This window comes from Oncorhynchus tshawytscha, linkage group LG05, assembly GCF_018296145.1.
Source record: "Oncorhynchus tshawytscha isolate Ot180627B linkage group LG05, Otsh_v2.0, whole genome shotgun sequence".
NCBI lineage: Eukaryota > Metazoa > Chordata > Actinopteri > Salmoniformes > Salmonidae > Oncorhynchus > Oncorhynchus tshawytscha.
The window spans coordinates 12,666,906-12,810,401 of NC_056433.1; the positions used below are offsets into that span (position 1 = coordinate 12,666,906).

The 143,496-nt window shown below is 42.6% G+C and overlaps 8 protein-coding genes, 1 long non-coding RNA gene and 1 pseudogene across 28 annotated transcripts; 7 read left to right on the plus strand and 3 right to left on the minus strand.

The window, feature by feature from the left end:
• Positions 1–484: 484 nt before the first annotated feature.
• Positions 485–2,410, minus strand: LOC112249932 (rho-related GTP-binding protein RhoB). The gene has a single exon (XM_024419673.2). The coding sequence runs from the start codon at positions 2,208–2,210 to the stop codon at positions 1,620–1,622; it is 591 nt and encodes a 196-aa protein (XP_024275441.1). The 5' UTR covers positions 2,211–2,410; the 3' UTR covers positions 485–1,619.
• An 824-nt stretch (positions 2,411–3,234) lies between these two features.
• LOC112249933 (pumilio homolog 2-like) lies at positions 3,235–28,296 on the plus strand. 10 transcript variants are annotated; one of them, XM_042321490.1, is made up of 23 exons: positions 3,235–3,380; positions 4,907–5,261; positions 5,979–6,047; positions 6,188–6,293; positions 10,928–11,115; positions 11,356–11,528; positions 11,804–12,119; positions 15,018–15,111; positions 15,745–15,852; positions 16,034–16,170; positions 16,314–16,434; positions 17,213–17,380; positions 17,699–17,989; positions 18,179–18,406; positions 18,711–18,978; positions 19,303–19,432; positions 21,600–21,734; positions 22,176–22,313; positions 22,924–23,049; positions 23,369–23,440; positions 24,676–24,797; positions 25,099–25,291; positions 25,812–28,296. In XM_042321490.1, the coding sequence occupies exons 1-23, from the start codon at positions 3,271–3,273 to the stop codon at positions 25,941–25,943; spliced, it is 3,780 nt and encodes a 1,259-aa protein (XP_042177424.1). In that variant the 5' UTR covers positions 3,235–3,270; the 3' UTR covers positions 25,944–28,296. The 10 variants fall into 10 exon arrangements, with proteins under 10 accessions (XP_042177424.1, XP_042177425.1, XP_042177427.1 ...); XM_042321491.1 differs by having other exon boundaries at positions 21,600–21,728; XM_042321493.1 differs by having other exon boundaries at positions 17,237–17,380.
• A 145-nt stretch (positions 28,297–28,441) lies between these two features.
• On the plus strand, positions 28,442–32,402 carry LOC112249934 (syndecan-1). Its single transcript, XM_024419675.2, has 5 exons — positions 28,442–28,820; positions 31,524–31,605; positions 31,709–31,851; positions 31,974–32,088; positions 32,199–32,402. The coding sequence occupies exons 1-5, from the start codon at positions 28,752–28,754 to the stop codon at positions 32,363–32,365; spliced, it is 576 nt and encodes a 191-aa protein (XP_024275443.1). The 5' UTR covers positions 28,442–28,751; the 3' UTR covers positions 32,366–32,402.
• A 5,857-nt stretch (positions 32,403–38,259) lies between these two features.
• LOC112249935 (lysosomal-associated transmembrane protein 4A) lies at positions 38,260–52,925 on the plus strand. Its single transcript, XM_024419676.2, has 7 exons — positions 38,260–38,487; positions 45,024–45,162; positions 47,405–47,481; positions 48,405–48,527; positions 50,236–50,331; positions 50,658–50,756; positions 51,930–52,925. The coding sequence occupies exons 1-7, from the start codon at positions 38,359–38,361 to the stop codon at positions 52,002–52,004; spliced, it is 738 nt and encodes a 245-aa protein (XP_024275444.2). The 5' UTR covers positions 38,260–38,358; the 3' UTR covers positions 52,005–52,925.
• A 4,005-nt stretch (positions 52,926–56,930) lies between these two features.
• Positions 56,931–65,912, plus strand: matn3a (matrilin 3a). Of its 10 annotated transcripts, none has more exons than XM_024419680.1 (9): positions 56,931–57,181; positions 58,179–58,439; positions 58,524–58,664; positions 59,478–60,053; positions 61,322–61,459; positions 62,099–62,224; positions 64,573–64,674; positions 65,001–65,071; positions 65,149–65,912. In XM_024419680.1, exons 1-8 carry the CDS (start codon positions 57,016–57,018, stop codon positions 65,054–65,056), a joined length of 1,566 nt encoding a protein of 521 aa, XP_024275448.1. In that variant the 5' UTR covers positions 56,931–57,015; the 3' UTR covers positions 65,057–65,071; positions 65,149–65,912. The 10 variants fall into 10 exon arrangements, with proteins under 10 accessions (XP_024275448.1, XP_024275449.1, XP_024275446.1 ...); XM_024419681.1 differs by having other exon boundaries at positions 58,542–58,664; XM_024419678.1 differs by having other exon boundaries at positions 58,179–58,664.
• A 5,900-nt stretch (positions 65,913–71,812) lies between these two features.
• ttc32 (tetratricopeptide repeat domain 32) lies at positions 71,813–73,710 on the plus strand. The gene is made up of 3 exons (XM_024422648.2): positions 71,813–72,386; positions 72,509–72,675; positions 73,054–73,710. The coding sequence occupies exons 1-3, from the start codon at positions 72,271–72,273 to the stop codon at positions 73,179–73,181; spliced, it is 411 nt and encodes a 136-aa protein (XP_024278416.1). The 5' UTR covers positions 71,813–72,270; the 3' UTR covers positions 73,182–73,710.
• A 5,332-nt stretch (positions 73,711–79,042) lies between these two features.
• Positions 79,043–85,392, plus strand: LOC112249938. The gene is made up of 21 exons (XM_024419689.2): positions 79,043–79,153; positions 79,229–79,299; positions 79,378–79,473; positions 79,550–79,674; positions 79,914–80,057; positions 80,175–80,264; positions 80,349–80,513; positions 80,613–80,703; positions 80,784–81,001; positions 81,139–81,295; positions 81,523–81,731; positions 82,355–82,472; positions 82,737–82,948; positions 83,214–83,328; positions 83,439–83,608; positions 84,029–84,123; positions 84,201–84,331; positions 84,483–84,672; positions 84,848–84,989; positions 85,070–85,190; positions 85,278–85,392. Exons 1-21 carry the CDS (start codon positions 79,134–79,136, stop codon positions 85,358–85,360), a joined length of 2,763 nt encoding a protein of 920 aa, XP_024275457.1. The 5' UTR covers positions 79,043–79,133; the 3' UTR covers positions 85,361–85,392.
• A 13,609-nt stretch (positions 85,393–99,001) lies between these two features.
• Positions 99,002–104,381, minus strand: LOC112249833 (annotated as a pseudogene).
• Positions 104,382–107,402: 3,021 nt separating this feature from the next.
• Positions 107,403–108,240, minus strand: LOC112249940. Its single transcript, XR_002953454.1, has 4 exons — positions 108,152–108,240; positions 108,007–108,062; positions 107,608–107,764; positions 107,403–107,486 (listed from the first exon to the last, which is right to left on the minus strand). It is a non-coding gene; the product is annotated as an uncharacterized LOC112249940 (long non-coding RNA).
• LOC112249939 (potassium voltage-gated channel subfamily S member 3) lies at positions 107,417–115,044 on the plus strand. 2 transcript variants are annotated; one of them, XM_024419691.1, is made up of 2 exons: positions 107,417–107,502; positions 112,754–115,044. In XM_024419691.1, the coding sequence occupies exon 2, from the start codon at positions 112,872–112,874 to the stop codon at positions 114,387–114,389; it is 1,518 nt and encodes a 505-aa protein (XP_024275459.1). In that variant the 5' UTR covers positions 107,417–107,502; positions 112,754–112,871; the 3' UTR covers positions 114,390–115,044. The 2 variants fall into 2 exon arrangements, with proteins under 2 accessions (XP_024275459.1, XP_024275458.1); XM_024419690.2 differs by lacking the exon at positions 107,417–107,502 and adding an exon at positions 108,565–108,772.
• Positions 115,045–143,496: the final 28,452 nt, after the last annotated feature.

Here is a 143,496-nt window from a genome sequence, read left to right on the forward strand (position 1 = left end):
TTGTGCTGTAATTCTAATTTCCAATATATATTTACTGTATTATTTATTATAATAGCTGTTAAAATAGCTTTCCATACCACCTAACCCATTTCTGCATCAGAGGTAGTTTGTGTTGTCCTGAATTGTGATGCTATTTATCCAAAACAAGGCTGTGAGAGTGTGAAAATATGCAGGCTGTGGGTTAACTGCTGCTATCAATAAGCTATAGCTGCATTACATAAGTGGATTGCTTTGTGACCCTGAACAACACCAGACCCATAAGTCAGGGGTGAGAGATCCTTTTCACATTTTAATGTCCCTGTAATGGTGACCTTAAAATTCCTGACTTGCGTTAATTATTTATATGATTATCCACTATGAAATTTCCCATGTGGGACAGATACTTATGCAAAAAGTAAAATAATTAGGTTTTCCCATGGGCATTTACAGTTTATATCCACAGGAGCAGGCCATACACATAAAATCCCATTGGCAGTAGGCTATACACATTCTAATCATATCTTTATTATTTAAAAACATAAAACAATATAAACTGACAAACTTGAAACTAAGACAAAATATTGCACTATGGGTATCTTTTTTGAAACTCCACCATATACAGTATGTGAAATAATAGCATTCATGCTTTACAGTGCTGCAGTGGTATCCCGGTCATGTTAATGCAATGATGCACACGGCAGGATGAACAGCCTTTTAAAAACATTAGGAGAGCAACAACAAACATAACAAACAAACAATCATGGAAATGTTCCTTACAAGCCAGAATGTTGAATAAATTAAGTTTGAATTTATTCTACCGGTTGCCTGTGTGGTTGGTCCTTCAGCTGCTTGGAATTTGAGGCAAATAGCTAGACTTTTTAGAGTGCTGACACTGAAGTTGAAATTTCTATCACCTGGCACATGTACACAACCATGTAAACACCAGTTATCATGCATACCTCACGTGCATGTACTTCGGTCTTGTGCACATGCCTTTGTTCATGAGCAAACATATTGATTGCCACACACAGACCTGCGTTTTGAAGTTGGTTTAATAATAGGTCCCTGTGGATATTTTGTCTCAAATGTCGACCAGCTAAAGGACCAACACCACTCACAACCGGCAGATTAAGTTGAAATATAAATTGTACTCAACATTCGTGACAGACAAGGGAAGTGTAGGTTTTTGTCCATGTAAATGTGCGTGGAGTTTAAGGCATCACCACGTTTCGTGACTAACTGACTAACTGGTTGCATGTCAACAAGCCTTGACACCCGACACTCAAGTAGGCTCCTTGGAACAATATCCTCAAAGGCTACAGCATCATTTCAGGCAGCATCCGGAATGCTTGGCAAATGAATTTATTCAGTAAATTAGAATCGCATGGAGTGTCAGTTGTTGGCTACTTGTATTAGAGTATGTATTCGCGTCAATTGAGGGATCAGGTAAATAGATCAAGATGATCCACAATCTGAGGATTATTACATTTCTCATGGCTACCGGCTCAAAAGAAAGTCTTTAGCCTAATGGGAGACAGACTTGGTCATGCATCTTTTCAAGCACAATGACAACAGGTCTTGGTGGTGTTGGCAGCCGTACATTAACGTAAGAGACATTATTGCTCACGTTAGCTGTTCATTCACAACAACAGACAGCAGTTCACACAACCGCTGGAGGGTTTTGATCTCTTCTGTAAAGAAGCACGTGTCGCAGTGTCGAACACCTCCCGAATACCATCCTTCGTTTTAGCAGAACACTCCAAATAGTCATAAGCACCAATGCGCATGGCCATGGCGCGCCCGTCCTCTGTTTTCACTGGTTCCTGTTTCATTCTGGACAGCTCGCTCCTAACATTCTCGTCGTTGCGCAAGTCTCTTTTGTTGGCAACTAAAATAATGGGCACGTTGGGACAAAAGTGCTTTACCTCTGGCACCCATTTCTCGGGGATGTTTTCGAGGGAGTCCGGGCTGTCCACGGAAAAGCACATCAGGATGACATCAGTGTCCGGATAGGATAGCGGGCGAAGGCGATCGTAGTCCTCTTGTCCAGCCGTGTCCCACAGTGCTAGTTGGACTTGCTTGGTGTCCACTTCAATGTCGGCCACATAGTTGTCAAATACAGTTGGCACATAGACCTCAGGAAACTCGTCTTTGCTGAACACAATCAGCAAGCAGGTCTTTCCACAGGCGCCGTCGCCGACTACGACCAGCTTTTTTCGTATCTCTGCCATTTGCTTCTCTTAACCGATACTTTCCCTTGATCCTAACTGTTAAACAAATATGACGTATAAACTGTCTGTGTTAGCTAAGAAGTCAAATTATGGTACGAGCCTGGTTAAACTTCCCTGAACGTAGCCGTCTGCGTTTCTCCGCTGGATTCGATATTTCTCAACTATTTGCTCCCTGTCCAGCCACTGAAGCGCTTCCTTTATAAAGAGCATGGGTGCTTTCCTAATATAGCAATCCAATCGGAAGTAGGGCGGTGAGATCATTATTTCGAAAGAAGGAGGTGATTGGATCCCAGACCTGCTTTGTCGGTAGAGGAGGGTCGTACCACGAGGATCATGTCTCGCCCAGACACTGACCTGGGATCAGCTCTATAAAATCAGAGCTCAACTAATTTGGCAATATGATTTTGGGATATTTCATACACCATAAAAAAATGTTTCAATAAATGTTTCATAATTCATAATCACATCATTTCATTTATGAAAAATCATTTGACATGGGCATATGCCACTAGTTTATCCTTCTGTCAAACACACAGGTACTGTCCTAAACTGTAGACTACAATAGGCTATAGTACAGTGGGCAGAAAAGGCTTACTGATACTAAAATATTTCAACTGGCCATCAACTCCCAAGATAACAATTCCATAGGCTACGTTTTTTTTTGTTCAGGGCCTTAGCACAGGCAGATCTATGCTCCTCACAACCCCCCTCTCTCATTTACATAGAGATAGAAGCATAGGAACGTGTGTCTTCGTCGATTTTAGTTAAACCTATAGAATTATAACAATCATTGTTATATTCATTAACCACCATGAAAAATATTGATCAGCATTTACTGAAACGACTCCCTAGAATACTTTTATTGATACGGATAAATCATGCATATGCTACCACATGTCAACAATTGAGAATTTTTGAATGGGTATTATTTTATATTGCATTATAATTGAAAATAGCGGGTTTAATTGACGTACTATGCGCGGGTCTAATTAACGTACAATATGCATAATAGGCTGCAGGGAGGACACTAGCGTGATATAGTCAAACTCCTATATATTGCATGTTCAATCCCAAATCATTAAAACACCGATCTCCACAGATACAAAACAATATACATTTATACCCCTGGCATTTTGTACAAGCATCGCTCTTCTACCGAAAAGACAGCGCGTGAGTATCTTCTAAATGTCTATAATGCGATGTTGAACGTATTCTCACTATTTTAAACGTGGATTATTGCCGTGGTCGTTGAGAATTTCCCCCTTTTGTTTAGCGGGTAAGGCCCCTCTGGAACTTGGAGGGGGGCCATGTTGTTAGTGAGTGTGTAGTTACCCAGCAGCAATGGTGTTTTGTTAATGCAGCTCACCAGACGGCATTTGTATGGTTCGCTCGGTTAAAAACGTTTGATTACAACTGTTCAGCGGCGTGTGAACAACGGAGAACTATGTTTTTATTGTATGCACTTATTTAACTACAATAGCTAGCTAGTAATTTTGGGGGGTATTTTATTTATTTTTATTATCAAACTGAAAAGGTAAGAGGCCTTCCTTAATCTGCCTAGCTAGCCATGGTAGCATCAACAAATCTAGTTATCTGACTAGCTAGTTAAATTAGTTCATTTAACAAATTCTACATTGACGCTGGATTTACAGGTGAACTGTTAACGCTAGCTAGCTAGCTAACTTGGCTTCTGTCCGTATAGCTAGCTAACTAACGTAGCTAACAGCTAATGATAGCTAGCTAACGTAGTTCACGAACGGTTGTTTTTCCAGTGAACTAGCCCGTTGTCCGGAACAGAGAAATCGTTAACTATCTCTATGTTATATTGCCAGGAAACATAAGTTGGCGAATGTATACATTTCGCATGATAACTAACATTCAGACAAGTTTTTTTTTTTAACTAGCCAAACTAATCCAACGAAGTACAGTACGTTAACTAGCTAGCTACATGCTGCCTGTAATATGTCGAAACACACACCCGACACCGAAGAGTTGAGCATTCGGTGGGCAGACATTCATTGTTCGATTGGCTACGCTAACAAGTTATTTAGCAAGCTAGCTAATTTAGCTAGGCTAGATGGAGAGCTAGTTAACGTTATCCATCTAACGTTACCTAACATTGTTTTGATTATTATCAAGAGATTGATTTCCACTGTCTATAGCTAGCTAGTTAAATTTGACCATGTTAGCGATTGATGTTACCTAGTTTGGCTAAGAAGGCCAAATTGCGTATTACACGGACTTTCGGACACTGAATATTTATTAGTTTATGTTAGCTAGCTAGCTAGCAACGAGCTCAAGTGTATTAATGTAATAGCTAGCTACTTAACTAGCAAGCTAGGTAGCCAAGTCAAAGGAAGGGCAGGTAACGTCCCCAGAGAAGATTGTTACCTTAGATTGACACTAGCTGTTAGTGCTTTATGCTGAAGTTCTACAGACCTTTCAGTGTGCCAATTTACAAATGTTATTGTAACTTGTGAAACAAAGCAAGGAAACTCTGTTAGGGACCAAAGAAAGACTGTGTATATGTGTGTGGTTGGTTCAATAAGCATGCATGGGGGATCCCTAATAAATACAAATACATTCGATATCAGAAACCTCAGGTTAATGTATATACATTATGTTTGATAAGTGCTATCCATATGCAATGTAAAGCAACTCTACTCACACATGTTCTGTTATTTCCCCCTCCAAAGGTTTCCCCGTGGAATGAGCGTTCCATGCAGCATCCTAGGTATGAATGACGTGGCCTGGCAGGAGACACGAGGCGGGATGCTGCACACAAACGGTGCTCCTGAAGCCGGGGGCGTCAGAGTTCACGGAGGGGGATCCCTGGCTGCCATGGGGGTTGCAGGTCAGGGTCCCGGAGGGCCACACCGTCTGCAGGGACCCAACCCCATCCCAGGTACCCCACAGCCTCCACTAAGTGGGCGCTCTCAGGATGATGCCACAGTGGGTTACTTCTTCCAGAGGCAGCCTGGGGAGCAGCTGGGAGGTTGCACCTCCAGCAAGCACCGTTGGCCCACTGGAGACGGCAACCACGTTGACCAGGTACAATGGTTTTGCCAGAGCCAAACTACTTGGCTACAAGCTTCCTGTTTGATAATAAAATATTTGAATGAAGCAGATCTTATACTTTCTAGAAACTACTTTACCACAAGAGACCCTTGCCGTTTCAGTCCAGAGCATGACATAAATTGCACCAGCCAAAGATTTACCACTCTTTAGAAAGCTACACTTGCTTCTGTTTCATTGAAATCACTTTCAACAAATATTCATTGTAGCAAGCATTAGCCTGTCAAATATCCTAGTGGTTCATTCTAATGGCCTCTTAAACTAATTTTCAAAGTTGCACGTGAAAGTTTGAAGGATATGTTCCATTCCCAGTAAACACCCAGCCTGTTGACAACAACAACAACTGACTTGGGAAGTCTATGTAAAGAGGGGGGGGTCTCTGTCAGTGATCTCTATCTAAGGATAGAATTCAGATTTGTAACTCATCCTATGCTTTAACAACCCATATAGTAGTAGGATTTTTATTACTTTTTAGTGAACATGGTAATTTATTTAGACTCATAATAGTCTTTGTTGCATAGGACAACCTCGTAAGTGTGGTTGGAGTTTGCATCAATTTGTGTTGTATCAATTTGTGTTCCTCCAACTTCAATATGATGTCCAGAACTAGCGTACCATGAATGAGGATACCATTTTTGCCAGGTTGAATTGTGTATGTGCTCTGACTGAAGCCAAGTTTATTATTTTTATCAGGTTCGAACTGTGGATGAGATGAACTATGGTTTTCAAGCCCTTGCTTTGGAGTCCAGGGGCATGGGTGAGGTAGGTTGAGATCCACCACATCTCACATTTCTTCCCTTTAAAACTAGGATAGATTCTGTGCTACATCTTCCATTGAAGTTTCCCACGGTGACCCAGAATGTCGAGAATGTCCAAGTAGCCATTTTGCCTTCTCTTTACAGCTCCTGCCAGCAAAAAAACTGTGGGATTCGGATGACTTGTCCAAGGATGGAAGGAAAGGGATGCTCCTTGGAGAGGAATGGCGGGAGAATGCTTGGGGATCTTCTCGTGAGTGGTTTTCTATGCCTCTGCTTGTTTGTCTGTTTGTTTTACCCTCGGGGCTTTTTGAGAACCAATTTTATTTTTATCAACCCCTTGGCTCCCCCATATGCATACATTCTTAGAGGCACTATGCAGAAATTGCTCCGCAATTTCCTGGCTGATAAAATTCTAATAGTTATCATCATTTCTGTTTTTATGTGACAAAACAGTATACTGTTGTGTAGAGCAGGGTTCCCCAACTGTCGCCGGTTGGTTTTATCCCCCCCAGGTTTTCTGAGCGCTAACAAAAATCGAAATAAAAATATAGTGTGTGTGGAATTTTCATTGTTGGACATAAAATACTGTTAAATGTTTTTTTTTGTTTTTAAACACCAGGAAATCGGCTCCAAGTGATTTTTAAGTCTAGAAATCTGTTCCCAAGTATTACCCATGCTTAATAAAGAGATATGACATGATCATATACAAATGTAAGCAAGGTTGAGATTGTTTTAGTCAAATATATCTGTTTGTGCTTCTTGTGGTCAATTTGCAGTCTACAAATTATTTGTAATTATGTTCTGACCATCTGCTCAAGAGAGAAATTGGGCTGCAGCTGAATCTAGTTCATTATTCCTGGTGTAGAGCATCATTGTACCATCTAAACTGCTGTAAAATATATTTTTTGAAGCTGGTGTACCAAACCGTAAGTGAAAAAGACGCAAAAGCAAAACTTAAGAGCGGAAGCAGAGAAATGGCAAACATTGACCAGATCTACCGCTTCTTAGTCCCGCTTTCAATGAGAATGACAGCTCTATAACACGCATACCTATGTGAATTTGGTCAGAGTCACCCAAAAAGTGACATTTCAGCTTTAACTTCTTGGATGTAATGTCTGTTTAGGGGATCTGCATGGTTCTTGTACTGGTTCCGACTGATATTTTTATGGACACTATATCCAATTGGCTGGTTCCTACTGACACCATAGTATATTTGAGCCGGTGTGAAGTAGGATGTGAAATCTGAAACCACTTGAAGCTGGGATGGCCCTCCTACCATTTCTTTCGCTCTTTGACTGTCCAACTCCTGGCTGAACCCTATGTCACAAGCACTGGCAAAGCACATGCCTGCAATCCTTACATCATAGCACAGCAGGAGAGCGTGGCTTCATCGCTGTAGCACACTGAGATCCATTTATAGCCATTAATCTCAAAATTCACAGATACATTTTTTTAAAGCATCGTTTGCTTGTCAGACTGATAAGATTAATATGAGATGAAAGGCTAGTTCCTAACAAGTTCAGGTAGCCAGGCTACAGCTCTGTGAGACGTGAGCAGCGACATTTTGATCAAAAGACCTTTAGAAAATATGCCCCCCAAAATTCTAACATTAAACATACAAATATGAATTTTACAGTTATAAGGAAGGTGAAGTCTTGTAGTTGGTCACTTTATTATTTGGTTATCCAACACTGAACAAAAATACAAATGCAACATGCAAAAATGAAGAATTTTACTAAGTTACAGTTCATATAAGGAAATCAGTCAATTGAAATTAATTCGTTAGGCCCTAATCTATGGATTTCACATGACTGGGGAATACAGACAATGCATCCGTTAGTCACATACCTTAAAAAGAATATGGGCGTGGATCAGAAGCGGTCAGTATCTGGTGTCACCACCATTTGCCTCATGCAGTGCGACACAACTCCTTTGCATACTTGGGGCTGTGCATTGTCATGTTGAAACATGAGGTGATGGTGGTGGATGAATGGCATGTCAATGGGCCTCATGATTTCATCACAGAATCTCTGCATTCAAATTGTCCCAATTTTGTTAATTGTCCTTGGCTTATGCCTGCCCATACCATAGTCCCACCGCCACCATGGGGCACTCCGTTCACAACGTTGACATCAGTAAACCACTTGCCCAGACGACAAAATACAGGTGGTCTGTGGTTATGAGACCTGTTGGATGTAATTCCAAATTCTCTAAAACTAAGTTGGAGGCGGCTTATAATAGAGAAAGTAACATTAAATTCTCTGGCAACAGCTCTGGTAGACATTCCTGCAGGAAGCATCTGCCCGGTACAGTTGAAATCGGGTTTCATCCGTGAAGAGCACACTTCTCCATTGTGGCAATCAAAGGTGAGCATTTGCCCACTGAAGTCAGTTACGACGCCGCTCTGCAGTCAGGTTAAGACCCTGGTGAGGACGACAGGCATGCAGATGAGCTTCCCTAATATTCTTCAGTTGTGCCAAACCATAGTTTCATCAGCTGTCCGGGTGACTGGTCTCAGGCGATCCTTCAGGTGAATAAGCCAGATGTGGAGGTCCTGGGCTGGCGTGGTCACACGTGGTATGCGGTTGTGAGGCCAGTTGGACATACTGCCAAATTCTCAAAAACGACATTGGAGACGGCTTATGGTAGAGAAATGAACATTATATTATCTGGCAACAGCTCTGGTGGACATTCCTGTAATCAGCATGCCAATTATACACTCCCTCAAAGCTGGGGACTGGCATTGTGTTGTGTGACAACTTCACATTTTAGAGTGGCCTTTTATTTTCCCCAGCACATAGTGCACCTGTGAAATGATCATGCTGTTTAATCAGCTTGATATGTTGATATGCCACACCTGTCAGGTGGGTGGATGGATTGTCCTGGCAAAGGAGAAATGCTCACTAACAGGGACGTAAGCAAATATGTGCACAAAATTTGAGAGAGAATAAGCTTTTTGTCATGCAACTCGGGACCAACTGTTTACATGTTGCATTTTATTTTTTAAAAGCATACTAGTCATTTCAAACTTTTAATAGTTATGGAATAGGAAAATATTATAATAAAAAAAGCAAGATTCAACAACGGAGACATAAACTGAACAAGTTCCACAGACCTGTGACTAACTGAAATTGAATAATGTGTCCCTGAACAAAGGGGGCGTCAAAATCAAAAGTAACAGTCAGTATCTGGTGTGGCCACCAGCTGCATTAAATAATGCAGTGCATCTCCTCCTCATGAACTGCACCAGATTTGCCCGTCCTTGCTGTGAGATGTTACTCCACTCTTCCACCAAGGCACCTGCAAGTTCCCAGACATTTCTGGGGGGAATGGCTCTAGCCCTCACCCTCCGATCCAACAAGTTCAAGATGTGCTCAATGGGATTGAGATCCGGCAACAACGTCGCCTATGCGCACAAACCCACCGTCGCTGGACCAGACAGGACTGGCAAAAAGTGCTCTTTGACGATTCGTGGTTTTGTCTCACCATGGGTGATGGTCAGATTCATGTTTATCATCGAAGGAATGAGCGTTACACTGAGGTCTGTACTCTGGAGCGGGATTGAGGTGGAGGGTCCGTCATGGTCTGGGGAAGTGTCACAGCATCATCGGACTGCGCTTGTTGAGATTGCCTGCCACGACAACGCTGTGGTTACAGGGAAGACATCCTCCTCCCTCATGTGGTACCCTTCCTGCAGGCTCATTCTGACATGACCCTCCAACATGACAATGCCACCAGCCATACAGCTCGTTCTGTGCGTGATTTCCTGCAAGACAGGAATGTCAGTGTTCTGCCATGGCCAACGAAGAGCACTTTTTGCCAGTCCTGTCTGGTCCAGCAACGGTGGGTTTGTGCCTATAGGCGACGTTGTTGATGGCGATGTCTGGTGAGGACCCTCATTACAATAGGCCTACGAGCCCTCAGTCCAGCCTCTCTCAGCCTATTGCGAACAGTCTGAGCACTGATGGAGGGATTGTGCATTCCTGGTGTAACTTGGGCAGTTGTTGTTGCCATCCTGTACCTGTCCCGCAGGTGTGATGTTCAGATGTACCGATCCTGTGCAGGTGTTACACGGGGTCTGCCACTGCGAGGACGATCAGCTGTTTGTCCTGTCTCCCTGTAGCGCTGTCTTAGGCGTCTCACTGTATGGACATTGCAATTTATTGCCCTGACCACATCTGCAGTCCTCATGCCTAAGGCACCTTGCAGCATGCCTAAGGCACATTCACGCAGATGAGCAGAGACCCTGGGCATCTTTCTTTTGGTGTTTTTCAGTCAGACAGGCTTCTTTAGGGGTCTAATTTTTCATAACCGTGATCTTAATTGCCTACCGTCTGTAAGCTGTTGTGTCTTAATGACCGTTCCACAGGTGCATGTTCATGAATTTTTTTTTATGGTTCATTGAACATGCATGGAAACAGTGTTTAAACCCTTAACTAAAACAGATCTTCATTGTAATTTGGATTTTTACAAATTATCTTAGACAGGGCCCTGAAAAAAGGATATTCTTTTTTGCTGAGGTTAGTTATTATCTCATGATGAATAATTACTTTTGGGGATTACTTTTAGTTACGCTTAAGTTACTTGTTTTATAAAATTCTATTTGCTCAGAATTAATGGTGCTTTTAACAAAATGGCTGATTCAACCCAAAATCAAAGTTTCCTTCTGTGCATAAAGGCATAGTGTAACATTTTAGTGCGTAGAGATAATACATAGTTGAACTGGTACCATGAAGACCATGCAAATACCTTTTTAAAAAAAACTTTTTTTTAAATGTCTGCTGAAACTCCTATTCTCTTTGAGAAAGGTTGTCTCTGCATTGACCCAGGACAATCTCCATGTCTCACCTTCCTGGCTGTCTATTATTTTCCTCTGATGAGCAGATCACTCTGTGTCCCAACCAATCATGGTGCAGCGACGACCCGGACAGGGTTTCCATGGGAACGGCGACGCCAACTCCGTGCTGTCCCCTCGCTCCGAGGGTGGAGGCCTGGGCGTGAGCATGGTGGAGTACGTCCTGAGCTCCTCCCCCGGGGACAAGATGGATGGCCGCTACAGGAACGGTGGCTACGTAAGTCTTTCTGCCAATGTCTCTTTCGCTCTCTGCCCTTTACGCCAATCCACTCAGAACCAACAGAAGATCTATATCGGCTTCAGTAGTGATACAAAAATTGTCAGGTCTAGAGTTATTCCAGAAATGCAACATCAAATTCTTATTGCTTAGGGCCTAGCCTCTTGTTCTCTGATGGAGCGTTGCGTCTGTTTGGAGGAACAAGCCTTCTGAATGTTTGATTTATTTTTGCTTTTGTAGGGTGGCGGGGACGCTGACCCGGACGGGAGGGAGAAAGGTAACGCCCAAGACCAGACGTCCCCGTTTGAAGAGGACAAGAGCCCAGAAATGAAAGTGGGAGAGGAGAGTGATGCGGCCAAGGCCAATGGTAGAGGCCTGCTCAATGGCATGGACAGAGACTGCAAAGACTTCAAGTATGGGCCATTTTTAGTGGTTATTGGGGAGTGAATGGGGGGCCATGAAATGATCATTGAGATATTTTATTTACCAATCCGTCACCGCACATAGAGCCCTTTTTGGAAAATGAAAGTTATTTGAATTATGCCGATTAGACATTTTAATCCTTTTGCTTCAAAGAGCAACCGATTTGTAAGGCAGTCTGTCTGAGACTTTGCAGGGAGATAGTTGTGAACAAAGCCTCAAAGACCATATCGTCACATGTACTGCTCATGTCGCCCCCCTTCTCCAGTCCCACCCCAGGAAGTCGCCAGGCCTCCCCCACCGAGGCGGTGGAGAGGATGGGCCCCGGCCAGGCCGGGCTGGAGATGATGGTCCAGCAGCACCAGCATCAGCATCAGCAACACCACCTCCAGCACCAGACCATGCAGCCCCAGAACAAGCCCCAGCAGCAGGAGGACTTCCAGAGCCAGGAGGCCCAGAACATGGGCAACATGGAGCAGCAGCAGGGTGTGGAGTCACTCCAGTTCGACTACGCCGGCAACCAGATCCAGGTAGACTCCTCCGGCACCCCCGTCGGCCTGTTTGACTACAACTCCCAGCAGCAGGTGGGTTGAACCAGGAAGTAGTAACAAGGGACTACATTTCTCTCTAGTGCATAGATTGATGTAAACCTGTCACTTTTTGGTGATGTGAGCAGTTTTGATCTCCAATAGACCTGGAGATCTGAAGGAACAATGTTTTTTGGGTGGGTGGGGGTCTGTGTCCTATCAATCATTGAATGAGCACAGAAAGTTAAGTGTTGAACTTATTAGAAAATAAGTTATGTTGCAGTAGTTTCTCACAATTCATGAACATGGTAGGGTTTTTCTTCTTCGTTCTTGTCAATCATTATTTCATTGCTGAAATTAGCATTATGGCTATCTTTAATTAAATAATTCAAAAACCTTTAATGCAATTGCAGACAAAAGTTGACAAACAGCAACATAGCACACATGTTTCTGATTAAGTTCTGCATCAAACAAAAGGTCTCAAGTTGTTTTATTAAACTGAAGTCCCGCCTTAGTGATGTCACTGACTACGTCATTACCTTTTTACTCCTGAGGCCAAAACACTGCATACATAGCTATACAAACATAAGAGTTTCAGTGTTTATCTAAAAGCTAGGCAATAAATGTCCCCTCCCCAAAGTTGATTTATTGTGGAATGTCTGAGTAGTCTCTTATCTCCCACACTCCCCTGCAGAGTTCTGTCTGTCACACATTATAAGAGAGCGAGCAAACAACTGTGGAACAATTATAAAACTATATAATTAACAATATATATATATATATATTCATCTGTGGTCAAGGACCCTATAAATGTGAGGGAGGGGTCTTATAACCCCTCTCCTTCTATTAATAAAACATAAGCATAATAAATTATTCTAATACATCGAACATTTTGGTACAACCCTTTTCATGACCCCTTGGTGAACCCGACAAACAATGCATCAGTGATTCTTATTTCCTGCAACTTTCTGAAGTACCGCCTGTTTCTGTGCACCTCTGTGTTGTGTAGCCAGTTAGCATGACTTTAATGTCTGCATAATCTAGTGGCTTTCCCCAAAAAACTTCCCAATTAAATGTTGACTGCAAAGTAGGTCTACCTTACAGAATGATATCATAAGGATTTCTATCAATCGATTTGCAAACACCGCTGCAGAAAGACTGATAGTCGAACACAACTCTCTTCCTGGTGTGCAATGTTTTTGTTTTTTTAACATTTATTTTATTTAACCAGGTAGGCTAGTTTAGAAGTTCTCATTTGCAATTGCGACCTGGCCAAGATAAAGCAAATGATCACAACACTGAAGTGTAGGAGGTCTCCAATTTTTTTTTAATGGACTGGATCTTTATATATACCACTTGGGTCCTGTTTCAGTAATAATGATATCAGACCTTCTTGTTGCTTGTCTGATAATCTACCATCTATATACGAGTGGTTAAAACATGCTAATAATGGTCCTTTGAGTATATCAAAAGTTTTTTTTTTTTATATGCCATCCAGCCCTGGAGTTTTCCCATCCTTAAAGGCCCCAATTGCATCAAGTAGTTCCTCCTCCTGTAATTTGGCCTTCACATGAGTCTTTCTGTACAGATGTTAATTTTACAAAATTATTAGGGAAAAAATCCATACAATTAGTTTCAGTTAGTGGAGATGGAGGAGCCTGAAACACAAACATATTCTTAAAGTACTTTACTGCCTCTTTCAAAATATAATGTGGTGAATCATGCACGACTCCATCATTTGTTACAAGTTTTAATTTAAAAAAAAATTGGTAGCATTTCTATATTGAAGATTGAAAAAGAATTTGGTGTATGTTTTTTCCCCATATTCCATCCAGTTTGCTTTATTTATTTTTATAGTATATTACACTGGATCTTTCTGGAATAACTTCCTCCATTTCTTTTTGTTTTTCCTCTAACTTATTCTGTGCCTCTATGGTATTGTTTTTATTGCTATCTAACTGTACTGTTAGTCCTTCAATTTCCTTTGTTAATATGGACTCTTTTGATCTAAATTGCTTTTGTTTTATAGATGAGTACTGAATTGCATGGCCTCTAAAGGCACACTTAAAAGTGTCCCATACAATAAGGGGATTGGCTGTACCTATGTTATGTCTGAAAAAGTCAGTTATAAATTAATCTCTCCTAGTTCTAAACAATTTATCATCTAGTAGGCTTTGATTAAATTTCCAATATCCTCGCCCATTTGGAAATTTTGTAAGAGTAATATATATGGAAATTATGTGATGATCCGACCGCATTCTGTCCCCTAACAACACTTTTTAAACTTTTGGTGCCAGAGAGAATGGCATAAGAAAGTAGTCAAGACGACTAGCTTGATTAAGCCTCCGCCAAGTATATCTCACTAGGTCAGGGTATTTAAGTCTCCATATATCCACTAATTCCAATATATCCATGACAAGTGCCTGAGGGTGATAGTTTGTAGTGTGATTTCCTTTCCGGTCCATAGAGCTATTTAAGACTGTATTAAAATCTCCCACCATAATAATAAAGTCTAGTGTTAAATTCTTATATTTTCAAAGAAGCTTGGATCATCATTATTTGGACCGTATAGGTTAATAAGCCATATCTGTTTATTGTCCAATAACATATTTAAAATAATCCATCTACCTTGAGGATCTGCTTCTTGGACTTGCTTTGAATGAGTGACAGATCTATAACTCACTTTTCTTTGTGTCGACTCTTCCAAAAAGTTACGTACTGTAACTTTAAACCCAGACCAAAGTCCAACCCCAGGACAATAAAGTGTATTGTGGTTTGGATAGTTAGGAATATTTGAGATTGATCAAATGTGTGTAATTTAAAAAAATCTGAAATGCATGTTTCTGTGCAAGTAGTTTGTCACCTTTTTGGGTCCTTACCAGTTTGCTTCCCTGTCCCTGAGAGTAGTGGAAGCTTGGGTATTAATGTGTCTAACTTGTTCCATTTGTTGTCCAGTTGTTCCAGAGGTCCAACCATCTGACTGTCCAGCAGCTCACTGCTGCCCAGCAGCAACAGTATGCCCTGGCTGCTGCCCAGCAACAACACCTTGGTAGGTTCTAGATGTTCTACCCTGGCTGCTGCCCAGCAACAACACCCTGGTAGGTTCTAGATGTTCTAACCTGGCTGCTGCCCAGCAACAACACCGTGGTAGGTTCTAGATGTTCTACCCTTGCTGCTGCCCAGCAACAACACCTTGGTAGGTTCTAGATGTTCTACACTGGCTGCTGCCCAGCAACAACACCTTGGTAGGTTCTAGATGTTCTACCCTGGCTGCTGCCCAGCAACAACACCTTGGTAGGTTCTAGATGTTCTACCCTGGCTGCTGCCCAGCAACAACATCTTGGTAGGTTCTAGATGTTCTACCCTGGCTGCTGCCCAGCAACAATACAAGCACCCCCTAAATTATGATTGTAGTTTTGATTACTATATACAGTAATGCACTGTGGATTTATTCATTATTTGGCTCCAAACTGCACACACACATATTTGTGCCAGATTGGGTAGTATTACCTTTTATTGGTGTAGTATTACGTCTGAATGTTTTGTATGTAAAAATGTCCTGAATGCCATACTTAAAAATATATATATATTAAAAAAATGTAATTGTGGTTTTGGCGGCAATTTGATATCGGATGATGTGTTATTCGATTTGGACACGCTGCTAACTGGAGGTTTTCTTCAGCCGGCCTTGCTCCCGCGTTCGTGCCAAACCCATACATCATCAACACTGGACCCCCCGGAACCGACCCTTACACCGCTGCAGGACTGGCCGCAGCAGCTACACTTGCCGGTTAGCACACACACACACACACACACACTGTATTCATACATAGCACTTATTTCACTCTGAGTGGGTACTGTCATCAAAAGCTGCTTTACTGCTTCGTGAGTGTATAATCTTCTGTATAAAATTGAATTGCAAGTTCATACCACAGGTTTGGTAGTAGTAACTGAGGACTCCCTTCCCTTAGGGCCTACAGTGGTTCCTCCCCAGTACTATGGTGTTCCTTGGGGCGTGTACCCAGCCAATCTCTTCCAGCAACAGGCTGCCAGTCACAACGCTAACCAGCAGGGATCCAATCAGGGACCGGGGCCAGGACAGCAACAGGTAGGCATTTCACCAATTAACAGCAGCTAACTAGAGAATTAATTTAAGGGTTAAGCGTTATCTTGTACATTTTCCCTCAGAAGTCATTTTAAGTGCGGTTGTGGTGTAACCCATTGCTCTTCTCTCTCCCTCTCTCTCTCCAGGTGATGCGCCCCGGGAACAACCAGCGCCCTCTCACCCCTGGTCAGGGCCAGCAGAGCCAGCAGGAGTCTCTGGCAGCAGCTGCCGCCGCCAATCCTGCCCTCGCCTACGCTGGTATGCCAGGTCAGTGACTGAGTAGTGTTAGTTGAGCACACACAGGTTTTTACCTACATTTACAAATTACCTCGACTAACCGGTGCCCCCGCATATAGACTCTGTACCTGTACCCCCTGGTAACAATAGCATTGCTATTGTTATTTTACTGATGCTCTTTATTTATTTGTTTTTCTTTATTGCGTTGTTGGTTAAGGGCTTGTAAGTAAGCATTTCACTGTAAGGTTGTATTCGGCGCATGTGTATTCGGCGCAAATAAAGTTTGATTTGAACACTACTGAGCCAAACCAAGCTCTACTGAGCAGGCCTGGTTAAGCAGCCACATAATTGCAGGAACAAAGGACAATGTCAAAAGAGGATATCCGAGCAGGCAGCGTTTGGTTTGGTGCGGTAGTGTGAAAAGTATCACACAGCCAGTCGTGTACAGGTCTGGAGTTTACCCAAGGGGTGAGAGGTGAAGAGTAGCATGTGAATATATTATACTGGCTCTCAGCATTATGTGCATCTATGCCTTGAGCCTTCCAAGGCATGTTGAGGTTTCCCTTTAGCCCCTTCTAACAGACTTAACAGGTCTGTGTAGTGCTTTAGTGGGGGGGGTAATTTGATATGAAAGCTTGTCTCAGATTCCCTCTGGAATACGTTTGTGTACATACTCTTTAAACTGCCTTTCCCTTCTGATTCTGGTGCAGTAAGATAACACGTCTTCAGCCCTTTTGTAGACCACACGCAACTTCATAGACCAAACACACACTTGCCAGGCTGGTTTTCACAGTGTGTTTCCCCTCAGTTTGTCTGTCTCCTGCCCACCCAGGTTACCAGATGCTGGCCCCCGCCGCTTACTACGACCAGAACGGAACCCTGGTGATGGCCCCTGGGGCCCGCGGTGGTCTGGGAGGGCCCGTCCGCCTGGTCCAAACCCCGCTCCTCATCAACCCACAGGCCGCAGCGCAGGCTGGTGAGTACCACGGGTTGTCTGGCCCAGTGTTCTAATGTTTGTGGGAAATTGTGTTTTGGGAGGCGGCTTAGCAGCTAGTGGAATGAGTGCCATGTTGATAGTGTGAACACAATATTACTGTACTTTGCTTGTGAAAGTTGAGCAAGGCTTTATAATCAAATCTTACAATGATGTGGATGAATTGCTCATACCAACAGGGCTATCCAGCAGTTTTAATAGTGCTCACCCCACCCCATGTCTACTCCAAATAGGCACCACACTGAACCGTGGTGACCTGGTTTTTCTTTCCATCCCTCTTTCTCCCCTCTGTCTATATAGCGGCTGCGGCGTCAGCGTCCGGCTCGGGCAACAACATGTCAGGCCCCCAGCCCAATGGCCTGTACCGCTCCATGTCCCAACCCCAGCAGCAGCCCCAGCAGCAGCAGAACCAGGGCCTACCCTCCAGCTCCTTCTACGGCTCTGGGTCGGTGCCGGCCAGCTCCCAGAGCAGCTCCCTGTTCTCCCACACCTCCCAGGCTCCACCGCCCACCTCGTCTCTAGGATTCAGCGGTGCCGGCGGCTCCCTGGGCGTGGGCCTGGGCTCGGCGCTCGGAGGCTTCGGCTCCTCAGGTTAGTGGAGAAGGAACCTTCAGGTTCATTGTTCATATGGCAAAAAGCATACATAAGATGTGATGTCATGCACTCTTGACAATTAATTGCATTTTCTAAAGATTCTGTACCCCAGTCTTTGGATGCCCTGCTGTCCTCTTTTTCTCTCCCGTCTCCTTATTTCCCCGTCTTCATCTCTCTCTCCCATAGTGTCGAGCTCCACCAGCAGCAGTGTCTCTCGCCGGGACTCCCTGCTGGCCAACTCGGACCTGTACAAGCGTGGAGGTGGTAGCAGCCTCACCCCCATTGGTCAGCCCTTCTACAACAGCCTGGGCTACTCCTCGCCCAGTCCCATTGGCCTAACACCGGGCCACTCCCCCCTCACACCCCCACCCTCTCTGCCCTCCTCTCACGGCTCCTCCTCCAGCCTTCACCTGGGTAAGACCAGGTGTAATAAATGCGTTGGAGAGCATAGACATGAACATAAGATGGTTGTCGCCACCCCCCTGTCAGTCACTCTTCAAAAGATGAAATGGTTTTGCACCATATGGAGATGTCTCTCTCACATATAATCTGTCTAGTTCACTTTACTCAACACCACTCTGAGTGGATGGCTAGACACGCATAGAAATAGTGACCAGAGGGGGAATTCCCATTCAAGCTACGTACTGAGGGTCGAAATTCTATCTCTATGGCAACACCCCCTCATCCTTTGTTTCCTCCCGGTATTCCCAACCTCCAGGCGGCCTGACGAACGGTAGCGGGCGCTACATCTCGGCGGCGCCCGGCGCGGAGGCCAAGTACCGCAGTGCGGGGGGCACCTCCAGCCTGTTCAGCTCCAGCAGCCAGCTGTTCCCGCCGTCTCGGCCCCGCTACAGCCGCTCAGACGTCATGCCCAGCGGGCGCAGCCGCCTGCTGGAGGACTTCCGCAACAACCGCTTCCCCAACCTGCAGCTGCGTGACCTGCCCGGACACATGGTGGAGTTCTCCCAGGACCAGCACGGCTCCAGGTGGGTGACGAATAGACGCATGGCTGAATGGACACAGTCTCTCACATACTATGAACTCGTTTTCTCACACACACACACACACACACACACACACACACACACACACAAAGTCTCTCTCACGTACACAAGCTCACTCACATAAAATGAACATGCATTTTCTCACGCCGCATGCACACACAGTGGTACATAGACTCACACAACCTCTGCTGCATATTATGCCCTCCAATCATGCTGTTGAAAAACAACACTTATCATTGTAATGCTCAGGTTGCTCTTAACTCCTCTTCCTCCTTTTCTTTCTCTTGCTTCCCCCCCTGTGTCCAGGTTCATCCAACAGAAGCTGGAGAGGGCCACCCCAGCAGAGAGACAGATGGTGTTTGGGGAGATCCTGCAAGCAGCCTACCAGCTGATGACAGACGTGTTTGGCAACTACGTCATCCAGAAGTTCTTTGAGGTGGGAACTGTGGTCAAAGTTGTCGGGTTAGATTCAATGCCACTCTGGGTACTTGTGATATCATTGGATCATACCATATCAACTAGAGGTCGACCGATTATGATTTTTCAGCGCCGATACCGATTATTGGAGGACCCCCAAAAAAAAGCTGCTACCGATTAATCGGCCAATATTTTGGGGATTATTATTAGAACTTCTTTTTTGTAATAATGACAATTACAACAATACTGAATGAACACTTATTTTAACTTAATATAATACATCAATAAAAATCTATTTAGCCTCAAATAATTTATGAAACATGTTCAATTTGGTTTACATAATGCAAAAACAAAGTGTTGGAGAAGAAAGTAAAAGTGCAATATGTGCTATGTAAGAAAGCTAACGTTTCAGTTCCTTGCTCAGAACATGAGAACATATGAAAGCTGGTGGTTCCTTTTAACATGAGACTTCAATATTCCAAGGTAAGAGGTTGTAGTTCATATAGTATTTATAGGACTTTCTCTCTATACACACATTTGTATTTCATATACCTTTGACTATTGGTTGTTCTTATAGGCACTTTAGTATTGCCAGTGTAACAGTATAGCTTCCGAACTGGGAACACATCGACAACAGCCACCCTCGATGCATCGTTACCCAACGCTCCATAAAATACGCGGCCCTTGCAGAGCAAGGGGAACAACTACTCAAATCAAATCACATTTATTTATATAGCCCTTCTTACATCAGCTGCTTTCTCAGTGCTGTACAGAAACCCAGCCTAAAACCCCAAACAGCAAGCAATGCAGGTGTAGAACCAAGTCTCGAGCGAGTGACATTTGAAACGCTATTAGCGCGCACCCCGCTAACTAGCTAGCCATTTCACATTGGTTACACCAGCGAAGAGCTGCTGGCAAAACCCACGAAAGTGCTGTTTGAATGAATGCTTACGAGCCTGCTGCTGCCTACCACCGCTCAGTCAGACTGCTCTATCAAATATCAAATCATAGTCTTAATTGTAACATAATAACACACAGAAATGCCTGCCTTTGGTCATTTAATATGGTCGAATCCGGAAACCATCATTTCGAAAACAAAACGTTTATTATTTCAGTGAAATACGGAACCGTTCGGTATTTTATCTAACGGGTGGCATCCCTAAGTCTAAATATTCCTGTTACATTGTACAACCTTCAATGTTATAATTACGTAAAATTTGGGCAAATTAGTTCGCAACGAGCCAGGCGGCACAAACTGTTGCATATACACCGACTGCATGCAATGAACGCAAGAGAAGTGACACAATTTCACCTGGTTAATATTGCCTGCTAACCTGGATTTATTTTAGCTAAAAATGCAGGTTTAAAAATATATACTTCTGTGTATTGATTTTAAGAAAAGGCATTGATGTTTATGGTTAGGTACACATTGGAGCAAGGACAGTCCTTTTCCATGAATATGCACCTCATCGATTAAATGCAACGCAGGACACGCTAGATAACTACACATGGTTGATGATATTACTAGTTTAACTAGTGATTATGATTGATTTGTTTTTTATAAGATAAGTTTAATGCTAGCTAGCAACTTACCTTGGCTTACTGCGTTCGCGTAACAGGCAGGCTCCTCGTGGAGTGCAATGAGAGGCAGGTGGTTAGAGCGTTGGACTAGTTAACTGTAAGGTTGCAAGATTGAATCCCCCGAGCTGACAAGGTAAAAATCTGTGGTTCTGCCCCTGAACAAAACAGTTAACCCACCGTTCCTAGGCCGTCATTGAAAATAAGAATGTGTTCTTAACTGACTTGCCTTGTTAAATAAAGGTGTAAAAAGAAATCGTCCAAATCGGTGTCCAAAAATACCGATTTCCGATTGTTATGAACTTGAAATCGGCCCCAATTAATCTGCCATTCCGATTAATCGGTCGACCTCCAATACCAACTGTTAGTGTGCTTTCAACCAGCACGTGTCTGATAATTCGATTTTTACTAGCACCGATATTGTAGCTTGTGGCTTACTTTTTCAGGTTCAATATTAATTGTGTATTATCTTAACCGTACAATAAGTGTATCCCACTAAAGTAGTTATCTGGATAAGAGCATTTGTTTTAAATTACTGGACATTATATAATGCAAACAATCAAAACGAACAAACTTTCAAGTCGCTGAAGTATTGTTTGTCTCTGCAGTTTGGCAGTGCGGATCAGAAGCTGGCTCTGGCCACGCGTATCCGCGGCCACGTGCTGCCCCTGGCCCTGCAGATGTACGGCTGCCGGGTCATCCAGAAGGCCCTGGAGTCTATCTCCTCTGACCAGCAGGTAATTGTAAGTGGGATCTTCACTTCTCATTAGATTTATTTTATTGCTTCTAGGATGCATCCCAAATGGCATCCTATTCCCTTTTCTAGTCCACTACTTTTGACCATGACGTAGCCCTAGGGTTATCAGTTGCTGTCTTCTGATAAGACTCTCCGGTAAGCATGGTGGATGGATAGAAACCTGTGTAATATGATCCTGTGACCTTTTCGGTCCACTTTGAAAAGCCTTAAGCTTCTTTGAAAATGGCCTTGACATTAAGGACTATGGTAGAAATTAGATTGTTATCAATGACCCATTAGAAGGAAGAGAATGGATGTATGTACTGTAGAAGCAGAATAATAGAATGACTCAATTTCTATGGGAATGACCTAGACGGGTTGAAAATGGATAGATGGATGTGAGAGAGGGATGGATAGATGACTCCTCTCCCTCTATCCCCTTCCTCAGAGTGACATCGTACGAGAACTGGACGGCCACGTGCTGAAGTGTGTGAAGGATCAGAACGGGAACCATGTGGTGCAGAAGTGTATCGAGTGTGTCCAGCCCCAGGCCCTGCAGTTCATCATCGACGCCTTCCAGGGCCAGGTGAGAGCCCATTCAATAGGGCACGCAATGGGAAAAACATTTTGTAACAGAAAATGAGAGATTCTGTTGGCAACAATTAGTTTTGTTTTTTTGCTGATGTTTACTGACACGGCCATATTCAATGGGTGTTGTGCGTTTGTAAATTCATTAGTAATTCTGTGCGCTGGCACACTCAGACGAGAGTGCTCTGAAATCGGAGTACATAGCCAGAGTGAATAGGCTCGTGTTCAGTAGGGCACTCCGCAGCAACACTTTTTACAACTGGAAACTAAAATCTGTTATTTTTGGACCAGCTCCAATAACAGTACCTGTCCGTTTCAGAGAAATCTTAATCTGTTGAAAATTGACCCAGACGCACAGTATAAATGTTTTCTCCTTAGGATTCAATGTATGGACTGGCCCATTTGGCCCTTTTCAAGTGTTAATTTTATTTATTTTTTAATTGAACAAATTTTCACATATCAACATTGAGTGCCAGTTAATGACAACATATTCTACGCTTTAATCAATGTTCTGCTTAATTCCATTTATCTGAAGCGTTACTTTATCTAGACCTGAGGGATCCTGCCACCCATTTTGTTGAGGTGTGCTGTCTGTCTCTTCCCTGCAGGTGTTTGTGCTGTCCACCCACCCTTACGGCTGCAGGGTGATTCAGAGGATCCTGGAGCACTGCACCCAGGAGCAGACCCTGCCCATCCTGGAGGAGCTGCACCAGCACTCTGAGCAGCTCGGCCAGGTAAGTGCAGCCAGTTAAGCCACTGGTCTCATCATAACTAGGCCCAAGTCACCCAGATACAGACCGTGTGTTGTAGTTCTTGTGATGTTTTCATTGTTAGTGTTGCTGTGTAGCCTGGGTTGTGTCTGATTTTCTCTTTGGACAAGTCCCGGCAGTCCCTCCCTGTTTCAGTAGGTTTTCTTCCCTTTGGTGCCTAACGAACATGACTGTGAGCCCTGTCAGTTAATGATAGATAAGGATAAGTGTATGAATGCTGTCAATGATTTCTATCTCTGACCTATGTTAATTTTACCCCCTCCCCCCCACTTATTCCATCTAGAAATATCAAGGCGTTTCATTGGAGATGACACCCAAAACATATTATACAGTTTCCAGCGACGCACTGTTTAAGGTCAGAGCAATTCGCCTCCCTCCCACGCGGACGTTGTCCTCGTGTCACCTCCCTCCCCTCTCTCTCTCTTTCTCTCTCAACAACCAGTGTGCTTTAACACAGTACAGGCCTTTTTACCGTCACTAAACTCTCTATCCCTCTTTTGCAGGCCTCTTTCCTCCTCTAAACTCAGAGCACGCCTCTTCCTCCCTCGCCACTTTTTCTTTCTCCTTTGCTTCTAAACAATCTGTTCTGTCACGTAGAGGATACACAGCACCCCACTTCTCGGCTCTCTCTGTTTAGATAATCCCTCTCTTAGGTCACGGGCGCCTCCTGATTCTTCCTCTTTCCCCCTCCCTCCTGCTCTATTCTCTTCCTTCTCTGATGTTTATTCCTCACTGCTTGGTAGAAAGACTCTCTAAGTCGACAGCATTTGTTTTGCCACAATTTGGACCCCCCCTCCCCCAACATTGACATGGATTGTCTGATAGGCTTTGAACTCAATTGTGGGTTCTTGGAACTTAGGGGTAAAGTCCATCAGACCATGTAGAGCAATTATGCCAAATGATGGGGGAGGTTTGTAAATCAAATAAGGGGGGGGAGGGGCATGATACTCATGGGTGATTTTTTTATTTTTATTTTATTTTTTCCCCCCAAGAAACCAGGACAAAACATGTACTTAAAAAATATATATATGTATATGTTGACATTATATTTGACATTTGTATTTTAAAGCATTAGTGAGAAATAATGATTTGAAGTTGTAACATTTTGGCATTTATCTGTTTTCGTGAGGAATTGTCATCATTTAAGATTGTCAAATGTTGGCACTATTGATGTTATTATCTGGTCAGGTGAGTTTTAGTGTCTGTCTTCCTGCACAGGTTTAGGTATATTGGGTTGTTTTCCCTCACAACCATAACAGTCTTATCAGCCATCCCTGAAGGGAGATGCAGCTGTTTGCTCGTGGACCTGTATAGGCCTGTGTCCTATACGAATCACTAGCCTCTCTCTGGTCTTTTGACCTTAATCTGTGGTAATGATGTGGTGCTATTGATACAATTCTGCGGGGTTGTCATGATAGATTTCTGTCAAAAGAAAATCTGTCTCAACTGTCTGTAAATGATTGAATCCATAATGGAGGTGAACTAAATGCCGTTACAAGATTATGTAATTGTGATTGTTTTCCTTTGTGAGGAATGGGAAACGTGATCCCACACACGCTCACTGTCTTCTGTTTCCATCGCCCTCTGCAGGATCAGTACGGCAACTACGTCATCCAGCACGTCCTGGAGCACGGCAGACCCGAAGATAAGAGCAAAATTGTGGCAGAGGTCCGCGGAAAAGTGCTCCTCCTGAGCCAGCACAAATTTGCAAGGTAAGGCAAAACCCTTTCGTTCTCCCATTACTAATCACAGGGCTGTCTTCATTTTATATACAGTTTCATAGCTGGTGGGAGTGAGATCCATAGAGATGTGCTTTCCCTTTATTTCATTCCAGCCATTACAATGAGGCCATTTTTAAAGTGACACAAGCCTCCACTGAGTGAGACGAGTCACATTCTGAGACTTCTAGGGGTGGTTTTCAATGTAGATTCTCCAGTGAGTTGGTTTTTAGTTCAGGACTAGGCTGACTGTGTCCAGGACACCGGCCCATGTAGCCTCTCGTCTCTCCTTCAGTAACGTGGTGGAGAAGTGCGTGATCCACTCGTCCCGTGCCGAGCGGGCCCTGCTGATTGACGAGGTGTGCTGCCAGAAGGACGGCCCCCACAGCGCCCTGTACACCATGATGAAGGACCAGTATGCCAACTACGTGGTGCAGCGGATGATCGACATGGCCGAGCCCGCACAGCGCAAGATCATCATGCACAAGGTGGGTTGCCATATACCATCGTCTCTGAGGTGAATTCATTAGTGCAATACGTTTCACAACGGGAAACATTTTGCTACGAAAATTTGTGTTTCTCATTGGAGAAGGTTAGTCCCGTTTTGGCCTGTTTGCTTGGCTTTGGTTCCTAGTGAGCACATCCCACGTCTCCTATTACCTGTTCACTTAAATCAGAATAGTTTAAGCCAGGTTAATTTATTGTCATACAACCAAAGGTTGGTGATTTTGGGTACAACATGGTTAGGATACTCTGAAGTTGTTCTAATTGTTAGCCATAGGAGTCTCTCCTAATCACGTGCTCTGTGAAGTCCAGTATTATGTGGAATGTTGACCAGACTGCTGTCCTGTCATTTTTTTATGTTTTAGTATCCTTCAATGGCAGACTTTTTTTAAGTGGAAGGCAGACTGCATTGTTTTTTAAATTAAAACGAGAACAACTTTTAAACCTCATTGGTCCAGTCCCACCAAAAATGGTATAATTCATCTTTGCTCTCTGCTCCCCCAGATCCGGCCCCACATCGCCACCCTGCGCAAGTACACCTACGGCAAGCACATCCTGGCCAAGCTAGAGAAATACTACATGAAGAGTAGCTCTGACCTGGGGCCCATCGGAGGGCCCACCAACGGCCTCATGTAGTCCTGCCTTCTGTGTCCACTGACTAAAGGCCAGAGTAGGAGCTGCCCCCCTCACCTTATTTCTAGTTATGTAAAGAGGTGCTCCTGAGCCATCAGGGCTGACCTTTGACACCCTCTGAATTACCAAAAAGATTTAAACGTCACCTGTGAAATGCTGTGACATCTGACCCCTGCCACTCTAATGCTACCCTCAGCGCTTGTGGCCACCATGGAGGGTAGCAGACAGTTTTGCAGGCAATCTCTTGGGTAAAGCACAGCCCCCCCCCACACACACAATTTGTTTATGATGTAACTGGCTGGTTTTTCTTATATAATCCTGTACATTTAGTTTTTTTACCTTGTAAATTCTCTGTAGAAGAAGAAAAAAAGAACCGCATTTGCTGATAATGTACAATTCTTACAATTACACCAGCAAGTGACTTTATAAGGCCGAACTTGAGTGATCATTTTAAACAATTTTTCATTTGTTTTTGTACCCAGACTTACTACTACTATCAGCTGTTATAATTAAAAGCCAGGTGTTTAAATAATTATATATATCTTTCTACTACCACAAAATGATCCCAATGCCAAAGCAGCTGATGGATCCATTTCTACTTCTTGCACTGCATAGTATGGATAGATAATGAAACCCATCTGTCCCACTGACGATTACTATGTCTCTCGTGCCAATGAGTTAGTCATCCACTGGTCTCTACTTGAACACCTACAATGCTTTGTGCTTCATATTTAGTGGAGTGTCATCCACTTGCCGGCTTGTGATCGCCGCGATTAAAAAAAAAAAATTGTCTCTGTTTTTCCGCAGACTGGCCTACTCTTTCTCTCACACTCTTTGCTTAATTTGACTAGTCGGCTCCGGGCGACAAATGGCATGGTTATTCAACAGTGCACATATGCTGTTGCATCTGTAAGCAGTGATTCCACTAAATCCCACCTATACGGTCTTTTTTTTTCTCGCAGATCATTCAATGGTTGCTTGGGCTTACAGCAGACACGGGTAGCGTGGACGTTTATTCTCTTTCAGAAGCAGAGCACAAGGTTGGGTTGTATAGTGGAAGTGTAACTTGGTTGTAATCTTTACAGTAAATGACCGTAGCGGGGCGTGTGTGGGTGGGGGGTAAGCATAGGCATGCTGTAACAGGTTTTTAATAACTTGACTGATTTCTTTATCATGTTTTGTGGAACATCTATCTGTCTTGTAGTTTTGAGATGAACACTGCCCTAGAAGCGGTATCTTTATGTACTGAATATTCATCTCTTGCGTAGAAATAGTTTAGCAAAAATGTATAGCATCTTTGTGTATGAGTAAATATTAAATGGTTGCTTTTTTGGCTAGGGGGCTTGGGGTAAGAGTTTTTATTTAAATTTTTTTTTTTTGAAGTGGCTCATCCCAAGTATGTAAAGCGGAGGGTAGAATTGGGAATGAAATTAGGAAAAATAACAGGATGGTTTTATGCGAGACCGACCGTCATGAGGTTGTTTTAATTTAGTTATTCCTCATTTTAATTTTTCTTCTGGTCTGAATATTCAAGTGAATTAGGTGGGGTGAGTAGTGGGGCCATCTAAAAAGTTATACAACTCCTCTGTGACGCTAGTAGTAATGGCTTTTGCTTCATATGAATAATTGTAGAATACATGTAGTATATGTGCAGTTGATAAGTGTGTAAGTTTAATTGTGGTGTTTGACAGGCCTTGATAAATTGGTAGTGATGCTTTTTTATTTTGTCTGTACAGTTGTACATTTGTAAACGTTGATGCTGTAAATGGATGTCTTTTACACTTTTGGGGGAAAAATTGCCTAAATGTGCATTTTGATGTATGTATGTGTGTGTGTATATTCATCACTCCTTTCCCCTCAAATATAATGTATACAGTTTTATTTGATCAAGCGTTATTTTAAAACAATCTTTTTATGGCTTCTCGATCTGACATGGTTTTGTTTTAAATCTGTTATGAGAAAGGTCGGCCTCGTTTTGTATGCGGAGCTTTATAACGTCTCCTGTTTATATTGTCTTTCTGACGTGTGACAGTTTTAAAGGAACACCAATGCTCTGTACTTAAAATGAGGCTGCTTCTGGTCCCCTCTGCTGCCATGGAAACTTCACAGGATATGACAGAATTATTTTTGTACAGAAGAGTGCTGTATTTTGGAACAGCTACTACCTTGTAAGCAAAAGAAATGTAAGATATTGTCAATTATATAAATATGAACATATGAGTTTTGTCACACTGTCAAAGTCTTGTACATTTTCAGGTGGCCTTATGTACATTTCCAGACATTTAGATGAAGAAAAAAATACTCATTTTTTGGAAGCAGAATTGTGGCTGTATGATTAAACCGTTCTAACATTTGATCATTTATTTCTGTGCCTTTTTAACATTTTATTTCAATATCTTCTTTTAGGAAGTTGGTGTTGCGCAAACTACAGTACTTGAATTTGGAACATAAAGTTTGATTTAACTGACCTGCTTATCACCTGTTTTGAGCAGTAGATGGTGCTTCTTGCCAGTCTCCAGTTTATACTCAAGACTAATTTTCAATATCAATTGTTTTAAAGTAGTTTCTAAACCGGTTGCTGAATGTCTGTCTACATTCTGCAGAGCACACAATTTAATTTGAGTCAAGATTTTTCTTACTCTGATCCTGTGTCTGACTGACATTCTCACTATTTGCTTCTGTAAACAAGAGGGCGGGGCCTTGAATCCCGCCACAGGTAGGTTTAACGTACACCTGTACTACTATGAGACGGAAAATACATTTTAAGACCTACACTAGTAGTAATAAAATCACTGCATACGACAAGATACAATGAGGACTTTAGTGATTTCCACTTTACTGTTTGCTATGGGCGCATGTTTACATGCAATAACCACATCGGTGAGTAGACTGGTATACTTCTCATGTCAATGTCATTTACTTGTCATGAATGTCTTTGTGCAGTGTACTTTTCTTGGTCGACTTTGCTATGACTGCAGTGAATGAACATAGGCTTTGGGATATATATGCAGCTTGAAATATGAATACCTTGTGATCGATTGCTTGTGAATTTTATCAAATCAAATTTGATTGGTCACAAACACCGAATACAACAGGTGCAGCCTTTACCTTGAAATGCGTACTTACGATCCCATTCCCATCAATGCAAAGTTAAGAAGTAAGTATTTACAGTATGTATGCCATTGGAATTGTATCATTAGACCTAACACCAATTATGCATTAACTGATAAGATATCAGGCAGTTGAACTTCATTAAGATTTTGATAGGATAAGGGATCAGCTCTCAGACAGGCTTTCAAGGGATGGAATTTGAATACAACTTGTGTACCTTTGACCAAGCCTCCTAACAAAGTATGGACTCCACTCAATCACATACACATTTTAGGTGAAAAATTCTAAGATTCCGATCTGAAAAGTACATCGGTGTCATTTTTCTTCTCAATATGCAGGATTACTGTTACATTTTAAGTGTTTGTTCATGTGTGATGATACTGTCATGGATTAAACTGAGTGTACATCACTAACCATTATTGTGACGAGATGAATTTCACAGGGCTGCAGGAGTGAAGTTGGTGATGTCACCATGATACTGAGAAAATCCTGGCCTAATTCTACATCTTCAATTAGTAAAACAATGTCATAAGAAACATAAAATAAACATTTTATTTTCCAAATTGATGCCCCTATTAGTTCTAGGCTCTAGCCACTCAGTCGATTCTGTCTGACACTTCATGGGGGTTTCTGTTGTGAATCACTCTTCTACCAACCATTTCCTGGCATACAAAAGATCCAATGTTCTGTTTGTTATCTTACTGAGTTAATCTGTAGTGTGTTGACACTCATTTACATTGTAAAAATCCAGCCACTGCTGTTGTCCCTACAGTCTATGTATTGTCCCCTCGGGGTGTTTTTATAGGACAGTGGCAGTTTGCCGGCAGTGCCTCATCCTGAGTCATTACATATCGGCCATGTTGTGTTGCTGGTGGGGCGACGAGTTGTTGGCGTAGCACTGGACTTCAGACCTCATGAGTCACTGGCTGACTCACAGCTCTGTGTTATTGAGACAATATTGTTTTAGCCTTTCCTCTTGCAGTCCTTAATCTAGTATGACATGGTTTCAAAGGGTTGCATGAAAGTTAGCCCTGTAAATACTATTCAGCCAGTAAATCATTCAAACTACCATGAAAATGTGATAAATACTCCTTGTTTTCTGTTTCTGTGACGATCCTCCTCGCCAGTGAGAGGTAATGATAGAGCAGTGATGGGGAGTCTACTCTGAAAGTATAGTTTACCAAACTACCAATTACTTCACACTGGAAGAAGTTAAGCTACACTAAAGCTATCCTAAAGAAACATATAGTTTACTTCACTAAAGTGACTATGAAAAAGTAGTTCACTACTTTCTGAAAAATTATATGTAAATCTGAAATGTCAGACTACAAATCACAAGAACAGATCACTTTGGGGTCATATGTTAACAATGTGGAATTTAGCCTATTAAACACTATGTTTCAAGTGATATTTTGTTTTTGCAAAACAAAGTGCATAGTTCTTGTAGTTAGATACAGTGCATACACATTGTGTTACGTTACAGCTTTATCTAAAATATATTACATTTGTTTTTCTTCAATCTACACACAATACCCCATAATGACAAAATGAAAACAGGTTTTGGGATTCTTTTGCAAATTCATTTTTTTAAAACAATCTTATTTAGACTTCTTGAGTATCTGGAACATCAGCATTTGTGGGTTTGATTACAGGCTCAAAATGGCCAGAAACAAAGACCTTTCTTCTGAAACTCGTCAGTCTATTCTTATTCTGAGAAATCAAGGCTATTCCATGTGAGAAATTGCCAAGAAACTGAAGATCTCGTACAACGCTGTATACTACTCCCTTCACAGAACAGAGCAAACTGGCTCTAACAGTGAAGAGCTGACTCCAGGATGCTGGCTTTCTAGGCAGAGTTGCAAAGAAAAAGCCATAACTCAGACTGGCCAATAAAAAAGAAAAGAGTAAGATGGGCAAAAGAACACAGACACTGGACAGAGGAACTCCGCCTAGAAGGCCAACAAACCGGAGTCACCTCTTCACTGTTGACGTTGAGGCTGATGTTTTGCGGGTACTATTTAATGAACCTGCCAGTTGAGACAGTTTGCGCTGTTCTGTGACGGGAGTAGTATGAGATCTTCAGTTTCTTGTCAATTTCTCACATGCCTTGATTTCTCAGAATAAGAATAGACTGATGAGTTTCAGAAGAAAGCTCTTTGTTTCTGGCCATTTTGAGCCTATAATCGAAAGTCAAGGGGTCTGAATACTTTCCGTATGCACTGTACACCGTTACATGACAAAAAAAGTAAATAACTAATGAAATCACAACCTAGAATTAAATTTAGTTCAACTACCACCAAGCTACTGTAAAATGTAATTAAATGACTAGTTGAACTACATTTAGTTTATTACTCCACAACACTGGTATAGAGGTACACAGTTATTGGATTCTATGGACACTGGCCTTATGGTGGACTTCTGGGGTCATTTCCACACTGAAGTTGTACGTGTGTTGTTTTTCCTTGTACTCAGTATTCTATTCCTCCAGAAGACCTGGATGGATCGGGACATGATCTGGAAAGTTCTGGCTCAGGTTCAGGGGAACGGGCAGAAGGTAATCCTATTCATTGTGTGTGTCAGGGTGTGTGTGTGTCTGTCTGTCTATGTCTGTGGGTTTCACATTTCTTAGTAAACATTTCTGCTTCCACTCCCTTCAGTGTCCAAAGGCTCAGTGAGGTTTACCACTATCTCAACATTTACAATGACAATGAGTGAAGATGACTTAATGTTCAATGCCATTGATGAAGAGGATAAAACCGTCCCAATTATAATGACAGACAACACCAGAAATAAAATATCAGTAGGTCATTTTAGTATTTTAAGAATTGATTAGTCTTTTAAGAATTCACTATGAGCAAAATATGTTCTCTCTTGATAGAGGTGAAAAAACGTGTGAGTATCCCATCTTTTTTGTGTCTTTAGGAGGACTCAGACTTGACCTTTGACAAAAGGCCTAAGCTAGATGACAACAACGGATCAGCCATTGGCAATGTGGCAAAGAGCGGGGGTCTTCTAGCAAACAAAGAAGCTCTTGCAGGTAACATCCAACTTATTGAGTATATTATTTGGTATATTATTTCCTCCATATCAACTGACAGATGCGCTGAGGTACAAGTAGCCCAACCTTCTTATTCTTCCTCTTTGCAGCTATTATTGCAGGAGGAGTGGTGGGACTGGCCTTGGCTGCCTCCCTGTTAACACTCATGGTCTATAACATGAAGAGGAAAGATGAGGGAGGCTACACTGTCAACCAGAAAAACACATCTAACGGAGGATATCGGAAACCGAAGACCAAGGAGGAGTTTATTGCGTAACTTCCCCTCAAAGACAAAATAATGTCTCAACCCAGCAGATTTGTTTGAAGAGTTCATTTTTGAGAGAAAGAAGTTGGTTGGGTTTGCGCCAGGAGAAAATTCACAGCAGAAAATGCAAACTTGTGGTGTATTCGAGGTTTAAAAAGACGGTAACACTTTACTTGACACCCAGCATCATAACAGATAACATGGTCATAACCATGTCATAATACGTCATAACAGCTGACATAACTTGTCATATGGTCACAACACTGTCATGACACATAATAAACAGCAAAAAAAGAAACGTCCTCTCACTGTCAACTGCGTTTATTTTCAGCAAACTTAACGCGTAAATATTTGTATGAACATAAGATTCAACAACTGAGACATAAACTGAACAAGTTCCACAGACATGTGACTAACAGAAATTGAATATTGTGTCCCTGAACAAAGGGGGGGGGGTCAAAATAAAAAATAACAGGCAGTATCTGGTGTGGCCACCAGCTGCATTAAGTACTGCAGTGCATCTCCTCCTCATGAACTGCACCAGATTTGCCAGTTCTTGCTGTGAGATGTTACTACACTCTTCCACGAAGGCACCTGCAAGTTCCCGGACATTTCTGGGGGGAATGGCACTAGCCCTCACCCTCTGATCCAACAGGTCCCAGACGTGCTCAATGGGATTGAGATCCGGGCTCTTCGCTGGCCATGGCAGAACACTGACATTCCTGTCTTGCAGGAAATCACGCACAGAACAAGCAGTATGGCTGGTGGCAATGTCATGCTGGTGGGTCATGTCAGGATGAGCCTGCAGGAAGGGTACCATATGAGGGAGGAGGATGTCTTCCCTGTAATGCACAGCGTTGAGATTGCCTGCAATGACAAAAAGCTCAGTCCGATGATGCTGTGACACACTGCCCCAAACCATGACGAACTCTCCACCTCCAAATCGATCCCGCTCCAGAGTACAGCATTCGGTGTAAAGCTCATTTTTTCAAGGATACACACGAATCCGACCATCACCCCTGGTGAGACAAAACCGTGACTCATCAGAGAAGAGCACATTTTGCCAGTCCTGTCTAGTCCAGCGACGGTGGGTTTGTGCCCATAGGCGACGTTGTTGCCGGTGATGTCTGGTGAGGACCTGCCTTACAACAGACCTACAAGCCCTCAGTCCAGCCTCTCTCAGCCTATTACGGACAGTCTAAGCACTGATGGAGGGATTGTGCATTCCTGGTGTAACTTGGGCAGTTGTTGTTGCCATCCTGTACCTGTCCTGCAGGTGTGATGTTCAGATGTACCGATCCTGTGCAGGTGTTGTTCCACGTGGTCTGCCACTGAGAGGACGATCAGCTGTCCTTCTTGTCTCCCTGTAGCACTGTCTTAGGTGTCTCACAGTGCGGACATTGCAATTTGTTGCCCTGGCCACATCTGCAGTCCTCATGCCTCCTTGCAGCATGCCTAAGGCACATTCACGCAGATGAGCAGGGACCCTGGGCATCTTTCTTTTGGGGTTTGTCAGAGTCTGTAGAAAGGCCTCTTTAGTGTCTGAAGTTTTCATAACTGTGACCTTAACTGGTCCCATGTTTCATGAGTTAAAATAAAAGATCCCAGAAATGTTCCATATGCACAAAAAGCTTATTTCTCGCAAATGTTGTGCACAAATCTGTTTACATCCCTGTTAGTGAGCATTTCTCATTTGCCAAGATAATCCATCCACCTGACAGGTGTGGCAGATCAAGAAGCTGATAAAACAGCACAACCATTACACAGGTGCACCTTGTGTTGGGGACAACATGCCACTAAAATGTGCGATTTTGTCACACAATACAATGCCACAAATGTCTCAAGTTTTGAGGGAGAGTGCAATTGTCATGCTGACTGCAGGAATGTCCACCAGAGCTGTTGCCAGAAAATTTTATGTTAATTTATTTACCATAAACCGCCTACAATGTAGTTTTAGAGAATTTGGCAGTACGTCTAAATGGTCTCACAACCGCAGACCACGTGTGGCGTCATGTGGGCGAGCGGTTTGCTAATGTCAATGTTGTTAACAGAGTGTCCCATGGTGCCAGTGGCAACAAACATAATTGCATTTTGTCGTTGGCAATTTGAATGCACAGAGATACCGTGATGAGATCCTGAGGTCTATTGTTGTGCCATTCATCCGCTACCATCAAATCACCTCATGTTTCAGCATGATAATGCACGGCCCCATGTCGCAAGGATCTGTACACAATTCCGGAAAGCTGAAAATTTCCCTGCATACTCACCAGACATGTCACCCATTGAGCATGTTCTGGATCGACGTGTACAACAGCGTGTTCCAGTTCCCGCCAATACCCAGCAACTTCGCACAGCCATTAAAGAGGAGTGGGACAACATTCCACAGGCCACAATCAACAGCCTGATCAACTCTATGCGAAGGAGATGTGTAATGCTGCAAAACCAGATACTGACAGGTTTTCTGATCCACGCCCATACCTTTTTTTAAGGTATCGGTGACCAACAGAGGCATTTCTGTATTCCCAGTCATGTGAAATCCATAGATTAGAGCTTAATTCATTTTTTTCAATGGACTGATTTCCTAGTATGAACTGTAACTCAGTAAAATATTTGAAATTGTTGCATGTTGCGTTTGTTTTTATTCAGTGTATATGTCACAACAGGTGTAAATGTATGAGTCATGACAGTGTCATGACCATATGACAGGTTATGACAAGTTATGTCAGCTGTTATGACATTTTATGTCATGGTTATGGCCGTGTCATAACATGTTATGATGCTGGGTGTCTAGTAAAGTGTTATCAAAAAGGCTTCGAAAGTTTTAATTTCAATTTTAATATATATTTGCCCTTACTAAAAATGAATCAATCTCAACAAATATTTCTTAATTATAATCCACACAATAATTCAGATTTCCTTTTGCTTAAGGTTTATTTTCCTGCTGTGAGAAACTGGTCACATTAAGATCCTACACATGTAATTACAAGTTTTTTTTAAGGAACAGGTTTATTTAAAATCAAAGTACATTTTGTATTACTGTTCCACATTTGTATTATGTTATCTGTAACATGTGTGCGTGCACTGTGTGGATATTAAACACCTTGATGTAATGGACACTTTACATACAACTGTGTTGAATGTAATTAATATAGTGTGGCCTTGAGACTAAAGTCTACCTTGTAGTTGTTTGTCCTATGTCTAATCCCTTATTGCTTAAAATAGGAGCGGAAATTGACCTCCCTAACACAATACACTCCTTGTGTTGCAACAGTGAGAAGCACCTTATCACAAAGCAGAGCCATATAATAACCATCTATCTCTCTGACTCTGAATCACCGAGGTCATAAAGAACTATATTACTACATTTCTGTACCAGTTTCTATGTTTTACCATGCAAAAACACATTTCTAAGATATTTTCACATGTTCATAGAGAAACTGTAGACATTTTTAAATGTATATTTATAGGTCCATGTGAGTGGAATATTGTTATGTGAACCATAACTGTTGTTCTGCTTATATCTTAACACGTTTTCTGCACTCATTAAAAAAAAATAGCATACAAGTGTCTGCTAAATTAGTATTCAGTCCATGCAGTGATGGAAAAAGTACTTAATACTTGATTAAAGGTAAAGATACCTTAATAGAAAATGACTCAAGTAAAGATGAAAGTCACTCAGTAAAATATTACTTGAGTAAAAGTAAACAATTATTTACTGTAAATGTAAATTTAAAGTAAATGTAATTGCAAAAATATATAATATATAAAAATATAATTAAATATCAAAACTAAAAGTATGAATAATTTCAAATTCCTTATATTAAGCAAACCAAACAGCATAATTGTATTTTTTAAATTTAATTTACGGATAGCCAGGGGCACACTCCAAACTTGGAAATAATTTACAAACTAAGCATTTGTGTTTATTGAGTCCGCCAGATCAAAGGCAGTAGGGATGACCAGAGACGTTTTCTTGATAAGTGTGTGAATTTGACCATTTTCCTGTCCTGCTAAACATTAAAAAATGCACCTTTAGGTGCCAGGAAAAATATATGGAGTAAAAAGTACATCATTTACTTTAGGAATGTAGTGAAGTAAAAGTAAAAGTTGTCAAAAATATAAATACTAAAGTACACATACTACCCAAAAATACTTAAGAAATAGTTTAAAGTATTTTGACTTAATTACTTTTCACCACTGAACAAATTGCCCTGATAACACATTGTTGCCTCTGACTTCAGAGTTTGTCTTGAAAACCTTGGTCTCACTATTGCTGTCCTGCCATCTAGGGCTCAAAGTAGGAATAATCTGACTGGATCTCAGTTGAATTTGTCACATGTAAATACCCTTAGTCTGGCATACATGGTCTTTGTGCTACATACAGTCAGTGCCTTCAGAAAGTATTCATACCCCTTGACTTATTACACCCATCTACACACAATAATTAATTATGACAAAATGAAAACATGTTTTTAAAAATGTTTGCAAATGTTTTGAAAATGAAATAACATAACATGATGCAGCCACCACTTCGCTTGAAAATATGGAGAGTGGTACTCAGTAATGTGTTGTATTGGATTTGCCTAAAACTTAACATGTTGTGTTCAGGACAAAAACTTGATTGCTTTGCCACATTTTTTGCAGTATTGCTTTAGAGCCTTGTTGCAAACAGGGTGCATGTTTTGGAATATGTTTATTCTATACAGGCTTCCTTTTCACTCTGTCATTTAGGTTAGTACTGTGGAGTTACTACAATATTGTTAATCCATCCTCAGTTTTCTCCTATCACAGCCATTAACCTCTGTAACGGTTTTACCATCACCCTTGGCCCCATAACGAAATCTTTGAGCGGTTTCCTTACTCTCTGAAGAGTAAGAAAGGATGCCTGTATCATTGTAGTGACTGGGTGTATTGATACACCATCCAAAGTGTAATTAATAACTTCACCATGCTCAAAGGGATATATTCAAAGTCTGCTTTTAAATGCCCTTCTTTGCGAGGCATTGGAAAATCTCCCTGGTCTTTGTGGTTGAATCTGTTTGAAATTCACTGCTCGACTGAGGGACCTTAGAGATAATTGTATGTGTGGGGTACAGAGATGAGGTAGCCATTAAATGCAACTCATTATGTGACATGTTAAGCACATTTGTACTTATTTAGGTTTGCCATGACAAAGGAGTTGAATATTTTGACATAAGACATTTCAGCTTTTCATTTTACATGAATTTGTAAAAATTTCTAAAAACATCACTCCACTTTGACAATATGGGGTATTGTGCGTAGGCCAGTAAGACAAAATCTCATTTTAATAAATTCAAAATTCAGGCTGAACATAACAAAATGTGGAAAAGGTCAAGGCGTGTGAATTATTTTTGAAGGCACTGTAGTTCATTGTTGTTTTACCATTTATCCATCATTCCATCATTGCAGCATTAACTGGGATAAATGGAAACAAAAACAACAGCAACAATAGCCAAACACACCAAAAGACTTCTGCATTGCCCTGCCATTGACCTGAATACTGTATGCAACAATGCATCCACTTTAGTTATGGATTCTATTCATGTTTATAGATTCTCTGCATATTGTACCTTGTTTAATCACCAAAAAGCAGAGGTGAGAGATGTTAAGTGTGTAAGGGTAGAACAATAACATTTTCTGAATAACAAAGAGCAGTTTGTTTTATTTTTTGGAGAGCATATCGTCTTTTAGAGAAGGGAAACTGATGTGAGAGAATGGAAACTGATGATGGTGTTGTATTCCCTCCCCATCATCACCCTCAACCCCTGGGCCACAGGGGACAGTTCTGAGTATTTGTCAGTGTGAGCTGTGGCAGCTGATTTGTTGACGTTCACCATCTCAGCTCTACTAATGGCCAAATTATCTGTCATTCAAAACAGGGTATAGTTTGTGTTTTCTTTCACCACGCCAGTCAAATAAGTGGGCGCTTCATAACACTGTCCGTTGTTGATGGTGCAGGCTTTCTTCATCGCTTAGCTTCAGCGATGTTTATCCCTACTTTAGAGGAAGACATGCACCATTTTAAACCGAATCGACACAGGCGCTACACAACGAGATGCTGTGGGTGTTGCCATGTCAGGACGGGAACCATCATTCTCGGCACTTGGTACATGGTACGTACTATACAAATGGTCGCCTTGCTTTTAGATTGTGCTAACGTTAGCTTCGTTGCAGTCATGTTGCAGTACCCCATCGTTGCCATTGCACTGTCGATAGTAGGCCGTTGTACTAACTAACTAACTAGCTAGCTTGTTACCAGTAAGTTAAACCGAAGCTACTATTTGTCGAGAAAGTCACTTTGCTATCTGAATGCGTGCCCTACTTTGGAACATATTACCAGCTAGATTATGTAACTGTTCCTGTATTAGCTAACTAACTAGCAAATGTAATCGGATTGTTAACTAACGTTAGCTAAATTAGTTAATTAGCTAAGTGTCAAGGTTACCCGCTAGGGACTTTCAGCCAATAGTGTGATTGCTGCACGCAATTCGGGCAGGGCTGACAACTTTTGAAGGAAACTGGAGTGAGATTTGCTAAATGGATTTCATTGCCCCTTGACAGAGTCCCTAGAAGGGGGGCTGGGAATATGTTACTGTTTTAAAGCTAATGATCTGTGTTTTTTATTTTTTCCACCCTGGTCATAGGCCTAACCCAATACGCAGAATTGCAGTACTGCAATTCTGCGTATTGCGTTAGGCCTATGACCAGGGTGGAAAAAATAAAAAACACAGATCAGGTGTATTCAGGATGCTTTGAACATTAAATGAACACTCAACATTCGACCACTTTGAGGGGATTAAATTTTAAAGTATGCAAAAAAAAAAATCTAACATTTTGTTTACATGGTTTGAGAAGCATTCAGACTGTAATGAAATTAGCTAGGGAGACAGTAGAAAAAGTGGGAAGATTGGAAACCGGGCTTGATCCCTGTTCTCAGGTAGAAAGTTGTGTGTAGTGCTCCGCACAGGAGTTAAAACATTATTTTTAAACCTCTCAAGGATCGGACCCTTTCTTTTAAAATTTTCGCCGAGAATGACATACCCAAATCTAACTGCCTGTAGCTCGGTACCTGAAGCAAGGATATGCTTGATACCATTTGAAAGGAAACACTTTGAAGTTTGTGGAAATGTGAAATGAATGTAGGAGAATATAACACATTAGATCTGGTAAAAGATAATACAAAGACAAAATGTTTTTTTTTTTGCCACCAGATGGCAGCTGTGTATGTGCAAAGTTTTATACTGATCCAATGAACCATTGCATTTCTGTTAAAAATGGTCTCAAGACTGCCCAAATGTGCCTAATTGGTTTATTAATAACTTCAAGTTCATAACTGTGCACTCTCCTCAAACAATATATGATGATATTCTTTCACTGTAATAGCTACTGTAAATTGGACAGTGCAGTTAGATTAACAAGAATCTAAGCTTTCTGACAATATAAGATAGGTTTATGTTCTGGGAAATGTTCTTGTTACTACAACCTCATGCTAATCTCGTTAGCCTACATTAGCTCAACCGTCCCGTGGGGGACCCACCGATCCTGTAAAGGTTGATAGCAAAGGGTAGCCAAATCGTAGATTGCGGTCTCCTTGTCCATAGACTGCTTTCAAGGTAAGGACACAAACATTTTGTAATTTGGGTGAACTAGCTATCTCTTTAAAATAGGTCTGCAAGAAAACCCTGCTTGCTATCCAGGAGGGTTGGTCACCCCTGATCTATGTTTTCCAAGTGCTGGGTGTTTGAAAATGTTCTTGTTATAACAATTCATTTCTCAATCACCCAACTTTCAAGAACATCAATATTTAGGAGGTTTATGTCTACTAGTTGAATATCCTTGACATCATCTTACTCTACATAGACAAAATATGTATTTATGAGGTGAGTCCCCCTACCATCTCTGCCTAGCATGTGCACAATACTAAACTGTAAAAATTATATGTAATTCCTGGAGTATTTAACATCCTTTTGCTTATTTGTATGACTTATTCAAAACTGTCCATGAATGGCTACAATAATACATAATTAGTTTTGAAAGACACAACAGGTATATCATATTTCAAATGGGTAATTCCACTAGCAAAATGGAATAATACAAGTTTGGGGAATAACAGTAGTGTTCTTGCTGACAAGCACAGTAATTATCCTGTATTTTAGCCCATTGTTAAGAATTAGAATTGTTCTACTGATCAGACAAAATGATAATAAAAAATAAGAACTACATCTACCACTACACCCTAACCAAATTATTTTCCATCCTCTTTAGAATCACACGTACACCAGTACCTAGTTAGTTAGTTAGCTACCAGTACCTAGTTAGCTGGATACACTGAACAAAAATATAATCGCAACATGCAACAATTTAATATATTTTACTGAGTGATAGTTCGTATAAGGACATCAGTCAATTGAAATACATTGATTAGAGCCTAATCTATCAATTTCACATGACTGGGAATACAGATATGCATCTGTTGGTCACAGATTTTTTTTTATGCCTTTAAAAAAAAGTAGGAGTGGATCAGAGAACCAGTCAGTGTATGGTGTGAACATTTACTACATGCATTGGGACACATCTCCTTTGCATATAGTTGATCAGGCTGCTTATTGTGGCCTGTGGAATGTTGTCCCACTCCTCTTCAATGGCTGTGCAAAGTTGCTGGATATTTACTGGAACGCGCTGTTGTACACATCAAACCAGAGCATCCGAAACATGCTCAATGGGTGACTTGTCTGCTGAGTATGCAGGCCATGGAAGAACTGGGACATTTTCAGCTTCAGCTTTCAGGAATTGTGTACAGATCCTTGTGACATGGGGACGTGCATTATCATGCTGATACTTGAGGTGATGGTGGTGGATGAATGGCACGACAATGGGCCTCATGATCTCGTCACGGTATCTCTGTATTTATAATTGCCGTCGATACAATGCAGTTCAAATCAAATCAAATGTATTTATATAGCCCTTCGTCCATCAGCTGATATCTCAAAGTGCTGTACAGAAACCCAGCCTAAAACCCCAAACAGCAAGCAATGCAGGTGTAGAAGCACGGTGGCTAGGAAAAACTCCCTAGAAAGGCCAAAACCTAGGAAGAAACCTAGAGAGGAACCAGGCTATGTGGGGTGGCCAGTCCTCTTCTGGCTGTGCCGGGTGGAGATTTTAACAGAACATGGCCAAGATGTTCAAATGTTCATAAATGACCAGCATGGTTGAATAATAATAAGGCAGAACAGTTGAAACTGGAGCAGCAGCACGGCCAGGTGTACTGGGGACAGCAAGGAGTCATCATGTCAGGTAGTCCTGGGGCAGGGTCCTAGGGCTCAGGTCCTCCAAGAGAGAGAAAGAAAGAGAGAAGGAGAGAATTAGAGAACGCACACTTAGATTCACACAGGACACCGAATAGGACAGGAGAAGTACTCCAGATATAACAAACTGACCCTAGCCCCCGACACATAAACTACTGCAGCATAAATACTGGAGGCTGAGACAGGAGGGGTCAGGAGACACTGTGGCCCCATCCGAGGACACCCCGGACAGGGCCAAACAGGAAGGATATAACCCCACCCACTTTGCCAAAGCACAGCCCCCACATCACTAGAGGGATATCTTCAACCACCAACTTACCATCCTGAGACAAGGCTGAGTATAGCCCACAAAGATCTCTGCCATGGCACAACCCAAGGGGGGCGCCAACCCAGACAGGATGACCACATCAGTGAATCAACCCACTCAGGTGACGCACCCCTTCCAGGGACGGCATGAGAGAGCCCCAGTAAGCCAGTGACTCAGCCCCTGTAATAGGGTTAGAGGCAGAGAATCCCAGTGGAAAGAGGGGAACCGGCCAGGCAGAGACAGCAAGGGCGGTTCGTTGCTCCAGAGCCTTTCCGTTCACCTTCCCACTCCTGGGCCAGACTACACTCAATCATATGACCCACTGAAGAGATGAGTCTTCAGTAAAAACTTAAAGGTTGAGACCGAGTTTGCGTCTCTGACATGGGTAGGCAGACCGTTCCATAAAAATGGAGCTCTATAGGAGAAAGCCCTGCCTCCAGCTGTTTGCTTAGAAATTCTAGGGACAATTAGGAGGCCTGCGTCTTGTGACCGTAGCGTACGTGTAGGTATGTACGGCAGGACCAAATCAGAGAGAGAGGTAGGAGCAAGCCCGTGTAATGCTTTGTAGGTTAGCAGTAAAACCTTGAAATCAGCCTTTGCTTTGACAGGAAGCCAGTGTAGAGAGGCTAGCACTGGAGTAATATGATCCAATTTTTTGGTTCTAGTCAGGATTCTAGCAGCCGTATTTAGCACCAACTGAAGTTTATTTAGTGCTTTATCCGGGTAGCCGGAAAGAAGAGCATTGCAGTAGTCTAACCTAGAAGTGACAAAAGCATGGTTGTGTTCTTTGCCCGTAGCTTATGCCTGCCCATAGCATAACCAATGTTCCCTCAAATATTTTTCATCACTGAGCAAGATTCAGGTCTGCCGAGCGCAAACTTGAACATTTAAAATGCTGTGCAACTTCCGGCGTGCACTTACTGTGAACACTGAGGTTGTACCCACTTTAAGTTAGTTTTAACAGTGATCAAGTAGGCTACTGGGGCTATTTGATCATAATGTAGGCCTACCATCAAAAACAATGGAGAAAATGCATCCCATAACATTTTAACATGGAAATAGCTGTTCTATCGTTAAGCCTACAGTAGCAGTGTGGTGGTCAATGTAGGCCTACATTCCTTGAGACTTTTTGAAGAAAAAAAAACATGCAGGGCTTGACATTAACCGGTTTATCCACTTGTTTTTCAGACAAGGTGACTGAAAATGTTGTTCTTTGATGAACGAAAATGCATCATAATTCCCATACCATTATTACAGAAAATCAGACAAATGTATGCTACCCTCCGCCTATTGGCTACTTGGCTTATTCAAGCCTGCCTCAAAATACAACACTGTCCCTTTTTATGACAAAAAAAGCTATGACTCGCTTCAAAGATGTCTAGAAATGCACACCTTCTGCTCTTGTAGGAGGAGGCAAACACTCCCACATTGCTGACTACAAATGATGTAATAACTCACTAAGTAGCAAAGGATATGTACAAATGTGCACACCGCTACATGTAGCTGTCGCTTTGCTCTCAAAACAAGCACATCTACTGACAACCGCTCATGTTGTAAACACAGTCCAGTTCAAAGTGAATGGCACAGATCCATATATGGCGAAGTGCCTTTTTGCATATAGGCCCGACTGCAGCTCTTATTTGTTATGGTGCACTGATTTGTGTAGAGTACGGGCCTGAGTCGTGCCAGTCAACGCGATAGAATCCTACTCTGAAGCTTAAAACGCCAAACTGCAGTCCGGTCAAGACTGGTGAAGACGATGAGCACGCAGATGCACTTTCCTGAGACTGTTTGTGCAGAAATTCTTTGGTTGTGCAAAATCAGTTTCATCAGGTGGCGATCCCGCAGGTGATGAAGGCGGATGTGGAGGTCCTGGGCTGGTGTGGTTACACATGGTCTGCAGTTGAGGACAGTTGGACGTACTGCCAAATTCTCTAAAATTGTTGGAGGTGGCTTATGGTAGAGAAATGAACATTCAATTCTCTGGCAACAGGCCACCACTCTACAACACAGTGAGTATTTCTCCTTTGCCAAGCTAATCCATCCACCTGTCAGGTGTGGCATATTAAGAAGCTGAGTAAACAACATGATCATTACACAGGTTCTGGGAACAATAAAAGGCCACTTTTTAAAATGTGCAGTTTTGTCACAAAACACAATGCCACAGATGTCTCAAGTTGAGGGAGCGTGTAATTGGCATTCTGAATGCAGGAATGTTCACCAGAGCTGTTCCCAGAGAATTGAATGTCGCAGACCAACCACAGACCACACTTTAAGCACTCCAGCCCAGGACCTCCACATCCGCCTTCTTCACCTGCGGGATTTTCTTCAATAAATGTTAACTTTCTCCGTCTCGTGTTTTTTAAAAACATTTTTAATACTTGATATATGTATTATAAGAAGTGAGAATTACGGAGGGATCGTAACCACAAGTGTTAACATCTCTTGGAGTGTTTTGTTTTGCACAGTGAAGATGGGTAACAGTGCATGATTTAACATCAACAGTTGATAGGTGTAAAAAGAACCATTTGATCCATCTGTCGTCATTCACAACGGTTGTTGGCAAAACCTCTGGATACATTGACCGAGGCCTATATCACAAGTCTAATCATTAAATATATTATGCAATGTGTGAGAGGGATTTAATATTTTAAATATAGCATACACTTTGACAGGGAAAGTCCATTAAACAGATTAGGGGACAAGGACTCCTAGCAACCATACAAACTACCTGGTAATAATAACTATTATTTAGGCTCTTCCTAATGAGAGCGCCTTGGTTTTTTCAAATAAAATGAAGTGTAATTTTGTTGCTTATCTGTGGAAACAGAAACCTAGTATGTCACAAAATATCAATGTTCTCATCTACAACAAACTGTATCCTAGCCTGGTTTCAGATCTGTTCGTAATGTCTTGACAACTCCTATGGTCATTGTCACTCACGCCACATTATAGGAGTTGGCAAACCAGCACAAACCGATCTAGGACCAGGCTGTGTTGAAGGACATAGTGTAACAATGCCTTTCTGTCTCTCCAGGTGGTGAACCTGTTGATGGGCATTCTGCTGACCGTGGCCGTGACCCACCCAGAGAACGTGCCCACTGTGGACCTGCAGTATGAGGTTATCGAGCACTACTTTAGCCACACCCTCCAGGTGGAGGGGAATGTCTTAAAGGGTTAGTTCGTTGTATCTTCATGTTTGGTTCAACTTGAGTTGTCTACGTAGGCCAGTAGTGACAGCATCCACGATAATCTGTTCATCTTCCCAAAAGGCAGTAGCTGGCATGATTTAGCATAGTCTCCCGATGTTGGTATTTGTTAGCAAAGCTGCAGTACTTTTTCTGGACTGGTACCTCATAACTCTCTCTCACACACACACACACACACACACACACACCAATCCCCTTCTCATCCAGCATGGATAACTTTCGCCAAATGCCTGCTTCTTTAACCTTTCAGCCCTATACGGACTGATTTAGCTAGAACTCTTATTTTGTCACAGGCTCAAAGCCTGTAGAATCAGGATTTTAATACATAACCTGGAGCTGGGCAGCGCTGAGCTGTGCTCTCTGTGGCTGGCTGTTTAGTTTATTCGGTGCGGTTACGTTGTTTATTTGGCTTGGTTGCACAAGGACTCCTCATTTCCCAGAAAGTGACTCAGTAAGAGCTGAAAGGTCTTGGCGCTTGTGGGCAGTGACTGAACCACCCCCACAACACACGCGCACACACAGAGCAGGGCTGTGCCAAAAGAAGGGGAGGGGGGTGTGTGCGCGCACTATGTAAATCCAAAGCCTGGCACTGCTGTGGCTTCATGGGTGCCATTTCTAGACAGCCTCTTCCCACTTGGTTGACGTGTTTTAAGAAGGTTGCGAGCCAGTTTGGAGCCAACACAGCCGACTTCGGACAAGCAATGGTATGACATCGCCCCACGTTAGAGGTACGAATCCCCGGTATGACACTTTCAATGCTGTCAATCCTTTTCTAGGACTCCCACCTACGGTCTAAATAAAGGATATTGTTTACAGACAAAACATAAGGGACTGAACCGCCGTGACCTGCAGTGTGATATTTTTGTGATATCAAAGTACAAGGTTTGTTAGAGGGCCCCTGTTAGAAGAGGGCTTGAAAATGCATCTTTCCTTTCTTGTGTCCTTGTTGTAAGCACAGATCTATAAGCGGTTGGTTCGGTATTAAACAACGTTAGCGCCCTATTACTGTCGCCAATCCAACCATTTCAGATCTGTGATTACCTCCAGGTAGGTAGGAAGGCAGGATACCTTTCTGAAGTATTCTAACAGAGCTGAAAACAAATGGAGAAGCCCCAAATAAGATGTTGTTCCATCCGAATACTCTTCTACAATTACAATTAAGTTCTGTATTTGACTACCATTTCCATCTGTTCTTTTCCACTGATATCTTTCACTGTAATATCAGATATTTCACACGCGCATAGAAAGGTACACAGTTATCTTGTTGGTGTTGGCAGATGCCCCGATCCAGAATGCCTGCCAGAGGCTGATGAATGTATAGCCTGGCCTCAGACACGGGACGTAATGCTAAACGATCTACTGTAATGGATTGGGCTACAGATTGCATCAGTGACGACCCTTCTGATACACACACACACACACACACTATGTACAGCTTCAGAACTGAATTTGGAAGCTCTGCATGAACTACACACGCCTCTTCTCATTCAGTCACACTCATAAATGCCCTACTAGGAAGGAATGGCTTGCAGATTGCATCAGTTACCGTTATGACAATCGGATATGTTACACTCTGAAGAGAAACGGCTTCCTGCACAGCTTTAGCACGACTGTCTGACTGATAGTCTGGAGTGAACCACACATGCCTCGCCTCTACTCACTCACTTAGTGCCCAGCACGAGGCTGTGAGCTGTTAGAAGCACTTGACCGATGCAGCAGATGGCAGGCCTATTAATTAGCCTAGCGTAGCCTGTGTTGTTGTGCGTTGTCTTCACTGATGCTACTGAGTGCCTGAGTGGGAGAAGCTTAGGGCTCCCCAGAGCACGCTAACGCTAAAAGAGAGCGAGTTAGTAGGCAATGCATCCCTGGAGACGCTTCAGTTACACACAAATCAATTGGGCCTCTGTAGTAACACTCTCACTGACAGTTGCATGAATGCACTCTGTGGGGCCCCATCGTGGGATGCAACTGGCCCAGACCAGACAGCCATGATGGCTCACAAGGATAGGTGCACAATACCACTATATTCAATTGTTAGTTATAGATAATTCAATATTTTTTAGATTTAGGAAATGATTCTCCCAACGTCTTTGACTGACGTTAATTTCAAGACTTACTACAAGTTGAGTTTGTAGTTGGATATACAAGTATTTGACCCTAATGAATGAACTCTGTTAGTCTCTCTGACTTTCTCTCTCTGTGCTTGTAGAGAATGCCTGTGTGGGATTCGCAATCTCTCTGTTGATGCTCACTATCAGCGCCATGATGGTCTATGGAGCCATTACTGTAAGTTTTTATCCATCTATTTTGTATGTGTGTCAATCAAATGTCTTATATATTCTAAGCCCAGCATACAAATGTAAGTTGTGACAGCGGGGATGACAATTACCCCTGGAGGAGTGGGAGAAATAGGAAGTTGAAAAGATAGTTCTCACTGAACTTCAACCATGGTCATGTTCATTATGGAAGAAAGCAAACTGAAACGGGGAAGAACTACCTGGAGTTGTCCAATAATAAACACTCATTTTGAGCTTTGTGTTGCAAAATGTTTTAAAACCTATGTGCCCCAATGAACACAACTCTGATGGCAGTGCTTTGTCCCTTCCTGGTGTCTGAAAGGACAATATATTTGTTTATGTCTTAATACTTTTTAACAGATTCACTGCATGCAAAGTCCTTGCTTGTGCATTCAAATAGCCCCACTAGGGTGAGCGGAAAGTTTGCTACACAACGTTGTTCTAATGTTATCATCTTTACCTCACCAGGCCTACCTGATGGGCATCCACACTGACAGGTTTGATGGATATGTGACGTGGACCTGAATAGAGCTTCATGACACATTGTCTAGGTTTTGGTTGATCTTTGTGTGAGCAACGAGCGTTATGCCTTAGCTGTGAATACAGGCTCTTAGGTTACCCTTGTAGATGCCCTGTATTCAGTGTTTGTCAGAGTAGTTCCATTGCTGGCTGTAGCCTCCCTTGCTAAATACCCAGTCCTGATGACCTAAGAACAGATGTACATAGATTGATTCAATGCCTGTGAATTTTGTGACATCCTCAACATTGCTTAGAACCCAAAATTTAGATCAGGTTTTTTGCTAGGGCTAGATATGCTTCTTGCTTGACAAACCCCCAGACAAACTCGTGTGAAATGGCCATCCTTTTACATGTATGGTCAATGACGTGTGTTTACTCTTCCTCCCCATGTAGCATCGTGACGGCTGGCTCATCCCGTTCTTCTGCTACCAGCTCTTTGACTTTGCTCTGAGTTGTCTGGTGGCCATCAGCTCCCTCACCTACCTACCCCGGATCAAGGACTACATGACAGAGCTGGTGAGTCAGTCCAGTCCACCACCACCAGGCCTGTCGGCTAGTCCGCCACTTCCCCAGGCCTGTCGGCTAGTCCGCCACCTCCCAGGCCTGCCGGCTAGTCCGCCACCCCCCCAGGCCTGTCGGCTAGTCCGCCACCCCCAGGCCTGTCGACTACCACTCCCCAGGCCTCCGCCGCTAGTCCGCCACCCAGGCCTGTCGACTAGACCGCCACCACTCCCCGGCCTGTCGGCTAGTCCGCCACACTCCCCAGGCCTGTCGGCTAGTCCACCACCTCCCCAACAATGAAAGCAATTAATTAAACTAAAACAATATGGGGTGTTGAATGAATTATTTTACAATTTCTATACTGAACAAAAATATAAACGCAACATGTAAAGTGTTGGTCCCATGTTCCATGAGCTGAAATAAAGATCCCAGAAATGTTCCATACGCACAAAGCTTATTTCTCTCAAATAGTGTGTACATTTGTTTACCTCCCTGTTAGTGAGCAGTTCACAATTGCCGAGAGAATCTATCCACTTGACAGGTGTGGCATGTCAAGAAGCTGATTAAATATCATTACACAGGTACACCTTGTGCTGGGGACATTAAAAGGCCACTCTAAAATGTGCAGTTTTGTCACAACACTACCACAGACGTCTCAAATTTTCAGGGAGCATGCAATTGGCCAGCTGACTACAGGAATGTCCACCAGAGCAGTTGCCAGAGAACTTAATTAATTTCTATACCATAAGCTGCCTCCAACGTTGTTTTAGAGAATTTGGCTGTTTATTTATCTGTTATTTTACCAGGTTAGTTGACTGAGAACACGTTCTCATTTGCAGCAACAACCTGGGGAATAGTTACAGGGGAGAGGAGGGGGATGAATGAGCCAATTGTAAACTGGGGATTATTAGGTGACCGTGATGGTTTGATGACCAGATTGGGAATTTAGCCAGGACACCAGGGTTAACACCCCTACTCTTACGATAAGTGCCATGGGATCTTTAATGACCGCAGAGAGTCAGGACACCCATTTAACGTCCCATCCGAAAGACGGCACCCTACACGGCAGTGTCCCCAATCACTGCGCTGGGGCATTGGGATATTTTTTAGACCAGAGGAAAGAGTGCCTCCTACTGGCCCTCCAACACAGTACATCCAACCGGCCTCAAACGCAGACCACGTAACATTCCAGCCCAGGACCTCCACATCTGGCTTCTTCACCTGCAGCATCATATTGGGGGGGTGCTGATAAGTATTTCTGCCTGTACCCTCCCAGGCCACCCATGGGAAAGCCCTTGCCCAGTCATGTGAAATCCATAGATTAGGGCCTCGGGAATTGATTTCAAGTTTCCTTATATGAACTGTAACTCAGTAAAATCTTTGAAATGGTTGCCTTTTATATTTTTGTTCAATATAGTTTTATATTCAGAATAAAGTAATTGCAGAATGCTTAGGTAACTTAGCTGGCAAACTTATTGGCCCTACTCTGTCATACCCCCTGGAGGAATTAACAATGGGTTCTCACTAGCGTCTCCACTGTCTTTACATTAGACCTGCTGCCATTATATCAGATGGATTTGACATCTGAATGAGAAATGAAAAAACACTGGGATCTTCAATGGAACTGAAGCTAAAGATGCTCTGTAGGCCCATATTTCAGTACAATCCCTGGTTTTATGGGGTGTTTCGTTTCTGTACATGCTGAATGTGTGTTTCGTCTCAGCCAGACTTCCCCTACAAGGACAACCTACTCTCCATGGACTCTAGCTGCCTGCTGCTCTTCGTCCTCGTGTTCTTCGCCTTCCTCATCATCACGAAGGTGTGTGTTTCTGGAAAATGGACTCATTTGAATACTAAACTTATTTTCCCCCCATCCAGATACCCAAGAATATTTAGATTTACTGCACTTGTTAGTGGTAACTGAGATCTTCATCTGATTTACCCAATCCATTGGCTGAACTTTAGTAGACTGATGATAGACCTTGACTGACAGGTCTTCAGTAGATGGTTGATAGAGTTTCTGGAGATGAGTCAGTGGTGTTGGAGCTGGGCTAGAACACAAGCCTGCACACTAGCTCTCTAGGACCAGGATTGAGCATCACTGGCTCAGGTAGAAAGACTTAACATTTTGGCTGTTCCCCCCAGGCTTACCTGATCAACAGTGTGTGGAACTGCTACAAGTACATCAACAACAGGAATGTGCAGGAGAGTGCTGTTTACCCTACCTTCATGGCCCCTCCCCAGGTTTGTGTCTGAAAAGCCTGCTCTCCAGGTCCCAAACTAATTGTCAATAACACACGTAATCAAACCTCTGAAGCATACTGTGGCACAACCAGTAGAGGGCATACCTTTCACATGCTGAGTCCGTTCAAGGATGCAAGGTGGTTTCAATTGCGTTCGGAAAATATGCAGACCACTTGACTTTCTCCACATTTTGTTGCATTACAGCCTTATTCTAAAACGGATTCAATTGTTTTTTCCCCCTCATCAACCTACACACACTACCCCATAATGACAAAGCAAAAACAAGTTTAGAAATGTTTGCAAATTTATTAAGAATAAAAAAAAACTGATGACATTTACATAAGTATTCAGACGCTTTACTCAGTACTTTGTTGAAGAACCTTTAGGCAGCGATTACAGCCTTGTGTTTTCTTGGGTATGACGCTACAAGCTTGACACACCTGTATTTGGGGAGTTTCTCCCATTCTTCTCTGCAGACCCTCTCAAGCTCTGTCAGGTTGGATGGGGAGCGTCGCTGCACAGCTATTTTCAGGTCTCTCCAGAGATGTTTGGTCAGGTTCAAGTCCGGGCTCTGGTTGGGCCACTCAAGGATATTCGGAGACTTGTCCCAAAGCCACTCCTGCATTGTCTTGGCTGTGTGCTTAGGGTCATTGTCCTGTTGGAAGGTGAACCTTCATCCCAGTCTGAGGTCCTGAGTGCTCTGAAGTATCAAGGATCTCCAATCAAGTTGTAGAAACATCTCAAGGATGATCAATGGAAACAGGATGCACCAGAGCTCAATTTCAAGTCTCATAGCAAAAGGTCTGAATACTTAGGTAAATAAGGTATGTTTTTTAGTTTTAATTCATTTGCAAAAATGTCTAAACCTGTTTTTGCTTGGTCATTATGGTGTATTGTGTGTAGATTAATGAGGGGGAAAAATGTATTTAATCCATTTTTGAATAAGGCTATAATGTAACAAAATGTGGAAAAAGTCAAGGGACCTGAATACTTCCCGACTGTACACCCAGTCTGCCCTCCTTTCCAGTTTTCTCCTTTCCAGACGGATGAAATATCTAGCAAAATATCAAATGTCTCAAATATGATTATGTCCATGGCATTGGTCCTCTCACTGTGTGCAGTATATTTTATAAATTGATTGATTAATTAAAATAATTCTCCCTCTCTCCTCAGTACATCCTGCCTACCTACGAGATGGCAATGAAGATGCCAGAGAAAGAGCCCCCTCCCCCCTACATGCCTGCCTGAAGACCCTGTTGCCCCCCCTCTACCCCCATCTATATGTATGTGTGGGCCACCCAGAGCTCATCATTTTGACTCCACCGTGCATTTCTAGAGGAGGGATACTCTTTATAAAGTCTTGCTAACATTCAATATTGTAGACAAGTGAGAGGGGCAGATGCCGTGTAGTGTGTAAAGCGATGAAAGCTTTACGACTGTTCGTTCCTTGTCTAGCCCCGTCTTTTGATGCCTTAATAAATAAATAAAAAGGGATATTGTGAAAGTACCATCGCTTCAATGCCTTTCACCAGTCCAGCTGTAGAAAAACAATATCCTTTCCTTATAGATTGATATAACGCGTGAATGTAAAAAGGAATACTCTTAAGACAATCCACTTATGATAACTCATCTTTATCCTTGAATTGTTTTTTGCTTGTTAAAATATCTAGATTTTATTCTAAGAGTTTGATTGGGACGTTTGAAGCACTTTCTCTTTATCCCTTCATTTATTTAGCCTTGGACATCCATTCGCCACCTGTGTGCCATGTTCATTCTCCGCCACCGCCTTTGTGACCTTGCGTTGTTAGCTTAGTCAAGTTAGTGTATTGTGTTGCAGTTTGAAGCGTCCACACTGCTGGTTAAAGGGATAGTACACCAACAGTTGGCAGATGTTTTCAGACCTCAAAATTTGTCCAATGTCAAGATGAAATAATAAGACTTAACAAAAGTCCGCTTTGGAGGACTGAAATCAGACAAACTTTGGTTTTGAAGTGGACTGTCCCTTTAAGGAGAGCGTAAGGTTCACCTGAAGGGAACGAACGGCTAGTGTGAACAGTAGTGGATCCATGCTACTCTTTCTTTACATTGTGTTTTGATCCTTTGATCCTTACATTGTGTTTTGAAACCAATAGCTTCAATAAACCATTCAAAAACATTTTGTATCCATTACCCGACTGAGTCCATTCATTTTTACCTGATGTGAGCAAAGAAACATCCTAACTTTTTGTTGAGAACCTATTTAGTTCTGTACTCAGGTTAAATGCTCATACCAGTCACTCCCCCCCCTTGTTGCTGAAAGATGACAGCCAGCGCTTAACTGTGATGTTGCACAATGATTTAAGTCAAAAACTTGACTTACTCAAATTATTATATATGTTGGCTTAAATCCAAACTATATATGTTTGACAAATCCAAACTGCCCTCTGTGTTAAAATCCATGTGAATGTGGTGTCTTTTCCTATGATATACAATTCTTTTGGGACTGGGTTTCATTTAAATGTTACCATCTGCCAGCATAGCATTGTTTATTAACAGAAAAGGCTGCAAAGGTCTTCTTTGTGACCGAGATAAGCCAAACCGCCTTGTGTCTACTTGGCTACCTGAGACATGGAGCTAATTAAAATAGGAGGGGAACTTTTGTTTTTGCACCTCCATTTGGGGGGGGGGGGGTGAATTATCATAATTGGTTCATTTGTAAATTCACTTATTGTTGAGCTAGTCTGTAAAAAATATATTGCCATTTTATAAATTGATATAATTGCGCGATAGCAATTACTGCCCCACTGTGTCTTTTACAATGTAGAAAAATGCATATCAGCGATCTTTTGAATAGTTATCCATATTACGAGAGCTTCAACTATTTATATGGTGGATTCACGGCCGCAATTTATGGAAAATCCCAAACTTTGCAGATCAAAGATAGGTTTGTGGTTTCCATCTGTGGCGAAATTTCTTCTGGATTTCGTTGGTGGATCACATCCAACTTTTAGGTGCATGCACCGCCCCCTACTGTACTAGTGTGAGGCCATTCATTTCTGCAGTACAATTGACAACCATGGCTATGAATGCTAAAAAGCCCACCTTACTGAAGTAGATATTCTTCCATCATTCTCTCTTGGTCTCTGCTCCTCTACCACTCCCTTCACTGCTTTGGCAGACAACACTTTCTGTACTACTCTAACCCTGGCAACCTCAACCTGCCTTTTCACCGGACACCTGATCTCCAGCCCCACGGACACAGCTAACACACACAACTTTCTCCACCAACTACACATTCCTGCGTCTCATGCCCTCCTGCACACTACTCTCATCTATGAATCTCCGTCTTACACACTGTTGCAACATGCCAATAAACTTGACACCGTAGTATTTTCGGCGCAATTCCCGTAGTATATTTCCCACGCTCTCCACCGGATCTGTGTCGCACCAAACAGCGGTCATCCCAGACACCAGGAATCTTCCATTTCAACTGATCCTCAACACTTAATGGCACCCCGTTATCACTCATTTCAATGGCACCCTGCTCCGGAGAGTAAAGAAAGTCACATTTATTGTCCCTAATCGTGTAATCTGGAGCGCCAGCTCCCTCTAGACTGAAATAACACAGTAAATCATCACTAATCCACTCCGTTCACCAACTCAACAGTCCCGAATCTCTTCTCCACCCAACCCGACACCACGTATGGATCAGCCAAAATTCAAGGATCCATTCTCTCCACAAACCTCACTCCCACTGGACCAGAATTATCCTTTCCATCCTGGGGATGAGGCCCAAACTCAGCGGTTCTCAGTGCAGGTACTACATCCATACTCCCGTCAGGTTCCATCTCTGAGCTACTAGAGCACATATCCCTCTTTTTGCTCGACGCCAATCGACCGCACCGCTTCCCTCTACACTCAGCTCCCGCTCATCGGTCATCACTGCACCTGCCACCAAAATTAATTCCCCCTCACTCTCGTCACATTTACTTTGCTTCTCCTGCTCTTCCAAAAGTTCTGTGCAATCCTCTACTCCATATTCCTTATCCGCCATCTTCTCCTTCCAGAAGGATTCTGCAACCCCCCACTCCATATTTATTAATAAAGTTCCACTTTCTTCCTTGTACACCATCTTCTTTTCATGATCTCTGCTCTTTTTTTTGGCGTAGTTTTTTCCCCTCAATCTATGTTAATGACAAATCCAGCTCCAGACTTCTTCGATGAGTTGTAAAGGGCTGTTGCCATTCAATAAATGTTGCATTACCGCCACCAACTAGACTGGGGTATGAATTCCTTATACTTTGCGTTGAAAAAGGGGAAAGTGATAAAAAATATATATATATATTTATATATTCCCGGACTTCAACTCCCGAGTGGCGCAGCGGTCTAAGGCATTGCATCTCAGTGCAAGAGGCGTCACTGCAGTCCCTGGTTCAATTCCAGGCTGCATCACATCCAGCCGTGATTGGCAGTCCCATCGGGCAGCGAACAATTGGCCCAGCGTCGTCCGGAGTTGGTCATCCATTGTAAATAAGAATTTGTTCTTAACTGACTAGTTAAATAAAAAGAGAACCATTGCTATGAATGCTAAAAAGCCAATCTTACTGAACCATATATTGCTTGTTGGGCTAACCCTCTGTGCTGGCACAGATTTACTACTGACACACATATTCTCAGGATCCCTCCCCCTTGACCCATCTTCCTCTACTTTCTTCAATGCCTCTGCATACGACAACGTCTGCACTACTTTACCCCAGGTAACCTTAACCTGTGTCTCTCGCCTCCGGACACTTCTGATGCCCAGTCACATGGGCACCCCTAAAAATATGAAAGATAGCCCTATTTTGTAAAATACCCAGTCCATATTATGGCAAAAATAGGCAAATAGTCCATCATTACTTTAAGACATGAAGGTCAGTCAATCTGGAAAAAACATACAGTTGCAAAAACCATCAAGCGCTATGATGAAACTGGCTCTCATGAGGACCACTACAGGAAAGGAAGACCCAGAGTTGCCTCTGCTGCAGAGGATAAGTTCATTAGAGTTACCAGTCTCAGAAATTGCAGCCCAACTGCTTCACAGAGTTTAAGAAACAGACACATCTCAACATCAACTGTTCAGAGGAGACTGCGTGAATAAGGCCTCTGTGGTCGAATTGCTGCAAAGAAACCACTACTAAAGGACACCAATAATAAGAAGAGACTTGCTTGGGCCAAGAAACACGAGCAATGGACATTAGACCGGTGGAAATCTGTCCTTTGGTCCGATGAGTCCAAATTTGAGATGTTTGGTTCCAAAAGCTGTGTCTTTGTAACACAGAGTAGGTGAACGGATGATCTCCGCATGTGTGGTTGCCACCGTGAAGCATGGAGGAGGAGGTGTGATGGTGTCGGGGTGCTTTGCTGGTGACAGTCTGTGATTTATTTAAAATTCAAGGCACACTTAACCAGCATGCCTACCACAGCATTCTGCAGCGATACGCCATCCTATCATTTGTTATTCAACAGGACAATGATCCAACACACCTCCAGGCTATGTAAGGGCTATTTGACCAAGAAGGAGAGTGATGGAGTGCTGCATCAGATGACCTTGCCTCCACAATTACCAGACTTCAACCCAATTGAGATGGTCTGGCATGAGGTGAACTGCAGAGTGAAGGAAAAGCAGCCAACAAGTGCTCAGCATATGTGGGAACTCCTTCAAGACTGTTGGAAAAGCATTCTAGGTTAAACTGGTTGAGAGATGGCCAAGAGTGTGCAAAGCTGTCAAGGCAAAGGGTGGCTACTTTGAAGAATATAAAATATATTTTGATTTGTTGAACACTTTTTTGGTTACTACGTGATTCCATGTGTGTTATTTAATAGATTTGATGTCTTCACTATTGTTCTACAATGTAGAATATAGTAAAATAAAGAAAAACCCTTGAATGAGTAGGTGTGTCCAAACTTTTGACTGGTACTGTATATGTTTTAGATACTTCAAGAGGTCTTAAAATTAAAAATCAAATAGCTTAGTGATTATTGGTTTGACCTCCTGAAAACAATTCATTTCAAGGATCCTGCACATCACTGACCCTTCCAAAATGGTGTTTGGTTTGGGGAGGGGGAAAATGCGCTCTTTTCCGTCTTGCATCTGGATTGGACAATAATTACACACGTGCTTTAGTCAGTGGTCTTCAAATTGACCCTCCAAGTCCCTCTCCTAAACATTTGAGTTTCAGACATTTGTGCTGACTGGGTAAACCGGCAAGAACGGACGTGAGAAGAAAACATTGGTACAATGAAGTCTTTATTCGGGAGTCTCGTCTACTGCCTTTTCCTCTTTGTGTCTGATGTATACGGAACGTACCGTTTGAATAGATTCGATCCACAGCAGGTTACTGCTCAAAGTTATGCACAACGTAGAAATATTGCCCGGCCACCGCTGCGGACGCTCGCTCCTTCAGGTAGGTTTACAGAGAAAGGTGTCGGTCCCCCAATACACCTTTCTATTTGTGTTTGTGTTTTGTGTCATGATACACACTGAATATCACTTGATTGTTTAGCCAAGTACATTTTCCGCCAAAATTGAAAAGAGCTTTTTGAATTCAATTATTCGTCTAATCCGATCAAAATCTCGTGCTAATTACTCTTAGTCTGTCCACGAGAGATTAATCCGATAATTTTATGCTTCTCCTCATTGGGAACCAACCAAGTGTCCGTGCGTAAAAATCGCGCAAAATATGCACGGAACAATTGGTTTTATTATAGCCACTCCTTGAATTGTAGATAATTCGGTCTGCTACAGGTTTGCAAAATTCCAGTAATTTTTAACCTGGTTTTCCAGAAATCCTGGTTGGAGATTCCTTTTGGGAACGTTACCAGAATTTTGCAACCCTAGTCTGCTATGTGGAAATTCAAATACGTGTACTAAGGTACTTGGACATATGCATTCCATGTTCATGCAGTTCAACAGGGCAATAACTCATTATAGATTTACATGGACTTTTTTTAACCATACAATTTCAAAATTGACTAATTATACTTGATTTTGCTTTATTGGCTAAACAATGACATCCAAGTTTATAAGACCGATACCATATCTGTCAAATCTATATGTGCTACAAGACTAAATGCATGTGTAAGTAATTTACATTTTATAACATTTTATAAGTGCGATATTCTTCTATGCTGGTTCGAAACGAGCCAAACGGCTACCAGCTCAACTGTCACTCATGCTTCAAAAACTAATCAGTATTCTCATGCTAACTCTTAAAGCAAGCGGAGTTCATTCTCACATCAACAACACTCCCATAACTATAATTTATACAAACTCATATCGAAGCATAACTATCATTCATACAAACTCGCTTCAAAACTATAATTCATAAAGACTCACAGCTTTCCCATTTGCTGACTAACTAATTTGCTCTACCGCTCCTCCTCCCCTCTGGTGGCCCCTAGTTCACGCCAGTGCATACAGGCATAGAGGCAATCACTACCACCACCAGCCACCAGGGATCCACCTGCCCGTGGTTTACCAACAACCTGGCCCTCTATATCCACCCGTGGCTTACCCCAGATCCTCTGTCCCCTTACCACCTTACCAACACAGAGCGCCACCGGTGGTGTACAACCTATACCAAGACCTTTCACCTCCAGTAGTTCACCACCACCCGTTTAAAGTTTTTTTTCCACCAGTGAGCCACCACCACAAATTCAAAGGTAAATGTTCACACATTTTACCTCTGGTACAGCCTAAACCTACTACAGTGCCAACGACCCCTGTGGTGTACCTACCCACCACAGTTCCAACTCTACCATCAGTGACTACATTGCAACCGGTGATGACCACCTTGCCACTGGAGGTGACCACCACCCCCGTGCCGCCAACACTACCTGTCAGTACCCAAAGCGGCATCGTCATCACCACCGCCAGTGTGGAGACAGGTAGAAGCCAGGTTTCCCTTCCTACCCAACCAATTCAATCCATAGTTGTCCAGGTCAGCTCTTGTCTTTTTATTTTATAATAGCACAGGACTACTGTCACATAATCAACCATTCTCATTGATAATTTCATCACATAATCAACCAGCCAGAATTTGTTATTTGCAATCTAATAATGACAAAACACCATACAATACTGGGGTGAAGCATTCCAGGACAAGTCAAAAAATACTTTCTTGTTCTCTGCAGTTTATAATTTGGAACAGAAAAACTATGAATAACTGGATATACATTTAAATACTTTTCACTGCATTAGAAGGATATTTTTTTTTTTTTTTGGGGGGGGGACGAATCAGTTTTGACAACAGGATGATTAAAGAAGGATACTGGTATCAATTAAAATTCTGCATCAGTTAGGATGTCAAAGCTTAATGAAGCCTTGCCATTCATAGAAGAACGGTTAAGAGGTGAAAGGATACAGTATGGCTCCATGAAAGGCATAATATACTGTAATAACTAACCTCTAAACCGTCTAACTGAAATGATGCACAACTCATGGCCTTGCAAACCCCTCTTTCATCCTATAACTCAAGCAACCAGAGTTGTGCATCCCCCAAACAACCATGAGAAATGTCTTTTTTTTGTTAAGCTGAATTGTTTCAACTTTCTTCATGGACACTAATATGAATGAATGTCGCTTTTCAATCCACAAACTAGGGCTACATGTGTGTGTCAATGAAATGAGTTTGTATGAAATAAACTGGTGAACATATGGCCATCTTGTTAAGAGCTGCAATGCTTCTGGTTTGCCACCAGCGACAGACAATTCGTGCAGGAGCCGTCCCCTGGACCTGGTCTTCATCATCGACAGCTCCCGCAGCGTGCGCCCCGGCGAGTTTGAGAAGGTCAAGATCTTCCTGGCCGACATGGTCGACACCTTGGATGTGGGACCAGAAGCCACCCGTGTGGCCGTGGTAAACTATGCCAGCACGGTCAAGATCGAGTTCCTGCTCAAGGCTCACCTGAACAAGCCCAACATGAAGCAGGCTATCACCCGCATCGAGCCCCTCGCCGCCGGCACCATGACTGGCCTGGCCATCAAGTCGGCCATGACCGAGGCCTTCACCGAAGAGTCAGGCGCCCGGCCAAAGTCAAAGAACATCGCCAAGGTGGCCATCATCGTGACAGACGGGCGTCCTCAGGACCAGGTGGAGGAGGTGTCAGCGGCTGCCCGGGGGTCCGGCATCGAGATCTACGCGGTGGGGGTGGACCGAGCCGACATGACCTCTTTGCGGCTGATGGCCAGCAACCCCCTGGAAGACCACGTGTTCTACGTGGAGACCTACGGCGTCATCGAGAAGCTCACCTCCAAATTCAGGGAGACCCTGTGTGGTATGACTGAGCAGGGTGGAGGAGGAGACTAGTCTAAACCGTAAACGTTGGGTTTTAGTCCGAGAATGTGTAGGGACCGTGTTTCCGTCTACAGGGGTGGTTTAATCTGTTTTCTCTTTAGCACTTAATTTTGAATCCTTAGGTTTTCTATTCCACTGTAAATTATACGTTGATCAAATGGTAAAGAGAGAAAACACACCTCACATGGATTAAAGGTTTATATACCCTGGTACTAGATTCCAGCCCATTGGAAAGTAGTTCGACCATTTGGTCTACTCTGGGCTTGTTTCCCCACATTTAGATTAAACCTAGTCACAGATTAAAAATCTATTTTAATGGAGAATCTCTATTGAAAGTGCCTCTTAGTCCAGGACTAGGCTTAATCTGGGTCTGGGAAACCCGCCCCAAGAGTTTTGGCCAATCTGGGTCTCTAGTGAACAGTCAGGTATGGTTCCTCACTTTTAGTAACAGACAGGATGGTCCTTCAACAAGTGCAAGGTGATTGAAGAGGTAACTGCTCATTAACGATTGACCAATGAGAAATCAAAGCATCATGCCACACACAGATTGCTTTGAATCTGTCAATCGTACAGCTTTGTTTAAAATGATCAGAATACTGTTCTAAAATCTTCAAAGTCATTTTGAATAGTAAATTGACTTTTTTTCATAACATTCTAATATTTATTAACTTGAATGTTGTGTACATTTTAATATTGTTTTTAAAATGTATTTATTTTTTATGTTAACAGTCCCCCTTCTATGTTTGCAATGGACCTTGACTGAGTTGGTGTATGGTCCACCAGCTTTCCAGTCACATTAGGTGGCCTTCAGTGTATAGCTGGCCTTATCTCAATAGTCTATTGATATACTTCCATACACCTTTTTGAAGCTTGAAACTCAGACAACAAACAGTCTTTTGCGTCTACAATTTCATCAAACAGGCTATGGAAACATGTCTCTCTACCTTCTGCACTTACACGCATATGCTCAAAAACATGTCTTAGTTCATTTTGCTATGGTATCTATACTTGTTATGCTATTTATACTATATACAGAAATGACGTTTTCTTCGAGAAATGAGATTATAAATGGGTTATAAACGACCAGCGTTTATATATGGTAAGTATGTTTGATAATATGGCTTCTTCAGATCACGTTTGAATGCATACAAGCTATAACCGTTCCAAACTTACCACCCTATGAAATTGTACCCATGCTGCTTTGTGTGTAGCTTGATGGCGGCTTCCCTTAACCCCGACTTATTCCAGGTTGGGACCCCTGTGACATGGGACACGACTGTGAGGACATGTGTGTTAGCAGCAGCAGCAACAACTCCTATCACTGCGAGTGTCGGGAAGGGTATCTCTTGAACACGGACAAGAAAACATGTTCCCAGAGTCAGACACGTAAACCTCCCCACTATGTTTGCAAAGGACCTTGGCTGAGTTGCATTGAAGGTGTATGGTCCAACAGCTTTCCAGCCACAGTATATAGTTGGCACTATGTCAATATATACTTCCATACAGCTTTTTGAAGCTTGCAAATATTGCCACTGGAACTCAGATAATACAAGTGTCCTTTGCATCCACAATTTCATCAAACAGGCTATGGCAAAATGTGTCCCTATATGTGTATGTATATGTGTGTGTGTATATATATATATATATATATATATATGTGTGTGTGTGTGTATATATATATATATGTGTGTGTGTGTGTGTATATATATATATATATATATATATATATATACTTAAAACATGTTATTCTACTTCAGTTTGTTATGGTATCTTCACAAATGAGCGTTTCTATCAAATTGCCATCCAGGAATGAAATTGAATAAATTAGTTATAAATGACCATTACATACAGTGAGGTAAGTATGTTTGATAGTATGGCTTCTTCAGAGTACTACCCCAGATCACCTTTACTTAGACAGAATCCTTATGCATACAAACTAACAGTTTCAAATATGATGCCAGCCTATGAAATTGTATCCATGCTGCTAGCTTGTAAGCTCCTTCCCTTAACCCCGGCTTATTCCAGGTGTGGACCCCTGTGCCATGGGACACGACTGTGAGCACATATGTGTCAGCAGCAACGCGTCCCATCACTGCAAGTGTCGGAAGGGCTATATCTTGAACCTGGACCAGAAAACGTGTACTCTGAAACGTAAGAGTCAGTGGGCTAACTGTGGTTGTATTCTAAATATGCCTCCTTTATATAATTTGAACTTTATGTTGAGTCTGCTCAGATGCTCGACCCGTTATGGATGGTGATCACAGAAGATCTCTAATTTGTTTGTTTTCTTATAAGCAGCACTTGATAAGTCTTTAGTCCGCTTTTAAAATCAACTGGTGCACAATCAATATTACTACTTGATTCACCTTTGGTTTTCCATTTGCCGAACACTTTGTAACACTCGCTAGGTTGCTTCAACGTTGTCAAAGCATTGTGTTCCTGTCATGGCCATGCAAATGGAACCAAACTCTCTGTGCTGTCCATCTTGCCTACTAGAGAACACGAGAGCAAAACCAGGATAGGTAAGGGATTAGTTTTGGGGTATATCTACTGCTATCAAAGAGGATCAGTTGAACGTAGGTAAAGTACTTGTACATGGTCATGTTTAGTAGGGAGAAAATGTTCCAGACACTACCTGATATAGTCCAATAAGAACACATTTATTTTCCAGTGCAAAACACCTTTTCCTACGATGTACTCTACTGAACACAACCCTGGTCTGTAGAAGAACAATTGCAAGCCCTACTAGTATATGGAACTCAACAGTATAACAACATTAGTTGTGAGGTATTGAGTGAGAGGCTCCTCCTGTGTGGTGTTATCTACTGTACAGTTGAAGTCAGAAGTTTACATACACCTTAGACAAATACATTTAAACTCAGTTTTTCACAATTTCTGACATTTAATCCTAGTAAAAATTCCCTGTTTTAGGTCAGTTAGGATCACCACTTTATTTTAAGAACTTGAAATATCAATAATAGTATAGAAAAGGATTTATTTCAGCTTTTATTTTTTATCACATTCCCAGTGGGTCGGATGTTTACATACACTCAATTAGTATTTGGTAGCATTGCCTTTGAATTGTTTAACTTGGGTCATTTCAGGTAGCCTTCCACAAGCTTCCCACAATAAGTTGGGTGAATTTTGGCCCTTTCCTCCTGACAGAGCTGATGTAACGGACTCAGGTTTGTAGTCCTCCGTCCTCGCACACGCTTTTTCAGTTCCTCCCACAAATGTTCTATAGGATTGAGGTCAGGGCTTTGTGATGGCCACTCCAATACCTTGACTTTGTTGTCCTTAAACCATTTTGCCACAACTTTGGAAGTATGCTTGGGGTCATTGTCCATTTGGAAGACCCATTTGCGACCAAGCTTTAACTTCCTGACTGATGACTTTATGTTGCTTCAATATATCAATATACTTTTCCTACCTCATGATGTCATCTATTTTGTGAAGTGCACCAGTCTCTCCTGCAGTAAAGCACCACCACAACATGATGCTGCCACCCCCGTGCTTCACGGTTGGGATGGTGTTCTTCGGCTTGCAAGCCTCCCCCTTTCTCCTCCAAACATAACGATGGTCATTATAGCCAAACAGTTCTATTTTTGTTTTATCAGACCAAAGGGCATTTCTCCAAAAAGTACGATCTTTGTCCCCATGTGCAGTTGCAAACCGTAGTCTGGCTTTTTTATGGCTGTTTTGGAGCAGTGGCTTCTTCCTTGCTGAGCGGCCTTTCAGGTCATGTTGATATAGGACTTGTTTTACTGTGGATATATATACTTTTGTACCTGTTTCCTCCAGCATTTTCACAAGGTCTTTTGCTGCTGTTCTGGGATTGATTTGCACTTTTCGCACCAAAGTACGTTCATCTCTAGGAGACCGAATGCGTTTCCTTCCTGAGCGGTATGACGGCTGCATGGTCCCATGGTGTTAATACTTGCATACTATTGTTTGTACAGATGAATGTGTTATCTTCAGGCATCCTTGCTCCCAAGGGTGAACCAGACTTGTGGAGGTTTATAATTTTTTTTCTGAGGTCTTGGCTGATTTCTTTTGATTTTCCCATGATGTCAAGCAAAGAGGCACTGAGTTTGAAGGTAGGCCTTGAAATACATCCACAGGTAAACCTCCAATAGGCTAATTGACATCATTTGAGTCAATCAACAAGCTTCTAACGCCATGACATCATTTTCTGGAATTTTACAAGCTGTTTAAAGGCACAGTCAATTTAGTGTATGTAAACGTCTGACCCACTGGAATTGTGATACAGTGAAATAAACTGTAAACAATTGTTGGAAAAATTACGTGTCATGCACAAAGTAGATGTCCTAACCGACTTGCCAAAACTATAGTTTGTTGACAAGAAATTTGTGGAGTGGTTGAAAAACGAGTTTTAATGGCTCCAACCTGTGAATGTCAACTTCCGACTTTAACTGTAAGTACATACATTATGTAATATTTAACACTAACGTGACATATTGCTCTGTCCCAACATGAAGAGATTAAGGCGGTGGTGGTGGTGGAGGACCCTTGTAAGTGTGAAGCCAGACTGGCTTTCCAGATGCAGACACAGGCCGCCCTCCAGGAGATCACTGCCAGACATATCCTTTCTGTTAGTTCACAGTAGGAAAATAACTGACCGCAGCACTCAATATAGGCTGAAGACTCAGTGTTATGCCTCCTTCAAAGCAATTCATGGGTTATCTTGAATGCCTTTTATGATTAATGGGCTGGGTTGCATGATCTACCATGACATTATGCGGTTTAGATTTGTGGAAGCAAATGCTACTTTGTCAACTGGATAATCTAATGTAGATCAATTGTAAAAAAATATATATGTATATGAAAAGAAAAGGTTATGAATAAGAGTTTTTCAGATGTAACTAATGTTTTACCATGGAAAAAGAATTGCCTTTACTCTTCTCACTAGCTGACATGACAGGAAGGGTGGAACAGATTGAGAACATTTTGGGACCTATCTAAGTTGAGGAAGAAACGGTAAGTAACAATTCCCTATAAGGAAGACTAGGTTGAAACCTTCCAACTCTGACCTCTGTGTATTTGTTTACCCTCAGCAGGGTCAGCCAACCTCTGATGGCCCCGCCGTCAGTCACGGACCACTGCAACACAGGCATGTACTACTACTGCTGTCCTCCATCACATCGGCGGATATCGACAACAACAGACAGTGGAACTTTGGATAAACAACACTGCAACAGCTAGAAGGAAATGATGTCAGTCCATGGTTCTTTAAACAAGCTATTGGTCTTCGGTCAGGACTGTATCAGAGAATTATGGGGGCTAATGGTGTCAGTCTGTCCATATATGAGCATCAGGTTCCCACGAAACGTTACAGTATATAACGGTATACACCTTTTAGAAATGTGCTAAATACATATATTGTATTAATTAATTTTCAGCAACTCTGCTTCAGCTAACACATTTGAAATTTGTTTTTGGAAGTTTCTTTGAAGTATATTGAGAAATTGAAATCATGTTCAGTAGGGACCAGTCAGTGAGGGGCAGTGCTTTTAAGATTGTTTTATTTTAACTGATTTTAGAAATGTTATACTATATGATCATTTCCAATCTGGTAGAAATATGTCATTTGTTTTTTGTGCCCGCCATATAAGGTATTTTTGTTAGGTTGTGTCAGTGCAAAATGTTGAACGCTATAATGTGAGGAAAATGTACACCCCCATGTGTGCTGTGTACGTCAGAATAAAAAAACGAATGTACTGAATATGTGACAATCAAGACCAGGAGAGGAAGTTATTTTGCACAGTGCCTTTATCCATTGAACTACTTGATGAATATTAAATGGAAGTTCAGTATTTTACAAGTTGTTAGATTGTTTCTCCCTCTGAAAGTAGTCTAGACCAGAATAAACAGTACTCCATGGTTCAGTTTCCTTAACAGCCTCTAAAAACCTAATGAGAGGTCAAAGGAAAATGGCAAGAATAGTGCAAGTTAACAGGCGGGACACAAACAGACAAATAACAGCACAGTACAACAGTGGTGTGCAGAACGGCATCTCGGAATGCACAACTCGTCGGTCCTTGTCACGGATGGTCTATTGGTCGACCACACCAGGTTCCACTCATATCAGCTAAAAGCAAAAAGAAGTGGCGCCAGTGGGCACGCGATCACCAACACTGGACAATTGAGGGGTGGAAAAATATTGCCTCGTCTGATGAATCCCGGTTCCTCTTGCCTCACGTTAAGTTAGGATTTGGTGTATGCAGCAGGAGTCCATGGCCCCTTCGTGCCTGGTGTCAACGGAATAGGCTGGTTGCAGTGGTGTAATGGTGTGGGGAATGTTTTCCTGGCACACGTTAGGTCCCTTAATCACAATTGAACAAAGTTTGAAAGCCACACCTTGTAGAATCCATGCCCAAAGAATTCAGGCTGTCTGGAGGCAAAGGGGGGGTATGACCCGGTACTAGATGGGTGTACCTAATAAACTGGCAACTGAGTGTGTGTGTGTGTGTGTGTGTGTAAATATATATATGACACCAACATCTCAGATTCAAAACAAAGAGTCACACGTGTTTTTAGCAGCACACCAAGTTTGACCCGCACTCTGACTAGTGACTATCTGGTGGTAGCAAGTGCATTACTTATGTACATACCGGTATTCACATTTTCGATACATACTGCTATAATTCTGTACACTACATGTAGATACAAAAGAAGCTCTATGTGGTATTTGTTATATAAACCTGAGCTCCCTACGCTTAGGTGTCAGTATAGGAAGGCAAATATTTAAGTCCAGCAACGATATTTATGTTAACACAGTGTTAAAATGTACTCTGGCTGTATGGTAGCAGTGAGACCTTTCAGAAATGTATAGCATTGGAAGAAGGGGAACGATCCTTCCATTCATGGATCCAGCAATGCAGGAGTTTTGAAAGAGTTTACAATATTCTGTTCCTGCTGAATCTCAGTGAGATGCAACTTTACTATAACCTACAATAAAAAGAACCATATTTTTCAGCTGATTCAGAGAAATAAACAAACATTCATTCCAAAGAGTGCCTTCAGATGTTTTTGGCAATGGTCAAGGTGCAAACATGCCGTGAACCAGTTCAATTGAAGAGGACCCAGTTCAAATAGAGATCACATGCGGTTGAAATGTGGTTGTACAATGGAATTTATAATTACCTTGTTCTGATGGACTAATTTAGCACAAGTGCCTCCAAATACCTTATTTCAACCACATGTGACCTCTATATTTGAACTGCGGCTCCTCCTCAATGGAACTGGGTCACCGCATGTTCTTTTGGCAAATTGCTCATCGCTAAAAGAGCTGAAGAAGGCGCTGAAGATTTTCCGTCTGGAATCAGTATTTGTATATTTGTCTGAATCACCTGAGAAATACAGTTGATCTGTCTGTTATGTCTGTGTGAGGTACTCAGTCAAACATTTACCTCAGGTCTAGTTTGGATTATTTTACTAGCCAGCTGTTTTCTGTTTGCTTGCTATTTCAGTGGCTACACGGTCTACAACACAGTCTTTGTTCAAACAGTGGCAACCGTAAAAATGCTTCCCTTATACTTAGGTGGGAGGTAACGCACATACATACACCCACATGCAAGGACACACACACATACACCCAACTTTGGAAACGTTTTACGACAGCCATGGGTGGTGCAGCACGGATCTCTTTAAAATCTAAGGGAAACACTGACATGGAACCCCTCAAAGACACGACCTTCAACCTTTGACCCACATATACCCAAACTAAGCCAAAGCCTGATACCCCTAAGGGGAAGCCTGCTCTCCCCTGTCTACTATTCAAAACAATACAAAGTGCAACGCCTCAACCAGTCATCAACGATGTCATGCAGGGTTGAGGTCAAATTCATTTCAATTCAGGAAGTTAACTGAGTTTCCAACTTGAATTAAAATACAATTGACCTCAACCTTGATGGTAAACATAATTTTATTTCAAAACCATAATGTAACTATTGCTGATTCTTCCTGTCCTCATTCAACATGCCTAACAGTTCGTCAAACAGTTTACAGCTATGGCTGGATGGTAAGTTGTCCTTGATATTGATTTATAACGCAGTTCTTTGATGGTGAGGGGCTGATTGATGCCTGCCCTGTTTCTGCCAGACCATGAGTGGACTTTGACACTCTGTGTTAATTCTCACAGCAAACAACAATGTTTGGGGCACTGGAAAAATGCACCAGTTGCCGGGTGCCCCACCCCACACACACACATATCCTTCCTTACGGTGTAGACTGAGGCCAACCTGCAAAGAGCAAATATGAAAAACGTGATGGCTGAATGAGCATCGACACAGCATTTGAAAGTAGTAGTATAACTACTTTTCTATCAAGGTAGTGTAACGTCTGCTTCCAACTCACACTCTCAAACACAGATCCCTTGAACGCAGCTCATTTTCCAGCCCACTTTCCAGCTCACATTCTCAAATACACAGATCCCCTGAACAGAGTTCACTCTCCAGATCCCAAACACCTGAATTCTGATCCCCTGTTCACACACCTGTATGTCATTATCACACACTATTTAGTTCAGTTCTTTGAACCCCATCATTGTGAGGTATTGTTTGCTTTGTGACACACTTCAATTTGGAGGGCTGGTTTTCATTGTAATTTAATCCTCCCGTGTGTGATAGTGTTTGCCGGCCTCACTTAACGACACCTATTCCCTGCCAGTACTTTAGCCTATTGGATTTTCCTGTTATCAACCTATTGCCTGATCTCCCTGACAACATTACTAGCCTTTTCCCTGACTGTACTGTTGCCTTTTTGGACCCCCTGTGTATGACCTTCTGCCTGCCCCTGGACCCAGCTACCTGCCACCTCCTGTGGTCCTTTAACAATAAACACCTTCTGCACTTGAAACAAGCTCTCTGTCTCCCATCTTGTTCGTTACAGGTAGTGTATTAGTTTTCTGTTTATTCTGTGGTCTGCTGTGCATTAGTCTTGCCTACCAGGACAACCTTTATGTTTAGTGCATTGTGTGCCTATAGACATGCCTCTCTATAGGCTATTTATTAGAGGCTGTCATCAGTCTATACCCCAGTAACTACTTCAGTGCCCTTCTCTCCTCCTCTGTGTGTCTTCCCTTTGATCTGCCTGAACCCGACCACACACTCTGAAGGTAGATGGGCTGTAAAGGAGTGGCTACTGAACAGGCCATAGTTCCTTAATTAAGGTACTTTCTTTTTTTTGTAAAAGAGGACACGTGATCTATCTCAGATCATTCTGTGAATTTCTCACCTAGAAAAAGTCTGCTCACATTTTTGTCTGTGAGCGTCCTTTCCTGAGTGTAACGTTTTAGTCTGAGTTTCAGACGGAAGCAATAGACCATGTTACAAATGGAAAACATCTGTATTGTACTGATGCATACTACCGAATTATGATTTGATTGCTCCTTTCCGATAGTAATGGCATCTTTTTGTAGACACTAACTCCACCATGGTTTGTTGGATATAGCACATGGGGAAATTAATGCAGTTTTTGGATAAACGTCTGTGGTAAACACAGGTTTAGGAGATTTTATATACGTTTTGTTCTGAGATCATCAGCTAACGTCACTTTTTAGTGAACTTTGAAGAATTTATGCAATTTACAAAGCACAAAAGCTTCATAATTCATAAAGGTAATGTTAACTGACGGTTATTATCGCATATAATAAAACATTAAGCTTGTCTTAACCTCAGACCTTATTTTCTGCATTTATCCCCAAACCCTATTCTTTCCCTATTAATTTTTGCCGTAAGAATGGCTGAAATTACCAGAGGTAACTCATTTTTGGGTTTTAGGACTTAAAGCTGGCAACCTCTATGACCATAGGCCTACTAATGTTGGCTTATAGAGATAATAATGGCAATTTCTTGTAGGCACTAACTCCGCCATGGTTCGTTGGACAAAGCCTATGGGGAAAATTAATGGCGTTTTTGTAGTGTTTTGGATAAATGCCAAAAATAAGGTCTGTGGTAAACACAGGCTTAGGAGATCTTATATGTTTTGTTCTATGAGAATCTTCATCAGCTCACGTCACTTTTTGTGAACTTTTAAAGGCTTCGTAATTCATAAAGGTCATGTTAACTGGCTGCTTTATCTCATAGAACAAAATCTCCTAAACCTGTGTTAACCTTTGACCATATTTTCAGCGTTAATTCCAAAACCCTATTCTTTCCCCATTCATGGAAAAGATGGCGGAAGCGAACGCTGGTGTGGATCTTGAATCGAATGGCGGTAGAATCAAGGAGAATTAGACTATTGTCCAAAATAACTGAAAACTCGGCAAAGTAGCGTACAGCGATGAGAATGTCCCTTGTTGGAGTATGGTTTATTAATGAGGAGCAACTGATCGGATTACCAATCTTGAAGAATCCATTTGAGATATCCAGACTGGTAGAGAGAGGGCTGGGTAAAGTGAAGGCTGTGAGGATTACAAGACGCGGCCTGGTTTAGATTTTTTTTGTACTTCTAATGATCAGAAGGATTGTGTGTTGCGTTGTACCCGATTTGATAAGTTTGACATGTTGTGTGTGTCTCTTGGGACAGGGCACCCCTCAAGGGAGTAATATCCGGCGTCTCATGGGAAGCCGATGTTACAGAGATGGAAAATATTCTTGCATTGATTGATGCACATCGGATGACTCGTGTGGTGAATAAAGAAAAAGTGAAGTCTGTTTTGTTGTTTGATATGGAGTCTCTCCCTACTCAGGTCCAGTTGGGGAATATAAAATAGAGAATCAGATACTGTATCCCAAGACCAATGCAGTGTGATCACTGTAACGCTTTTGGACATGTTTCAAGTGTTTGCAGAAGGGAGAAGCCGAGATGTCCAAGTTGTGGAAAAGATGATGTAATGTGTTTTAAAAGTGATGAAAATGTGACATGTTGCAATTGTGGTGGAAACCATGAAGCCATGTCTTTGGAATGCCCAACAAGGGTGAAAGACAATGAGGTGGCCATTGTCAGGGCTGTCCAGAGCATTTCATATGCAATGGCTGTTAAAAGGGTTGAGGGTTTGAATGGTACTACTGTCGAGTCCATGGGGGTGGATAGGCCTTCACCAGCAGGACCCAGATATTTTAAAGGTTAAGAAGATGGACTTTGTGGCCTTTATAGCTATGGGGATTAATTGCACTACCAAGGTGGAGAGGAAGTCCAGGAAAATATATATAATTGTAGATGTGGTTCCTAGGACTGAAAGGAGTCGCAGGAAGTATTGTCACAAGCCGTACCACCCTCTCAGGCGCTAGAGCCTGCCCTTAACAAAAAATATTGCAGTTTTGAAACTGTAGTAAAAATTCAGTTACTGAAGTTGACTGTGATATTTTGTACGCAGTAATTGCAGAATAACTGGAGTGTACTGCATTTCAACTGCTGGTAAACTGCACTCTAACTGCAGTTACACAGAAAAATTACTGCAGTAAAAAAAAGGGTTATTTTGGACACAGTATTTGAAGCATACTGCAGTTGTATTGCAATCTTTTTCGTATTGGTGAGAAGGGAAATATGGAGGATTGATGGAAGAAGTGGGAGTTTTTGTCAATGTACTATTTTTATTTGGGTGGATTAAATTAAGGAAAACTATCATGTATGGACTTAATTTTTACTTATTTAAAAAAATAAATCCGTCCAGTTGGTGGCATAAACCCACCTTTTTAGGTTGTAGTTCGCCATAAAAAAACACAAAAGATTTTCTCCATTTTCCCATATGGCTGGCGGAACGAACCGGAAGTCACTCATTTCCGGGTTTTAGGACTGCAAGCAGGCGAGCTCTATATCACATTAATTAACTGCTTATGTATAAGACATGTGCATTACTCAGCAAAGTACAAAAAAATCGAAGATTAAAAAAATACACAAATTAAGGGGATAGACAAATCACAAGAAAATCATAATATGGACACATAATCAACTAATAATGTGGTCAACTCTGCCACCTGTTTTTACAAGAAAGGTGAACATTTGGATTATATTTAAATAGCTAATCTATTGAGCAGGTATGTACAATAAATATGGTGTTTATTTAGTAATATAATGTTAGATCAATAAATATTTTAAATAACCATACATGCTACGTTCCCCCTGGCGTCAACACGCACTAAGCGTGTTAGTGTATTTGTCCACAAATATACTCATTTCCGGTAAGAGTTTCTGAAGCGGAAAACAGATTTCCATCCAAACATTTTATGCATTAAATGGAACAAGACAGATGTCAAACTCTTGAACGCGCCAATGTTGAGTTTAAAAAACGGAATTTCAAGCAGGCAGAAGAACTATATACAAAGTTCCTCGCATCATGCTGGAAAACAAGGTAACACAAAAACACGTTGTGATTGAGATCATGTGTGAATTCCGTGCTGATTTAGCTATGTTGAATACAGTAGCTAGCTAACGTTAAATGTTAACATCCTCTTTTACCGTGGTGTATTTCAGAAATTGTGATGCCAGTGACCTTGCTACTGCTCACAACAACCGTGGGCAGATAAAGTACTTCAGGGTGGATTTTCGTGAGGCAATGGAGGACTACACTTCTGCAATTGAGGCCAACTGCCAGTTTGAAGTATCATTCTACAACCGAGGACTAATACATTATAGATTAGGTAATGAAATGTCGTGTAATGAAGTGGCCACAACAGACGAGATTCTGAATTCCAATGGTGAAAAAAGGTATTGCAGTCCCAATTTTAGTCACTAGGTGGGGTTATTTCATCCATTTGAACAAACTTGTGCTGGCAAGGCAGTCTTGCTGGTTTTCCTTATGTGAAATGTTTCTTGTAGGCTGGGGTAATCATTAAGCATATTCTGTTGCAAAACGTTTTGTGGAAACTTGACTACAAACGGAATAATCAAACAAGAGTTTATATTTGACAAATGCAGGTGCTCCCTCATTTTGTTCCATTTGGTTCTTAAACAGTTTCAGTAATGAATACATCCCTGGTGAATTGAATGGATAAATGTTGTTTTACCTTTTTTTGCAGGTTTTTTCCAAGATGCAGAGATGGACTTCAAGAGGGCTCTAGAACTCAACCCTAACTTTGAAGATGCCAAAGTGAGCTTACAGCAAACACTGTTTGACCAAGAGCACAAGATCAATAGGGGATATTGAGAATGTATTAGGTTTTCCCCATAGCTACACTCTAATGACAAAAAATCTCAACAAAGTAATTGCCAGTATGTCTTCAACTTGTATTGGCACAAAAATGTGTCCATGTATGATGTTGCTTATGTTTTTTGGGATAAGATCAATTATTAGATTATGGTAAATATAAAGTGTAGATTCACAACATACCCATCCTTATCAAAGAATTTACCTCCAATATTTGACAACCATGAACAACCTCTGTTGCCCTCATACTAATTAAGATAATAATGCTGTAATGTATACAGCACATGTTTTTTTAACCCTTGGGTGGTGTACAATGTTTCTGTTATTCACCCAATGTTCGTGGGTCTGATGGACCCACAACATTATTGTGTCTTTAAAATGATACAGCATAACAATTTATGTAAAAAATACTTACTGTAGATGTTGACATAAATTGCAAGCAATATAGACTGCATACATGGTTAATATTTGCCATTTACCGCTCGCTGCTAGATCACATTTACCAATAAAAGCACTATTTAAAAAAGAATATATATAAAATGTGATTTTTGTAAACAAATCATTTATAATCAGAACATGGGTGGAATAAATCATGTTTATCTTGATCTTTGAACTGAACAAATTGGAAGGACACATTTTACATACAGTATTTTATGGAAATTATAAATGAGTCCAATTGAACACACATTAAGGCCGGTGTAGACACCACATGAGGGACAGTTTTACTGTGTGTGTTGCAAATGTATTTCTTGCACTTGTTGCATGTGTATCGTCTTCCTGTCCTCATTGGGTCCACACACATCATAGCACTTTTTGTTGCTACCAGGTGCAATCTAGAATGATGAAAACACTTAGTTCAGGAATTTTAACATCTCACTCACATATATAGTTACAGCAGGCCAAGGTAGGAGAGTCAGACACACACATGCAAGAACATCACTCACACTTCCGGCATTGTAGTTGTGGGTCGGGCAGATGGGGCACCAGCATCCTCCTGAATACTCCTCACGGTGGCTGCAGAAGCTGGGGTCCTTGGGATATGTTGCCACCTCTAGATTTCAGGTTCTTACCGATGCCATGCCCAGCTCCTCGAGAAAGAGCGGTCTCCTCTGGACCTTCCCTCTGTTCCAATCTGGGTTCAACGACATCCAGATGACAAATGTGATGTACGCAGAGATGTCCAAGAAGTTGAATATCACAAGTGGCCAGCGTAGGGTTCTTATTTTGCAGCTGTAGCCAGTCACCAGCTTGTCTAAATTGTCCACCCCTCCTTTTGTGGCATTGTAATCCATTATGATTCCTGTTTTGTGATATTCCTGGACACAGATTCTCCCATCCCTATGCAGCGTATTCAGGAGTACCACATTTTACCTTTCTTTGACTCGTAGGACACTAGGGGTGTGTCGGCCATGAACACAAATTTAGAGAAATTGATAGGCCTGTTCCGTGTATCAAATAAAGTTTATTTGTCACGTGCGCTGAATGCAACCTTACAGTGAAATGCTTACTTACAGGCTCTAACCAATCGTGCAAAAAAGGTATTAGGTGAAGAATATATAATAAAATAAATAAAACAACAGTAAAAACACAGGCTATATACAGTAGTGAGGCTATAAAAGTAGCGAGGCTACATACAGACACCGGTTAGTCAGGCTGATTGAGGTAGTATGTACATGTAGATATGGTTAAAGTGACTATGCATATATGATGAACAGAGAGTAACAGTAATGTAAAAGAGGGGGTGGTGGGTGGAGGGACACAATGCATATAGCCCGGTTCGCCAATGTGCGGGAGCACTGGTTGGTCGGGCCAATTAATGTAGTGTGTACATGAATGTATAGTTAAAGTGACTATGCATATAAGATAAACAGAGAGTAGTAGCAGCGTAAAAGAGGGGTTAGGGGGGCATACCATGCAAATAGTCTGGGTAGCCATTTGATTACCTGTTCAGGAGTCTTATGGCTTGGGGGTAAAAACTGTTGAGAAGCCTTTTTGTCCTAGACTTGGCACTCAGGTACCACTTGCCATGTGGTAGTAGAGAGAACAGTCTATGACTGGGGGTGGCTGGGGTCTTTAACCATTTTTAGGGCCTTCCTCTGACACCACCTGGTGTAGAGGTCCTGGATGGCAGGCAGCTTAGCCCCAGTGATGTACTGGGCCTTACGCAATACCCTCTGTAGTGCCTTGCGGTCAGAGGCCGAGCAATTGCCGTACCAGGCAGTGATGCTCTCGATGTTGCAGCTGTAGAACCTTTTGAGGATCTCAGGACCCATGCCAAATCCTTTTAGTTTCCTGAGGGGGAATAGGCTATGTCGTGCCCTCTTCATAACTAGCCTTGTCAATGAGAATGGGAGTGTGCTAGGTCCTCCTTTTCCTGTAGTCCACAATCATCTCCTTAGTCTTGGTTAAGTTAAGGGATAGGTTGTTATTCTGGCACCACCCAGCCAGGTCTCTGACCTCCTCCCTGTAGGCTGTCTCATCATTGTCGGTGATCAGGCCTACCACTGTGTCGTCTGGAAACTTAATGATGGTGTTGGAGTCGTGCCTGGCCATGCAGTCGTGGGAGAACAGGGAGTACAGGAGGGGACTGAGCACACAACCCTGTGGGGCTCCAGTGTTGAGGATCAGCCTGGCATATGTGTTGTTGCCTACCCTCACCACCTGGAGGTGGCCCGTCAGGAAGTCCAGGATCCAGTTGCAGAGGGAGGTGTTTAGTCCCAGGATCCTTAGCTTAGTGATGAGCTTTGAGGGTACTATGGTGTTGAACGCTGAGCTGTAGTCAATGAACAGCATTCTCACCTAGGTGTTCCTTTTGTCCAGGTGGGAAAGGGCAGTGTGGAGTGCATCATCTGGGGATCTGTTTGGGCAGTATGTAAATTGGAGTGTGTCTAGGGTTTCTGGGATAATGGTGTTGATGTGAGCCCTTACCAGCCTTTCAAAACACTTCATGGCTATGGACGTGAGTGCTACGGGTCTGTAGTCATTTAGGCAGGTTGCCTTCATGTTCTTGGGCACAAGGACTATTGTGGTCTGCTTGAAACATATTGGTATTACAGACTCAATCAGGGACATGATGAAAATGTCGGTGAAGACACCTGCCAGTTGGTCAGCACAACCCACATCCCTTGGTTCTTCTCAGAGGCTCCTCCATCTGGCTTCCCCGAATACAGTTCCACGCATATGATGAAGCAGCATCACAGGCAGCCCAGATCTTGATTCCATATTTTGCGGGTTTATACGGTATGTACTGCCTGAAGGGGCAGCGGCCCCTAAATGACATAAGCTGCTCATCAACAGTAACGTTGGGCCCAGGGTTGTAAAACAGGGGAAGCGTCCACCCACTTGTCCCACACTGATCGGATTGCAGCTAGCTTGTCTCTGCCACCGAGCTGGTCTGGTGTCTCAGTTATCGAAGCAGATAATCCTGGAAATAATGTGGAAGTTTTCCAGAGATGTTGCACAGATGTTGCCAGTTTCTGCATCCCACAGGGATTCTGTGGATTCCCCATTGGATCTGAAAACACCAGCAAGGATAAGAACCCCAAAGTATGCATGTAAATAAGTTTGGTCCATCTCCTTCCATTTGTCTCCAAAAACATGCCTTCTCTCCAAATTAGTGGAGTCCAGAATGATTTTCTGTATTTAATTTTTACCTTTATTTTACTAGGCAAGTCAGTTAAGAACAAATTCTTATTTTCAATGACGGCCTAGGAACAGTGGGTTAACTGCCTGTTCAGGGGCAGAACGACAGATTTGTACCTTGTCAGCTCAGGGATTCGAACTTACAACCTTTCGGTTACTAGTCCAACGCTCTAACCACTAGGCTACCCTGCCGCCCCATGGTGTCTTGGATGAACAGTTCATAAGAAGACATTATGTCCTGCACATGAGTAAGCGCCATCTAAGGCCCCCTGAGCAGAGATGAGTTTTGCCATACTAATTGATTGTGGTAAGGAGCCACACAGCTATTTATTTGTTGTGTCCCTCCCCCAATTTGCACCTGGCTGGGGTAGAGTGTGGGAAAATACAGAATGTTTTTACAATATATTGGAAATAATGTATCGAAATAATGTAATAACATTGTGCAGGTTCCCGCAAGACACTGTGTAGTTTCACACACTACAAAGAGTAAAGAGTGCGAGAAAAGTGGGGGACAGGCAGACAGGCAGGGAGACAGACAGGCTCTTGGTGCTATGTTGAAACAGCAGGCCCAGGGTGGAGGAGGACAGAGTGAAGGCACACAGCAAACCTTTTTTTTAATCAATTTTTACTTGTTTTCACCTACACACACACACACTTTTCCACATTTTTATTACCCTTGGGTCCAGTGGACCCGAACACCACAAATGTAATATAAATGTGTAGGGGGGTGCACAGTGTGCACTCAATGAAAATATGTTAATGAGCCAAGGCCAAATCAGAAAATGAGCCAAGGCCAATGAGTCTTAGGTTGAAACAATTATTAATTGTATCATTTATAAATGAGTCCCACAGACCCGAACACCACACAAGGGTTAAATAGAAATAAATTATGTGATATAATTTGATGCAAACCACAATAGATTTCTTTGTGATAGTTTGATGCTAGTCTTACAATCATGAACATAAACGTGTGAATATAAGCATTAATCCATTCTGCTTCTGGCTCCCACATGCTAGGTGAACAGCGTGTACAGTATTCAATAACAAGCTCCAGTTCCATTATTTAATTTGTTAATCGGTAACCTAGGATCAATGCATTTTTGGTGTGCAATAAACAACATGACGAATTGTGATTTTTCTGAATTAATGAGTAATAGTATTAGTGTTGTACTCAAGTCCACGTCTCGGACTTGACTCAGACTCAAGTCACAATTTTCATGACTCGTCTCGTACGCTACCATCCTTACAATGGACAGAATTTAGATTTTTAAAAAAGGGTTGGATCCGGTGCTTGACTGAAATAGGTTCCGGAACTCATTTTGGGTGCAGGTACTGTTCATATTTGGGAGCAGGCGATCCACAATACTTTTTTAGCTAATATTCTATAAGAGGAACAGGACATCAATCAGTAGAAAATTTGAGGTGCCGATTCTCAGCTTCGGTGAGCTCCTGCCCAAGTCAAGCACTGGTTGGACCGCAGCTTTTAGCACTACCAAGGGACTCTTGACTCAAGTACAATGGACTCAGACTCAAACAATAGGGACTTAGGGCCAGACTCAGACGTCAGGTTTTTGTGACTTGACAACGTCCCTGAATAGTATGTCTTAGCTGCGTTGACACAGGCAGCCCAATTCTGATCTTTTGCCAACGATTGGCAAAAGAGCTGATCTGATTGGTCAAAATACTTATTACTGGACAAAGATCAGCATTAGGCTGCCTGTGTAAACTATAATGGTATTATTGAAATAGGCCAGTAAAACCGATTTTGTCTAGAAGGGAGAGAGCTTTTGTCAAAATTGACTTTTCGTAGCAGCTTTGGGAGAACTTATGCAGCAGGTTAGAATAATTCATGTAGCAGGTTAGGAGAAGTAGGTTAAGGTTAGGAAAAGGGTTAGCTAAAATGCAAAAAAAAACTACTTTTGAACTCAATTTGACAAAACCTGTATCCCATCTAGACATAATCCAGCAGCACCCCCTTTGCCCTACTTTTCATTGTTTCGCTGATCACCTCCCTGATAACATTTCAGATATAAATACAACATATAGAGCTAAAATTGTTACTTTCTCTACATGAACGAGAAGCATATCCAATGCGTTTCAAACTGACGGTTCTGTCCTCTGATTACAGCTAACGAACTATGAGTGTGGGCCGTTGATTGATAATGACTATCACCTGTGGCCAGTGTGATTGAATACCAGATAAAACGCCTGGGGAGGGGATCAAGCACAGTATTCCAGTGGTACAGTTGCATTCGGTGCTGCGTGTTGGTTTTTGTTGCTGTGTACAAGCCAAAGTGCCGATTTGGTGTGATGTGTGTTTTTAGACGTCTGTAAGTATCTTAGTGTTTTTAGTTTTTTTAATGTTTCATAAATGTTTGATTTTATATGTGGTACTCTCATTTTAGTGTGACATGGCTTTTGCTGAGTGTTGCTGTCTCTGGTCAGTTCCGGAGGCCAAGTTCCAAGCCTAGTTCAAGTAAGTTCTCCCTAATTGTATAAAGTTGAGTACCTGACTAATGCTGCTCTGTAGGATTTACTGGTATCTTCTCTCTAGATAATGGTTTGCAGTCTGTGTGTCTTGGCAATGTCTTGAGGCTAACATTGGACAAGACCCTGGCTGTGGGTAGCCAGCTAGAAATTGATGCCATCGGTGAGTCTAAGTACTGAAGTCATGACAAGTTGGTGTGAACATTATTTTTAAGTGTAATCTGCAACTGTTCTTTCAGATGGCACTGACATCATACCATTGTCGCACACCTTGGCTGCCCAGTGTGGATACAGCATTGAGTCTGACCCTTGGGGCACCACCAAAGTCTTCGCATCCTTGTTGGGCTGTTATGTTGACAACCAGGTACATTTCCAAAAGGGACAATGTGGTTAAATGACAACTACCTGGTCCTTTGTCAACCTTGCTCTTAGTTTTATCAGCTGATGTATACATTTCAACTTGTAAAGTGTGTATTTAGGGCAAAATATGCCAAGTTGCCCATAATGGAAAATTGGCATTCCAGGTAGTCACTCCCTGTTTTGGCTACTCTTATGCTTCATGCCTAATGAAAGGGACCCAGTACTAAGTGATTTGTTCCTTAGGCGGATGTGGTGTTCACCTTTGGCCTGCGACTCCGACTGTATGGAGATGGCCTTTCAGAGCAGGTTGAGCATGATGTGACCGAGACGTGCAGCTACTCCCCCTGGGCCTCCCGGGAAATTCTCTGTGACAGGAACTACATGGAGGTGAGGCCCTTGTGACTATCCCTAGATTTGGTTTTACTATTTAATATTTTTTTAAGGGGGGTGCAATACTTTGGGGTAGAATTTATTGATCAAGCCTTGGTGATTTGCTCTGTTCAGGTGTCAAGCCTCATGGTCACTCCAGAGACCCCTGTCAAAATGGTTGCTGGCCAGCAGGTTCATGATTCCTGGGAAAATGCCATCCCTGATGTATGTCATTTTAAGATGTATTTTTTTATACATGTGGAATGGCTCCATTTCTTGTCTGTAGCTACTATTTCCTTTCCACCACAGGCCGCCGTTGCTCCAAATGGCATCTGGAAGATGACATTCCACACCCCTGACCCCAAGGTCATGTTGCTGGCTGATGCTCAGCGAGCTGGTTATGGTGCAATGATGACCCAAACAAGACTGGTGATCCGAAGCCCCTACAACATGGCAGAGACTTATTCCGTAGAGGTGATCATCACTGGCCTAAGCAACTTTCTTGGTTACTTCCCTGTTATCATGACATTGGTTAGAACATGCCATGTGACTAATACATTATTTTCTCACCAGGTGGCTGGAGTTCCTATGGAGGTCTTCAGTGTGTCCACTTACTACAAGATTGGCAGTTTGATTGTGGATTCAGCTGCTGCCTGTCCTACTGGTACATATGCTTTCTAAAGGGGATCTCTGGCTTTATACAAAAGCAGCACATTTCTGATTGTATCTTGCCCAATTGGTCAGGTGGTGTAGTCTTCACTGAGAAGGTCATCACCTGGCATGTGCCTCGCCGCATCACCCCGCTGATTTCTAGTGCTGTTAAGATTCTGGAGACACACATGGGCATCTATGGCCAGAGGCTGGACAAAACCAAGATGGCTGCCAGACACTACAAGCTGTCTGTCACAGAGTCTCACGTCGTCATTGAGATTCCAGTGGGGTCCCCCGACGGCTACTACAAGGTCAGATTACTTGCATATTGTTCATTAGGCCAGAACTCTAGCCCAGAATGTGTTTATGTAATTGTTTCACTGTATTTATCTGCCTAATGAACGAAACATGTCTTGAGTTGCTTGATTTATAAAAGTATTTATTGCAGAGTCATGCCCCAGATTATGCTTACCACATAACCTACACTGTTGAACCGATGCTTGAGTTGCTGTGGAGGGCAGAAAACACACAGGCTGACACAAGATACAAAGTCCTCTTCCCCATCACAACCCCTCTGATGCCCAGACCTCCACATGTTATTGACAGTAAGTCTGCTTCACTGGTACTGAAAGCAGGGGGTCTCTTCAGGCTGGTGTACAGTTAAACACTTAGTCTGGCAGTAATCTCCACTCTAGCAGATGCTGTCCCAGTCTCCAAGGAGGTAACTTAACTCCCTGGTGTAAAATATTACATTGTCAGGTACTATAATCAATTTCTGGAATACTTGTTAACTTCTGTTTACCTTTAAACCATGCTATGGTCTCTCTTCCAGACACAGTTCATGAGCAGAGAGTGTTTGACATCCTCCTGGGGATTTTCCTCCATGATGTGGAGCTGATGAACATCACCTTTACCACCAGGGTGCTAACTGTTGCAGAGTGCAATGCCAGAGGCTTCGATGTCCAGGAGCACCACTTTGCTAACGGCTCCAAGACCTTCTCAATAAGAGTGCCCTTCTCAGATGAATTAGTCCTGAAACGAGTATGTTCCTTTGTTACACCCCTGAAAACAGGGGAGAAATAATCACGAGTGATACGGTGTTGTATTCTCAATTTAACGTTTAGTTCAATGAGAAAAGACCGCGATTTTCCCCAGGAATATGGGTGGAGACCAGAGCAATCGATCTCCGGCTCATAGATTAAGAGCATTTCGTAGATTACAGATGAACACTTTTAGGCACCACAAAATAAAGTAATCAATATAACGTTTACACATTACTCTCACAATTCGTACCCTTTGACAGATTTGAACTTTAACACAATTATATGAATGTTATCAATCTCTATCAACTAATACTGAATGCATCTTTTTAACCTTAGATGTTTTAAGATCCTCACATACTATGAACTTACTAATACTTTTTAATGTATAACAGGCTATGAATATTTCCTTTAACCTGTTACACCTTCAGTCAAATGTACTACTGACTCAGTCTGTAAAAGATCATTGCTTATGTGGTGTGTATGTGTATATATGAACAGGATTTTGTAAAGGCAAACTTGGTGTTTTTGCTCACAGTAAATCTGACTAGATTCTGCATCTGAAACTTGCCTCATGTGTGACATGACCAACATGTAATGCTCTTTTCTATTTAAAATATGCAGAACCCTGATCCCCTTACAACTGTGTACTTCCTCCCTCTGGTCTTCGGTCTGCTTGTCCTGCCTGACCAAACACCCTTCCCCCACCCTGCTGAGCTGGAGGCCTCCCGGGAAGATGTTGGTAAGGCCACCTAGGTTAAATGCCAATCGCTTCAGAATGACTACAGGACCCAGTAAGGTATCTGATTAAAGCTAGTCAATTGTTGACTTCCATGCAGATTCTATTCCTATGCTTTTCACTTGATTAAATGCATAGGAATAGAAGGCAACAAATTTGTTTCTACTTCAATGCACTTAATCCTATCCAATAGGGAAACTGGGCCCAGGATGAGCACCATCCAGTGCTTCAGATCAACTTGTTCCTTAGCTGCATCTTCTGTCTTAGTTCTTCCCACAATCACTGGCAGATGCGACCAGGAGAACTTCTACTTCTCTGTAAAATACGGGAGCCAACAGGATAACTTCCAGACCATGATGCTTCATGCTGGTTCATGGAGGGAGCTGGATATTGAGCTGGCAAACCTGTACAGTCTCACTGGCAACGGCACACACTTCAGTATCACAGTGCCCTTCACTGCTCCTGCTGCAGCATTTGAGGTATGAGTTCTGATCCATGATTACTATTAACTCTGTGCACGATTCCTTCGGATGACTTTTGAACTGCCTAATGCATCAGGGGCTGGCAACATGGTGATTTTATTTTCCCCACAAAGTTTGTTATTTTAGGAGTTTAAAATGGTTACATTTTTAAATGTGGTCTTGGTTTATTTGCAGTGTTAAATTATGTTCTGACCATTAATTCAAAGTAACTGTTTAAATCTAGTTACCTACCCCTGAACTAAAAGGAACTGTTGCTTTCCAGTTGGTTAATTTCAAATCTATCAGAGCCAGAGTGGACTTGCTGCTGTTGGAGATGCCTAACATGTGGCAACTCGATGACCTTTCACTTGCCTGCTACTTCCCCCTGACTACAACTGGTTTGTATTTTAATTTTACTTAAACACATTTGCTTAAAATATTACCAGAATGCAGCTTCACATTAGGTCAATAGACTGACTTATCTGTACTGGTTTTGAACACATTTCAGAGTGCTACGCTAACGGCACGGTGACTGCACTGGCGGTTAAGGTGGAATCTGTTAGCAACTTGAACCCTGAATACCTGACCTTGAGGGACCAGTCATGTAAACCAGCCTTCAGCAATGACCGCTTTGCTTTCTTCTCCTTCAAACTCAACTCCTGTGGCACCACAAGAACAGTAAGACTGCTTCTAGGCCTGATGACATATCAGTAATGTGGATCTACAACTTGACTTTGAAATCAGATTATTTTTCACATGCGCTGAATACAACAGGTGTCAACCTTACAGTGAAATGCTTACTTACAGGCTCTAACCAATAGTGCAAAAAAGGTATTAGGTGACCGGTAGAAATGCTTTGTACAGACACCGAATAGTCAGGCTGAGGTAATTATGGTTAAAGGGACCATGCATACATGATGACCGCAGTAGTGTAAAAGAGGGGTGGGTGGGACACAATGCGCCATCTAGGATTTGATCGGCACACCTACTGACACTATGCATATGGACCCATGTATTATGATTCTACCTCTGTATCGTGAATGACATTCTTCAAACTGCACTGGAATATTGCATATCTAATTGTTCTTGTCTTTCTAGTTCTTTGACAATGTCATGCTGTATGAGAATGAAATTGCCCTGCCATACAACACAGGCAAACAAAGTAGGAAAGGTCCATTCACTCCAGAGTATCGGTAAGAATATATGCCACTATGTTGTGAATGATTTTCCGTCCCGTGCGTTTTGTCACTGGTTGGCCCTCATGTTTCAGGCACACCATCTCTTGCTACTACCTGCTCAACTACACAAAGACCATGGCATTCCGTGCTAGCCCAAGGAGCACTAACCCTGTGGCAGATCCTGGGGTGGGACATCTGGTGGTCCAAATCAGACTGTCTCAGGGTAAGATGAGTTTAAGTGACTGTCCCAAATCAGACTTCTAGTCAGACTGCTTGGGTTACTAGTTCTAAACTTAACTACCATTCTTGACAAATTAAGGAATCATGTTAATGTAATAAACATTCATGTAGATTCTGTTCACTGGCTCTTTCAGATAGCTCTTATGCCTTATTCTACCAATCGGAGGACTACCCAGTGGAAAAGTACTTGAGACAGCCTCTGTATTTTGAGGTGGAGCTGATGCAGTCCACTGACCCTAAAATAGAGGTGGTGTTGGAGAACTGCTGGGCCACACTGCACAAGGACAGGACTTCTCTTCCTAGCTGGGACCTCATCATTGACAGGTAGCGCACTTTTTTTTTTTCTGTGTTCATTTTAGGCAGAATAAGTGGTCTCATTCACTAGTGAACTGGCTGACACAAATGGATTACTTTCCCAGAACAGTATGGTATGCATTAATGAATACAGCCCAGGATTCTTCATGATTTGTATTATTCTCTTGCCCACTCCGACTCTCAGCTGTGAGAATCCTGATGACCTCTACCTCACTGTCTTCCATCCCGTCGTGGCGTACACAAGGATTCAGGTCCCAGCTCACATCAAACGCTTCTCAATCAAGATGTTCACCTTCACCAAGGATGATGCAGTTCTGAAAGAACAGGTGATGCAGACTTTCCTCTAGAAAACATTCTCTTAGATGCTAGCCTGAGTTGTATTTTAAATACGATATTCTCTCCATAGCTCTTTGTTCATTGTGATGCAGTCCTCTGTGACACCACCAAACCTGATGGCATCTGTTCAGGCCAGTGTCCAAATGCCCTGAGTTATGCGAACTCTCTCAGACCAACTGGCTCAAAAAGGGGTATGGTTCCATTGTCTTATTTCTGGCCACTGATGGCTCTTATCAGTGTCCTCCAGACTCTAAAGTTGGTGTCTGCTCTTGTTCTAGGTCTTAGAGCTGCAGATGCCAGCCAGTATAAGACACAGATCTCATCTGGACCTGTTCTTCTCTCTGACTCCAACTTGTTCTGAAATATAATAAATCTTATTCTGTTTAAGTCTCACCACATTGGTTTTGTTTCCACTAACTCCTTTCGCAGATCTTGTTCCATGTAATTAGACTCCATAGCTATTCACTAAAGCCACTTCAACAGCATGTAGTGCCACACAATATTGGCACCGTAGTTAAGAACTCTAAATTTAGTTGCAGCTTGTTTTCTACTCATTGGTTTGTCAACATTTACCTTAACCTCTCTGCACATGGAACCCGGTAGTGGGATGAAATTAAACAAATGGTGATCGCTACATAAATAGTCATATTAAACATTCATGAAAATACAAGTGTCTCACATGTTTCAAGCCTAGAATCTTACTAATCCAACTTTGTCAGATTTTAAAGGTTTTACTGCAAAATAATACGATGTGATTATGAGGATAGAGCCCCATAAACTATTTCAACCAGCACAGGCGTAACAATCACAAACTGCAATAAAATTGTTTACCTCTGACGAACTCCCTGTTTGCAATCACAATGTTCATTGTTACACAATGAATGGTATTTTGTTTAAATTCCATTTTCAAGCCTAAAACAACATTTTGTGAACCTCTAGTGTAGTGAATTCCATTTTCGACAACACATTCGGGGGAAAAATACACGACTTTTCCAGTCATGTTTGGTTTAATTGCACTCAACTAGTTTGTTCACACAACCAAACCTGATGGGTCATTTTGCAGGATGTATTGACTGAAAGAAACCAATTTTGAAGACAAGTAACATTGTGCACCAATGATTCGCCCGCTATTTCATTGATATCCTGTATTTTAACCCAATGACCACTGTTAATCTAGCTGGGTAGATGGCTAATGAGTTGAGGTAAACGGCAATATGTTTGTTGGAAGACCAACCCATGTAGTAAACTCCGGCGTAAGAGGTTCATTCACTATTGACGATTCATACCGGAAGGAGCAACACATGTTGCGCACAGCGTTTTGGTAAAGCGCATATTCAGCTTTTTATGTATCAATCAGTATGGCGATTTAAGTCAGAAGCTAAAAGGAACTGTTGCTTTCCAGTTGGTTAATTTCAAATCTATCAGAGCCAGAGTGGACTTGCTGCTGTTGGACTGTGGACTTGCTGCTCTTGTACAGAAGCTTAAGTACAAGATATGTAATTGGTAGCTTGTACACTGCAACCCCTTAATCTTCCAATTGTTTGACTGTTGGTCTTCCAGCAGGAGAACCTGAACACAAGCACCTAACAATGGTTGGTACACACTTGACTTCCTGTGACAAGTCATCTGAATCCCATCAGTTGACATCAACACCCAATTTTGCAAAATTGGTGCTGCTCAAGTGGGTCAAATTGGCAGCAAGCTCATAGTTGTAAATTCTCCTGGGTGCCAATTTTGCCCATGCAATTAGTTGTAATTTTATAAACATTAAAGGGGTTTTGTAATTGTGACAACCCAATGTACGAATAATTCTCAACTAAGGGTGCAAGTGTATTTGACTGGCAGGACAATTCTGTTACCTTATAGGTAGGCGTTGAATTACTTCCAATTTGTCTGACATGGCCAGTCTTCCTTGACATTAAAGTTCTGTGTGTACCAGCGTTATTGTGCTGAGTAATGGGATGCCTGCTCAATTGCCAATTTTGGTTCCCCTCAAAATGGAAGGGAAGCTGTAATGTGTCAGTGAAGCACTTCAATAGGCAAAGTCGTTTTGTCTACTGCCTCATTACTAAATCTGACTCGCATTTTCAGGAAAGGTGCAACTAAAATGCGAACTCTTTCATTTTGGATGTCAGGCTACTTGAATAAACATTTGAGATGTATTACTGGTTCCTCTAAACCCTGGCTATTGTTTGACATCAGCTGTAGCAACTCGAACTCCAGATATCAGTTATTGGCTAGGAGGGCCCTATTACTGTTCCATCACTTGTCAATGGACATTCCCACTCACCAGTGCTTGACTTGGCCTAAAAGGTGGCAGTACTGATGCAGACGTTCCAATACTTTTGCGCTAATCTGAGGAACAGGCACTCGGACATTAGGAAGTGACGGTATTCCACTCTGAGCTCCCGCGCAAGTCGAGCACTGCCACTCCCACCTTGCCTCAACAAATCGCATCGCCAATTAGTAATTGTTCCATTGACCCCAGACCCTTTTTTTTTCTGGCCCTACATGGCAGTTGAGCCATGTGGGTTATAAGGCCCTGTCCTTTAAGCGTAAGGCTATGCTTCATACCTTAACACTAACATTCTTAATCAGTTGACTGCATTTATTTCCTAATGTGTAGTTTTCAACCTGTAACATTTATATTAAACCTGGATTTTTTTCAATAAATTCCAGTCCCACTTTATTTCTCTAATCAATGTCGATTTTCAGTGTTCATTCTCTGTACTCTGTGAGTGAACATCAAGTGTGAAGTGAGGCCTTTCTAGCCATGCTGTCACAACTAGGCCTTAGCCTGTTATTCTTAAATAGGTCCATGTAAAGTATCCAGCTACCTCTTATACGCAGTGCCTTCAAAGTAGTCATACCCCTTGATTTAATCCACTTTACTGCCTGAATTCAAAATGGATTAAAAATACTGGATAAATGCAACATGTAAAGTTTCATGAGCTGAAATAAAAAATCACGTTCCATTTGCACAAAGCTTCTTTTTTTTGCACTTGTTAATCCCTGTTAGTGAGCATTTCTCATTTGCCAAGATTAACCTGACAGGTGTGGCATATCAAGAAGCTGATTAAAGAGCATGATCATTACACAGGTGCACCTTGTGCTGGGGACAAAAGGCCCCTAAAATTAATAGATGCCCCAATTACATGCTTCCATCACATGTCATGCTGATTGCAGTAATGTCCGCCAAACTTAACATTCATTTCTCTACCATAAGCTGCCTCCATCGGTTTAGAGAATTTGGCAGTACATACAACCAGCCTCAACCGCAGACCACGTGTAACCATGCCAGCCCAGGACCTACATCGGGCTTCTTTACCTGCGGGATTGTCTGAGGGTGCTGAGTATTTGTCTGTAATAAAGCCCTTTTGTGGGGAAACTCATTCTGATTGGCTGCGCCATTGCCCACCCGTGGCTGCGCCATTTAGGTTAGTATTGTGGAGTAACAATGTTGATCCATCAGTTCTCTTATCACAACCATTACGGTTTTAAAATCACCTTTGATACACCACCCAAAGCGTAATTTCACAATGCTTAAAAGGATATATTCAGCTTTTTAGATTTGCATATCTACCTATTGGTGCCCTTATGAGGCATTGGAAAACCTCCCTAGTCTTTGTGGTTGAATCTGTGCTTGAAGTTTACTACTCGATTGACAGACCTTACAGAATTTCTGTGTGGTGTACAGATATGATTAGTCATTCAAATCAGGTTAACCACTATTGAACACAATGATTCCGTGCAACATTGATTTGTTAGGCGCATTTTATACACCTGAACTTAGGCTTGCCATAAAGGGGTTGAATACTTGACTCAAGACAGTTCAGCTTTTCATTTATTAATTTGAAACATTTCTACCAACAAAATTCCACTTTGACATTAAGAGGTGTTGTGTAGATCAGTGACAAATCTCTATAATAAATTAAGTTTCAGGCTGTAACAATGTGGGAAAAGTAGTGGTGTCAATACTTTCTGAAGGCACTGTACAACTCTACAAGAAGTAGAGGCTAGTCTGCTTCTTGCTGCCTTGTTCTGTGACAGTTGAATGTTTTATATGCATTGTACTAACTTTTCCCCATCAACTACTGATGTCTTCATTTTCAGTATTGAGTCTTTCAGTTTCATAGTTATCATTAGTACACTAGTGCCCAATACTCAAAGGCTTTTGTTTAAGGTATCTCTACCCCAGGTACAAAGCACAACCATGTTTTTCCATATCTCAAGTCTCCCATATATGAAATGGATGGTTGTGTAAAAATGTTTTACTGAAAGGAGTTAAATTGATAAATAGTGACACACCACCTAAAGTCAAACCCTGAAGAATGAGGCATGGCTGTAAGGGGGGTGAGCCACAAGCTGATGTAACCCAAAATTACAAGCTCTGATATTGCTACAATGTGCAATACAAGTAGTCAGTTGTCTTCCCTACATACAAACATGTCTTAACGCATCTTGGAAATATAGACCTGTAAACACAGATACAACAGGAGGAAATAACTATGAATATTTATGATGAATGTAAGCCTTTTGGTAACTGTTAGACAACTGTCAAATCTGCTCTCATTCAGTGCTGTACTGTCCTGCCTGACACAAATGCATACACTTAAGTGTTTGGATGTTGTGGCTAATGTAATCAGCGCTAAGGCAAACTCAGACACCAAAAATGTATTTTAAGTCAAAGGTTGCTCTGTGGATTTTATATGTTCAGCTTCTTCCAATTACGTTAGGCCACCCCTAGACTTGACTCCAAATCCATTATGGTGCCCAAAATGGCCTCCACAATAATGTTAAATGGTGGTTTAATCACCTGTGTATGTACACTTATGACCACTACTTAAGACTATTTCTGTGTAATTCAGCTGTAAGGAATCCAACATTCCCACCATTTACACTCAAACACCTTTGTCTGGATTCATAAAAAGGTAGCAGACTTCTTGGCATGGCAACACCAGGCAATCCAAGGTCTGAGGATCAATGAGGCAACTGGGAGGCTCTGACGAAAGGAAAGAGCATCCAACCCTGGACTCAGACACCCTCTCCCGAGCTCTACAACTTGCACCCACTGTAGTGTAACTTGTGCCTCCAGGATTGGGCTCTTAAGTCACCTCATTATTTAGAAGTGAGCTTTGATTCATTGCTAGCCTAAAAGGTCTGCCTGAATCCAACATGACCTTCCGCTGGCTCGCTGCATTTGTGATGCACATTGGGATGTTCCGGTGCACCCTTATCCTGTTCCGGGTTGCTTCTTCCAGACAGTCATGTCCATCATCCTGGGGTTGCTGTAGATGTTTACATTAAGGTTTATTAGGAGAATGCAACCAGAATGACACTCATTGACAAGAAATGTCATCAACTTGCACCACTCCAATGTCAATACTATTGTGAATTTCCTAGAACTATCCTCCATAGGCCCACTCCTCCCACCAGGCAGTTACTAGACAGACTGGACTGCCATGTCAGGCCATTCAACAGACACAAATTGCTTGTATTGCTTGCATTGCCCTCATACTATTTTGCTACCAACCATAGCTGACCAGCCCATGTGACACCTGAACTGGACGAGCATGTGAAGAATGAGCTCATGCTGTGGTGACTCATGCATTGGTCTGGGAAACTGCAGTAATTCCAACATCCCTATAAGGACATGCCATTTTATGACAAACAAGAAGCACCGTAGGATGGTAAAACTTGCTGTATGTGATTATTTATGGAGGCTGGGGATTGACTGGGATATAGGGGTCTTTGTACAGCATGCCTGATCAGCTCCACCTCCTCTTCAACCCTTTAACTGTCCATCAAAGCCCAGGGATCATCTTCAAATGTATATGGAGCTGTGCTATGTCCCTCACAACCAAGCTACACTAACCTCCAAGTAACTGGAGGTCACTCTCACATGTTGTCACTCTCCACATTTCCTGCTGGGCGTGCCCCAGTAAGTAATCAATGCCAACCACCCACAGTTAATATCGGTTACATTTTCATCCCGACTTCCAAAGGAATATAAAGAAATATGTAGGACATTACCTACAGGACTTGGCCATATTCAACATGAAAAAAACATAGGCATCGAAAGGCAAGTATGTGTGACAGCCCTTTCACAGACTCCTTCACAACCAGACACCCAACCATTCCACTACTGGAGTATCCTCAGCATCATTCAGGCTGAGATAACATTCTGGTTAGTCAATGGGTCTCATTGACATGCAAGCTGCACCTGTTGAGTGCCTGCAACTGTTTTAGAAATGGAAACTGATCACCACACAGCCCTGAATACCTCGTCAAACATACAGGAATTATACTGCCCTTATTGCGGCATCTTGCCCAGAATGACCAGTTAGCTGTGTAACCTGGTCAGGCTCCAGAACTACAACCCCTACTGTTAGCTGTGTAACCTGGTCAGGCTCCAGAACTACAACCCCTACTGTTAGCACTAAAACCAGGTCAGGCTCCAGAACTACAACCCCTACTGTTAGCTGTACAACCTGGTCAGGCTCCAGAACTACAACCCCTACTGTTAGCTGTACAACCTGGACAGGCTCCAGAGCTACAACCCCTACTGTTAGCTGTACAACCTGGACAGGCTCCAGAACTACAACCCCTACTGTTAGCTGTACAACCTGGACAGGCTCCAGAACTACAACCCCTACTGTTAGCTGTACAACCTGGACAGGCTCCAGAACTACAACCCCTACTGTTAGCTGTACAACCTGGTCAGGCTCCAGAACTACAACCCCTACTGTTAGCTGTACAACCTGGTCAGGCTCCAGAACTACAACCCCTACTGTTAGCTGTACAACCTGGTCAGGCTCCAGAACTACAACCCCCACTGTTAGCTGTGTAACCTGGTCAGGCTCCAGAACTACAAGCCCTACTGTTAGCTGTACAACCTGGTCAGGCTCCAGAACTACAACCCCTACTGTTAGCTGTGTAACCTGGTCAGGCTACAGAACTACAACCACTACTGGCTACTTTGTCTTCTCACCCTGATAGGAGTCATGACCTGTCACCTCAGACTGAATCAACCTTGCACATGTCGTTTTATTGGGGAAAGGTTAGCATTGCTAGAGTAAAGTGACCAGATTTCTGAAGAAAAAAAAACAGGGACATTTCCAGTTTGGCGGTCAATATACCATTAAAATATCCAATGTTATTATTGATGAAAGAAAAAAGGGAGACAATTCCGGTTTCATTTATTTAATCTAACAGCCACACACACTGTGGTAGTCAGAGAAAACAACTATATTACAGAAACACTACAGACAAGACAGAACTGTCTGATCTGAACAGCCATTCAGTGGTCCTGGTAGTCTGGGTAGAATAAGAACAGAACATGAGAAAAATTAAAACAACAGACAATAGTATATGTGAAATACTTATCATAATAAAGAAATAAGATGCTGATGAGATTGGTAACTACATAACATACTTATACCAACCTAATCTGTATATTTTTCAGAAGAATGTATTTTCTTCAGGATTGCTCAGTCTTTGGCCAGCTTCTCCATGAACTCCTGGCAGGGGACGATGAAGTTTGTCTTCACAATAAGCACGGCCTTGATGGTCGGAGCAGTGAACCTATTTCTTGCTGCTGTCCATATATCATTAATTTGGGAGAACACTCTCTCGACTGGTGCATTACTTCCAGGTAAGCACATGACAACAGACGCTAATTTAGCCAGGTTAGTGTGTGGGATGTTGTTCTCTTTGAAGTGTGTAACCACCATGCTCCATATCTGACTAAGCGCTGTCTCAGATGTTTTCCATTCTTCAAGTGATCCCCCCTTTAGGAACTCTTGCAGGCCAGTAACCTCGTCAAACAATGCATCCTGTAACGGTTCTCTTGTGGTGAAGGAGAGTCGGACCAAAATGCAGCGTGTAGATTGCGATCCATGTTTAATAAACAAACGTAAACACGAATCAATACAAACAACGTAATGAACGTAACTAAAACCGAAACAGCCTATACTCGTGTAAACTAACAAAGACAGGAACAAGGACACTAAGGACAATCACCCACGACACACTCAAAGAATATGGCTGCCTAAATATGGTTCCCAATCAGAGACAACGATAAACACCTGCTTCTGATTGAGAACCACTTCAGACAGCCATAGACTTAACTAGAACACCCCACTAAGCTACAATCCCAATACAGACACACCACATACAAAAACCCATGCCACACCCTGGCCTGACCAAATAAATGAAGATAAACACAAAATACTTCGACCAGGGCGTGACACATCCTCATCGATGGTCACATTGGGGCATTTTTCCTGCAGTGTGGCTGCTGCCTTCTGGATCTCTTCACGCTGAGGTTGCCTTTTCAAAAGGAGACCATGTAAATATTTTAGATTATTTGTGTGCTTTCCCCATGCTTGCAAGTAATTCACACCCATAGTGAAGAATGATTGGGATGTTTCAAGAAAGCTCTCTTTAGACATTGCTCCATTTTCCTCTAGCTCTCTCAGAAGTCCTCTGACCAAAACTGGAATGAAGTTGTCATCATGTCTTGCAGTCAATTTTGCCTCAACGTTTCTCAGAATTGCAGTTGACTCCACAGCACAGCGGTCCTGGCCTTTAAGCATCTTGATCATGTCACTGAATAAGGTCAGGTTTCCATGGACAAAGGCCAGCCAATGGACCTTCGAACATTGTTCACAGGACAACAGGGCATGTGTCTTCATAAAGAAAAAAGGATTTCAAATGGCACATATATTTTCAGCACCCTTTCTAGAGCAGGGAGCATGGACAGCCAGCGAACATCGCAGTGTCCTAAAATGTTATGGTACTCCTGGCCAACAAACTCACCAAAGCTCTTCAGTCTTTCTACTCTGACGGTGAAAATAATAAAATAAAATATCTTTGTGAGCAGGTACTCAACATCAAGGGGAATCATATCCAAAGCTGTTCTGACCGTGTTATGAATGATGTGGGCAGGACAACCTCAGCCAATCACCTCCCGCTGCAGAGCATTTTTAACTTTGGTATGGACATTAACCCGCCCCGGCCTATTCATTCCTCCAAAGTTGGTATTTGTGTTGTCGGCAGAGAATGCCACGACTTTGTTTTCCAGGTTACATTTTTGGATGACCGCCAGGACCTCGGATGCAATTTCCTCTGCTGTTTCTCCTTTCAATTCAACAAAATCAAGCTGTTTTGTTTCCACAGATGTGCTGCATTCATATATTTTACTCACTATGGTGTCACATTTTGTCCTAGCACATGTAAACTTTGGCTCATAAAGCTTCCGTGTCAGTTGTGCTGTGCAGTCCATAGATCTGTAACTATGATTGCATAGTGTGGTATGCAAAGACACCCTCCTGCACAGCTAAACCATACTCTTCTTGGGAAGGCTCTACCTTCTTGAAGAATGTGGTGACAGAGTGCATACCAACACGGCCAATCAGAAAGGCTTTATGCTTTTTCGTCTGTTGATGTTCTACCACTCACTGCCGTTCTTCCCCCGCTACCAATTGGAAAAAGAGGAATAACAAAGGTTTCTGTGAACCATTCTATCGTCTTGACCTGAGCGTATAAACGGAAATTCTCTCATGTTGCCATTAAAATGGCATTTTTCGTTTCTTGGAAAGAACCATTGTACCTCTGTCTGCTCTTCTTCACTCTCATTGTGTCACTCTTCTTACTCTTAACTTTTTATTCTCTCCAATCTCTCTTTTCTTCACTCATCTTCCTGCTCTTTCTTCCTTTCCTTCTCTTCACCTTTCCACCTCACTCTTCTACTCTCCTCACTTCACTTTTTTTACTCCCTTAATTGTTCCTTCTCCTTCCTCTCCAATCTGTAATAATAAATAATACACTATTAGATAAAATACTTTGGTTAACAGATTCCCAATGCTTGCATCATTTTTGTATTTCATCTCAAAAACATTGTTTGGAAATAATAAATTGGCGGGCTCTGTAATCATATCTTTACCTTTCCTCCTCTCTCTCTTTCACTCTTCTTCCTATCCAGTCTTCCTCCTCTCCACTCTCTAACAGAAATCATTATGCTAATGTTATCCATGAAAATTTCAAATTCTATTTTCAAACTACTATTATAATGCCAAACCATTAAAATTGTAATCTACAAATAAATATTCTCAATTAATTGTGCATTCATTGAATATAATTTCAAAACATTCACATGCGTTGGATGGGCTGCTTTTTAACCTAGCTAACGTTACCATGACAGTTGCTAGCGAGCTAGATAATTTACTAACTTAGTCTACATAGATTATCTGCTCTATAAGGTTAAATATGCTATCTATATAATAATTTGTGACATTATAACATTACTAGCTAGTATCTCAAACGATTGTAATTTACCTGGCTTGAAGACGTTTATGGTGATGTTGTGGATTCACTTTGACACTTACTAGCTTCTGGCCGAGTTTTCCACAGCAGTTTTCTCTAAAACTAGTGCGAGCAAGTAGTTAGTAGAAGAAGAGTGAATGAAGCTGCTTTAGCGAGTAGCCCCCTCTGTTGGCCAAAACAAGCACAACGCGATTGAGACGTCAACCAGTAGGCTCTGCTGCCTGGTCTTTCTTGCCATGTAAAATATTATTTCACTTTGCGGTCTGTTTTTAACGCACAGTTAAAAACGGGGACATTTCTGGGGACAGCTACAGCTGGGGACAGGCCACCAAAAACGGGGACTGTCCCTGGAAAGCGGGGATGTCTGGACGGAACCCAAACCGGCTGTGCATGTGCGCCATTGTGCATACATTTATTTTGTCCCCCCACACCAAACGCAATCATGACACAGGTTAAAATATCAAAATAAATTCTGAACCAATTATATTAATTTGGGGACAGGTCGAACAGCATTAAACATTATTGGCAATTTAGCTAGCACTTGCTAGCTAATTTGTCCAATTTAGCTAGCTTGATGTTGCTAGCTAATTTGTCCTGGAATATAAACATTGAGTTGTTATTTTACCTGAAATGCACAAGGTCCTCTACTCCGACAATTAATCCACACATAAAATGGTCAACCGAATCGTTTCTAGTCATCTCTCCTACTTCCAGGCTTTTTCTTCTTTGAACTTATATGGTGATTGGCATCTAAACTTTCATAGTATTACCACAACGTCCACGTCCGACAACACAGTTGGTCTTTCAATCACCCACGTGGGTATAACCAATGAGGAGATGGCATGTCATTGGTATAACCAATGAGGAGATGGGAGAGGCAGGACTTGCACCTTAGCCCTTGGCAACACAGACGCTTGTTGACGCACACGAGCAGTGTGTGTGGAATAATTGAATAATATAGATTTCTAAATTTATGTTGCAACACTCAAGTCGGGTGTAGTCAGGGTATTACAGGTTGCTTTCCTGTAACTTAGTTACTCTACTGTGCTTGTGAAATACTTATATGATAATATGCTGTGAGTGTGAATGAGATTAAAACATAAACACACTGAAAAACTAGTTTGCTTGAGCTATTCAAACAGGTATGGCAGTGACACTCCCATGATATACCAAGAGCCCTTATGAAACACTTAAGACAGAACACTACTTACAGTAAAAGCAGACAGGTGTTTGAGGCATGAGTGTTACATAATTCATATTTACAGGTGATTTAACCTCTAAATGTTATGGCAGCCATATTGGATATGACAACATTTTGAATTTTAGGCAAATTATAAAGAATCTGCAATGACTTCATTGCAGGACTAGGGGCTAAATATACAAAGTCCTTTAACCTCTACATGATGGGTGTTCCTATATCAGGTCGGTTGAGTTAATGTGCACTAATGTGATTAGCATGACAGTTGTAAGTAACAGCAAGCTTTCCAGGACATAGACGCATCTTATATGGGCAGAAAGCTTAAATTGTTAATCTAACTGCACTGTCCAATTTACAGTAGATATTACAGTGAAAAAAGACCATGCTATTGTTTGAGAGTGCACAACAATAAAAAACTTATCACGGCAACTGGTTCGATACATTCACCTCTTAAGGTAAATAATGTACTTACATTCAGTAACCTTGCTCTGATTTGTCATCCTGAGGGTCCCAGGGATAAAATGTAGCATAGTTTTTTTTTATACATTTTTATATTCAAATGTAGGAACTGGGTTCTATAGTTTGAACCCTTGCTGTCTCTGGATCCACACCCACCATCTAGATGTGAAAGTTAATGTATAAGCTAATGATCCATCATTTATGACACTCGGTTGTTTTCCTTTTGAGACTATTACAACAGTCACAAAAAGTGTAATTGTGCATTTGTCAGGCAGGACCATACAGTATTGAGTGCAAATTTGACTTGGAAAGTTGTCTATTGAACAGCTACCAATCAGTGAAGTTTATATTCATGAATATTCAGTTGATACTCCGCCCAGATGTGAAGAGTAGTCTGGTGGACTTTCAAACTTTGTATTCAGATTAGCCAACAGAAACTACCAGCGCATAGGTTTAATCTACCAACCTCACACCTTCCCCGTAAACCAGTGGTAGTCTGTTAACACAGCCAAAGTCAAACACTGCCCATTTCTACTCTTAACATATGATTTAACCTAACCACACTTAAAAACATGTTTTACAATATAACTTGGATAACTTTGCAATATATATAACAAGCACAGAGTTATACTTTACAATATAACTCTGTGCTTGTGGACAACCCCACAAGCACAGAGCCACAGTTGTGATTACATATTAAATGAAACACTTTACAGAAAGGTCACACCTATAGTCACTCCCACAACGGCCAACTTTGAGTCGTTGATGAACTAGTCTTACGCACAATTACATGGGATGAGGGCATCTGCCAGGAACACTGATCATGTGTTACACTAGTGATAAGCTGTAGTGTGTGCGTCTGGAATGGGAAAAGTATCCACGCGTTTACATTTCCAGGTCCTACCCTCTGACGAGTAGCATTCACCTTGAAAGACTCAACAGGAGTTTGCACAACTGTCGGGAGGGAAAAAGCAACACGGTTAGTGGATAGTGTCACAGCATGTGCACAGAGGATCACCTTATCCCGCAGTATCAACCTTACTGTGAACACCTCACAGGGAGGATCCCAACAGAGTCCAGTCTTGCGGCAGCACTGACTGGTGTAATGACTGACCCGACTCATCACATGCTGCCTCAGGCTAGATACCAGTACTCCACGCCATCTCACCCTGGGACTCAGCAGCACTGACTGGTGTAATGACTGACCTGACTCATCACATGCTGCCTCAGGCTAGATACCAGTACTCCACGCCATCTCACCCTGGGACTCAGCAGCACTGACTGGTGTAATGACTGACCCGACTCATCACATGCTGCCTCAGGCTAGATACCAGTACTCCACGCCGTCTCACCCTGGGACTCAGCAGCACTAACAGCCTAAACAGCAGTAAACTCAATGCATGGACCGTTGAATTAGGTTGTTCATTCAGGAAGTAAACCAAAATGGCAATTCTACATGCGTCAGAAGAGAAAAATTGGAATCGGTTTACTTCCAAAATTGAAAGACCATCACCGCTGTAGTCAGGGCTCACATCCATCCACAGCCTTGGAGCTCAGCGTCACCACCCCGCTGGCATCACTTTGGGGGGGTACAACATGCTGGAACACTGAGTCACTTCTTCCTACTACACTGGAATTCTCTTCTGCTTTTATACCAAATATTTATTTTAAAAGTTACTTTTCCCTCAGATGGAAAATTGGTTTGCAGCTTAAAACTGGTTCCGAGTTGCAGAATTACAAAAGGGGTTGATTTATGCATGTCAGATGACTAAAGTATATGCCTTGATGTTGAATGCAAATAACCAGATGAGCATTAAAGCTACCTTAATCTTTAAGTTACTGTTTCTGACCCACTCACACTGCCATGCCTGATGAAAATCCAAATTAGAGCAATTGATAGATTGAGGTGCAAGTGAATGAAACCAAATCATGTAGAACATTTTATTTGAACTCTCCTCACATTAGGACATTTACACACGAAGAACCTGTCCAGATTAAACATATGGGATGCTCCTCAGATGTCTTTGAGGTCGTTGCCCTGTTGAGAGAAAAACCTGTTAGTTCAGTTGTGTTTGACAGAGTCTGAAAATCAATCCATACCTTTCTCATTGTTGTCCTGGTTCACACACTGTCCACCACAGAGGCCAGAGGGACTACTGACGTCACAGATGTGCTCAACACAATGGACAAAGGGAAGATTACCACTCAAACAAAATGTACCTAAACAGAAACTATTTTGTGAACTTTACCTGGCCATTAAGATAATTCACATCCTTGGTGAAGGAGAACATCTTGACCTCAAAGCGTTTGATGCGAGAGGGGAAGTGGACCCTGGAGTCAGCCACCACTGGGTGGAAGACAACACGGTACAGAGCCTCCGGTTTCTCACAGCTGCCAGTGGAGACAGGAACCAAGTTAAGCAGACAAATAAAAAAAGCTGTAACCAAAACCACCTTGTGTATGAAGTCTTATGGTGGTTTGGTTTGAATTCTTTAGAAATAGCCTGTTAAGGCTGGCCCTACCTGAGGGGATATACTACAAAGCAGGTTCAAGGAGTTAACATACCTACATATTCTGATAACTTTTTAGAAAGATCTACTGAATACAACCATGTTCATTTAGATTGAAATAATGCACTCAAAAAAAGTGAACATCAGGGTTGGAATGCTAAGTCAGCATTAAATCTAAAGTAACCCACTACCCAAAACACTTATCTGGGTCAAAAATAGAACAAGTTACCCATTAATGAGATTCCATCTGGATTGGGAGTCAGTCCTTGTTGAGCGTGGCCCAGCAGTGGTCAAGCAATAGCACCACCTTGGGGTCAGTGGACCTGGTAAGCTCCACCTCAAAGTACAGAGGCTGTCTTAGGTATGTCACCACTGGGTAGTCCTCCTCCTGGTGGAACGAGTTATACGAGGCATCTGGAACACAGAGAAAACCGGGGGGGTGTTTAGTGTCCATGAAACAGGTACTTGTACTTATCCAATAAGAAATGCTCATATCCTGTTGTGCCTCAATAAACATGACCAATCTATACCAATATATACCAAATGCTACATCAACAAAAGGCTTCTGCTGAATTCACCAACCACCTCCTCCATAACTACTCCTCTGCAGATCGGAGCTGGTTGGATAAGTGGAAGCATTACAGGTTGGAAATATTTCCACCCAGGCAATCAGAAGGCAAGATTAAGCCTTGACCATACTGCTTAGATTTCTGCACTTTATCAAGGCTATAAATGCAGTGAAGGAGACCTGCTAAATGTATGCTAATGATGGAATATTCAATCCTCAGATCAGGACTGACTAAAATGTAGAGTCCAGGTGTCAAATTGAAATTAGTGCACTCTTACCATGAGTGAGTCTCATTCTGAATATAAGCTGACTGTTCCCAGTCTCATTGGTGAGGAAGGAAAGCGTGGCGGTGACATTGACCACGTAGCAGCAGGACAGTAGAGTATTCTCCCATCCCTCATTAGGTTAAGGGAAACATGCCTACACTGGTAGTATTGCCACAGGAAGATGTTTGGGGTGAGGGTACTGCAGCACCCGTAATTCCAGAGTTTATGACTGGCAGAAGATGGAGGTTAGATTATTGAGCAACTGGTGATAAAAGCATACAAATATTAATTATAAATGTTATGATTTGTGTAACCACTAGCTGATATTCTTCCGAGTCTTAAGTTTCTGCATTAGTCTTCCCCTCAAGTTCATCTGGCAATGAGATTTCATTCTGATACAGCGTGACATTGTTGATGAACTATAAGAGTAGCATTTACTTTAGGGCCTGTAGAAGGGAAGTCCCCATCACCTCAGGGTCATTGTACCTTCCGGGTGGTGCCACACGAGTTGACAGTGAAGTGAAAGTAGGCAAAGTGGTCATCGCTGTAGGTGGGGCCACAGGCAGGGTCACTCAGGTTCAGCTGACTAGGGTTCAGACTGGGAGCATACTCCACCTTCACCTCCAGTGCAGCCATCGTCCTGTTAGAGAAACACTCTGGGGCAAAGGACAGGTAGTCATCAGGTATCAAACAAATGGTAGGTTCCAATACTTGCTTCATTTGAGCTTGCCTACCACAGGGCAACAGTCCAGAAGTAAAGTCTCTGCCCATCTGGCACTACAATTAGGCTCAGATTAAAGAAAACAATTCATATCTGAACCCAGGTTTGGTAGTCATGTCATGGCCATTTTTCTGCAGTATTTGTTTTTAGAACCAACCAGTTAGAGTTTTGAAGCTGCAAGCCAGGGTGAAGTATTTGATGGTAATGTTGTAGGGATTCAGTCACATCCAGTCTGCTCCTGATAAATGAAGAGTGAACAGACTGGGAAACAGTTTGAGCATTCATTAGTCAATTTCATTTAGAATTTTAGCTTAACGTGTTCAGGGAGCGCATCATACCTCAAAACACTGTATTTGGTGAAGAGAAGGGCACTGTGATAGTGATGTTTGAGTCACCCTCTTAAATACTGTTGAGCAAGCTCCTTGGTCAGCAGCCGCTTGCCAACCACAACCACGAAGGGCTCCTAAGTTGCCATAGTTCAAAGTGATAACTGATCAGGATAACTTTTTCCAGTGACTGATGGTGGAACTAAAAGTACAAAAACAGGGAGGCACTACTTGAACTTGTCCATGATAAAACATTGATTTTTACAGTGCGCCCTAATAAACACGACCCTGGCAAGTTGGGAACAGGTTCCAAATACACAGCTGAACACTTTTTGCAGAGACTGCATGGGAAAAAAGAAAACATGGTTTCATGTCAAATATGGCATTCGCGGCAATCATTGTTAACAAGAGGAAACAGTCAATATAAGTGGTGCATAGTCCTGCGGTACAGCGTACACAACGTCCTGCGGTACAGTGTACACAACCACCATAAAAAAAGCCAGACTACGGTTTGCAACTGCACATGGGGACAAAGATCGTACTTTTTGGAGAAATGTCCTCTGGTCTGATAAAACAAAAATAGAACTGTTTGACCATAACGACCATCGTTATGTTTGGAGGAAAAAGGGGGATGTTTGCAAGCTGAAAAACACCATCCCAATCACGAAGCACGGGGTTGGCAGCATCATGTTTTAGGGGTGCTTTGCTGCAAGAGGGACTGATGCACTTCACAAAATAGATGACATCGTGAAGAAAGAAAATTGTCAATATATTGAAACAACATCTCAAGACATCAGTTAAAGCTTGGTCGCAAATGGGTCTTCCATATGGTCAATGACCCCAAGCATACTTCCAAAGTTGTGGCAAAATGGATTAAGGACAACAAAGTCAAGGTATTGGAGTGGCCATCACAAAGCCCTGACCTCAATCCTATAGAACATTTATGGGCAGAACTGAAAAAGTGTGTGCGAGCAAGGAGGCCTACAAACCTGATACAGTTACACCAGCTCTGTCAGGAGGAACTGGCCAAAATTCACCCAACTTATTGTGGAAAGGTTGTGAAAGGCTACATGAAACGTTTGACCCAAGTTAAACAATTTGAAGGCAATGCTACCAAATACTAATTGACTGTATGTAAACTTCTGACCCACTGGGAATGTGATGAAAGAAATAAAAGCTGAAATAAATCACTCTACTATTATTCTGACATTTCACATTCTTAAAATAACGTGGTGATCCTAACTGACCTAAAACAGGGAATTTTTACTGGGATTAAGTCAGGAATTGTGAAAAACTGAGTTTAATTGTACTTGGCTAAGGTGTATGTAAACTTCCGACTGCAACTGTAAATTAAAAGCATTGGTCAACTGATAGCGTTGTAACTATTCAATATCAAGGAATAATGTCAAGTACATTGAGGAATAAGAAAACGAGTTATAATCTTTCTAAAAAGCAATGTTGCCACATTCCTCAACTACTACGCATCTTAAAATCAAGCACCATTTGCATGTGAAGACGGCATGACAGTCGCTCAATTTGTTGACCCATACCTATTAGGCAAAGCGGCTTTGTGTTTAGAGAGCGAAAACTACCTCCTTAAAGACCACTGGGTCAGAAAAGGGAACTTCCATTGTGAAGGTCTTCAAGGTGTTGTCCAGGGATCTGTGCTCCTGAACATTAAAGCCTCTGGCATTGCACTCTGCAACAGTTAGCATACCGATGGGAAAGGTGACATTCAGCAGCTCCACATCAATGTTGAAAGTCCCCAACTCAAACACAAACACTGGCTGCTCAGCTTACAAGGGCGTGTCTGTTCATTGGCACAAAATAAATCATTTAAATGCTTAGCAGAAACCTGCATTTTGGGGATAATCCCACCATGTTTCAGTACATTGTCTACCTTTTAGTGCCTAATGAACAGGACCCAGCATCCCAACAGCACCTTGAAACTAAACCTTACTCAGTTGCGAACTTGTGGAGGCCTGGCCAGAGGTGTGGTGATAGGGAGGAGGACTTTGTATCTGGTGTCCTTGTTTGCATCCTCCTCAATCCACAGCAACTCAAGCATGGACTCAATGGTGTAAGTGACAAAGTAGTGGTCATCCTGAATATGGCTCGGTTAGATAGTCAAGTGATCATTTAGTAATATTGCTTGATAAGATATATTTTACACAAGACAGGTTTAAGAGTTTTCCCCTGAAAGAAGGCAAAGGGAGAAGTGTTACTGCAAAGCACTGACAAGTGCGTCACTGACTGAAAAGTAGTACTTTCTGGCAGCCATTTCCTCAGCGTCCAGTCTCTTGGCATCAATCACCATGTACACCGCCAACATGGTGAAGGCATCAGAGGAGATCAGTGGGTTTAGGTGCCTGGGTATGTACCAGGTGATCATTTATGGAGTGAAGGCCACTGCCCCTGCATTGAAACAAGATGCCAAGGACATCTTCAGTAGACCATGGAACCTTGTAGCAAATAAAAGAAATGTGCCCTTTGACAAATGCAGGTAGTTCTTTGTTTCAAAACTCCCAACTGAACACTACCTAGGTAGTCGTGCCAATAGTTCACTCAACCTGGTATTGTACAATCAGCAGTGGCATCTATTCGAGTCACCAGCCACTTCTGCTCAAAGGTTGAGATCAGCCTCATCGGAACCCCAGCAACCTGTTCAGGGGGCAACCACACCAGGACTGTGCTCAGTAGGGCACTGTGTAGTAAAATGTTGCACAGAGCGAAAAACGAACACCTTGACAAGTTCAGGTAGGGCCACTTGGTTTCCAAACGTTTGCTCTAATGAACACAACCCAGTCATAGAAAACATAGGTGGATAAACAGTTAGCTCATGGAGGAAGTGGAGAAAGTCCACTTACATCCTGTAGGTACATCTCCTCTGCATTATCAGGGCTCCTCAACACTAGCTGTGTGGGAGTGTTGCCTATTGCATAGCCCTTTCTTTGGAGCTCACCCACCTTCATGACCTTCTTGCCAGGACTGAAGACCACTGCTGTCATGCATCCTGAAGCAAGATCCTGTTTTAGGAAATGGAAAGATGAATTAATCAAGTTCTTACTAAAGGCAAACTGTCCGGTGCCAACTTATCATTTTGCAGTGGAATTAAAGAAACGTAGCTACCTCAGCACCTCTGAGGTTGCTGCTCCTTGCCTTAAGCTCAAGGACGGTTTGGAATACTGGAATACTCCTGACCTACACCTAGGGGAGAAAGGCCATTACTGCTCATAGAGTATATGGCAATATATTCTCCCTCCCATACAATAGGAAACTAATTTCTTAATAGTCTTGTCAATTTGAGTCTGCTCTCCTAAAAACACAATGAAGAGCCAATGTTCCTCTGACTATGTTTGATTACTACATACCATTGTAGGGTTAAGGCTCACACACCGCCTTGTTACAGAAAACAGACAAGACAGTAATCTGTGCTAATTAGTCATCTGCGTCTCCTAACATCTGTGTACACAACATTGACGCCACAAACATGTTACTGAAAAATACTGTCCGCTGCAACTGTTAAGTGTACAGCAAGTGTCTATTTTGCACGGGAAATTATTGATGCGATATGAAGTAGTGGGATGTATGTCTCTAGAACCATACTGCAATAATAACCGAGTCACATGTAGATGGAGTATTTGGCTTCCAGCGCATATTTGCCTTTAAAACAGAACATGTAATGCCTTTGGCGTAACATTGGCCCCCAGTAGTCCATTGGGGCATGCTCTGCTCACTTACCTCCATGTAGGTGCGGTCACACAGAATCTCTCGGGAGGCCCATAGGGTATAGCTACAGGTTTTGCCTACTCTGTACACAGAGCAGTGTTGCCAACTCCTCAGTAAGGAAAGTAGCTATTGGCTGCCCTAAAAGTCGCTAGAAGTCGCTAAATGACGCCATCACCTAATTTGCATAATTGTCAATGTGCATGTAATTGTGATGGACGCTGTAGGAGAGAGGAATAACAGCCCCCCCCAGAACCCCCTCCACACACACAGGCTGTGCTGGCTCACAGAAAGAGTGGGGTGGGTCATTGTCATTTTGGTCAAGGCTCTCTCTCTATGGCAGATTCAGCAATTGAGGGAGCTGACTTAAATGAGTAAGCAGCTGATGAGCCAAAAAGCTGCAAGCTGAATACTCTCTCAGCTTCAGCATTTGAGTGTAGTAAGGACAACACAGACACAGCAGCCATGGCAAGTACTTGAAACGGGTTGATATCAGCTGCATCCCTGAACTTCCAAATCTCACTCCAGAAGCCCAGTGTGTTTTTTGTCTCATTCCATTTACTAAGATGGATGGCACATCATTGCTGGACAATCTTGTCTATCTCTGCAGGGGAGTAGCCAAGGAGCTTGGCTATTTCTTCTATTTCTCCAGGGCTCTTATTGTGCTTTAGAGTTTCCTCCGCATTGAAAACTGACATATACTGCAATGCTTCGATGTTGTCCGGCAGTCTCACCCTCAACTCATTAGTGAGGGAGATGGTGAAGGCTACACACCGCTTTCGGACATTGTTTTCATCCTCAGGCGCAAGGTGGAGCTCAGCTGCCTTTGACTCAAAAAGGTAACCAAGGTACGGTTTGGGACTGATGTATCCATCTATTGGCCCTTTGAGTACATCAACATTTGCCAGTGGATTCAGCACCCTGCTGCTCACAGACTTGATCAGGCTACCCAAGCTGTCAAGTAGCTTAAGAGGATCTACTTGCTCTCCCTCAAAAGCCTTGATGGCCAACTGTACCTCACCCAGCACTACTGTACCTCACCCAGCACTACCGTACCTCACCTAGCACTACCTTCAAAAGAGTCAGATAGAGTCAGATACAATATGTTTTGAGGATCCCTGTACATGGAGTATAAAACCTCAGCCATGGGTTCAATGGAGAGCCAATGTGTGGCACACACCTTGGATATCTGTACAGGTTTCTCCCCACAGTTGATTTCATATATGGCCTTGTAGGTCTTCCTGCGCTTTGGAGACACTGAAAACCAGTGAAGTCTCTCGTACCAAGTACTCCACACTAAAGGGGGATGGTGTCATTGGTAGCATGACTTACACCAAGCTGCAGAGTGGCACACAGCGAATAAGAATCAGATATGAGGCCATACTCATCCTTCAGCTCTTTATGGACCCAATTGTTAATCCCTGTCATAAGAGGCATTGTCAGTCCCTATCCCCAGGAGACATCACTTCGAGAAAAGCCACAACAGCACGGGCTATGGATTTGGCATCTCCTCCCTCCAACTCAACAAGCCCCAGAAATGTTGATACAATTGTCTGCTTGGTGTCACTAAAGTACCTTATCACAACCCCCAGGTACTTAGAAACACTTACATTCGTGGACTTATCAAGGCTGAAACACTGGTCACCCACATCTGCATCCAACTTTTTCCAGAAAGTATGGTGCTAGAACACCATTAATCATGTTGGTGCACTTTGTCCTGTGCATTTTGAAGTGGGTAGCAGCAGTGGAGTCTGAGAAAGCAGCTCTACATGCTTCTCCAATGTGATCACATGCCAGCATGGAACAGTGTTCAGTGATAGCTAATGCCATGGTGGCCTCAGCCTTTTTTGCAGTCAATTTTTTTTAACCATAAATGGCAGTTTTGGCTGGAACCATTTTAAGGCTTTGCCTTTTGAGTATGTTTGAGTTGTCATGTGTTTTTTTACATCACTAAGTTAAGTGTAGAAATCAACCTTACAATACAGGCAGTGTGCCCGTGTATCATCTTCAATAAACGGCGTCAACCAGCCTTTGAATTCAGGGTTGGATTCTCACTACTTTCTGTATTTGAGCGTACAGTTGACTGAGACATGAGCTAGCCAGCTAGATGTTTAGTTTATGTCACAGAGAGGCACACAGTGGACAAGGTGAGTAAGTGACTGAGGCTGTGAGTCAAATGCAGTGATTTATTTTTGTGCAGCGATTTTATTTTAGACAAAGAACATTTTACATCCTGCCTTGAATGTAAGCCAGGGCGAGATCAGCCAGCGGCGGCTTCCCGCATGCACGATTCATTTGCAGTCTGGACACGGAGGGGTGAACATCTCCTGCTCTGATTGCAGCTGGGAGGGACTGCTGCGCGAGGACGGGGCCCACGGCAGCGCCCGCTGCTCGTTGAGAAGAGTAAGAACCTTAAGTGCTTTCACGTCAGTCTCCAATAACACTGCTAGATTTGTCACTAGTCGATTTTTTTTGAAAATATGTCGCAAGATGGGTCTGAATACTCACTAAATATAGCAACAAAGTCACTAAGTTGGCAACACTGACAGAGTACTCGCTCAGAGGAGAACAGAAGCAAACATGACATTGCCCATCGGGTCCATTTTCACACTCATTCCACACAGAGTAGCCAGGCTGGGCATCAGGTTTATGACTTTCAGGTCATCTGGAAGGGTTGGTGAGGGTGTAAAGTATAAGTTTGCAAATACATGTACAATTACAATGCTGAAATTATGAAAGAGATTCAAAGAGTCAAACTGACAACAATAACGTCAACTTCAAACCTCCTGTAAAGGGGATCCACAATCAAACAAATAATGTTCCCCAGGCATTCAGGGTTGAGGTCATCTGGAAATGGGAGTCCAAATGTTGTCAAACATTTAGTGCCTGAATATACGGTAATCTTACTTGTAGAAGGTGTCTGTGCTTGTATGCTCTCAGCTACCATCAATAGGCAAAACCACCTGTAAGGCATTTGAAAAATGATTAAATCGAAAATGAAGACAAGTCCAATGTGTAGGTTGCATAGGGCTCTTCTAGGCCCACTACTAACCCAGATCCAAGAAAATGACCCATTGTAGAACAGCCGTTTCGTTTGTCTCAGAACCATGCTATAGCTGTGACCTATATTTGACCAAAGGTATATCCTATAGTTCCTGTACCTCACACTTATACTTATATAGCAGCACAACAGGTGACACTCATAATTGATTATCTGCCCATCAATGGTGGGCCAGACAATCACTATGCGGGTTTAAAGGTGAAAACGGAAAATTCAACGATGCAGGTCAAATATTTACAGATTTGTTTTACTGAAATAAAAAACGAGGCATTAAAAATACATTTGCACACTTAATCATAAGGCTAAAATCGCCACCAAATCCGATGCACCTCCCCTCTCGGAGATTGAAGGAAACCATTGCTTGGCTTTGGACCACAAAATCCTCGCGCCGTTTTTATTGGTGCGTTCTTGTCGGAGTAGCGGACTGCGTGATTCAGCCTGCTACACTCCCTGTCCGATCATTATTGCGGGCGCGCTCCGAGCACCAACAACGTTTCGGTTTAGGGATAATTCCTTCTGAAGCATGGGACTACTATTTATTTGGAGATGAGAATAATCGGATAATCAGTACTCGGAAAGTTATTTTAATGGAAAGAAAGGGCACAGGAGCAGGTATTCTTTATGTATTATTATCATGTTGAACTTAGCCCATGTCGATTTGTTTGAACATGCTTGCCTAATATAGAATATAATAGAATTGATTGCCTACATTGTTGTGTCTAATTGGTATTTGAGACTGTATATAGGCAAATGTAAAAGAGAAAAACAAGTATATCCTAAATAAAACAATTGTAGTCTATCAGGTTTAATTTTACATAAAAGTTACAGTCGCCATTCAAGACTAACCAAAATAGTCCTTTAGCGGCCCCGTGTCGGATGAAGGGGTCCATAATAACACTTGTCGAAATAGTTTGTTTTCCGCAAAAAAAGAAGATTATATTTTTCAAATAATTGCTCGATGTTAAGTCCCATTTCATCCTGTTGTCAAGTCCTATTTCTCTGGTGCTGAGGGCCTGTAATTCGATTCCCTTGTTGATAATCTAGTACTTTAGCCTGCTTGAGGAAGTGATAGTACTGAATCACCGTTCGATGCCTATCAACACACAACACGCACTCTATTCTTATATTCTTCCCATTGATGCTAGCCATTGCATGTTGATATAAACATTGGTGGGCTCAGGGCAGAAACTTTTCATGGTGTAATATATTATTGGTTTTAAAAGCAGTCAAATGTGTCCTAGGAATGCTATTCAAGCAACCTGGTCTCAGAGCATATCGTATTATTCACTACATAAATCTGAACCACACCATTTAGTATGACATGTTATGTCACGTATGGTATGTATTCATTTGTGGCTGTCCATCACTCATTTCGTATATGTTTAAAATTACAATTAATATTATATGTTATGAATTAGCAAAACGTGCAATAGGTTACCAATTTTCAAAAATGTATAATATGTTAGGAATTCTAGCTAGATGGCTAACGTTAGCTAGGCAGGGGTAAGGGTTAAGTTTAGGAGTTAGGTTAAAGGGATTAAGGTTAGGGGATGGGTTAGCTAAAATAGTTAAGGTTAGGGTTAGGGAAAGGGGTTAGCTAACATGTTAAAATGTAGTAAGTAGTTTATACATTTCTAATGACCTAATTAGCAGCTAATGTTGTCCGTGATGAGATTGAAACTTGCAACCTTTGAGTTACTAGATGTTCCTGTTATGTTCCTGTCTACGTCTAACCATACCAAACGTAACATATCATGCTATTTCAGTGTCCTGGATTTACATTTACTATGTCTAGTCTATGACACCAGGCTGATTCAAGAGGACAGATAAGTTTATACAGCAATTGACTCATTCTATATGAATTCCGTCACTTTCTGACTGTACCCTTTTTGATTTGAACAAATCCTTCCAAACATGTTTGCCCATGGTGCGAAGTGGTCATAAATGAACTTTTTGGACTTGAACACCAAAACAAGATGAGGTGCTTGAAGTTCTTGCATACCCCACACTACCATGAGACATCCACGTTTTCATTACTGAAAATTATAAACGGTTTAGTTTGATATCTTTTGAAAGCTTACCAACAGGGTTGTCAAACTATTTTATAATTGACTGAAAATGTTTTGTAATAAACATTTTTGCAAAAAAAAGTGTAAACTCAGAATTTTCACATTTTCACATACACTATATATACAAAAGCATTTGGACACCCCTTCAAAATAGTGTATTCAGCTATTTCAGTCACACCCGTTGCTGACAGGTGTATAAAATCGAGCACACAGCCATGCAATCTCCATTTGCAAACATTAGCGGTAGAATGGTCTTACTGAAGAGCTAGCTCAGTGACTTTCAAAGTGGCACTATCATAGGATGCCACCTGTCCAACAAATCAGTTCGTCAGATTTCTGCCCTGCTAGAGCTGCCACGGTCAACTGTAAGTGCTATTATTGTGAAGTGGAAACGTCTAGGAGCAACAACGGTTCAGCCGCGAAGTGGTAGGCCACACAAGCTCACAGAACGGGACCGCCAAGTGCTGAAGCACGTAACACGTAAAAATGGTCTCGGTTGCAACACTCACTACCGAGTTCTAAACACAAGAACAGCTCGTCTGGAGCTTAATGAAACTGGTTTCCATGGCCGGGCAGCCCCACACAAGCCTAAGATCACCATTCACGATGCCAAGCGTCGGCTGGAGTGGTGTAAAGCTCACCTCCATTGGACTCTGGAGCAGTGGAAACCCCTTCTCTGAATCACGCTTCACCATCTGGCAGTCCAACGGACAAATCTGGGTTTTGGCAGATATCAGGAGAATGCTACCTACCCCAATACATATTGACAACTGTAAAGTTTGGTGGAGGAGGAATAATGGTCTGGGGCTGTTTTTCATGGTTTGGGCTAGGCCAGTGAATGGAAATATTACATTTTTATTTGATTGTATGTTTTAATATTCAATCTACCTGCTGTGAAACCACTCAACATTTACATTACATTCAGTCATCTAGCAGACACTCCCATCCAGAGCAACCCACAGGAGCAACCAGGGTCAAGTGCCCCACCCAGGGGCACATCAAACAGATCTCCCACCAAGTCAAATCGGGGAGCCGGACCAGCAACCTATTGGCCACCGGCCCAAGCTCCCAACAGCTAGGCCACCAATCATCCAAGATCCCCCAACAGTTCCCGAGAGCTTCCCCTCAACCCTCCGAGACCCTCTAGTGCCAACTGTAACGTTTGGTGGGGGAGGAATAATGGTATGGGGCTGTTTTTCATTGTTCGGGCCATGCCCCTTCCTATCGCTTCAGAATACAATGTCATTCTAGACGATTCTGTGCTTCCAACTTTGTGGCAACAGTTTGGGGAAGGCCCTTTCCTGTTTCAGCATGATAATGCCCCCGTGCAGAAAGCAATGTCCACACATAAAATGGTTTGTCGAGATCGTTGTGGAAGATATTGACTGGCCTACACAAAGCCCAGACCTCAACTCCATGGAACACCTTTGGGATTAATTTGAACGTCGACTCCGAACCAGGCCTAATCGCCCAAGATCAGTGCCCAATCTCACTAATGCTCTTGTGGCTGAATGGAAGCAAGTCCCCACAGCAATGTTCCAACATCTAGTGGAAAGCCTTCCCAGAAGAGTGGAGGCTGTTATAGCAGCAAAGGGGGAACCAACTCCATATTAATGCCCATGATTTTGGAGCAAGATGTTCGACGAGCAGGTGTCAACATACACTACATGACCAAAAGTATGTTAGACCCTATTGTACATCATCTGAGGTGTTTGTGTTGGCTGAGACAGCATATTCTTGAATACACGGTGGGTGTCATTTCAATCAGAGAAACAGAATTCATAGAATGGAGTTATCCCTTCAGACCAATGCAATGTAGATGGTACACCATTGAAATTTAATTTAAATTTGAACTTCCAATTACTACCAGAAAGATATCCACCCGCTATCAAATGTCAACTTGAATGGAAATGTTTCAAAATTGACAGTTTCATTGAAGACCATGGATATTCCCACTCAAGTCAACATAATCTGATGTGTGGACCGACAACCATCTTTGTGGTACCATTTTAAAGTTGAAATGTACATTTTATTGACACTGTAGTACATTTATCAGCCAAAACATGACACCTATTCAAGAACACGCTGTGTCTCAACCGATGGTGGGTACAAACACCTCTGATGAAGCTTTTTGATAATTGATGTTAAAGGTTAAAGACATTATTATAAAAATGTTTTTTTTTTATTCAAGAAATGATCTAATTGTTTGACCAGCCTGTTTGTAGGCTTTCAAATGATATCAAACTCATCCGTTTATCCTTTTCAGTGATGAAGACATGGATGTCTAATGGTAGGGTGCAGTGTGAAATATGAGCACCTTTATCTCCTAAAGGTTATGGCATTCAGGCCCTAAAAGTCACTTTCTGACCACTTCTACCGTGGGAAAACATGTATGGAAGGTTTTGTTCAAATCAAAAGGGTTGCAGTCAGAAAGTCATTGATCACATGGAACAACCCTATTCCTTAAACTTAAAATGGGTGGTAGAATGACTATTGATAATTGGAATGTTTCTCCTCCTCATAGATGGACCCTTGAGCCTTAACCTCACCGCTAGCCACCGGAGGCTGATCATCCCAAACTACATTTCCCACCAGCACTTCCCCCTCCTTGCCCATGTGGCCTATGGCTCATCATCACCAACATGGGATATGGGCAAGTCCTCCACCGATGCGGAAATGAGGAAGACCAGGTATACCTCAACGTGGGAGGTGTCCGGCACGAGGTGGCAGAGGAGACGCTGCTCCGCTTCCCCCACACACGCCTGGGCCGCCTGCTGCACTGCCGGAGTGAGGACGCCATCCTGGAGCTATGCGACGACTACAGTGCCGCCGAGCGCGAGTACTACTTTGACCGCAATCCCCACATCTTCATCAGCGTGATCAACTTCTACCGCACAGGCCGCATCCACATCATGGAGGAGGTATGCGTCTTCTCCTTCAGCCAGGAGATTGAGTACTGGGGCATCCAGGAGCTCCACTTAGGGGATTGCTGCAGTAACTGGTTCCAGGAGCGCAAGGAGTACATTGAGGACCGCGACTGGGACATCCAAAGTGACGACGTGCAGCCGCCCAGCTTGGACTCGTCCTTCGAAGAGCTCTCAGCCATGGACAAGGACCTGGAGAAGTTCAAGGGGGCGTGGTGCGCCGAGGTGCGGAGCTACGTGTGGATTAGGCTAGAGGACCCCGGTCATTCGCTCTCATCCAAGATCATCGCTGTGGCCTCGCTGAGCGTTGTGCTCACCTCCATCGTGGCCATGTGCGTCCATAGCATGCCCGAGTTTCAGATCTTGGACGAGAACGAGAGACACATCGAGGACCCCGTACTGGCCATCCTGGAGGTGGTCTGCATCGTCTGCTTCTCGGCCGAGTTCATCATCCGATTGATCGTAGCCCCCTCCCCAAGGAAGTTCCTCAGCAACACCCTGAACATCATTGACGTGGCCTCCATCCTGCCCTTCTACATCACGCTGGCCTTTGAGACGGTGGATGATGAGAACAGCGAGGAGAACGAGAACCTGGAGAACGTGGGCAAGGTGGTGCAGGTCCTCCGGCTGATGCGCGTCTTCAGGATCCTAAAATTGGCCCGCCATTCGGTGGGTCTGCGTGCGCTTGGCGCCACTGTCCGCCATAGCTACCACGAGGTGGGCCTGCTGCTCCTCTTCTTATCTGTGGGCATCTCCATCTTCTCCGTGCTCATCTACTCAGCAGAGAAAGAGGAGGAGGACACTGAGCTGGGCACCATACCCATGGGCTGGTGGTGGGCCACCATCACCATGACCACCGTGGGCTATGGTGACACCTGCCCGGTTACGTTGCTGGGGAAGCTAGTGGCCACCCTGTGCATCCTCTGCGGCTTGCTGGTGGTTGCCTTGCCTATCACCATAATCTTTAATAAGTTTTCCAAGTACTACCAGAGGAACAAAGCCATTGAGGAGGGCCTGTGTCTGAGTCAAAAGGCGTCCGAGAGACAGGACCTGGAGCTCCCTTACCATAACATCAGAGACCTCTACGCCCAGAGTCTGGGCGTGTACCCCTTCATGGGCGGCCTCGCCTTCAAGAACAGTGAGAGTAGCGGTGGGGATGATACGGATGCCTCCAGCCTACAGGACATAGAGGAGGTGTGTGACACAGACACTCTGGACAATGGGGCAGCGAAATAAAGCTTGAGGCTTTAGAAAGCTCAATACACCTCAAAGGAGCCCTTTATGGTTCTCAGGGTCAAGCTCTCCATCGTTAACTCTTAATATGTCTTCCTTTCATGGCTGACTCTAGACTTTCACAACACTGTGGCCATGTGATTTTTTATATTCTGATAAATATATCCCTGAACTGAGGGCACAGATGACTGACTTGGATCCCCCTTATAAAGGTTTGAATGTAATTCATCTATTGGGCCAGATATTGCAACGTTGCATGCGTATGTTAAGGAATTTGCATTATATCGTACAGATTTATCCGCTCAAAAGTTCAGTAAAGGTTTGCATATGCAAAGAAAAACTAAATTGATTTGAGAAAAAAAGAAGAGTGATCAGATTCCGGGTTCGATTGATGTTTCAATCTCTGCATGAATAAAAAGACAAGACAAGTCATCAATCATGGGTAGTGGATCATTACTTTGAGACCACAGTTACTGTAGATAAAGAGACAGAAATGACCTCTCTCCAAAACCTCTCATGCTATAAGCACTGATGTACAGGTCATTTGATTAGAAAGTCATTGAGACATTGTCTTCGAGATATATGATGGCATGCTAGCTCCCTGGGTTAGGCCGTATGGACGTACTAATCAAATAAAATCAGACCTGCGAAAGCTGAATTATGTCTCTTTATTTTGACATCGATCGGCGCCTTTGCTTCATGCGTTTTAAGTCATTGATGGACTAGGAATGTACACGAATTTGTTGCGAAATACTTATTCCCTTTAAATGAGTGGTTACACTTAGCGGTACAGTAAATCAAACAATTTCGAACAAATCAACTTTGGGATTACATCAGAATAAAAGTCATAACACGGGTCGTAAAATCCTGTAAAAAAACAATACCCGTTCAACTCCTAGGCAGTGTTCTTGACTCCTTATACGTTTCTCTGGCTTCTTCTCACTGATTTCCTGTCATGTGTCATCTTCTCTGGAAGGATGGGCTGCTGTCCCAGTAGAACAGAAATGTGGGAAATGAGCCCAAACCACTGTAGGTTTTGGCACATTTACGTAGTAACCATTGTGGTGTTCTCCCGGCCATAAGAACAATGATATGGTGCAATGAGCAAGATAACTGGATCCCAGAAACAAAGGATTCTGTCAAGATGTTAAGAAGCTCCTCTCCCTCAGTAGACATAGCTTTGCTGAAAATAATAATTAGGCTACATGTATTTATGTAATTAGCATGTTTTAGCTAAAGTCAATTTCAGACTTTTTAAAGTATGTGAACACCTGCTTGTCGAACATCTCATTCCAAAATCATGGGCAGTAATATGGAGTTGGTCCCCACTTTGCTGCTATAACAGCCTTCAGTCTTCTGGGAAGATGTTGGAACATTGCTGCGGGGACATGCCTCCATTTAGCCACAAGAGCATTAGTGAGGTCGGGTACTGATGTTGGGCGATTAGGCCTGGCTCGCAGTCGGTGTTCCAATTAATCCCAAAGGTGTTTGATTGTTATTATAATTTTTTTATTGAACCTTTATTTAACCAGGTAGGCCAGTTGAGAACACATTCTCATTTACAACTGCGACCTGGCCAAGATAAAGCAAAGCAGTGCAACAAAAACAACGACACAGAGTTACACATGGGATAAACAAGCATACAGTCAAAAACACAATAGAACAATCTGTATACAGTGTGTGCAAATGAAGTAAGGAGGTAAGGCAATAAATTGGCCAATAGTGGCAAAGTAATTACAATTTAGCAATTTACACTGGAGTGATATGTGCAGATGAGGATGTGCAAGTAGAAATACTGGTGAGCAGAAAAACAAACAAATATGGGGATGAGGTAGGTAGTTGGTTGGATGGACTATTTACAGGTGGGCTGTGTACAGCTGCAGCGATCGGTAAGTTGCTTTGGCAGCTTACGCTTAAAGTTGGTGAGGGAGAGTCTCCAACTTCAGTGATTTTTGCAATTCGTTCAAGTCATTTGCAGCAGGGAACTGGAAGGAAAGGCGGCCAAAGCAGGTGTTGGCTTTGGGAATGTGAAATATAGAGCGCGTGGAGCGAGTGCTATAGATGACCTGGAGCCAGTGGGTTTGGCAACGAATATGTAGCGAGGACCAGCCAACGAGAGCACACAGGTCACAAAACGGATGGCACTGTGACAGACTGCATCCAATTTGCTGAGTAGAGTGTTAGAAGCTCATTTGTAAATGACATTGCTGAAGTCAAGGATCGGTAGGATAGTCAGTTTTACAAGGGTAAATTTGGCAGCATGAGTGAAGAGCATGCATTTTGTTTTACTAGCATTTAAGAGCAGTTGGAGGCCATGGAAGGAGTGTTGTATGGCGTTGAAGCCCGTTTGGAGGTTTGTTAACACTGTGTCCAAAGAAGAGCCAGATGTATACAGAATGGTGTCGTCTGCATAGAGGTGGATCATAGAGTCACTCGCAGCAAGAGCGACATCATTGGTATATACAGAGAAAAGAGTCGGCCCAATAATTGAGCCCTGTGGCACCCCATAGAGACTGACAGAGGTCTGGACAACAGGCCCTCCAATTTGACACACTGAACTCTATCTGAGAAGTAGTGTGTGAACCAGGCGAGGCAGTCATTAGAGAAACCAAGGATGTTGAGTGACGATAAGAATACAGTGATTGACAAAGTTGAAGGCCTTGTCCAGGTCGATGAAGACTGCTGCACAGTACTGTCTTTTATCGATGGCGGTTATGATATCGTTTAGAACCTTGAGCGTGGCTGAGGTGCACCTGTGACCAGCTCGGAAACCAGATTGCATAGCAGAGAAGGTACCGTGGGATTCAAAAAGGTTGGTGATCTGTTTGTTCGCTTGGCTTTTGAAGACTTTAGAAAGGCAGGATGCATATAGTTCTGTAACAGTTTGGGTCTAGAGTGTCTCCCCCTTTGATGAGGGGGATGACCGCATCCGCTTTCCAATCTTTAGGAAACTCAGACGATACGAAAGAGAGGTTGAACAGACTAGTGATAGGGGTTGCAAAAATGGCGGCGGATAATTTTAGGAAGAGAGGGTCCACATTGTCTAGCCCAGCTGATTTGTAGGGATCCAGATTTTGCAGCTCTTACAGAACATCAGCTGTCTGGATTTGGGTGAAAGAGAAGCCGGGGGGGCTTGGGCCAGTTGCTGTGGGGGTTGGGTTCGATGGGGTTGAGGCCAGTGCTCTGTCCAAGCCAGTCAAGTTCTTCCATGCCAATCTCGATAAACCATTTCTGTATGGACCTCGCTTTGTGCACGGGGGCATTGTCATGCTGAAACAGGAAAGGGCCTTCCACAAACTGTTGCCACAAAGTTGGAAGCACAGAATCGTCTAGAATGTCATTGTATGCTGAAGCGATAGAGGGGCCTAGCCCGAACAATGAAAAACAGCCCCAGATCATTATTTATCCTCCACCAAACTTTACAGTTGGCACTATGCATTCGTGCAGGTATCATTCTCCTGGCATCCGCCAAACCCAGATGTGTCCGTCGGACTGCCAGTTAGTGAAGCGTGATTCATCAGAATGCGTTTCCACTGCTCCAGAGTCCAATGGCAGCGAGCTTTACACCACTCCAGCTGACGCTTGGCTTTGCGTATGGTGATCTTAGGCTTGTGTGTGGCTGCTCTGCCATGGAAACCCATTTCATGAAGCTCCCGACGAACTGTTCTTGTGCTGACGTTGCTACCAGAGGCAGTTTGGAACTTGGTAGTGAGTGTTGCAACCGAGGACAGATGATTTTTACATGCTACACGCTTCAGCACTCGACGGTCCTGTTCTGTGAGCTTGTGTGGCCTACCACTTCGCGGCTGAGCCGTTGTTGCTCATATATGTTTCCACTTCAATAACAGCACTTACAGTTGACCAGGGCAGCTGTAGCAGGGCAGAAGTTTGACTAACTGACTTGTTGGAAAGGTGGCATCCTATGACAGTGCCACGTTGAAAGTCACTGAGCTCTTCAGTAAGGCCATTCTACTGCTAATGCTTGTCTATGGAGATTGCATGGCTGTGTGCTCGATTTTATATACCTGTCAGCAACGGTGTGGCTGAAATAGCTGAATGCTGAATTAATTTTAAGGGGTGTCGACATAATTTTGTATATATAGTCTATGCTAACTTTGGGGATATTGACTTGCATTGGTTTTTGGACAAAAAAATGCTAAAGTTAGCAATCTTTTGGTGACAGCAGCCAGGTAAACCAAACCAAAGCATTGATTGCTGTCTCTCCTTGTCCAAGGACTGCTAACAGGATAACCCATATGTAATTTGGGCAAATCATCCCTTTTAAGATATATTAATTGCTTAATCACTTAATCTACTTATTTTCTGCTGATGTCAAATGCCAAACTACCAACATATGACTTAACAGTTAGTACAACCATTCATAGTATAACCTTTGGTTTCAATTAGTTTTTAATCACAGCGCGTTATCAAGTAAACTCTCCTTGATTCTGTGTTTTAGTTGACAGTGAGATCAGTCTGGTTCTGATAGAAACCATCCCTGGAGTTTCAGATGGCAATGAATCCAAACCACTGCAACATAGTCAATTCAATGCGTTTTCCATTGCACGCCCTAATGAACACGACCCACCGCTAGTAGGCATAGACTGGAAGGATCTTTAAATGATTTTATGCACCTTCACGTTGAGGTCAATAACTTTAAGTCAAGTGACTAGGGTTGCAAAATTCTGGGAACTTTCAATAAATTCACTTTTTTTACCTCAGAAATCCTGGTTGAAGGATTCTGGATTTCCTGCTTATTACTTCTGGGAATCCTCTAATTGCGATTTCTAACCAGGTAATTTATTAAAGGTTCCTGGAATTTTGCAACCCTAACTTTGAGACGTGGTTGTGTGTTTTCTCGGTTTCAGGTAAATCTTCAGTACATGGGTTTATGCAGAGTCATCTCTCTCTCCCTCTCTTATATATATATATATAGAGTCTGGGTTTTTGTTTTTACTGTTCATACGCAGTTCTCTTTCACAGGAAATCAGATTTTTACAGCCATTACTGTTTGGATGTGGTAGTGGTTTAATGGCATTCAATTAATAGTGTATGTAGTGTCATTAAGTTTAGAAAAAGTTCAGTCAAAGACACTGTGGTCAATATGGCCATTAAAACCAAAGGTTCTTCAGGGAATAAAAAGTGGAGGAGGAATTTGTGGCAGCTATTTCCATTATGATTTTTATTTCTAATCAATGCCCAACAGTGCGACTCTTCAATTTCTAACCAAGTGGTCCTAGTGGATTTAACAGAAAGATGGTTGTTGTTTCTCAGATGTCAGTGTGTTTCAGGGTAGTCGGCCTTGTTTTATGAAGGCCGTGGAGCTATATTGGCTTCATGGCTCGACATGTTAAACAGAAAGTTGGCCTCTGTTGGTATTGTTGATGAACGGGAGATTGAAGTACATGGGAGACCGGGGAAACCTTCTGACACATGGGGCTATTTTATATTGATGAATGTGAACATTGCAAACCCATTGAATCTCTGATGGCGGCCCCCCAAATGCATACACTATAGTGGCAAATAACCATTCAGTTCCCTTCCTTTATATGCTTGGATATAGTGCATGGGTAAGATGTTTTATCAATCTGGTTTCTCAGACATAGTTACGAAGAAGGATAAAACACTGTCCTTTCACAGTGACAATATCATAAAGCAGGAATGACATGAATTACGTTTATTTCAACCACTGTCTTGTTTACTAGTTGATTTACAGAGTAAAAAAATGGGAGTTCATGTCATCCATCAAGAATATTAATATTTCAGTATATGGCTCAGTTTCAATGGAAGTTATATCGATGAGTGCAGCTGTATATCAGAAAAATCTATTCTCCATTTCCTAAAGAGCTATTTCCTTTCAGGGTGGTAAGAACCAGAATTCATACAGTAATGTAATGTACAAAAAGTGCCCCGGGGTTTGCAAAAACTATTGTTACCTTTTTAGCTCTCCAAGATTGGTCTGGGAAAAGGTCACTGACCCCTGAGCAGAGGGGAATGCACATGTGTGTGTGTTTGTCCTTAAGTTATGTGTCTACTGTTTGTGGGTTTGTATTTCACCCACAGAATATACCAGGCCACATTCCTCAGAGGTAGCAGGCCCAGTTAACCGTCAGATGTGATGGATAGAGGTGGCACATCCCCTGAGGTAACTCAAACAGACCTGTGCCAATCATCTCCATAAAAAACATTGGATTTCACTTCACTTGAGCACACAATGACCCAGATGGATATATAAACATTAATGTATTATATCATGGTATATATAAAATGTGTTTCCAAGAACACACTGCCTGTAGTTCAACAGCATACAGTATTAGCCCACAGCGAGATAATGGCCCTATAGCCGAGAAAAAGCACTCAGCCAACCTCATATGTTTATGTCTTTTTGAAGTCGTAATGAGTTGGAAAGTGTTCGGTGGTGCTTGGCTGAACTCAGATGTAGAGCAGACCTGGGTTCAAATACTATTTGATATCATTTCAAAGACTATCTGGGCTTGATTGAGCTTGCCTAGCACAATGGAACCAATAGATTAGTCACAAAAGTGCAATCCCCACCCATCTGGCACTTCGGGCTGACTCAAACTAAAGCAAACGCTAGAAGTATTTGAAAGATTTCAAATAGTACTTGAACCCAGGTCTGGAATAGCGGGAAGAAAATACAGTACTACTTTTCCTTTTGGGGGTTAAGAGGAAAGAAAACAACAAGGTTTGGTGCCAGGAAGCTGTTTGATTTGTGCATTCATTTTCCGATTTGGTCCGATGACTCTTTGTAAGGTTTTGATTATTACATTTCTGGACTCCAGCCTAATAAACAGAATATTGATCGGTGTACTTTGTATTCAGTCCAACATCAAAGGCTATTACTGATGGTTGTCTGTTAGCTATAGGCTTGTGTTGCAAGAAATAAACTGTTTACATTGTTTTTGTCTTGCCCTTTCTCAGTTCTACTTTCTCAGTGCAGATGGAAAGCTCCCAGCTCCATTTTGTCACATTGGGTTTGGAAACATTTTTTATTGTGCCACTTAATCATTATTTACTACAGTGACCACAGCTTGTGCTGCAGTTGTTGTTGGTGCAACACCATAAACTACATTTTCCCTTCATACAGAAGTATTCCTTGATGTTTATATCCCAAAAGCATTAGCTTAATATTTTAACTGAACTCCAGGTCCCCCCTCGAGTCCTTTTAGACCTTCTCCTTACCTCGTCTCCTTGAACCGTGAGTGTGACTTATCTCATTTCACTTCATCACAGACAAGAAAACAAGTAATGCCTTTTCAATTAACCTCTTTGACCATGGCTATGTCCCAAATGAAACCCTATACCCTGTTTAGTGCACTACTTTTGACCAGGGTCCATATGGCTCTGGTCAAAAGTAGTGTACTACTGTATACAGGGAAAAGGGTGCCATTTGGTACACAGACATTTCTATTGTCCTCCAATCAGAGGCGTGTCCAGGAAGCCTCACCAATTAAGAGGCTGGGGATTAGAGGGAGAATGCCTTGTCCCAGATGGGCCCTACTATACACTCCCATGGGGGAGTCCACATGCCCCGCTACAGTTACATACCCCCCACACCCCCATCTCTTGGGGCTTTTGGTACTTACCGCCTGCTGATTCAACTGTACTGGCAGATAAGTAAAGGTTGTGTGAGGTTGCAGCAGGGGTTGTTATGTCATTATTTATTTTCTAAGTCAAATAAGAAGAGTGAAACTGAAGAGTGGTCCTCTGTAGCTTAGTTGGTAGAGCATGGATCTTGCAATGCCATGATAGTGGGCTCGATTCCTGGGACTACACATACTTAAAATGTATGCACGCATTACTGTAAGTCGCTTCGGATAAAATCTTCTGCTAAATGGCATATATTGAATATGAAGAGGTTTGAAATCAATTATAAATGCAACAGTCAAAGTTGAAAGCAACTTTTGAAGGGGAAATTCGGGAGACATTTCACTGATCCACATCACATTTATCTCCACTTTACCTACACTGTACATCATCAGATGTCAGTCAGGGACAGATTGGGTCATACCCTTTACACAGCATGCATCAGCAGCCCAGACGCGGTATAAATGTACACCTCATTAATCTGGCCCCAACAATCCTGATGAACCAATCTGAACGAGCTGAGCCGAGCCAAGACGTGCTGGGCTAAAATGAATAGGATGAAAAATGTGTATGAGAGAGTGGCCAGGCTGCCATGAGTTCAGATGATAGAGTGACACTCTCTCTCTGTCTCACACACACACACTTTGTCTCTCTCTCTCCATGGTGGTCTGAGGTGGAGAGATCAAGGCTTTTATGGAGGTACTAAAAAGAGGGAAGGAGAACTCTCTGAGCCTTGCTAATGATTGGGAGGGAGGGAGGGAGGGGGTGAGAGAGGAAGGTGGGCGGGTGGCAGAGAGAAGTGGGGGTCACAACTCACATAGAAAGATAGTATATTATGCCTTTGCACCCTAAGTAGTGTGCACTAAAGAGGGATTAGGGTGGCATTTCAAACAGAGCCTATGCATTCTCATCTGTAGCTCTTTAATAAAGAGAAGGGTTATAAGGATTGGAGGGGGGATAAGTCCAATCATCAGATCCCATCTAGCTATTGACAGTGACGGTGTCAATGTCTATGTAAATAGTCTGGTGGCCAATCGGGGTAGAAGCTGTTAAGGAGCCTTTTGGTCATAGACTTGGCGCTCCGGTACCGCTTGCCGTGCGGTAGCAGAGAAAACTGTCTATGACTTGGGTGACTAGAGTCTGACAATTTTATGGGCTTTCCTCTGACATCGCCTATTATATACGGTTAAAGTCGGAACTTTACATACACTTAGGTTGGAGTCATTAAAACTAGTTTTTCAACCACTCCACAAATTTCTTGTTAACAAACTATAGTTTTGGCAAGTCGGTTAGGACATCTACTTTGCGCATGACACAAGTCATTTTTCCAACAATTGTTTACAGACAGATTATTTCACTTATAATTCACTGTATCACAATTACAGTGGGTCAGAAGTTGACTGTGCCTTTAAACAACTTGGAAAATTCCAGAAAAAATGGCATGGTTTTAAAATCTTCTGATAGGCTAATTGACATCATTTGAGTCAATTGGAGATGTACCTGTGGAAATATTTCAAAGCCTACCTTCAAACTCAGTGTGTCTTTGCTTGACATCATGGGGAAATCAAAAGAAATCAACCAAGACCTCAGAAAAAAAATTGTAGACATCCACAAATCTGGTTCATCCTTGGGAGCAATTTTCAAACGCCTGAAGGTACCACGTTCATCTGTACAAACAATAGTACGCAAGTATAAACACCATGGGACCACGCAGCCGTCATACCACTCAGGAAGGAGACGTGTTCTGTCTCTTAGAGATGAACGTACTTTGGTACGAAAAGTGCAAATCAATCCCAGAACAACAGCAAAGGACCTTGTGAAGATGCTGGAGGAAACAGGTACAAAAGTATCTATGTCCACAGCAAAACAAGTCATATATCGACATAACCTGAAAGGCCGCTCAGCAAGGAAGAAGCCACTGCTCCAAAAAACACCATAAAAAAAGCCAGATTGCAACTGCACATGGGGACAAAGATTGTACTTTTTGGAGAAATGTCCTCTGATCTGATAAAACAAAAATAAAACTGTTTGGCCATAATGACCATCGTTAAGAACACCACCCCAACCGTGAAGCACGGGGTGGCAGCATCATGTTGTGGGGGTGCTTTACTGCGGGAGGGACTGGTGCACTTCACAAAATAGATGGCATCATGAGGAAGACAATGATGTGGATATATGGAAGCAACATCTTAAGACATCAGTCAGGAAGTTAAAGCTTGGTCGCAAATGGGTCTTCCAAATGGACAATGACCCCAAGCATACTTCCAAAGTTGTGGCAAAATGGCTTAACGGCAACAAAGTCAAGGTATTGGAGTGGCCATCACAACGCCTTGACCTCAATCCCATAGACAAATTGTTAGCAGAACTGAAAAAGCATGTGTGAGCAAGGAGGCCTACAAACCTGACTCAGTTACACCAGCTCTGTCAGGAGGAATGGGCCAAAATTCACCCAAGTTATTGTGGGAAGCTTGTGGAAGGCTACCTGAAAAATTTGACCCAAGTTAAACAATTTAAAGGCAATACTACCAAATACTAATTGAGTGTTTATAAACTTCTGACCCAATGAGAATGTGATGAAATAAATAAAAGCTGGAATAATTATCTCTACTATTATTCTGACATTTCACATTCTTAAAATAAAGTGGTGATCCTAACTGACCTAAGCCAGGGAATTTTTACTAGGATTAAATGTCAGGAATTGTGAATAACTGAGTTTAAATGTATTTGACAAAGGTGTATGTAAACTTTTAATTTCAACTGTAGGTCCTGGATTGCAGGAAGCTTGGCCCCAGTGATGTACTGGGCCATAAGCGTTGCCATTTGTAGCTTCTTCCGGTCAGATGCCGAGCAGTTGCCATACCAGGCGGTGATGCAACCGGTCAGGATGCAACCGGTCCTGTAGTCCACAATCAGCTCCTTTGTGTTGCTCACATTGAGGGAGAGGTTCTCATCCTGGCACCACACTGCCAGTTCTCTAACCTCCTCCATATAGGCTGTCTCATCATTGTCGGTGATCAGGCCGACCACTGTTGTGTCGTCAGCAAACGTAATGATGGTGTTGGAGTTGTGTTTGGCCACGCAGTCATAGATAAACAGGGAGTACAGGAGGGGACTAAGTACACACCCTTTAGGGATCCCAATGTTGAGGATCAGCGTGGCAGACGTGTTGTTGCCTACCCTTACCACCTGGGGGTGGCCCATCAGGAAGTCCAGGTCCCAGTTGCAGAGGGAGGTGTTTAGTCCCAGGGTCCTTAGCTTAGTGATGAGCTGTGTGGGCACTATGGTGTTGAACGCTGAGTTGTAGTCAATGAACAGCATTCTCACATAGGTGTTCCTTTTGTCCAGGTGGGAAAGGGCAGTGTGGAGTGCGATTGAGAGTGCGTCATCTGTGGATATGTTGGGGCAGTATGCGAATTGGAGTGGGTCTAGGGTGACCAGGAGGATGCTGTTGATGTGAGCCATGACCAGCCTTTCAAAGCACTTCATGGCTACTGACATGACTGCTACGGGGCAGTAATAATTTAGGCAGGTTACCTTCGCTTCCTTGGGCACAGGGACTATGGTGGCCTGCTTGAAACATGTAGGTATTACAGACTCCGTCAGGGAGAGGTTGACAATGTCAGTGAAGACACTTGCCAGTTGGTCCACACATGCTTTGAGTACACGTCCTAGAACTCCATCTGGCCCCGCGGCTTTGTGAATGTTGACCTGTTTAAAGGTCTTGCTCACATCGGCTACCGAGAGTGTTATCACACAGTCATCCAGAACAGCTGGTGCTCTCGTGCATGCTTCAGTGTTGCTTGCCTCGAAGTGAGAATAAAAGGCATTTAGCACGTCTGGTAGGCTCGTGTCACTGGGCAGCTCGCATCTGGATTCCCTTTGTAGTCCGTAATCATTTTCAAGCCATTCCACATCCAACGAGCGTCAGAGCCAGTGTAGTCGGATTCAATCTTACGCTTTGCTTGTTTTATGGTTCACCTGAAGGCATAGCGGGATTTCTTATAGGCATCCGGATTAATGTCTTGCTCCTTGAAAGCAGCAGCTCTAGCCTTTAGCTTGATGTGGATGTTGCCTGTAATCTATTACTTTTGGTTGGGATATGTACAGTGGCTTGCGAAAGTATTCACCCCCTTGGCATTTTTCCTATTTTGTTGCCTTACAACATGGAATTAAAATGGATTTTGGGGTTTTTTGTATCATTTGATTTACACTACATGCCTACCACTTTGAAGATGCAAAATATTTTTTATTGTAAAACAAACAAGAAATAAGACAAAAAAACAGAACTTGAGCATGCATAACTATTCACCCCCATCCCTCCCAAAGTCAATACTTTGTAGAGTCACCTTTTGCAGCAATTACAGCTGCAAGTCTCTTGGAGTATGTCTCTATAAGCTTGGCACACATAGCCACTGGGATTTTTGCCCATTCTTCAAGGCAAAACTGCTCCAGCTCCTTCAAGTTGGATGGGTTCCGCTGGTGTACAGCAATCTTTAAGTCCTACCACAGATTCTCAATTGGATTGAGGTCTGGGCTTTGACTAGGCCATTCCAAGTCATTTAAGTGTTTCCTCTTAAACCACTCGAGTGTTGCTTTAGCAGTATGCTTGGGGTCATTGTCCTGCTGGAAGGTGAACCTCCGTCCCAGTCTCAAATCTCTGGAAGACTGAAACAGGTTCTGAAGAATTTCCCTGTATTTAGCGCCATCCATCATTCCTTCAATTCTGACCAGTTTCCCAGTCCATGCCGATGAAAAACATCCCCACAGCATACCGCTACCACCACCTTGCTTCATTGTGGGGATGATATTTTTGGGGTGATGCGAGGTGTTGCGTTTGCACCAGAAATAGTGTTTTCCTTGATGGCCAAAAAGCTCAATTTTAGTCTCATCTGACCAGAGTACCTTCTTCCATATGTTTGGGGAGTCTCCCACAAGCCTTTTGGCGAACATCAAACATGTTTGCTTATTTTTTTCTTTAAGCAATGGCTTTTTTTCTGGCCACTCTTCTGTAAAGCCCAGCTCTGTGGAGTCTACGGCTTAAAGTGGTCCGATGGACAGGTACTCAAATCTCCGCTGTGGAGCTTTGCAGATCCTTCAGGGTTATCTTTGGTCTCTTTGTTGCCTCTCTGATTAATGCCCTCCTTGCCTGGTCCGTGAGTTTTGGTGAGCGGCCCTGTCTTGGCAGGTTTGTTGTGGTGCCATATTCTTTCCATTTTTTAAATAATGGATTTAATGGTGCTCCTTGGGATGCTCAAAGTTTCTGATATTTTTTTATAAACCAACCTTGATCTGTACTTCTCCACAACTTTGTCCCTGACCTGTTTGGAGAACTCCTTGGTCTTCATAGTGCCGCTTGCTTGCTTGTGCCCCTTGCTTAATGGTGTTGCAGACTCTGGGGACTTTCAGAACAGGTGTATATATACTGAGATCATGTGACACTTAGATTGCACACAGGTAGACTGTATTTAACTAATTATGTGACTTCTGAAGGTAATTGGTTGCACCAGATCTTATTAGGGGCTTCATAGCAAAGGGGGTGAATACATACAGTATGCACCCACCACTTTACCATTTATCTTTAAAAAATATATTTTTTGAAACAAGCCATTTATTTCATTTCACTTCACCAATTTGGACTATTTTGTGTGTGTCCATTACATGAAATCCAAATAAAAATCCATTTAAATTACAGGTTGTATTGCAACAAAATAGGAAAAATGCCACGGGGGGTGAATAATTTTGCAAGGCACTGTATGTACGGTCACTGTGGGGACGACATCGTCAATGCACTTATTGATGAAGCCGATGACTGAGGGGGTATACGCCTCAATGCCATTGGATGAATCCCGGAACATATTCCAGTCTGTGCTAGCAAAACAGTCCTGTAGCATAACAACTGCGTCATCTGACCACTTCCATATTGAGTGGAAGTGGTCAGATGGCCTGGCTCAGAGTCTGCGTTCCAATTCATCCCAAAAGCATTTGATGGTGTTGAGGTCAGGGCTCTGTGCAGGCCAATCAATTTCTTTCACACCGATCTCGACAAACCATTTCTGTATGGACCTCGCTTTGTGCACAGGGGCATTGTCATTCTGAAACAGGAAAGGGCCTTCCCAAACTGTTGCCACAAATTTGGATGCACATAATCATCTAGAATGTAATTGTGTGCTGTAGCACTAAGATTTCCCTTCACTGGAACTAAGGGGCCTAGCCCAAACCATAAAAAACAGCCCCAGACCATTATTCCTCCTCCACCAAACGTTACAGTTGTTACTATGCATTGGGGCAGGTAGCGTTCTCCTTGCATCCTCCAAACCCAGATTCGTCTGTCGGACTGCCAGTTGGTGAAGCGTGATTCATCACTCCAGAGAACGCGTTTCCACTGCTCCAGAGTCCAATGGCGGTGAGCTTTACACCACTCCAGAGAACGCGTTTCCACTGCTCCAGAGTCCAATGGCGGTGAGCTTTACACCACTCCAGAGAACGCGTTTCCACTGCTCCAGAGTCCAATGGCGGTGAGCTTTACACCACTCCAGAGAACGCGTTTCCACTGCTCTCGGCGTTACTCTGGACCCTGATCTCTCTTTTGAAGAACATATCAAGACCATTTCAAGGACAGCTTTTTTCCATCTACGTAACATTGCAAAAATCAGAAACTTTCTGTCCAAAAATGATGCAGAAAAATTAATCCATGCTTTTGTCACTTCTAGGTTAGACTACTGCAATGCTCTACTTTCCGGCTACCCGGATAAAGCACTAAATAAACTTCAGTTAGTACTAAATACGGCTGCTCGAATTCTGACTAGAACCAAAAAATTTGATCATATTACTCCAGTGCTAGCCTCTCTACACTGGCTTCCTGTCAAAGCAAGGGCTGATTTCAAGGTTTTACTGCTAACCTACAAAGCATTACATGGGCTTGCTCCTACCTATCTCTCTGATTTGGTCCTGCCGTACATACCTACACGTACGCTACGGTCACAAGACGCAGGCCTCCTAATTGTCCCTAGAATTTCTAAGCAAACAGCTGGAGGCAGGGCTTTCTCCTATAGAGCTCCATTTTTATGGAACGGTCTGCCTACCCATGTCAGAGACGCAAACTCGGTCTCAACCTTTAAGTCCTTACTGAAGACTTATCTCTTCAGTGGGTCATATGATTGAGTGTAGTCTGGCCCAGGAGTGGGAAGGTGAACGGAAAGGCTCTGGAGCAACGAACCGCCCTTGCTGTCTCTGCCTGGCCGGTTCCCCTCTTCCCACTGGGATTCTCTGCCTCTAACCCTATTGCAGGGGCTGAGTCACTGGCTTACTGGGGCTCTCTCTTGCCGTCCCTGGAAGGGGTGCGTCACCTGAGTGGGTTGATTCACTGTTGTGGTCATCCTGTCTGGGATGGCGCCCCCCCTTGGGTTGTGCCATGGCGGAGTTCTTTGTGGGCTATACTCAGCCTTGTCTCAGGATGGTAAGTTGGTGGTTGAAGATATCCCTCTAGTGGTGTGGGGGCTGTGCTTTGGCAAAGTGGGTGGGGTTATATCCTTCCTGTTTGGCCCTGTCTGGGGGTGTCCTCGGATGGGGCCACAGTGTCTCCTGACCCCTCCTGTCTCAGCCTCCAGTATTTATGCTGCAGTAGTTAATGTGTCGGGGGGCTAGGGTCAGTTTGTTATATCTGGAGTACCTCTCCTGTCCTATTTGGTGTCCTGTGTGAATCTAAGTGTGCGTTCTCTAATTCTCTCTTTCTCTCGCTCTCTCTCTCTCTCTCGGAGGACCTGAGCCCTAGGACCATGCCCCAGGACTACCTGACATGATGACTCCTTGCTGTCCCCAGTCCACCTGGCCGTGCTGCTGCTCCAGTTTCAACTGTTCTGCCTTATTATTATACGACCATGCTGGTCATTTATGAACATTTGAACATCTTGGCCATGTTCTGTTATAATCTCCACCCGGCACAGCCAGAAGAGGACTGGCCACCCCACATAGCCTGGTTCCTCTCTAGGTTTCTTCCTAGGTTTTGGCCTTTCTAGGGAGTTTTTCCTAGCCACCGTGCTTCTACACCTGCATTGCTTGCTGTTTGGGGTTTTAGGCTGGGTTTCTGTACAGCACTTTGAGATATCAGCTGATGTACGAAGGGCTATATAAATAAATTTGATTTGATTTGATTTGCTCCAGAGTCCAATGGCGGTGAGCTTTACACCACTCCAGCCGATGCTCGGCCATTTAAACCCCTTTCTTGAAGCTCCAGACGAACAGTTCTTGTGCTGACGTTGCTTCCAGAGGCAGTTTGGAAATCGATAATGAGTGTTGGAACCGAGGACAAACCATTTTTACGTGCTACGTGCTTCTGCACTCGGTGGTCTCGTTCTGTTAGCTTGTGTGGCCTACCACTTCGAGGGCTGAGCCATTATTGCTCCTAGACGTTTCCACTTCACAATAACAGCACTTACAGTTGACCGGAGCAGCTCTAGCAGAGCAGAAATTTGACGAACTGACTTGTTGGAAAGGTGGCACCCTATGACAGTGCCATGTTGAAAGTCACTGAGCTCTATTGTAAGGCCATTCTACTGCCAATGTTTGTCTTTGGAGATTGCATGGCTGTGTGCTCGATGTTATACACCTGTCAGCAATGGGTGTGGCTGAAATAGCCGAATCCACTAATTTGAAGGGGTGTCTACATACTTTTGTATATATAGTGTATATTTATCTGTTGATTGATTTCTGAGTGGAAAGTTATATGCTGCCTTTTTAATTATTGTGCATGCTTTGCTTAACTAAGATCTAGGTATCCATTCAAACTCATCAGGGCTTGGAGTGTAATATAAAATATTGCAGGAGTGTTTTACCATAATTGCAATGTTTACAACCCTCCCTTGTATGAATTATGCACAGGAGTGAGCGTATCTCTGGGGTGGTGGTTTTTACCTTGCAATTGAGCCCACTCAACCTCTCACAACTCCAATAAAGCAATGTAATGGAAAATCAATTAAATGGAACTCGTTTGGTTTTTCTCTTACAGAGTCATATTTCAATGCATTTTATGCGGTATGTTTTCATCTGTAGTTGAATTCCATCTAATCAACTATGATTCTGTACTAGTTCTTACCAGCGCCGGTTTCATTTGTAATCAGTGAAAACAATTAGTGAGACAAACGTTTTGGCACCATTTCAATAAAGTGTGTCTCATTTAACTTGTTATGGCTGGGGGTATTAATAGAGTAGCTTTGATGAATATGGTGCCCAGAGTAAACTGTCTGCTACTCAGGCCCAGTTGCTAATATATGCATATATATTAGTAGATATGGATAGAAAACACTCTGAACTTTCTAAAACAGTTTGAATTATGTCTGTGAGTATAACATAACTCATATGGCAGGCAAAAACCTGAGAAAACAAATCCAACCAGGAAGTGGGAAATTTGAGGTTTGTAGTTTTTCAACTCTTGGCCTATCGAATACACAGTGTCTATGGGGTCAAATTGCACTTCCTAAGGCTTCCACTAGATGTCAACAGTCTCTAGAACCTAGTTTCATTCTTCTACTGTGATGTGGGGGTGAATGAGAGGGGAATGAGTCAGAGGTCTGCCAGAGAGGCATGGGCTGAACACGGGCGTTCACGTGATAGTTAGCTTGAGTTCCATTGCATTTCTGAAGACAAAGGAATTCTCTCTGGTTGGAACATTGTTGAAGATTTATGTTAAAAACATCCTAAAGATTGATTCTATACATCGTTTAACATGTTTCTATGGACTGTAACAGAACTTTTGGACTTTTCGTCTGGACCTAGTGATCGCGCGTCATGAATCTGGATTACTTGGCTAAACGCGCAAACAAAAAGGAGGTATTTGGACATAAATGATGGACATTATCGAACAAAACAAACATTTATTGTGGAACTGGGATTCCTTGGAGTGCATTCTGATGAAGATCATCAAAGTGTTGGTGTTGTTGTCATTTCCAGTCACAACTTGCAGACTCGTTTACGTGTTGCTGTGCATTTTGTTGCCAACCTTACTTTGCTACCTGACAACTTTTACGGTTTTTACTTTTTAATACCATTTATATTTTTAGTTTTTCCCTCAACTTCTTTTCATTAAACTTTTTCACTCCGGACGCTTTATCTGGACATGGTTCGTCAGGACCTTCAACAGCCAAAGCTAAGTGGTAACATTAACATGATGCCTTCTAATTGCAGTCGCTGTACTCATAATATACAGGAGAATGATCGCCTTACATCGAGAATAGCTGTGCTGCAAGCCCAGCTTCAGACGCAATCGTTAGGCAAGGATAACTTCAGTGTAGGAAAGGATGAAACAGCATCTGTGCCACCAGTAAGTACAGATAGTAACGTTAGTATAAATCCCCTTGCACGATCCCCACAGCCGGACAACTTTCTCATGGCTTCTGGAGGGAAATGCTGTAGGAATGCTCAACCGGTGTCGCTCATTCAGCCGACAGAAACTTTCAACCGGTTTTCCCCATTAAACAGCGAGTCAGAGTCTGAGGCCAAGCCTTCTCCTGTCTCTACTCCTCCCGTTATGGGGTCTGAGATGCCGAAGCTTCCCACCATTAGCTCTGACAAATTGAAAACCCTAGTCTTTGGCGACTCCATTACCCGCAGTATTAGACTTAAAACGAATCATCCAGCGATCATACACTGTTTACCAGGGGGCAGGGCTACCGACGTTAAGGCTAATCTGAAGATGGTGCTGGCTAAAGCTAAAACTGGCGAGTGTAGAGAGTATAGAGATATTGTTATCCACGTCGGCACCAACAATGTTAGGATGAAACAGTCAGAATCACCAAGGGCAATATAGCTTCAGCGTGTAAATCAGCTAGAAAGATGTGTCGGCATCTAGTAATTGTCTCTGGCCCCCTCCCAGTTAGGGGGAGTGATGAGCTCTACAGCAGAGTCTCACAACTCAATCGCTGGTAGAAAACTGTTTTCTGCCCCTCCCAAAAGATAGAATTTGTAGATAATTGGCCCTCTTTCTGGGACTCACCCACAAACAGGACCAAGCCTGGCCTGCTGAGGAGTGACGGACTCCATCCTAGCTGGAGGGGTGCTCTCATCTTATCTACCAATAGACAGGGCTCTAACTCCTCTAGCTCCACAATGAAATAGGGTGCAGGCCAGGCAGCAGGCTGTTAGCCAGCCTGCCAGCTTAGTGGAGTCTGCCACTAGCACAGTCAGTGTAGTCAGCTCAGCTATCCCCATATAGACCATGTCTGTGCCTCGACCTAGGTTGGGCAAAACTTAACATGGCGGTGTTCACCTTAGCAATCTCACGAGGATAAAGACCTCCTCCATCCTGCCATTATTGAAAGAGATCGTGATAACTCACATCTCAAAATAGAGCTACTTAATGTTAGATCCCTTACTTCAAAGGCAGTTATAGTCAATGAACTAATCACTGATCATAATCTTGATGTGATTGGCCTGACTGAAACATGGCTTAAGCCTGATGAATTTACTGTGTTAAATGAGGCCTCACCTCCTGGTTACACTAGTGACCATATCCCCCGTGCATCCCGCAAAGGCGGAGGTTCTGCTAACATTTACGATAGCAAATTTCAATTTACAAAAAAAAATATGTTTTTGTCTTTTGAGCTTCTAGTCATGAAATCTATGCAGCCTACTCAATCACTTTTTATAGCTACTGTTTACAGGCCTCCTGGGCCATATACAGCGTTCCTCATTGAGTTCCCTGAATTCCTATCGGACCTTGTAGTCATAGCAGATAATCTAATTTTTGGTGACTTTAATTTTCACATGGAAAAGTCCACAGACCCACTCCAAAAGGCTTTCGGAGCCATCATCGACTCAGTGGGTTTTGTCCAACATGTCTCTGGACCTACTCACTGTCACAGTCATACTCTGGACCTAGTTTTGTCCCATGTAATACATGTTGTGGATCTTCATGTTTTTCCTCATAATCCTGGACTATCGGACCACCATTTTATTACGTTTGCATTTGCAACAAATAATCTGCTCAGACCCCAACCAAGGAGCATCAAAGGTCGTGCTATAAATTCTCAGACAACACAAAGATTCCTTGATGCCCTTCCAGACTCCCTCTGCCTACGTAAGGAACGGACCAAAATGCAGCGTGGTATGTGTTCATGATGATTTTTTAATTAAAGAAAGCACTGAACACTGAATACAAACTATACAAAACAATAAACGAATAACAACCGTGAAGCTATAATGAGACCTGTGCTGACACAAGAAACTAACATAGACAATCAACCACAAACAAACAGTGAAACCCAGGCTACCTAAGTATGATTCTCAATCAGAAACAACTAATGACATCTGCCTCTGATTGAGAACCATACTAGGCCGAAACATAGAAATCCCCAAATCATAGAAAAACAAACATAGACTGCCCACCCCAACTCACGCCCTGACCATACTAAACAACGACAAAACAAAGGAAATAAAGGTCAGAACGTGACAAGAGGACAAAAATCAGTTAACCACCTAACTGAGGAACTCAATTTAACCTTTCGCAATACCCTAGATGCAGTTGCACCCCTAAAAACTAAAAACATTTGTCAAAAGAAACTAGCTCCCTGGTATACAGAAAATACCGATCTCTGAAGCAAGTTTCCAGAAAATTGGAACGGAAATGGCGCCACACCAAACTGGAAGTCTTCCAGCTTGGAAAGACAGTACCGTGCAGTATCGAAGAGCTCTCACTGCTGCTCGATCATCCTATTTTTCCAACTTAATTGAGGAAAAGAAGAACAATCCTAAATGTATTTTTAATACTGCCGCAAAGCTAACTAAAAAGCAGTGAGGATGGCTTTCACTTCAGCAGTAATAAATTCATGAACTTCTTTGAGGAAAAGATCATGATTATTAGAAAGCAAATTACGGAATCCTCTTTAAATCTGTGTATTCTTTCAAAGTTCAGTTGTCCTGAGTCTGCACAACTCTGCCAGGACCTAGGATCAAGAGAGACACTCAAGTGTTTTAGTACTATATCTCTTGACACAATGATGAAAATAATCATGGCCTCTAAACCTTCAAGCTGCATACTGAACCCTATTCCAACTAAACTACTGAAAGAGCTGCTTCCTGTGCTTGGCCCTCCTATGTTGAACATAGTAAACAACACTCTATCCGCCAGATGTGTACCAAAATCACTAAAAGTGGCAATAATAAAGCCTCTCTTGAAAAAGCCAAACCTTGACCCAGAAAATATTTAAAAACTATCAGCCTATATCGAATCTTCCATTCCTCTCAAAATGTTTTGAAAAAGCTGTTGCGCAGCAACTCACTTCCTTCCTGAAGACAAACAATGTATACGAAATGCTTCAGTCTGGTTTTAGACCCCATCATAGCACTGAGACAGCACTTGTGAAGGTGGTAAATGACCTTTTAATGGCATCAGACCGAGGCTCTGCATCTGTCCTCGTGCTCCTAGACCTTAGTGCTGCTTTTGATACCATCGATCACCACATTCTTTTGGAGAGATTGGAAACCCAAATTGGTCAACATGGACAAGTTCTGGCCTGGTTTAGATCTTATCTGTCGGAAAGATATCAGTTTGTCTCTGTGAATGGTTTGTCCTCTGACAAATTAACTGTAAATGTTGGTGTTCCTCAAGGTTCCGTTTTAGGACCACTATTGTTTTCACTATATATTTAACCTCTTGGGGATATCATTTGAAAACAGAATGTTAACTTTCACTGCTATGCGGATGACACACAGCTGTACATTTCAATGAAACATGGTGAAGCCCCAAAATTGCCCTCGCTAGAAGCCTGTGTTTTAGACATAAGGAAGTGGATGGCTGCAAACTTCCTACTTTTAAACTCGGACAAAACAGAGATGCTTGTTCTAGGTCCCAAGAAACAAAAAGATCTTCTGTGGAATCTGACAATTAATCTTGATGGTTGTACAGTTGTCTCAAATAAAACTGTGAAGGACCTCGGTGTTACTCTGGACCCTGATCTCTCTTTTGACGAACATATCAAGACTGTTTCAATGACAGCTTTTTCCATCTACGTAACATTGCAGAAATCAGAAACTTTCTGTCCAAAAATGATGCATAAAAATTAATCCATGCTTTTGTTACTTCTTGGTTAGACTACTGCAATGCTCTACTTTCCGGCTACCCGGATAAAGCACTAAATAAACTTCAGTTAGTGCTAAATACGGCTGCTATATTCCTCCAGTGCTAGCCTCCCTACACTGGCCTCCTGTTAAGGCAAGGGCTGATTTCAAGGTTTTACTGCTAATCTACAAAGCATTACATGGGCTTGCTCCTACCTATTTTTCTGATTTGGTCCTGCCGTACATACCTACATGTACGCTACGGTCACAAGACTTAGGCCTCCTAATTGTCCCTAGAATTTCTATGCAAACAGCTGGAGGCAGGGCTTTCTCCTATAGAGCTCCATTTTATGGAATGGTCTGCCTACCCATGTGAGAGACGCAAACTCGGTCTCAATCTTTAAGTCTTTACTGAAGACGCATCTCTTCAGTGGGTCATATGACTGAGTGTAGTCTGGCCCAGGAGTGTGAAGGTGAACGGAAAGGCTCTGGAGCAACGAACCACCCTTGCTGTCTCTGCCTGGCCGGTTCCCCTCTTTCCACTGGGATTCTCTGCTTCTAACCCTATTACAGGGGCTGAGTCACTGGTTTACTGGTGCTCTTTCATGCCGTCCCTAGGAGGGGTGCGTCACTTGAGTGGGTTGAGTCACTGACGTGATCTTCCTGTCTAGCTTGGCGACCCCCCTTGGGTTGTGCCGTGGCAGAGATCTTTATGGACTATACTCGGCCTTGTCTCAAGATGGTAAGTTGGTGGTTGAAGATATCCCTCTAGTGGTGTGGGGGCTGTGCTTTGGTAAAGTAGGTGGGGTTATATCCTTCCTGTTTGGCCCTGTCCGGGGGTATCATCGGATGGGACCACAGTGTCTCCTGACCCCTCCTGTCTCAGCCTCCAGTATTTATGCTGCAGTAGTTTATGTGTCGGGGGCTAGGGTCAGTTTGTTATATCTGGAGTAGTTCTCCTGTCTTATCCTGTGTCCTGTGTGAATTTAAGTATGCTCTCTCTAATTCTCTCTTTCTCTCTTTCTTTCTCTCTCTCGGAGGACTTGAGCCCTTGGATCATGTCTCAGGACTACCTGGCATGACTCCTTGCTGTCCCCGGTCCACCTGGCCGTGCTGCTGCTCCAGTTTCAACTGTTCTGCCTGAACAGTTTCAACTGTTCTGGCTATGGAATCCTGACCTGTTCACCGGACGTGCTACCTGTCCCAGACCTGCTGTTTTCAACTCTCTAGAGACAGCAGGAGTGGTAGAGATACTCTTAATGATTGGCTATGAAAAGCCAACTGACATTTACTCCTGAGGTGCTGACTTGCTGCACCCTCGACAACTACTGTGATTACTATTATTTGACCATGCTGGTCATTTATGAACATTTGAACATCTTGGCCATGTTCTGTTATAATCTCCACCCGGCACAGCCAGAAGAGGACTGGCCACCCCTCATAGCCTGGTTCCTCTCTAGGTTTCTTCCTAGGTTTTGGCCTTTCTAGGGAGTTTTTCCTAGCCACCGTGCTTCTAAACCTGCATTGCTTGCTGTTTGGGGTTTTAGGCTGGGTTTCTGTACAGCACTTTGAGATATCAGCTGATGTACAAAGGGCTATATAAATAGTTTTGATTTGATTTGATAAAAGGTAAGTGAATATTTATAATGCTATTTCTGACTTCTGTGTATCTATAATTCCATGCATAATAGTTGTATCTTTTATCAATGTTTATTATGAGTATTTCTGTAAATTGATGTGGCTCTCTGCAAAATCACCAGATGTTTTGGAACTACTGAACATAACGCGCCAATGTATACTGAGATATTTTGATATAAATATGAACTTTATCGAACAAAACATACATGTATTGTGTAACATGAAGTCCTAGGAGTGTCATCTGTTGAAGATCATCGAAGGTTAGTGATTCATTTATCTCTATTTCTGCTTTTTGTGACTCTTCTTTTTGGCTGGAAAAATGGCTGTGTTTTTCTGTGACTAGGCACTCACCTAACATAATCGTTTGGTTTGCTTTCGTTGTAATGCCTTTTTGAAATCGGACACTGTGGTGGGATTAACAAGAAGTGTATCTTTTAAAATGGTGTAAAATACTTGTATGTTTGAGGAATATTAATTATGGGATTTCTGTTGTTTTGAATTTGGCGCCCTGCACTTTCACTGGCTGTTGTCATATCGATCCCGTTAGCGGGACCTCAGCCCAAAGAGGATTTATTAACCAAAAATCCATTAAATCGGACTCATAATGTGAATTTGATCTGACAATTGGTCACAGCCATGTTTGGAATCAGAGTGGCTTTTGACAAATGACAGTTTCATTAGAGCAACTATACTGAACAAAAATATAAACGCAACATGCAACAATTTCAAAGATTTTACTGAGTTACAGCTCATATAAGAAAATCGGTCAATTGAAATAGATTAATTAGGCCCTAATCTATGGATTTCATGACTGGGAATACAGATATGCATCTGTTGGTCACAGATACCTTAAGAAAAAAGGTAGGGTAGTGGATCAGAAAACCAGTCAGTATCTGGTGTAACCACCCTTTGCCTCATGCAGCGCGACACACCTCCTTCGCATAGAGTTGATCAGGCTGTTTATTGTGACCTGCGGAATGTTGTCCCACTCCTCTTCAATGGCTGTGCAAAATTGCAGGATATTGGCAGGAACCAGAACACTCTGTCATACACGTCAATCCAGAGCATTCCAAACAGGCTCAATGGGTGACATGTCTAGTGAGTAGGTAGCCATGGAAGAACAGGGACATTTTCAGCTTCCAGGAATTGTGTACCTTGCAACATGGGGCTGTGCATTATCATGCTGAAACATGAGGTGATGGCAGCGGATGAATGGCACGACAATGAGCCTCAGAATCTTGTCACGGTATCCCTGTTCCTTTTTGATTGCCATTGATAAAACATAGTTGTGTTCATTGTCCATAGCTTATTCCTGCCCATTCCATAACCACATTGCCACCACTCTGTTCACAACGTTGAAATCAGCAAACCACTCACCCACACGACACCAAACAGGTGGACTGCAGTTATGAGGCCGGTTGGATGTACTTCCAAATTCTCTAAAAAGATGTTGGAGGCGGTTTATGGTAGAGAAATTAACATTAAATTCTCTGGCAACACCTCTGGTGGACATTCCTGCAGTCAACATGTCAATTGCACTTGGCATTGTGTTGTGTGACAAAACAGCACATTTTAGAGTGTCCCCAGAACAAGGTGCACCTGTGTAATGATTATGCTCTTTAATCAGCTTCTTGATATGCACCTGTCAGGTAGATGGATTATCTTGGCAAAGGAGAAATGCTCCCTAATTTGTACTCAACATTTGAGAGAAATAAGCTTTCTGTGCATATGGAAAATTTCTCAGATCTTTTATTTTCAGCTGATGAAACATGGGACCAACACTTTACATGTTGCGTTAATATTTTTGTTCATTATATATTTGAATGACCTCGACCCTGATCAACCCACGGGGCATAAACTAGTTCCACGTCATTTCAACCCCAAACATCTATGAATCAACGTGGGAAACTGATTGGGTTTGCAAAAAGTAATCGTCTTTATTTTTACCTAACCTAAATCCAATGACATGGTGAAATGTTTTGTTGATTTCACGCTGAATTCAAGTTTGTTGACAACTCAACCAAATGTAAACCGAAACTAGACATTCAACTGACGTCTGTGCCCAGTGGGAAGCCTCTCCCTCTATCTTTCTCTCTGCCTGTACACATTGACTTCACATTATGACAGAGATAACGCAATTTGTAGTGTTGTATTTCTTCTCAAATTAGCACTCTGTCAAATCTATTGTCATTGAGTATGATGAATGTGTTACTTCTATATTGTATCGCTATCAAGGTGATGCATAAGTCAGTTTGCAGTCTGCTGAGAGTGAATGATGAACTTACTTTATAATGATATATAGGATATTCATAGATTCCTGGCCTTTGCCGTTGTAATTGTGCCAGAGTCCCCCAATACGATCTGATGCACACCATTCTATTCCCCCACAGCTTCGAGCCCAGATGGCCATTGTCATCACTCATATTTTTTTGAGAGGCAGGCGACAGAATCACCGTTCCCTCCATGAAGAAAGGTTAATGTTTAATGGCGACAAGCTATCAAGCACATGGGAGGAGGGAATTTTTCTCTCTGTCTCACACACCCTCCCATACACAGGAGGCCTCAGGGGAGAACTTCAGCCTTTCCATTACTACAAGGGCATAGAAAAGATTAAATGCAACGTCAGCGCTGAAGTTTTAGAGGCTGGATAGATGGATCAATTCTACCTTGAAGGAGTGAGCACCACCCCCTTTCAAATGCCCTGAAATATTTTTTGGGAGGGGGGGGGGTGGATTTCCGAGTTTTGGCACCATTGCTCCTTGGCATCCCGAGTAACAAATGATGTTGTTTTGCAGAGTCATCTTTCAAAGGTCAACTCTGTCTCAAGGGCTCATCTGCCCTCTGTCCATGTTGGTATTGCTGTCCTGGGCTGTGTTCCTAAGACAAAAAAAATACTTTTGAAACTGAGTGAAACAGGGGGAGGTACTGCACAAATTTTCATTGTAAGTTGCAAAACCTAATGCTATGGTGCACCCCACTGAACACGAACCGGGTGTTGCCTGACTGTTGTGAAACAGCAAAACTCTCCAAACATTTGTTAATGTGGTACCGTGTTTCACATTGCGTTTCAAGGTGTTAATATCAATTACAAGCCTGGAGTTTTTGGCTTTTTGCTGTCAAGGAAACATTTAAAGTTCAAAAAGACTCCTGTATTCCGGCAGGCCAAAGGCATTTCAGAAGCAATTATTCAATGATAGATTCCCTAATGCATTCAATGCAGTTTTCTTGTCCACATAAATGTCTTGATAGCCCTCAGAAGACCTTGCCAAAAAGTATTTATACACATTATTTACCTGCTTTAATTGAACATCATTATTGTTCCAACCAATCTGGAGGTGTCTGAAATGTAACTGTCACCTTGTTGGCCTCCAGCATTGCCGCAAATTATATTAACCACCTAATTAGCTAAGGCCTACATTCAATGAGATCCAGCGATAGCCTACACGCACATAGCTGATGTTTTGCCATGGTCGGAAGTGTAACTGCTTTGGAGCTGTCAAATTGGTGAACAGCTGCTCTTGATCATTTTCAGGAAGCCACACCCGTTCAACAAAACAATGAGGATTTCTATCAGCCAAATGGAGGTGTAGACTACATCACACATTCCAGTGTTCAAACTTGTAAACAAGGCTGCATGGGATGTCCACTTTAGGTACAATGCCAGGAGCCACTTGTGGATTTGACAGCTCTAACACAGTTACACCTCTGACATTGCCAAAACAACCGCTATGCAGATGCTGGATAAAGCGGGTCTGATTGAGTAGAGTGACCCCTAAGTGTTTACTCAGGCAGGTCAGGTGTTCAACCCAAAGGCTAGTACTTACAGCAGTTTCTGCATCCTTATTTGAGACACTAAATAATGTATTGTATATGCATTTCTCTTACAGACACTCCATTGGTTGATCTATGATGCTATCAAATGGGGCTATACAGCATCATTGTAAAATAATGAACAGTGGAGCTGCTCTGTCTGACACCGTCAGTCTATCAAGACCGACTGTGTTACTTCAATATATGCTATGGCACAAAATCTTTTATCCAAAGCGACTAAGAGGCCTAGTGCATATTTTTTTAAACTATTTTCTACATTGTAGAATAAATAACACATGAAATCATGTAGTAACCAAAAAAGTGTTAACCAAATCAAAATATGTTTTACATTCTTCAAAGTAGCCACCCTTTGCCTTAATGACAGCTTTACACACTCTTGGCATTCTCTCAACCAGCTTCACCTGGAATACTTTTCCAACAGTCTTGAAGGAGTTCCCACATATGCTGAGTACTTGTTGACTGCTTTTCCTTCACTCTGCAGTCAAACTCATCCCAAACAATCTCAATTGGGTTGAGGTTGGGTGATTGTGGAGGCTAGGTCATCTGATGCAGCACTCCATCACTCTCCTTCTTGGTCAAATAGCCCATACACAGCCTGGAGTTGTGTTGGGTCATTGTCCTGTTGAAAAACAAATTATAGTCCCACTAAGCGCAAACCAGATGGGATGGCGTATCGCTGCAGAATGCTGTGGTAGCCATGCTGGTTAAGTGTGCCTTGAATTCTAAATAAATCACTGACAGTGTCACCAGCAAAGCACCCCCACACCATCACACATCCTCCTCCATGCTTCATGTGGGAATGACAAATGCGGAGATCATCCATTCATCTAATCTGCATTTCACAAAGACATGGCGGTTGGAACCAAAAATCTCAAATTTGGACTCATCAGACCAGAGGACAGATTTCCACCGGTCTAATGTCCTTTGCTTGTGTTTCTTGGCCCAACAAGTCTCTTCTTCTTATTGGTGTCCTTTAGTAGTGTTTTTTTTTGCAGCAAATCAACCATGAATGCCTGATTCATGCAGTCTCCTCTGAATAGTTGATGTTGAGAAGTGTCTGTTACTTGAACTCTGTGAAGCATTTATTTGGGCTGCAATTTCTGAGGCTGGTAACTCTCATGAACTTATCCTCTGCAGCAGAGGTAACTCTTTGTCTTCCTTTTCTGTGGCGGTCCTCATGAGAGACAGCTTCATCATAGCACTTGATGGTTTTGCAACTGCACTTGAAGGAACTTTCAAAGTTCTTGAAATGTTCCAGATTGACTGACCTTCATGTCTTAAAGTAATGATGCACTGTCGTTTCTCTTTGCTTATTGTTGTTCTTGACATAATATGGACTTGGTCTTTTACCAAATAGGGCTGTCTTCTGTATACCATCGCCACCTTGTCACAACACAACTGATTGGCTCAAACTCATTAAGAAGGAAAGAAATTCCACAATTACAATTTTAACAAGCTACACCTGTTAATTTAAATGCATTCCAGGTGACTACCTCATGAAGCTGGTTGAGAGAATGCCAACAGTGTGCAAACCTGTCACCAAGGCAAAGGGTGGCTACTTTGAAGAATCTCATATAAAATATATTTTGATTTGTTTAACACTTTTTTTGTTTCTACATTATTCTACAATGTAGAAAGTAGTAAAAAAAAGAAGAAGAAAAACTCTTGAATGAGTAGGTGTCCAAACTTTTGACTTGTGCTGTATATATATAAATAAATAAATATATATATATATATAAATATGTACACTAAAAGTTTGAGGTCACCTTGAAATGTCCTTTTTTTGAAAGAAAAGCTCTTTTTTGTCTATTAAAATAACATCAAATTGATCAGAAATACAGTGTTGACATTGTTAATGTTGTAAATGACTGTTGTAGCTGGAAACAGATAATTTTTTATGGAATATCTACATAGGCATACAGAGGCCCATTATCAGCAACCATCACGTTCCAATGGCACGTTGTGCTAGCTAATCATTTTAAAA

Excerpts from the sequence above, each read along its gene's own strand:
- matn3a (XM_024419678.1), top strand. The coding sequence starts at position 57,016 with ATGAAGTCTTTATTCGGGAGTCTCGTCTACTGCCTTTTCCTCTTTGTG. Across the intron at positions 58,665-59,477 it reads CACCGCCAGTGTGGAGACAG|CGACAGACAATTCGTGCAGG; the intron begins GTAGAAGCCAGG and ends GTTTGCCACCAG. Across the intron at positions 60,054-61,321 it reads ATTCAGGGAGACCCTGTGTG|GTTGGGACCCCTGTGACATG; the intron begins GTATGACTGAGC and ends GACTTATTCCAG.
- LOC112249933 (XM_042321490.1), top strand. The coding sequence starts at position 3,271 with ATGTTCAATCCCAAATCATTAAAACACCGATCTCCACAGATACAAAAC. Across the intron at positions 11,529-11,803 it reads AGAGACTGCAAAGACTTCAA|TCCCACCCCAGGAAGTCGCC; the intron begins GTATGGGCCATT and ends CCCCTTCTCCAG. Across the intron at positions 21,735-22,175 it reads CCTCTGACCAGCAGGTAATT|AGTGACATCGTACGAGAACT; the intron begins GTAAGTGGGATC and ends CCCCTTCCTCAG.
- ttc32 (XM_024422648.2), top strand. The coding sequence starts at position 72,271 with ATGGAACAAGACAGATGTCAAACTCTTGAACGCGCCAATGTTGAGTTT. Across the intron at positions 72,387-72,508 it reads GCATCATGCTGGAAAACAAG|AAATTGTGATGCCAGTGACC; the intron begins GTAACACAAAAA and ends GGTGTATTTCAG. Across the intron at positions 72,676-73,053 it reads ACTAATACATTATAGATTAG|GTTTTTTCCAAGATGCAGAG; the intron begins GTAATGAAATGT and ends CTTTTTTTGCAG.
- LOC112249932 (XM_024419673.2), bottom strand. The coding sequence starts at position 2,210 with ATGGCAGAGATACGAAAAAAGCTGGTCGTAGTCGGCGACGGCGCCTGT.
- LOC112249935 (XM_024419676.2), top strand. The coding sequence starts at position 38,359 with ATGTTTATCCCTACTTTAGAGGAAGACATGCACCATTTTAAACCGAAT. Across the intron at positions 45,163-47,404 it reads GGAGGGGAATGTCTTAAAGG|AGAATGCCTGTGTGGGATTC; the intron begins GTTAGTTCGTTG and ends CTGTGCTTGTAG. Across the intron at positions 48,528-50,235 it reads AGGACTACATGACAGAGCTG|CCAGACTTCCCCTACAAGGA; the intron begins GTGAGTCAGTCC and ends GTTTCGTCTCAG.
- LOC112249939 (XM_024419691.1), top strand. The coding sequence starts at position 112,872 with ATGGGATATGGGCAAGTCCTCCACCGATGCGGAAATGAGGAAGACCAG.
- LOC112249934 (XM_024419675.2), top strand. The coding sequence starts at position 28,752 with ATGAGGACTTTAGTGATTTCCACTTTACTGTTTGCTATGGGCGCATGT. Across the intron at positions 28,821-31,523 it reads TACATGCAATAACCACATCG|TATTCTATTCCTCCAGAAGA; the intron begins GTGAGTAGACTG and ends CCTTGTACTCAG. Across the intron at positions 31,606-31,708 it reads TTCAGGGGAACGGGCAGAAG|TGTCCAAAGGCTCAGTGAGG; the intron begins GTAATCCTATTC and ends CACTCCCTTCAG.
- LOC112249938 (XM_024419689.2), top strand. The coding sequence starts at position 79,134 with ATGTGTGTTTTTAGACGTCT. Across the intron at positions 79,154-79,228 it reads ATGTGTGTTTTTAGACGTCT|TGTGACATGGCTTTTGCTGA; the intron begins GTAAGTATCTTA and ends CTCTCATTTTAG. Across the intron at positions 84,673-84,847 it reads TGGGACCTCATCATTGACAG|CTGTGAGAATCCTGATGACC; the intron begins GTAGCGCACTTT and ends TCCGACTCTCAG.